Here is a 144,179-nt window from a genome sequence, read left to right on the forward strand (position 1 = left end):
GTATTACAGTCGTGTACCTAGTATTGGAAACAAAAGAAGATGAAGATGAGAATCAGCAGCAGTAATAACAATACAGCACAGCAACAATAGTCCAGCAACAGTAACAACCCAGGAACAGAGTTTGCAAACCGGTGGAGTAGTAATCCCAAAACAAAAGCTTCAAGCTTCGATGAAACAACAACAATTAATGCTGATTTCAAACAATGAAAGAAAGCAGAAGATTTTTTTTTAGTTTTTTTTTATTTGAAAGTTTTAATATTTTTCGAAATTTTTCTCTCTCTTAAATATTCAGCTTTTTTTTTCTCTCTCTTATTCTCTCTATTCTTCTCTGTTCGTTCTAAAATCTGATCAAGTTCTTTTATTTATATCCCATCCCAAACCCTTTAATCAATTAATAAAACCACACTTTCTCCTACCAAACCCATTATCTTCTCACTCATCCCCCATTACATTAAACAAATATATCAACCCCACCCCATTACATCTTGTCCCCCATGCTTAACATAAAAAATTACATTATTCCCCCACTAATTTATGTCTTGTCCCCCATTATATTAAACAATTGTTCAAATGTTTAATTCCAAAAATACCCCTCCGACCTTACTGAAATTACCAATTTACCCCTGAACGTACTGCAAATTACCAAACTACCCCCATCAGCTATAACCAATTCACCTAATCAATCTCAACCAAAATATAGCCAATATGACCAATTTCTAAACAAATTCAACAACAATTCAAACTAAATGATGAACAACAAAGAACAACTAAAATTATTTTGATTGAACAATATTTTTAACAACAAACAAACCTACTTTCAGATTCAACAACAACAACAACAACAAACAAGTATATTCAGATTTCTAAATTCAATAATCATTTGAACTTAAAATTAAATCTAACAACATTACAACCAACAATTTATATATTAAACTTAAACAAGATCATGAGACAAACTCAAGAAATAATCACAAATGATAAACAATAAACAAGAAAATCAAACTTATACTAATTTCGGATTCAAGAACAATCAAACAAAGTATGGACATAAATGAAAAGATTCAACAACAATAACAAGCAAGTTTTATTCAAATTCGAATTAAACTCGAATTAAGCTTAAACAAAACAAATAAACATATTCAAATCACTAAACTTCAAATAATCAATTGATCTTTTTTAAATTAAATCCAAAAAAATTATAACAAAGATACATTGAATCAAAAAAAATTAAAAACCAAAACATAATTTCACATTAAATCACTGAATTAAAAACGAACTTCAAACAAAATGAACACAAATTAAATCTACAACAAACAACGGATTCAAGCGATTTAAACTAACACCTTTCTATATTAAAACTAAATCCTCTTAAAATTAATAAAACAAACTGAAAAATAATTAAATTGAATCTTCAACTTAAATCTAACAACTAACAATTTTTATCTAAAAATAAATAAGAAAAATAAAGCAAACTTATACTAATTCCAAATTTGAAAATATCAAACAAATTACGGACGAAAATAAACTTAGAACAACTAACCGTAAATGACCAACGACGAACTCGAACGAACTTTAAACGAAACCAACGAAACTTTGACATAAATGAACTTGAAGACGACGAAGCGACAAGCTGCGATGGCAGCCATGGCGAAAGAAACGAAGATGAAGGAGCAGCAACACAAAACAGTAGCAGCAACATGGAGATGAAGACGGAGCAGAAGCAGCCACGCAGCAGCCATGGCGGAGTAGCAGCGACGGAGGAGAAGAAACAGCAGTAGCACGAGCTGAAGAAAGCAGACGACGCAGCAGCAGCATGGCGGAGAAGCGGGCAGCAGCAGCATGGCGGAGCAGCGGGCAGCAGCAGCAGTGGTGGAGCAACGGGCAGCAGCAGCAGTAGGCAGCAGCAAACGCAGCAGAAGCAGCAGCAAACGTAGCCATGGCGGACAACAACATCTCCAAGACTGTTGCTTCTTCTTCTTCACCTCATGCTGCTCGTTGGTTTTCTGTCCAGCGGCGACGAGGTGGTTTGGCTGGAGGTGAGCGATGAAGATGAAATAAGAACGCAGCAAGGGCAGCCATGGGGGGAAGGTTTAGAAGTTTGGAGAAGATGGAGAGAATGAGAGGGGGGCGGATCTCTTTAGTTTTTTTAGGGTTTCTTTTTTTTTGTTTTGTTTAGTTTTGTGAAATGCAAGATAGGGAGGTGTTGTATCTTTGGGTTATGGACCGGGTCGACCCAGTTTGAAATGGACCGGGTCGTGGGGAAGGTTGGACAATTTTTTGGGCTTGTGGCTTGAAATTGAAGAAAAGACCCAACTTTAAAAATAAATGTCATTCCTCTCTTCAGGCGGGCTCCTGACTTTAACAACAACTTTAAAAATAAAACGTCTTTCCTCTCTTCAGGCGGGCTCCTGACTTCAACAACAACTTTAAAATAAATGCCATTCCTTTCTTCAGGCGGGCTCCTGACTTCAACAACAACTTTAAAATAAACGCCTTTGCTCTCTTCAGGCGGGCTCCTGACTTCACCAACAACTTTAAAATAAACGTCATTCCTCTCTTCAGGCAGGCTCCTGACTTCAACAACAACTTTAAAATAAACGTCATTCCTCTCTTCAGGCGGGCTCCTGACCTCAACAACAACTTTAAAATAAACGCCATTCCTCTCTTCAGGCGGGCTCCTGACTTCAACAACAACTTTAAAATAAACGCCATTCCTCTCTTTAGGTTGGCGAGATTTCAACAACTTTTAAAAATAAAACGTCTTTCCTCTATTCAGGCGGGCTCCTGATTTCAACAACTTTTAAAAATAAAACGCCATTCCTCTCTTCAGGCGGGCTCCTGATTTCAACAACTTTGAAAATAATCGTCATCCATCTCTTCAGGCGGGCTTCTAACTTCAACAACAACTTTAAAAATAAAATGCCATTCCTTTATTTAGGTTGGCGAGATTTCAACAACTTTTAAAAATAAAACGCCTTTCCTCTCTTCAGGCGGGCTCCTGACTTCAAACAAACAACTTTTAAAATAAACGTCATTCCTCTCTTCAGGCGGGCTCCTGACTTCAAACAAACAACTTTTAAAATAAACGTCATTCCTCTCTTCAGGCGGGCTCCTGACTTCGAACAAACAACTTAGGAGGAAATGCCTCTCCTATGGGTAAAACTAAACTTAGGAGGAAATGCCTCTCCTATAGGTAAAACTAAACTTAGGAGGAAATGCCTCTCCTATGGGTAAAACTAAACTTAGGAGGAAATGCCTCTCCTATGGGTAAAACAAACTTAGAAGGAAATGTCTCTCCTATGGGTAAAACTAAACTTAGGAGGAAATGCTTCTCCTATGGGTAAAACTAAACTTAGGAGGAAATGCCTCTCCTATGGGTAAAAACAAACTTAGGAGGAAATGCATCTCCTATGGGTAGAAAAAAAACTTAGGAGGAAATGCCTCTCCTATGGGTAAAACTAAACTTATGAGGAAATGCCTCTCCTATGGGTAAAACTAATTTAGGAGGAAATACATCTCCTATGGGTGAAACTTTAAACTTAGGAAGTGCGTCTCCTATGCGTGAACCATTTCCTTCTTCCTGAATTATTTACTTACCAATGTTGTCTCCCCTCGAAACTGTTGGGGATTATTTTGCTGGGGATGAATTTTCCTTTTCTTCCTTACCCACTCTGGGTTATCCGACCCTCTTGAAACTTGGTCGAAACTTCGTCGAGGATGCTTTTACATCTCGATGGTCCGCTGGTGATAACACTGCGAACTGCTGAGTAACCCTGCTGGGGATAACACTACTGAGGATAACTCTGCTGAGTAAATATGTTATCTTACTCCTTCCAAAATTACTTCCTTTTAAGTAGGATGTTTCATTCCTTTGCAAACTACTTCCCCCTTTTTTCCTTTTTTCTTTTTCTCTTTTTTTCTTTTTTTTTTCTTTTTTTTTTTTTGCATAGCTTCTTCCTTCGAAGATTACCTCCCTTAAGACTCGTTTTGCCTTTCCCCGAAAGGAAGCGCTGAGGATACCGATTTTCACCAAACTTGTGTTGGACTCCTCGAAACTGCTGGGGATAACACTGTTGGGGAATTATTTACTTACCTGTTGGGGTTATAAAATGTTATCAGCTGGGGATAACGCTGTCGAGGATAACACTGCTGAGTAAATATGTTATCTTACTCCTTCCAAAACTACTTCCTTTTAAGTAGGATGTTTCATTCCTCTGCAAACTACTTCCCCCTTTTTTTTCTTTTTCTTTTTTTTTTCTTTTTTTTCATCTTTTTTTTTTTTGCATAGCTTCTTCCTTTGAAGACTACCTCCCTTAAGACTCGTTTTGCCTTTCCCCGAAAGGAACCGCTGAGGATACCGATTTTCACCAAACTTGTGTTGGACTCCTCGAAACTGCTGGGGATAACACTGTTGGGGAATTATTTACTTACCTGTTGGGGGATAGAATGTTATCAACTGGGGATAACGTTGTCGAGGATAACACTGCTAGGGGATTCTGACTCCTTCAGAACTAGTGCTTCACTCTTCGGAAGGCTGTTGGGAATGATACTGGCCTTTTGCTTTTCTGAGCACAAGTGTCATCCCTTTGTTCTGTCTGCTGGGGAAGAACTTCCTCCATTGAAACTTATTATGTTGGGGGCAACACTGGTTCAAAGACCACTTCCCTTGAGACTGGTGTTATCTTTATTCTTCCCCGAATGGGTAGCTGACTTTCAGAAAATTTTCTAAATGGAAGGAAAATTTTCTGCTCCAGTTTGATAATCTTTCTTGTGGCATGCATTTCTGTTATCAATGCCATTTTCTTTACCTGTTTCAAATCAAACAAAATTTGTTAGTTTAAAACGCGGTGGTTGGTTGTGATAATCCTACTGGGATGGTTTTCCCTTTTTTCTTCCCTGCTCTGCGTTCCACAACTTGTTGGGGATGATATTATTTGCTGGGGATAATCTCTTTCTGCTGGGGATATCCCTCTTCTTTTGTGGCATAGCTCGGAAACTGGCATTTCCCCGACCTTTTAGTCTAGTATGAATTCCCCACATCATGCTCACTGCTCTCCTTACTTTGTCCACGGGCCTCGGCCTTGAGGTTTCATAACCTTTGATTTCGGCTGGGATATCTCTCTTGACACTCGTCAATCCTTTTGTCAAATCCCTTTTACTAGGGATATCTTTCTTGACACTGGCCTCGCGCTTGTTCCTTGCTGATTACACCACTTGGATGTACTAGCCAGATCTCATCTTGCATAATTGTAAAGCTGATGGCATATTTTGAAGTCAATTCTCACTTGTTCTGACCAAACAGACTCTACTGGGGAATTTTTCTATGAAAAGAAAAGATAAAAGGGAATAGAATAAAAAAAAGACAAAGGAAAAAGATGACTCTTTGACAAAAGAAAAAACCTATCAAACGCAGATACCGACTCTAATGGTCATGATATGCACATGTGGCCTATCCTCCGCCGTCAATCGTCTTTCAAGACCTTCAATTGGCAATTCCCCATCTGATTCTCAATCTTATTCGACTTGTAGTGCCCGAAGGGTTTTCACTATCAAGCCTCTCTCATTTTGGTTTTCTCTCAGCTTTCATCGCCTTACGGTGTCCGTAAAGATTTTCACCGATAAGACTCTCTCATTTATATCACTTTCCAGCTGGGGATTTGGAGTGTTTCCGGTATTGACTCTCTCTGCTGGAGTATAGAGTCCTTTCTGCTGTGGAACAGAATGTTATATTCACCGGTAAGACTCTCATTTGTCTGACTTGGCATCCTTTGAAGACCGATCAGAAGGTCTTTCTTTGGACCGTAATGTGGGTTTTGGATAGGCTAGAAAGAAAGGGTATTAAAGGCTCAAAAACAAAATAAATTTGGGGTTTAAAATTACAACCTTCGGAATCATATTTGTTTACAACGAGCACAACTCTTGCCCCGGTTTCTTGCTTGGGGATTATTTATTTATTTTTTTATTATTTTTTTTTTTTGCTTTTTATTACACCATGCACACTATGCACCCTATGACCGAGTTATGAAGCGCCTACATATCCTCTTTGAGGAATCAGGTCAAACGTAGTTCCCAATTCCTCTGTTTTTTTCTGACTTTCTTTTGTTTTTTTTTTGTTTTTTTTTTTATCATTTTTCGTTTCTTCTTTTTTTTCATTTTTCTTTTGTCGTTTTGTTGATTTATTTTTTTCTTTTTTTTTTCTTTTTCTTTTTCTTTTCTTATCTTTTATGTTTGTGTTTCTACTCTTTGCTACTGATTCCGAAAGAGGGGTATGAAAGAAAAAAAATAAACAAGGCGCAAAAGGGGTAACGAAGGATAAAGTGTTCAGGTAGCAGAACGAAATGCCTTCGTCATTCCAGTCTTCAAAACACGCCAAGCACAAACAACACCATTAAATATTCGCCACATCTTCTGATTGTGCCGGACTTGATAACCATATGCATGCATTTGCCTTTTTCTTTTGTCCTTTTTAAAGCATCGTTGGGCAATACTCTCACTTGATTTTATGGTTTTTCTTTATGTTTTATTTGCCCCAGTTCCACATGACTCGAGCTCCGAATAATCTCAAACCATCTTTTTTCCTTTTAAATGTTCTGATCACCTCCCAATGGTTTTATGATTATCTTTTAAGATCAAGCCCAAACTGTGTGCGCATGTCATGTCACAAGAATCGGCGCTGAACAAAAATGATAAAAGGACCAAACAAAAGATGACGGGAAATAATAAAAGACCGGATTTTGCATTAGATTACCGGTGAAATGGTTTGAATAACAAAACAAACGAAACAAACCAGAATAAAAACCTAAAATAGCCTGGACAAAACTTAAACAGACAATATCCGGATTACAACCCTAAGAATAATCCGGACAACAGAAATGACAACAAAATAAGCCACCAAAAGCTTCTCTCTTGCTAACCAAGGAACGAAACGCCCTCCCAATTATCAAACCTGGCATCTTAGCCACTGAGCTTTGCGTCAATACTGCCAAGACCATTACCAGCTTCAACATTATCAACCTTGGTCAGCGAGCTCTCAAGAGGATTCGCGTGCTCCCTGTCACTGTCATTGATCACAATTGCCCCTTCCTGAATCATTCTTTCTATTTCCTTTTTCAAGGAACGACAGTCTTCAATGCTATGTCCTCTGACATTGGAGTGGTATGCGCATCGTGTTGCCGGATCAAAGTTTCTTGCATGTGGATCTGGAGTATATGCGGGGAGTGGCTCAATCAAGCCAGCATGCCTTAGCCTTTCAAACAGACTTGCATAAGATACTCCGATAGGGGTGAGAGCCTTTCCTCGTTTCAGCAACCTCTCGTTCCTAAATGCTTGATTGGGCCGGAAACCTGATCTAGGGGGCTTCTGGTAGGCTTGTGAGGGTGGATAGGCCTTCTGTGGAGCTGGGTATTTGGAAAGTGAAGCCCGTCTTTGGGAATCTCGCGGAGAGAAGTAGCGTTGGGGAGGGGAGTAGCGTGGACGAGTGATGGAGCTACTCGGGTAGCTGGGAAAGCTGTCATAAGTGGGTTGGGATGGAGAGTATGGGGAATGGGTAATGACAGAGTTCGAAAAGCTTGGCGGTGGTGGGGGTGGTGCTTTCCCAGTTATCCATGCCTGATACATGTCTGCCACATGCTGTCTCAGCATTTTCACTTCTTCTACCAACCTGTTGTTCCGTTCGACCAATTGTTGTCGGTCATCAGTACTGACCCACTTTGTTCTGAGGTTCTGTGTCATTTGCTTTGCAGGGAGGAGTTACCACAACCAACCACTTTTCTATATATGAACACAGTAAAGGGAAGCCGTCACGTCAGTGTTAGGGCATTTGACAGATAATCATATATCAGAGATGCAATGCACCTAAGCAGTTAAACTGTTCTATCAGAGATGCGATGCACTCGCGCTTTCCTTTATTTTTCTCTCTTTTTTTTCTTTTTCAGTGGTGGTCGAATCTTATGGAGATTGCCTACGTATCATGACCCCGCATGAATCAGACCTCGCGTAGTTCGGACCAATGAAAGGTAACAACAATGAAACAATTTTTTTTTTGGAATTATCAATTTTCATAATAAAACAAACTGGGTTTCAAAAGGTTGAAAGATGACCAACAAACTCAAAAATCAAACAACCCATATATTCTAGTGGACAAGATTTATAACCTCAAAACAAAAGGCCAGCTTCCTTTCCCCGCTTGACAAATGCAACCAAACGGCTATTTTCGCAAATGTGGCTCCTTCCAAATCTCACATGAATTTTGAGGCCGAGGAGGATTATTTTATGACACTTTACAAGCTTGTCCGTTCTTTTACGAAAATAGCCTTTCGACAACTGAAAGATATTCTAAGGCTATTTCGGCAAGAACGGTTTAAGACGCGGCCGAAGCTGGCTCGGCTTATTTTTGACTAAAAAATCGAAACGGTATTCACCTGACCGCTGACTCTTTGTTTTTTTTTTCCAAATTATAATAAAAACTTGGTGTTGCAAACACGGCCCTTTAGCGCCTCGGGGGCGAAGATTTTTAAGGCTGTGTGGGTCAACTGGACCAAAATCCTAAAAAATGACCCAAAGTGGTTGTTTATACAAAATTAGCCTTCCGGCGTCCCTTTCGGGAACATTTGGCTATTTTTGACAAAAACAGCATCACCCGACTTATTTATGACTCTTTTTATCGTATTTCAAAATAGAAAACTCAATATTGCAAACACGGCCTTTCAACGCCTCGGGAACAAAAAATTTTAAGGCTGTGGGGGTCAATTGGACCAAATCTTAAACATGACCCAAAAGGTGGTTGTTTATGCAAAGTCAGCCTTCCGGCGTCCCTTTCGGGAACATTCGGCTATATTTTGACAAAACAGCGTCACCTGACTTCTTTTTGACAAAATTAAAATTTTGACATGTTTTTATTTATTTGTTTTTGGTTATTTTTTAGCAAAATGGGAGGTTGGACCCGATGAGGGTTGCCTATGTATCTCACATCCGGTGAGAATCAAACCCGCGTAGTTCGGGACATCATAAATAAATAAACTGACCCTTTTTTTAAAAAAAAAAATTTTTTTATTTTTATTTATTTTTGAAGGAAAGACTTATAAAGAAGTTTTATTTTCTTTTTTTATTTTTGAATTTTGAAAGAGAAACTTTTAAAGAAGAAAGAAAATATTTTTGGAATTTTATTTTCAATGAAAGAAATGCTTCTAATTTTTTTTTTGAATTTTGACTTTTCTTTTCAATTTTGAAAGAAGAATGAAAATATTTTCGGATTTTTTGGAAGAAATTAAAAGAAAATATATATATTTTTTTAAAAACAATTAAAAAGACTTTCTAAAGACATCAATAATAGATAATATTTTTGGATTTTTCTCAAAATTGGGGGTCTAAAAAAACTTTTCTAGAAAGGAAATAAAGAAAAATACTTTTTGGATATATATATATTGCAAAAAATAATAAAACCACGTTCAACGCAAGACTCTTTTTATTTTCATTTTTGGCATTTTCATAAACAAATAAACAAATAAAAAAATTATTTTAAAAACAAGACTTTTTTTTTATTTTCATTTTTCATGGCGAGACAAACTATTTTTTTTTCTATTTTTTTTCTTTTTTGAAAAACAAGACAGAACAACGATTTTTTTTTCTATTTTTCCTTTGCTTTTAATAAAACAAACTAATAAGGCATTTATTTTTTTCTCATTTTCTCAAAATTTCGGCAGAGTTTTGACAGTATTTAGGCATTGGGTTTTTTCAAAAATAAACAATCAATTCCCTAACCTCTATTTCTTTTTTTTTCTTTTTTTTTCAGTTTCACAATATTCCTGATATTCAAAAATCGGTCAACACACAAGTCTGAATCAAATAACTGCACAAGTAGCAGCAGGTAAGATGCATCAGGATGGTCATTTTTTTTGGTACACCTGTCCTAGACAGACCCAACCCCTGTGTTGAGCCTCCAAAGTCAAATGCACGTGATGCAAACAAACGTTCCTACTAGGGATCCGGCATGAAGCTGAGTTATTCTAAGTTCATAACCTGGGTATTTGTTCTAGACTGTGTACCCGAGCGGACAACTCGAGTCGAGGAGGGGGCTACGTACCGGGGACCCGCGGGGTCGTCCGGCTTTGTAACTTATCCGGCCTCTTTCTTATTTCAGGTATTGACACTACAAGAATAGGGAGTCTCGACCAGCGAGCTTCTCCCCGGAGGTAAGAAGAGAAGGGTTTCGGCACAGTTCATATACAGTTCACATAATATCAAAGCGGTAAAAACATCATTTAGCACATTAGGCATGTATCATGTAACAAAATCAGATAAAACCAAATATAACAATTCATCTAAGCTCGAATTTCTAACCCTGAACCAGTGGTTCTGGGTTGAATCCCCAGCAGAGTCGCCAGAGCTGTCACACCTCCTTTTTTCGCCCCCGCGAGGGTACAAGGAGTTTTTTCCAATTAAAGGACAATCGAAACGGGATTTATTTATTTATTTCAGAGTCGCCACTTGGGAGATTTAGGTTGTCCTAAGTCACCAATTTTAATCCCGAATCGAGGAAATGCATGACTCTGTATTACAGTCCGCGAACCAGAAATTCGGATAAGGAATTTTGTTAACCCGGGAGAAGGTGTTAGGCATTCCCGAGTTCCGTGGTTCTAGCACGGTCGCTCAACTGTTATATTCGGCTTGATTATCTGATATAATACGTATTATAAACTTATGTGCAAATATTATCCTTTAGCTGCTTTTATTATTTTTTATTTATTGTTATTATTTTACGGAGAATTGCAACATTGTGAAAACGTATTTCAAACCACGTCGCAATCACTGCACTCGTGGTTATCGACACATTTCGACTCCGTTGAGATTTGGATTTGGGTTACATAAATGCACACCCATATTTAAGAAAATAATTTGTTAAAGACGCACCTAGAGCGACTAGCGTATTGTTGAATTGGGAAAGGCCGTAAAATTTCACTAGACGGCCAACTTGTTCTAAATAATTAATACATACATTTGTGAGGGCCCCGCAATCTATACATTTTACTAAGTGAGGCTCATCTCATTTATTTTAAATGGACAAATCTTAAAGCGACTACATTTTTCTATTAAAATTAGTCTCTAAAATAAAGAAAGAAAATCCTAATTAATTACGTTTTTTTTTATTATTATTTTAAGAAAACATGGATTCTATTGCTAGATTAATACAAATATTGATGAAAAGGAATTTTACTCAAAAAATTCGAAATTATAAATAAAATAAAAATTCGACAACTAATATTCAAAAGAATCAAATATAGCTAGATTAAAACTCAGCATTGTTATAAAAAAACTATTGAGATTAATTATTCACAACCATTTGAAACTAGATTTAACCATAATTACTAAAACTTATTAGTTCTTCTAATCTTGCTTGAACTCAAATCATGCCTTAATGCCTAATTTAGGAAATTTAATTTAAATTCATGCCTTAGCTAAATTTAGCTACTTGTTCATGATTAACCTACTGTTGATAATCTTGAAACTTCCATAACTAGTGAATTAACCCGTTTTGCCAAACCGATTCATTAAAGACTAACTTATGTTATTTTTTCTCATTCCAATTATTATTCAGTAATACATGAAATAGCTTAAATACAATCAATAAAAGGAACAAAAAAAACGAAATTAAAACTTCAAAATTTCATTCTTCATATGTATTCATGCTTCCACATTATTAGCTTGCAATAGCTAGTATTACAGTCGTGTACCTGGTATTGGAAACAAAAGAAGATGAAGATGAGAATCAGCAGCAGTAATAACAATACAGCACAGCAACAACAGTCCAGCAACAGTAACAACCCAGGAACAGAGTTTGCAAACCGGTGGAGTAGTAATCCCAAAACAAAAGCTTCAAGCTTCGATGAAACAACAACAATTAATGCTGATTTCAAACAACGAAAGAAAGCAGAATATTAATTTTTTATTTTTTTTTATTTGAAAGTTTTAATATTTTTCGTAATTTTTCTTTCTCTCTTAAATATTCAGCTCTTTTTTCTCTCTCTCTTATTCTCTCTATTCTTCTCTGTTCGTTCTAAAATCTGATCAAGTTCTTTTATTTATATCCCATCCCAAACCCTTTAATCAATTAATAAAACCACACTTTCTCCTACCAAACCCATTATCTTCCCACTCATCCCCCATTACATTAAACAAATATATCAACCCCACCCCATTACATCTTGTCCCACATGCCTAACATAAACAAATACAATATTCTCCTCCACTACATTATGTCTTGTCCCCCATTATATTAAACAATTGTTCAAATGTTTAATTCCAAAAATACCCCTCCGACCTTATTGAAATTACCAATTTACCCCTGAACGTACTGCAAATTACCAAACTACCCCTATCAGCTATAACTAATTCACCTAATCAATCTCAACCAAAATATAGCCAATATGACCAATTTCTAAACAAATTCAACAACAATTCAAACTAAATGATGAACAACAAAGAACAACTAAAATTATTTTGATTGAACAATATTTTTAACAACAAACAAACCTACTTTCAGATTCAACAACAACAACAACAACAACAAACAAGTATATTCAGATTTCTAAATTCAATAATCATTTGAACTTAAAATTAAATCTAACAACATTACAACCAACAATTTCTATATTAAACTTAAACAAGATCATGAGACAAACTCAAGAAATAATCACAAATGATAAACAATAAACAAAAAAATCAAACTTATACTAATTTCGGATTCAAGAACAATCAAACAAAGTATGGATATAAATGAAAAGATTCAACAACAATAACAAGCAAGTTTTATTCAAATTCGAATTAAACTCGAATTAAGCTTAAACAAAACAAATAAACATATTCAAATCACTAAACTTCAAATAATCAATTGATCTTTTTAAAATTAAATCCAACAAAATTATAACAAAGATACATTGAATCAAAAAAAATTAAAAACCAAAACATAATTTCACATTAAATTACTGAATTAAAAACGAACTTCAAACAAAATGAACACAAATTAAATCTACAACAAACAACGGATTCAAGAGATTTAAACTAACACCTTTCTATATTAAAACTAAATCCTCTTAAAATTAATAAAACAAACTGAAAAATAATTAAATTGAATCTTCAACTTAAATCTAACAACTAACAATTTTTATCTAAAAATAAATAAGAAAAATAAAGCAAACTTATACTAATTCCAAATCAGAAAATATCAAACAAATTACGGACGAAAATAAACTTAGAACAACTAACCGTAAATGACCAATGACGAACTCGAACGAACTTTAAACGAAACCAACGAAACTTTGACATAACGAACTTGAAGACGACGAAGCGACAAGCTGCGATGGCAGCCATGGCGAAAGAAACGAAGATGAAGGAGCAGCAACACAAAATAGTAGCAGCAGCACGGAGATGAAGACGGAGCAGAAGTAGCCACGCAGCAGCCATGGCGGAGTAGCAGCGACGGAGGAGAAGAAACAGCAGCAGCACGAGCTGAAGAAAGCAGACGACGCAGCAGCAGCATGGCGGAGCAGCGGGCAGCAGCAGCAGTGGTGGAGCAACGGGCAGCAGCAGCAGTAGGCAGCAGCAAACGCAGCAGAAGCAACAGCAAACGTAGCCATGGCGGACAGCAACATCTCCAAGACTGTTGCTTCTTCTTCTTCACCTCATGCTGCTCGTTGGTTTTCTGTCCAGCGGCGACGAGGTGGTTTGGCTGGAGGTGAGCGATGAATATGAAATAAGAACGCAGCAAGGGCAGCCATGGGAGGAAGGTTTGGAAGTTTGGAGAAGATGGAGAGAATGAGAGGGGGGCGGATCTCTTTAGTTTTTTTAGGGTTTCTTTTTTTTTGTTTTGTTTTGTTTTGTGAAATGCAAGATAGGGAGGTGTTTTGTCTTTGGGTTATAGACCGGGTCGACCCAGTTTGAAATGGACCGGGTCGTGGGGAAGGTTGGACAATTTTTTGGGCTTGTGGCTTGAAATTGAAGAAAAGGCCCAATTCCGATTTTCTTTATATTTTTGCTCTCTTTTCTTCTTTTATTTTTCTAAAAGTAAATTCTAAAACTCCTTAAATTATTATTAAGAACTAAATTAAGTTATAAAAGCGTAAATTAACTCCCAATAACAATTAACGCGCAATTAAGTAATAATTAAGCATAAAATTGTATATTTGGACATTAAATGCTAAAAATGCAAAAGATGCCTATTTTTGTAATTTTTAATTTTTGTAAAACAAACTTAATTACTAACAATTGTAGAATTAAATCCTACATGCGAAATGCGACATATTTTTGTATTTTTTATTAATTTAACAAATAAACATGCACAAACAAATACAAATAATTACCCAAAAATGTCACAAAAATTCTCAAAATTGCACACCAAGGAAAATCATTTTATTTTGAATTTTTGGGAGTAATTATTTCATAGGGCAAAAATCACGTGCTTACAACCATGACCTACACCTGTAGGCTTTCAACTTCACTAACTTGTAAACACACTATTACAAGCCACTTTGCAATGACTCTATTATAAAGATTTCAACTCAACTAACTTGTGATACACTTATCACAAGCCACTTTGTCACTCTCTAGTTACAAAGACTTTAACTTATGACTAACTCCAGCCACAACGCAAACTTAGAAGGTTTATGATTTTGAGTTTCCTAAATCAAAACTTTTAAGAAAGCATGATAAGAGTTACAATGAAGAACAAATAATAATATTACAACTCAACTACGGACACACATAGACTCATTGTGAAACTGATCCTTAGTGGAGTTGTCTTCTTGTTCTTGACACACTTGTGACTTCAATGCTAGATCAGATCTTTTATGCTTGAGAGAATATCACCAAATGCTCAAGTGAATATCTTATGCCTTGCACCATGTTGTTATACTACCAAAGGCATCCCAAGGATGATGTCAATTCTTGATTGGTACACGCCTCTTCCCAATGGGAAGTGACTGCTGCACTTTTTGTTGCATTATCGCGTGTACAGTTGCAGGCAGTTACTTTCTGCAGTTGTTTTCCAGCTGTATAGTTGACTTGTACTTCTATCAGAGAACACCTAGGGATCAGGTCCATGTCTTGTTCCTCTATTCTCTTCACTTGCAGCAGTTCACATTAGCTAGAGTTCCGGCTGGAATTCGTTCATTTGCAATGTGTACCAAGTGTGTCAGGTTCTCTATCTTGTTTCTTGACAGTAAGTTTGTTAGATCATCAAAACATAAGGCAAAGACATTGAAAACCCATCATTTACCTAAAGGAAAAAGGATCAATTCCCACTTATTACTTTCTTTATAAAATTTTAGATCCGTCTCTGGTTTCGTGCATAGTATAAATGTAGAAGGACTCCTTACTCGAATAGAACACTATCCAAGATAAGGAAGCAATTAGAGGTTGAAGTTAACTAGAACTCTTGCACCAAGGAAGAGTATAGCATTGGGACTCTAGTAATTTCCTATTCTACTAACTCTATAAATTACAGGATATTCTCACTTTACAGGTATGCACAAAAGCTAAAGTTAAACATGAATTGAGAGCAAAAGAGCAAGGCATTTTGCAAGTAATTCTTATGTGATTCAAGTATGCGAACCTGTAGCTACATGAACCAGATAGAAGAACCAGTTCCAAGTGTCTGTCTTTTATTTTATTTTCATTGTAGTAGGTAGTTTTCAAATTGTACCTTTTAGCTTTATCTAGAAGCAATTGTATTAGGTACTCTGAGTATTCACGTTAGAGTTAACTTGAAGTTGTCACAACAGTTAGAGGTTGGTTGCCACAACGGTATTAGAGGTAATCCTTAGGTTTACAAAGAGTTTTTGTAAATACTATTTAGCTCAGTGATTTAGTGAAGTGTTGGAAAAAATACTATTGTGTAGTAGGTTCTGGTTTTTTTTTTACCTTTTGAGCCGGTGTTTTTCACGTAAAAATACTTGTGTTCTTTACTTTCCGCATTTATTATTTCTGCAATAGTAGTATAAGGAAAACATAGAAGAACCAAGTCCTTCTATAACTCGTGCACGCAAAAATTGGATACCACACAAATCATCCATCTTGTGTGACATTAAAGTATAAAACATCATACCATCCTTAAAATTATCTCTTTTTAAGGAAAATTGGCACAAAATGGTCAAAAACAAACTTGATGAGGAACAAGGCAAGATTGGTGGTTCAAGGATATAGTCAAGAGGAGGGCACAGACTATGATGAGACCTTTACTCCAGTTGCAAGATTGAAAGCAATTAGACTTCTTGTATCCTTTACTACTTACATGGAATTCACTCTCTATTAGATGGATGTCAAGAGTGTCTTCCTCAATGGCTATCTAAAGAAAAAAGTGTTTGTTAAGCAACCTCCGGGCTTTGAAAGCAAGGAATGTCCTGATCATGTATGCAAGCTTGACAAGGCACTTTATGGGCTCAACTAGGCTCCAAAAGCATGGTATGAAAGATTATCAAAAGTTTTGGTTGAGCATGGCTACAAGCGAGGTAAAATTACAATACTTTATTGTTGAAAGAAAAAGGTATAGATCTCTTGGTAGTTCAGATATACATTGACGATATAATCTTTGGAGCAACTACTGATAAGATAAGTAAAAAATTTGCTAAACTAATGGGGAGTGAATTTAAAATGAGTATGATGGTGAGCTTAATTTTTAGGCTTACATATTAAACAAAATTCAAATGGGACTATGACCATCAGCAGAAGTATGTAAAAGAGTTGCTTAAAAGGTTCAAAATGGAAGATTCCAAAGAAATTGATACTCCTATTGCAACAACCACAAAATTGATATTCCAAAGACCATGAACTTCTATAGGTGAATGATTGGCTCTCTGTTATATCTCACTACTAGTAGACCTGACATTGTTTTTAACGTAGGCCTTTGTTCTCGATTTCAGGCAAATCCAAAGGAGTCTCACTTAACTACTGTCAAGAGAATCTTGAGATACCTAAAAGGCACGATTGACCTTTGTCTATGGTATCCAAAAGGTAGTAATTTCAATTTAGTAGGATATGTTGATGCTCATTATGCAGGTTTCTTATGGATAGAAAGAGCACCTCGGGTATGGCACACTTTCTTGGCTCATGTCTTGTGTTTTGGGATACCAAAAAGCAAAATTTTGTGGCTTTATCTACTGCTGAAGCTGAGTATGTTCTTGTTGCCTCATGTTGTGCTCAATTGTTGTGGATAAAAAAATAATCAATGTATTTTAGAATTGATGTTGGTTGTATCCCCATATTCTATGATAACACTAGTGCAATTAGTATGACCAAGAACCCGATTCCTCATAATAGAACTAAGCAGATAGATGTTAGGCATCATTTTTTGAGGGACAACTATGAGAAAGTTTGATAATTGTGGAATTTTGTGCTACTAACAAGCAAATAGCTGACATCTTTAGAGATTACTTTGAAAGGAACATGTTAGAATTAGGGATGATTAAGATCACCTAAAAGGAACCAGTTCTAACTCAAAAATTTGTTAGAAAATTGTGAATTTTTGTACATAATTAAATAAGATTTTTCTTAGTCTCATACTTTCATCAGTATACTCTTGTGTCATGTGCTAAAATGACTCATTAATCTCTAATGATATTATCTCTATTTTCTTGAAAAATTCAAACTTACACAAGAGATTTCTTAGTGAAGAACCTGGTTCATCAAGATTACTTGGTACATATTCTCCACTCTACATATTTTAGAATAATTATATTTGGATCGTGATTAAAAGAAGAGTCCCATTGAATCCCAAACTTGTTTGAACTTATCCGTTATAAAATGAACATGTTTCGTTCAAAAAGAGTCCAAAACCGCATTAAGTGCCTAGATTCTAAGGATACTCTTTAACGTCTTTTCAAATTGAATTTCAGTTTGATTAGACTTCTGAAAAGGCTGTCGTTACCCAATTAAACACTCCCTTCTTAAATTGATTAGTGCTTAGTGTATCTTCACTTCTAATTCTCAAACCGTCAAAATTCTCTCTATATTCTCTCATCTTCCAAACACACTCAAACTCATCTTCTCTCATACCCTAACACAGAAATGGCAAACCCCTCTAAGAATCCCTCATCACTACCCAAGGAAATCACACTCACACTATATATTATACCTTCAACCAAACCTATCTCTAAGAAATAAAGGGTTAAGATGATGGCTCGCAAGGTTGTCGCTCGTGGAGAGCAAATCAAGAAAATAAATAAACAATTGAAAGCGAGTCAGGAAGAAGAACCCCATAAATTTGATGAAGCTTTCAAGTCTGCTACTGAGAGGGAAGAAAAAGAAGAATGTGGTTGAGCTTGTTGAGGCAGTTGAAATTGATGAGATGGACCTGGTCCTTCGGGATGAATAGGAAACAGAAGAAATTGAGGTTGTGACTCCAAAGGCTAAGAAATTCAAGACTCCCACAAACAAGTCCGTTTCAAAAACAAAGTCCGCTAAGCCATCTACTTTGGCTAAAAGAACCAGGTCTGCATTAAAATCAAGAAAAGTAAAAATAGTCGAGGAAGAAGAATGGAGCGGAGAAGAAGAAGAAGAAGAAGAAGAAGAAGAAGAATCTGATGTTGAGAATGACAAGATAGTTAAGTTTGGGAAGAGAACCAACTTGAAAGGTAGACTCCTCAAGGATTTGGAGGAGGAAGGGATGTTAATGCTGATGGAGAAGTTACAATTGCAAGGTTGGAAGGACATGGTCCTTCACATGGATGGAAAGCTGGCCAGAATTGAGATTGTGGAGTTCAAGGCAAATTGTGAGATCAAAGATGGTAAGGTTATCAGTGTGGTCAAAGGGGTGATAGTGAGTTTTGATGATAAAGAACTGGGAGAGATCTTAGGTGTACCTGCTAAGTCTAGAGAATCTCCTACTGCCCTTGCCATTATTAGGAAGTTTGGTGACAATGAAGAGGATCTTGAGCCCAATGCTATTTACAAAAGTGAGATGAAGCCACACCACAAAGTGTTATTCAAATTTGTTAACAAAGTTGTGCTGCCTAGGCAGAAAAGGAGGCACATTGCCACATTCATGGACCTGGTCCTTATGGAATATTTGAACAATAGGAGGCAAATCAATTGGCCTGGATTTATCGTCCAGCTTCTTGATAGGATTCTAAATAGCACCAAAACTCATGGCATGCCTTATGATTTTATTCTCACATCTGTACTGGCACATTTTCAAGCTACCCATCACGAAATGGGAAGTTGGTACAAGCAAGGATCATTTTGGGACAAATACTCTAACTGCTTGTGACTATGAAGTCCAAACCACTCCCAAAAAACTTGATTCATCCAAAAATGTACTAGCGAACAGCAAAGTACGAGCTTTGGTGCAAGAAATTGGGGATAAGGATGTTGAAATTGATAGGTTGAAGAAGAGGTTGGTAGAAGTGGAGACTGAGAGAGATGCTCTCAGAGCCGAGCTGGCAAAAGAGAAGGAGAAGAATGATGGCATTCTTCAAGATATGTTGAAACTGATTTAAGCCAAAAACCAAGAACCTGGTCCTTCCCAACCTCAAGCCTCCTAACCTAGTTAGACCAATTAGTGACCCAGATGGGATTTTTTTGTTTCTTTTGCTCATTATCCAGTGTTTTTATTTCTTTTTATGCTTTGTGATCGGATCTTTCAATCAATGAAATTCGCTACTTTGCTCTAATTGTTTGTTGATATTTCTTAGATGGTTAATATCCTTAGATTGATAAAGAGAAAATTGATTGATTCCATGATTGCATTTGAAGTAGCCGCAGTGGCCATGAGTAATTTCCATTAAAATTAGGTTATCTAACATAATTATGTAACTTTTCGATGATGCCAAAAAGGGAAACTAGGTTGTGCTTTTACTTTGGATTGTGATGTTTATAACCTAATGAACTTAGTCTTTGATGATTAGTGACTTTAAAAAGGTAAAGTGTTCTAACTTTGTGTTGACAGACACGGATAGATTCAAGCATAAGGGATGTACGTGAGGGAGATAAGCTTAACTTATTATATATATATATATATATCGCCTGATCAAAAATATTGCCTAATTGATAAAGAGAAGGACTCCTTACTCGAAGAGAATACTATCCAAGATAAGGAAGCGGTTAGAGGTTGAAGTTAACTAGAACTCTTCCACCAATGAAGAGTATAGCATTGGGATTTTAGTTATTTCCTATTTTACTAACTCTATAAATTATAGGATGTTATCACTTTACAAGTACGTACAAAAGCTGAAGTTAAACATGAATTGAAAGCAAAATGGCAAGACATTTCGCAAGTTATTCTTATGTGATTTAAGTGTGCGAACCTGAAGGTACATGAACCAGATAGAAGAACCAGTTCCAAGTGTCTGTCTTTTATTTTAGTTTCACTGTAGTAGGTGGTTTTCAAATTGTACCTTTCACCTTTATCTAGAAGCAATTGATTAGGTACTCTGAGCATTCAAGTTAGAGTTAACTTGAAGTTGTCGCAACAGTTAGAGGTTGGTTGCCACAACGGGATTAGAGGTAATCCTTAGGTTTACAAAGAGTTTTTGTAAATGCTATTTTAGCTCAGTGATTTAGTGAAGTGTTGGAAAAAATCCTACTGAATAGTAGATTGTGATTTTTTTCATCTTTTGAGCCGGTGTTTTTCACATAAAAATACTTGTATTCTTTACTTTCCGCATTTATTATTTCTGCAATAGTAGTATAAGGAACACGTAGAAGAACCAAGTCCTTCTATAACCTGTGCATGCAAAAAATGGATATCACACAAATCATCCATCTTGTGTGACATTGAAGTATAAAACATCGTACCATCCTTAAGATTATCTGTTTTTTCGAGATCACTTTTCTTTAGATTTTGACTTTTTCATATGGAGTTTTATAAATTAAAGAATATTTTAGCTTGCATGTTAATATGACCAATTTGATCGTGTGATGACAAGGATGATGGACGCTAACTAACTTAAAACTATTCCATTTTTATTTTCCTGTAGAAGAAAAGGCCTGCACATTTTGTTTATACTAATTTCTCCGTACGTGCGTGCACGTGTATGCCGAGTCATATAGTATGATTTTGTAAGATAATATTAATATTATTAAAATAAATTTTTGAGTAATTAATTATACATAAAATTATAAAGTGCAAGTTTACTAAGAATGATCAGTGTGAATCGTCGCACATTATATTGTTTATTGAGATCAAGGTGATTGGATATTATAATGTATGAAGATGAACAATCAAAATTAATTAGATACATTTGATTTTTTGTCTTATTTTAATTTCAGGAGGCATAAACATGTAGTAAAGTATTTCTAACCTAATTCTTCCATATAGACGATAGTTCAAGTGTATGTTCTTTTATCCATTTTGGCTTATGTTATTATCAAAATTTTTGTTGTTGATATTGATATCCTTTTTTAAAGTACAATGTAAAATTGACGATGTGAAAAATATGTTATGGCAGATATAATACAATATTGGGGGATTATTTGACGTTTGTTTTATTTATGTTCGTACAAAACATAAACATATGCTTAGTAGTAGATAGACCTAATATTATTTCTGCACATACATATTGGAAAAATGATTGTAAAAGCTGCTACATGAGTATCTGCAAATAAGCCATTCGTAACATCGGCTTTCTACATTTCTTTGGATTTTTTTTATTACCTTACTTGATATTAGTGTGGTTCTTTATTTATGCTTTTATGGTATTACACGTATATTTATTTTATGCTAACATGTATCATCCAATTTTTTACGAAAAAGAAAGATAAATATGGACATGTATACCATATCAATTTACAATAAGAGAATGTGTAGTTGCTTACTTGCTTAAGCAAACAACAAGAAACCCGGGAGCAATTAAGTCATGAAGAAAGCCATTAGAAACTGTGCACTAACTTTAAATTTGAGCGCATCAAATTTTAAAAGTCATGTGAGCTTCGCAGATCATGACTTCTAATGAAATGGCATTATCATAACTGAAATTTTGCTTTATGAGAGAAAAAAAGTATACATTGCCAATTTTGAATATATGTTGCTTCTTTAATCGTTGGATTGATTAGTACACCACTGACATGGATAGTCGATAATCCAAAATTTTCTAGATAAAAAAGAAATAAAGAAATTTAGTATAATTTCAATCCACAAAACATGATATATATATATATATAAGGTTGCTGTCATAATACCTTTGTGAATTGAGACTCGAACGTCATAAAAGTCAAGATTTGGTTCTTCATCCTTCTCTGTTTCAAGAATTTGACTGTATAATAACAATTGTATGATGATACCTGTATCAATTTCATTAAAAACTTGTGTAATTTTAACTTGTCTTTCATTTGTAATTATGATCTCTCTCCACCTTCTCCATCCTTTTCTAATAAGTGGTTTCACTCTTACTAACATGCAAACTATATCTGAAAATATGAAATTAAATTGGTGATAAGTGTCATGTAATTATGTATGAAAACATTTCATAAATTCCTTTCATGGCCGTGATTTGATTATTGTAAATGCAGTGTTGTCATTCTACCGTAAAATTGCTTTCTTTTGGTTACTGAGTATGACTGGTTCATCAGTTCTTTCTAATTGTTGACATATAGTTGTCGTTCTTTGATCATTCCAGTACAGTATGACATCCTTTTGCTGCTCCGTGTAAGCGATATTTTCATTTAGGCAGCTGATATATACTTCGATATCAATGATAAAATATTTATTCTTACATGCATGTTACCAATTCTGCAACGAAATTCATTTGGCTAAACTTCCATCCGGATAAGATTCATGAATCACACATAATTTACAACTTCAAAAGTTGTCTCTATTTCTGTATTGGGAAAAAGTTGAGTTTATATTAAAGATGATGTGGCATGACACGTGGATTAGTTAAATGGTTAAAGCGCAGCAATTGACTAAGAGGCACGGATGGAGATAGTCACGGGAAGAAGAATTTAAATAGGCACGAGACGACGTATAGATACGAGTCTCGTACCAATTTAAATTATTTACAGCCAACGGATTAGAAGGCATTGAAGACAAAAATTTGATGACAGAAAGGAGTCCAAATTCATTATTAAATACTTGATACGTTACAAAATTGGTATTTAATAGGAATGATTGTATAACGGCTTATTTAATGTCATTTATTACTCATGATTATATCATTAAAGCTGAGGCTTCATTCCTTTACCTAGAATTATCTATAAAAGGAAGAAGTATCATCATTTGTAAGGACACAGAATACTATTAAGAATTTATTGAAATACACATCTATTTGTTTTTTTACCATCATTCTCAAAAGTATTTTATTTTTGTCTCCTGATTATCAGTAACCCGAATTTCTTTTTAGCTTTGACCAAAGACTCAGATTTTTGGTTAAACAAATTGGTTCCGTTACCGGGAATCTGATAATCTTTCCTTTTAAGTTATATCTTATCTATTGTCGTCACCATGTCAAACAACAACGCCGACAACAATAGTAATAACAAATTGGGAAACCATGAGAATCAAATACATCAAAATCAAGATGACGTGGTTCCCTCTCCTCTAAATTCATCACGTCAATCTCGTGAAGGCACTCCTGTTACTGAATCCCGTGCTGATCAACAAGAGCAATCTGAACATTTTGAAGGAGTTACAACTGAAGCTTTGCAAAAGCTAATTGATGCACAGGTCGGCAAAGCTCTTCAGGCACTTGTTAGTCGATTGCCTGTTGCGCCACCCACACCAACTCCTAATAATAATACATTGGAGAACCCCCGTTCTGGTCTTGATAATTCTGGAAATGAAGCAACCCCCAGTGAACCACAAGAAGGGGGACCAGGTAATTTAAATAATTCATATTTGCAAAATTTAGTACTAACCTTGCAGAAACAGCTTAAGGAACAAAATGAGCGTATTGAACAAATCCCTGGAGTTTCGCCTGTAATAAAAGGAGTAGACATGGAAAAATACTCACAACAACCATGGAAGCCTAGTGCTGCTCCCCTTCCAATTCCGAAAAAGTTCAAAATGCCTGACATCCCGAAATATGATGGTACTACAGACCCATGTGACCACGTGACTGCATTTACAACCGGCGTAAAAGGCAACGACTTGACCAAACAAGAAATTGAATCAGTATTGGTCAAGAAATTTGGAGAAACACTCACCAAGGGTGCATTAACCTGGTATTCTCTTTTATCTGAAAATTCTATTAATTCTTTTGCTGAGCTTGCAGATTCTTTTATTAAAGCACATTCGGGAGCACAAAAGGTTGAGAAAAGAATGGAAGATATTTTCAAAATCAAACAAGGGGATTCGGAGTTGCTTAGAAACTTTGTTGATAGATTCCAGCGTGAAAGAATGACTCTACCTCGTGTGCCTGACAATTGGGCTGCTATAGCTTTTGCAAGTAATTTAAATGACAAAAGTTCTGAAGCCACGAGACGACTCAAAGAAAGTCTTTGAGAATTTCCTGCAACCACATGGAATGATGTTTACAACAGGTATAGCACGAAGCTGCGAATCGAAAAAGATACCGTACCTAAGCTTCATCATAAAGAAAGGGGCGATACCCGAAGGTCAGAAACCGAGAAAAGATCAGGTAAAAACAGGTACGATCCATATATGGGACCTGCAGGAAAGGACCCATGGTCGAAACAAGATAGCCAACAATATGATCAAAAATCGAGGAACCGGGATTCTGGTTCTTCTTCAAAGTTTAGGAATGATCGGAACAGACAAGAATCACGAGATGATGACAGGAGTTTAAAGGCACGATTCGGTGGATATAATTTTAATGTCTCTACCTCCGAGCTCGTAGCTGTTTTAAGAAGCATGGGAGATAAGGTACGGTGGCCAAAAGAGATGCGGTCAAATCCAAGTAGATGTAATCCGGATCATTGGTGCGAATTTCACAACGATCACGGGCACAAAACTTCAGAATGTAGATTCCTGCAGAGTGAAGTGGATCATTTATTGAAGTAATGGTACCTCACTGAGTTATTTAGTGAGAAAGGAAAACAAGCTTATATGAAAAACAGACAAGAGCCACCACAACCTCCTTCACCCAAGAGGACAGTGAATGTCATAAGCGGGGGAGAAGATATTCACGGCATAACTTACACAGCCTCCAACAAGGTTTCTAAGGTAACGATTACACACGGGAAATGGGTGCGGCAGGTCCTTGAAAATGAAAGTATTTCGTTCGATGACGCAGATACCGAAGGAGTGACAACTCCACATAATGACGCACTGGTAATATCTTTACTTGTACATGATACTAATGTAAAACGAGTTTTGATTGATCCAGGGAGTTCTGTAAATATTATATTACTAAGGGTACTACGAGAGATGCAAGCTGAAGATAAAATGATACCCAAGGCGCACACCTTGTCAGGCTTCGACAATTCAAGTGTAGTAACAAAAGGTGAGGTATTTCTAACAACTTTTGCTATGGGTGTTGTGAAGGAAACTAAATTTCAGGTAGTGGATATGGAAATGGCCTACAATATGATCATGGGGAGACCATGGATACACGATATGGATGTTGTCCCATCAACTCTACATCAGGTTATTAAATTCCCATCACCATGGGGAATTTGCCAAATTCGTGGGGATCAGCAGATGGCTAAAAGTGTCAACACTGTAACAAGTACGAGCGCCGCAAATAAAGAAAAGTAGCAATTACAGGAAACAGTTGAAGGTAAAAAAGATCAAACGTCAACTGAATAGGAAAAGACGGATTTGGACTCAAGACCTGACACAATTCAAGAACCTGAAGAAAATGAAAGCATCAAAACGACAATTGAAGAGCTTGAGGCAGTGATGTTATTTGATCAATGGCCTGAACGGAAGGTTTATGTCGGGGCCAATTTAAGCACGAACATGCGAGGTATGATAATCGAATTTTTAAAAGCTAACTTAGACTACTTTGCTTGGTCTCACGCTGATATGACAGAGATACCACCAAATATGATGACTCACAAACTCAATGAGGACCCTTCTTTCACACCAATAAAGCAAAAGAAATGGAAGCAAGGTGCCTTCAAGAACCAGGTGATTCAGGATGAAGTCCAAAAATTATTAAAAATCGGATCAATCCGTGAGGTAAAATATCCTACTTGGTTAGCTAACACGGTGGTCGTACCCAAGAAAAATGGTAAGTGGCGTGTTTGTGTAGATGATACCGATTTAAATAAAGCCTGTCCAAAAGATTCCTTTCCCTTACCGCATATAGACCAACTAATTGATGCAACCGCAGGTCATGAACTTTTAAGTTTTTTAGATGCATACTCGGGATATAATCAAATTAAAATGGATCCTGGTGATGAAGAAAAAACTTCTTTCATCAAAGACAGGGGGACTTACTGTTATAAAGTAATGCCCTTTGGCCTCAAAAATGCTGGGGCAACCTATCAAAGGTTGGTCACCAAAATGTTCCAAGAACATTTAGGAAAAACAATGGAGGTATATATAGACAATATGCTCGTCAAAACCCAGCAATCTCATGATCATATTTCTCATCTATCTGTTACTTTTGAAATTTTGCGAAAATTTAATATGAAACTCAACCCAGAAAAATGTGCATTTGGAGCTACATCAGGTAAGTTTTTGGGTTTTCTTGTTTTTAATCGTGGTATTGAAGTGAATCCTTCTCAGATAAAAGCAATAGAAGAAATCCCGGATATCCTTACTAATAAAAAGGAAGTACAAAGATTAACGGGAAGAATTGCAGCTTTGGGGAGATTTATTTCCAAATCCTCAGAAAAGAGTTTTAAGTTTTTCTCTGCACTTAAAAAGCAAGATCATTTTGAATGGAATGAAGATTGTCAACAAGCCCTTAGAAATTTGAAAGCTTATTTGTCAAAACCACTATTGTTGGCAAAACCAAAGGTGGGGGAAAAACTTCTCATTTATCTGGTCGTATCTGAAGTCGCAGTAAGTGTTGTTTTAGTCCGCGAGGACCAAGGTAAACAATCTCCTATTTATTATGTAAGTAAGTCCTTATTGGAAGCTGAGACACGATACCCACAGCTAGAAAAATTAGCATTAGCTTTGATCATGGCATCTAGAAAGTTAAGACCTTATTTTCAATGTCATCCCATTGTTGTAGTTACTGCTTTTCCGCTTCGAAATATTTTGCATAAACACGAACTTTCAGGAAGATTAGCAAAATGGTCTATAGAACTAAGTGAGTATGAAGTTATTTATCAACCTAGGACCGCTATAAAGTCTCAAGTACTAGCTGATTTCGTGGCTGATTTTAGCCAGGGGATGCATTTAGAAGCAGAAAAAGAATTACTAGTTTTTAAAGGTGCGAACCCGGGGACTTGGGTTTTATACACTGACGGTTCATCTAATGTAAAAGGGGCAGGCCTAGGAATAGTCCTCGTACCACCTGCGGGTGAGACCATTAGACAGGCTATAAAATGTCATTCTATAACTAACAATGAAGCAGAGTATGAGGCTGTAATTGTAGGTTTAGAATTGGCACGAGAACTCGGCATAACACAGATTATAATCAAGAGTGATTCTCAACTCGTGGTTAATCAGATGCTGGGGACTTATACAGCCAGAGAGTCATGAATGCAAGAATACCTCGCAAAGGTATGGGAGTTAATAAAGCAATTCCAAACTTGGAAAGTGGTGCAGATCCCAAGAGATGAGAATGTAGAGGCAGATGCTTTAGCAAACCTTACATCCGCAGCAGACGTGGCAAACAATACAGATGCTTCAGTCATACATCTATTTCATTCCGTTCTTGAATCTGATAAAAACGAGGTAAATTTTAATCATCTAACATGGGATTGGAGAAATGAAATTGTTGCCTTTTTACAGCACGGAACCGTGCTTAATGACAAAGGAAAGGCTCACGCGCTTCGCAAAAAAGCTGCGCGATATTGTTTATATCAAGGAAATCTTTATCGAAAGATGTTCGGCGGACCACTAGCAAGGTGTCTCGAACCCTCTCAAACCGAATATGTTATGAGAGAAGTACATGAAGGACATTGTGGGAATCACGCAGGAGGACGGTCACTAGTAAGGACGTTAATTCGCACAGGATATTATTGGCCTAAGATGGAAGAAGAGGCAACCAGTTTCGTGTCCAAATGTGATAAATGTCAAAGGTACGGCAATAATATGCACAGACCAGCTGAGTTACTACATCCTGTTTTAGCCCCATGGCCCTTTATGAAATGGGGAATGGATATCGTAGGTCCACTTCCACAAGCAAAAGGCCAGGTAAAATGTCTACTTGTACTTACAGATTATTTCACTAAATGGGTAGAAGCAGGGGCATTTAAACAGGTACGAGAAAAAGAAGTTAAAGACTTCATATGGCGAAATATAATATACCGCTTTGGAGTACCAAAGGAGATCGTGTGTGACAATGGACCACAATTCATTGGAGCTCAAGTCACAGAATTTCTTCGAAGTTGGCAGATCAAAAGAATAACGTCTACGCCATATCATCCAGGACAAGCAGAATCAACTAACAAAGTTATTATCAATAACTTGAAAAAGATGGTTACAAGATTCAAAAGGTAATTGGCCTGAGGTGTTACCTGGAGTATTATGGGCTTACCATACAACGACCAAAACAGGCACTGGAGAAACACCATTTTCAATGGTTTATGGTACGGAAGCTTTAATTCCAGTTGAAATAGGTGAGCCAAGCACACGATACGATCAAGCAACGGAGAAATCTAATAATGAAGAGATGCGGGTTAGCCTAGATTTACTTGAAGGAAGAAGAGAAGCTACTTTGATAAGGATTGCAGCACAAAAGCAAGTAATAGAACGATATTACAATAGGAAAGCACACCTCAGATTTTTCAAAATTGGGGACTTCGTGCTTAAAAAGGTGTTCCAATCTGCAAAAGCTGCTAACTCAGGAAAGCTAAGTCCAACATGGGAAGGACCGTACAAAGTCCGTGGCATTGCAGGAAAAGGAGCATACCAGTTGGAAATAATGGATGGTAAAGTCTTACCCTCACATTGGAATGTTGTCCACTTAAAAAGATATTACTTTTGAGAAAGTACCTACGGTCAGGTATCATCATGTTAAAATTTCTCTCTTGGTTTATTAATATTTTACTAACGATTTTAGATGCTAGGCAAAATATCCTAACTCGTGCCAAATGATGAGTCACAACCTGCAAGGCAAAATGGAGTATTCTTAAATTCCTAGCCCAGGGTTACAATTAATCTGATGGAAATACACACGAGTTACGCGGTCTTCATCTATAATCGCACCTTCGGGTCCCGTATATCTTTCTGTTTCAGGAAAAAGGGCTAAAGTAAAAGAAATAAACAAGTGTTCGAGACTTCATACTTCACCGCTCAAACACTTGGGGGACTACAATATTGTACACAGATACGTGTAGAAATGCAGATAGGAATATCGAACGATAACAGTCAAGTGTTGTCTCAAACTTCAGCATTCATGAGAACAACAGAGTCATCTCTCAAACTCATAAACAAAGTCACCTCTCAAACCCTTCTTAATATGTAAAGATAGGGTCATGACTATGTACTGAAACAGGTTATGAAGAAAAACCTTGTTTATTTTATGTTATTTACAAATCTGTTACAAGAAAAATAGTTACGAGAAAGTTGTAGATGTATTGTAATACATGTAACAGTCAAACACTTGTTAAAAGTTTATGAAAAAAAACTTGCCAAAGTTGTTTCATACAAAACGTGTGTTTTCCTATTTCTTTCATCGTATTATAACACCATTATGAAGTTGAGACGTCTTCTTCATTAAGTGTCGATAAAATAAAAGGGCCCTCTTTTATAAGCCTCATGTTAATAAGTCATGAGAAGAATCATAAAGCATTTTCAAAGGATAAAAATGCTAAACTATTCTATAAGTCCTAAATAAGTAAGGAAAAGGCAAGAATAGAACACATTGAAGTACTAACGAAACTTCTTAATATAATTAAGAAGACTAAGTAGAAACTTAGTCAATAAGATTTATACAAGTGCCCCATTATGATAACTGGGGACTTTCACCAAAAAATCCTTTAAAAACTAAGGGACAAAACCATCATCCAATTGAAGGGGTTAGCACATTCGAAGTTGCAATATTAATTTCACTTTCAGCCACAGGCACGGTGGCAACTTCTGAAGAAGCAGCAACATGAACGGTTTCAGCTGAAGCAAGAATTGTAATCCCAATTGTTGTAGTAGTCACTTCTTCATTTAAAAGTTCTTCTGTTCCAGGAACTTCAAGTGCAGGAGAAGGAGTATAAGTAGACTGTTGGTTTTTCTCGATGGTATCTACGACTTTGGCCAGTTCAGACTGCAAGTCAAAACCTTCTTGAGAAGCTTCCGTCAAAGCATCACGACGAGATTTCAGGAAAGCCCAACTCACCTCTATGTTAAAATTTTCCTCCAGAAGTCCATATTCCTTTTCCCACATAGCAAGATCGTTTTTTAAGATTTGGTATTCAGCTAAATGGGAATCAAGGGAAGCTTCAAGAGAGGCATGAGAACTCTTCAAGGCATGAATCTCGTCAGAAGAAGTCTGTAAGTCAGCCTGAGCTTGAGTCAAGCTTTGCACTAACTCTCCTGCATATTCTTCCTTCTTAGCCAAAAGTGCCTTCAGCTCCCTAACTTCTTCACTAGCCCTGGATAATTGTTCTGACAAAGAGCATTCCAAAAGCTCTTTGTCTCTTTTCAATTGGCTTGAAGAAGTTTGGGCAGTTGCCAGTTCAGAAGTTAAACCACGGTTTTGTTGCTCCAGGAGATTTTTATTTTCTTGCAACTCCTCTATGGTCCCTTGAGCATTCTCGAACTGCCCCTTCCAATTGGTTGCTTTAAGCTGGGCTCCCCTAGCTATTTCTTCGGCCTCGTGGACAGTCTTTTCAGACTCACGGGCTTTTCTTTCCAGTAGGGAAATTCTTCCTATTAATTCTGTGCCAATAAGGTTAGCCTACAGAGATAACTCATAGAAATAAGAGATTGAAGATAATTAAAAAAAAAACTTGTTGGTAAAAATACCTTCAAAGTAGAATGAACTACGTCATTCATCAGAGTTAAGCAGCTATGGCTCTCCATCTTCTTCTTCTCGATATCTCCAATTAGAGGTTCGAGCCAAACATCGGCTCTACCGGTCTTCCTCAAGAGGCTATGATTGGCAGGAACCTCCAAAGTAACACTTCTCATAGTCATACTTCCACTGCTAGAACCTGTCTCTGTATGATGAACAGAGGGAAGAGGAGCAATGGAAGGAATGGAAGGAAAAGATGTAGAAACCAACGAAGGAGCGGAAGCAGGTGCGGTAGAAACAGCCAAGGGAACGGATATAGGAGCGGTAGAAACTGGCAAAAGAACGGAAGTCGTCAAAACTGGTAAAGAAATACTTACGGTTGGTAGAGGAATGGAGGAAATAGGAACAAATGAGGAAAGAGGAGCTTCATCAAAAACAGGGCCGAGCTCTCCACTCCCGAAACCACTGTCAAAAAGATGCTGAATTGACTCATTATTATCTCTTGGTTCGGTGTCCTCGTCGGAATGAATCAAAACAGGCTCGGTGGTGGAGGCTCGAGCAGGAGTGTTTTCAATTTCATCATCAATGATTATTCGTCTCCTGACCTTTGGCCTGGTAATTAGGAAGGTACCCTCCATTTCTTCTTCAAAACTTTCCTTTATAGCTTTCCTTTTTGGCAGCAAGGCTCGAGCCTTATCCAAGTCAAGAGAAGCATTCGCAGACATGCGAATGGCTATAGCTACTTCAGCCGTCATTCCTCTAATGCCAAATCCTGATTAAAGGATGGATATACATGATCAAAGTTGAGGAAAAAATGCTTAACATGTAAAAAAAAATATAAAAAGGGGGATACCATGTGTTTTGACCTTCCAGCAATGTAAGAAAGAAATTGATTTCCAAGTTCTCTGCTCCCTAGAAGCAATCTTCAAAAGTGAGTCTACCCAACCACGGAAGTTGGGAATAGGTTCCACATCTCCCATGGTTGCTACAAAAAATCAAGAAGGGACGAGGTTAAAAACAAACTTTCTTTTGAAATTCTCAAAAGTAGGTATGGTAAATAAAAGGAAACCTACGTTCAAAATTCCACTTCTCAGGGAAGGAAATATTTGTTTCGCCAATCAAGTCCACCGTACGAACAGCAACGTAACGGATATACCATCCACGATCTTTGTCATCCTCAGGATTTACCAAAACTTTTTTGCTCCTTGCAGTTAAGGTAAAAACCCCATGGCGTATTAAGTTAGGATGGTATAGGTGAATGAGGTGAGAAAAGATGAAATTGACATTGGCCTTGGAGGATAAATATCTTAAACAAGCCACTGTTCTCCACACTAATGGACCGATTTGGGCCAAACAAATTGTAAAGAAACGACAAAAATCGAGAATAACTGGGTCAATCGGAGGATTAAAACCTAAAGTGAAGGGGTAAGTATAAACAGAAGAATACCCACTTCTAAAAGAGGAAATTCTTTGATTTGGGGAAGGAATTGACATTCGGAGACTATCCTTCCAGTTACAATCTCTTCTTATGGTGGGGATTGTAAGCTCGGTTACTATTGTTGGGTAAGTATCGGCTTTTTCTAAATTTGTAATTTGTTTTTGAAGAGACAGTTTGTCACTTTCAAAAGACAAATCGTTGGGAACTATATCATCAACTGAGGGTTCTTGAGAAGAATCAAGAATTTCTCTACTTTTAGAAGAAGGGGCTTTTGGGATAGAACTCCTTGAAGAAGAACCAGAGGAGCCGCCTCGTGTAGATTCTAACCCTGTTCAAAGCCTACCTCCTCCGCCTCTTCTGTGTCTAACAGGGGCGTTGGGGAATTGATCTAGAATGGAACTTTTTTACGGTTAGGGTTTGAAGAAGACATTGTTAAGAAGGAAGTATGTGCTGAAGATTTGTGAAGAAGACAAAGGAAGAAAAAGTTATGTGTAAAATGGGAACCGTCAACTTTAGAAGTGTAATGATGGAAAGCCTATAATAAAGGCAGCTATCACTTCGTAAATAGTGAGAATGAAGAAGTCTCGAAAAAAGGGTATGAATAGCGGAATCAATTAGAAAATGACACATGGGCAGAACATTAAATGGAAAAGACTACTGAGGTGTTAATACTGTCATGAGCATTAATTGTGGCAAAAATTCCTTTTACATGAAGATCCACTTCCCAATTATTTAATTGATAAAAAAATGGAAAGTGGGGGACTATCTGTATTGAGAAAAAGCTGAGTTTATATTAAAGATGATGTGGCATGACACGTGGATTAGTTAAATGGTCAAAGCGCAGCAATTGACTAAGAGGCACGGATGGAGATAGCCACGGGAAGAAGAATTTAAATAGGCACGAGACGACGTATAGATACGAGTCTCGTACCAATTTAAATTATTTACAGCCAACGGATTAGAAGGCATTGAAGACAAAGATTTGATGACAGAAAGGAGTCCAAATTCATTATTAAATACTTGATACGTTACAAAATTGGTATTTAATAGGAATGATTGTATAACGGCTTATTTAATGTCATTTATTACTCATGATTATATCATTAAAGCTGAGGCTTCATTCCTTTACCTAGAATTATCTATAAAAGGAAGAAGTATCATCATTTGTAAGGACACAGAATACTATTGAGAATTTATTGAAATACACATCTATTTGCTTTTTTACCATCATTCTCAAAAGTATTTTATTTTTGTCTCCTGATTATCAGTAACCCGAATTTCTTTTTAGCTTTGACCAAAAACTCAGATTTTTGGTTAAACAATTTCCAAAGCATGACTCTTCAAAGAAATTAGTGATGATGTTATCCGATCCTTGTATGATGTATCCATTCCACAATGATACAAAAGAAATTAGTGCTGCTATTCGTTATGTCAAATGGCAGAATATTTGAAGACAAGAAAATAAGGAAGAAAGTAAGAGAATGGCTTTTACACTGTTACTATGGTTAATTATCATTTTTGAAAGTTTTATTTTTCTGTTAATGGCCCAAGAAGCACCACATCAATTTTTGAAAGTCCAGGGAAAAAAAAGAAAAAATAACGGAAGAAAGAATTTTAATGTTCATCTGTTTCTCATGGAAGTTGGATGGCATTGGTAGAGTTCTTCGTGGAGCATTATATTGAAAGATAGCGCTTAAACGTGCGGCGGATTTGATTACGACGAAACATTTTTTGTACGGGTAGAAATCTGGTGATAGCATAGAAGAGACCAAAAAAAAAAAAAACAGTCACGAACCTTCTAATATGTGTATCTTTAAGGGTGCAAAAGAATTCAAAGGGACCTGTCTCCTTGGACAATTATGGGACATTTTATAATTGGGGGTATCTTGCGTATTGCATAAATTTAATTAAATAAATCCGAAGAATTGCATCCTTTCAAATAATTTGTTTTATTTATTAATTTTATTTAAATTATTATAAGGGTATTTAAGTAATTTGATTTTTCTACTTAGAGGTTCCTACTTTTAATATAACTAGTTTCTCGCCACGTGCGTTGCACGTGTATCCTGAAAAGGGACAAATCTAGCGTTATGCATGGTATCGGATTCACGTAAGACGTTGAGCATAATTTATGTGCGAAAATTTACTAAAATTGTAACAAATAGTAATATGAATCCATAACTTTTAAAATATAATGGGTTCAATAAAGCAAGCAAACAAACAAACAACAACAATAATTCAGTGTAATCCCACAAGTGAATGAATTCAATACTAAAATCTTAAAGATTGATTCCATATAATTTAAATCTTGGATCCGCCTTTGATCTCAAGTTATTTAGTACAAAATATTTAAAACTCATGAGTCATTTAGTACAAAATTTTAAGAAAACCATGACCATTTGGTATAATTTTTTTAAAAAAACACCGTACAAGATTATTAAAACATGTTTTAGAGCAATAAAATAAAAACTAAAGAATAATATATAAATTCACATTATAAAAATCATATAATATGATCCTTGATTAGTGATTTAGTAGTTGAACTTAAAAATGATTGGATGTCATTAGTTCGTATGAATATGAAGAATTAAACGATTTAGATGAATATGTTATTGTGCAAATGATTTGATACGCGTGCTTCACATGTATATTATGAAAAAACCCTTATATGGAAAATAAAAAATTTGACTATTTAAAAAAAATTATTTAAGTTATGAAAATATTAACTTTCTTGGCTTCTTGCTTGCCTTGAAAGCCAATAATTTCAAACAAACGCTGTTTGTATATCAGCTATATATATAGAAAGAAATATTCAAAAGGATAATAAATGATCACACATGGAAAACACAAGCTTATGCACTTCATCATATCATCAGATTCTTTGTTAAGTATGCACCAGAAACTCAATGAAATTAATATACATGACGTAGTCCTCGGTTGTACGCTCGGTCAAATTATTCATGCTACTTTGGGACTTGGGAATATTAAAAACTTACTACATATTCAAGAACACTAATAGCCACAATACTCCTGTTCCAACAAGAAATCAAATATTTACATTCTAAATAAATCATAGGACTACTTAGGAATTTTCGTGTTCTAGTGTCTTAAAACGTGCATGTATGATATCAATATGTGAAGAGTGGGATAATGGAGTACCAATTTGAGAATATTAGCCTATTTAGATCTTGCTCAATATTTATATTACATTTACATATAGTTCAGTTAATTGAACAATAACAGAAGGGGTCAATATGTAGCCAATAAGTATGACTTTTTAAATATCAGGATCTTACTTTTCAAGAGATACTATCAAGAGCGTAGATCTTGTTATAGAGATGAATTTAACCAACAAAATAAATAAAAAATAATTTAAGTTATTTTTTCAACAAAAAATTTGATCTTTTATCGAGGTAAATAATCAGACAAATAAAATTCGTGTGCGTAAAAATACCATGAAGCCATCGTTTTATACAACACTTCAACTTCTTATTAGCAAGGTTTAGTACTCACTACACAAAAATATATATCACACACATAAAATAACGTTATTAAGGCAATAATATGAGAATCAACACTATAAAAAAGAGGAAAAATAACATATCAAGTGAAATAGATGGGTCAAGGATTAGGGATAAAGAGAAAAAATGAACCCAACTTTTGCCAGCTAACTCCTAACAAATCTCCATGACTTCTATTGCATTATCGACTTTAGGTCCTAAATAGCCGTAGGAATGACTGTTCAAATACTACACATTTTACTTTTGCATATGAACCTTGTCTATAATTGTAGATTAAATGTAACTTTTCAAATTACTTTTCTATCTTATGAGATTAACTAAGGAAATAAATTCATTGAATTTAAAAAATATAAATTATACCTGCATATAAACCTGGTTTATAACTTTTCAAATTGTTAACCTTTTGAGAGTAACTAAAAAAATTAATACATTAATTTTTTAAAATACTCATAACATATATATATATATATATATATATATATATATATATATATACACACATATATATATATATATATATATATATATATATGTATGTATCACACATTAACTCACACACATAAATATATATATATATATATATATATATATATATATATATATATATATATATATATATATATATATGTGTGTGTGTGTGTGTGTGTGTGTGTGTGTGTGTGTGTGTGTGTGTGTGTGTGTGTGTGTGTGTGTGTGTGTGTGTGTGTGTATAATTACCGAGTAGGAACCGATTGGAATGAAGCCCAACGTTCATAGTCGAAGCCAAATTGTAGATGATATGCTGGAAAAACTAATAAATAAGTAGGGGGAAGTGCATGGTTAGCCACTAATAACACATGTATTTACTTTTAAGCCACTGTTTAAAATGTCATTAGTCTTTAGCCACTGCTTTAATAAACTTTACCTGCCCAGATGAAAACACCCTTCTGCTCATAAAGTTCAGGACCAAGTGTCCGAAAATACCCTACTGCTCATGTCCTTAACTTCAGGACTACATGTCCTTAATTTTTGAACTTGGAACTCTAAGTTCAGGACTTCAAGACTACATGTCCTTAACTTTTGAACCTGTAACTCTAAGTTCAGGACTTCATGACCCTTAAGTTTTGTGCTTGTAACTCTAAGTTAAGGACTACTTGTCCTTAACTTTTGAACTTGTAAGACTAAGTTCAGGACCTATTGTCCTTAACTTTTGAGCTTGTTAGTCTAAGTTCAAGATCAAGTGTCTTTAACTTTTGAACTTGTAACTGTAAGTTCAGGACCAAGTGCCCTTAACTTTTGAGCTTGTTAGTTTAAGTTCAGGACCTATTGTCCTTAACTTTTGGGCTTCTTAGCCTAAGTTCAGGACATATTGTCCTTACCTTTTGAACTTGTAACTGTAAGTTCAGGACCTATTGTCCTTAACTTTTGAGCTTGTTAGTCTAAGTTCAGGCCCAAGTGTCCTTAACTTTTGAAATTGAAACTCGAAGTTAAGGACCAAGTGTCCTTTAACTTTTGAACTTAAATACAGATATTTTAAATATTTTATCCTTTTCTGATAAATTCACTTTTTTTCTTCCATTTTGACTAAAAGTTCACCCAATTTAAAAACTATAGCAGGTAAAAGTCAAAAGAGAAGGAGAATTAAAAAGGTGACTTAACACCTAATTCCCTCTCCATAGGATATCAAGGCACATTAGGTATAGTAGTAGCAGCAGTAGACTCAGTTGAAAAAAAATACAATGAATTTCTATTGCTTATATACAGTGTTCAGGAGTAGTCCTTGTATTTTCTTTTGACTCAATCTCTCATTCTCCATTAACTACATACTCTGGCATAGCTTTTCTGAGATCATAAAAAAGAGTCACTTTTCATCTAACAAAAGACAAAGCAAAATATACAGGAAGAAGACGATAAAGAAAAAGAAAGAAAATGGAGGTTGGGAATGGAAGAAGAATATGCACAGAGAATAGCCCAGAAAGAGAATCTGAAAATGGTGTATCTATCCAACCTATGATATATGTACTTCCATTTGGGAAGGAAAGGGTAACAACGTCCTTTCATATTAATTTTAATAAACTAGTAGCTATTTTTGCTCAACACTAAAAATGCTGGATAAAAAGTAAATACCACTTTAAATAGTGGTTACCCCATACAATTTTTACTAAATAAGTAAATAGATGAGTGAAAAAGCTGATATTCATAAATTTGTAATTATTGTTAGAAGATGAAAGAGTTAACTATTCAATGCACATTTTAAGGACTGATATTAATCACATAGATAATGGAAGATGAAAGTTATTCTAAATTCAATAGATTACAATAAATGACATTAACTTTTGAAATATATTCGTCAATTTTTCAAATCAAAACCGTCTGTTCACATTTTACATTTAATATATGTACTATACAATTTATTATATATTGAAATGTAAATTTACATTTTAGTAAATTCGATTGACATGTTCATATTTCAACTTTAATTAGACTTAGTAGTCCTAATTAATTAATTAGATATTAATTTAATGTAGGGTAAAATGGTAATTTAACTTTGGAGGTAGGAGCTTCCCACTTTTAGTATAATATGATATAATATAATATAATATAAATATAGATTGGTAATTGTATACATATACAACAATTGATTTAGATAGGGGTGTCCGTCGGTCGGTACGGTATGACATTTAGACATTTCGGTTCGGTATATTCGGTATTCGGTTTCTTAAAATCCTATACCAATACCGTACCTAATTAAATTCGGTATGGTTCGATTTTTCTCCTTTCGGTTTCGGTTTATTCGGTTCGGTAATTTCGGTTTATTCGATTTGAATACTAACTAGTGCATAGAGCCATAGACTCAAATATTCTTAATTAAAGTACTCAAAAATACAAAACTGGAAATGTTTGTTGACAAAAATTTTATCCTAAACTAGCAAATATTGACCCAAATAGAGAAAATTGTACTTAAAAGAATATTTGGTCATTAAAAATATCATGTTACTTGTTTAGAGTTAATTGATGAACTTAGAGAATAAAGGAAAATTAAAATTTTAGATTTTTTATATTTATGTTATAATTGATAATATGTGTTTTATGTAATATAATATATATTTCGGTACGGTATCGGTATTTCGGTATTTTATTTTAAAATATCAAATACCATACCTAATACCAATTTTTTTTAAAACTTAAACCAAATACCAAAATACGGTATATCAAATATCAAAATTTTCGATTTTGGCATGGTAATTCGGTATTTACCAAATTATGCACGGCCCTAGATTTAGAGCAAGCTGGGTTTTCTTTTGGGCGTTAAATTAATGAGGCATTTCTCTTTTAACGAAAAATAAAATAAAATTAAAAGGAGTTGTAGAAGGAACATTTCATTTTGAAATGGTTTAGCCAATTGAGATAACTATCATCTACGACTTAAGTCATTTAACAATTTCTCGTGGCAAATTTAAAACATGATAATCATTGAAAAAATGTCTCCTATTTGGTCACTTTTTTTTGCAAATGTAACCTTACATTAAAGCTTCTCCTACTCCTTTGGAACTTGTTCTTTATTGTCTTCCCACTTATTCAACCTCCCTTGAGCTGCTTCAACCTGCAATTGATGAAATATACTCACATACAATTATTTCAATGAAAAGAATACTTATGTTCCATACTTACCAATGGTATTTGCTTTCTTGCCATTACTGTTTAATGCAATGTTTGTCTTTCATGACCAAAAAAAAAAGACTATTTACTAAATACCCTTTAGTCAAGTTCCCTTTCATTCACCGCTAATGACTGCCCATATAGGGAGAAGTTTCCAAATTTGGTGTCAAACTCAAGGTATCCTCATAATTCAAATTATTCTCTATCTACATATACTTCTCTACATGAAAAACAAATGAAGTTGCATTTCACTGATAAAACGCATTTGGGAAATGTAATGAAGGATAAAAAATAAAAATAAAAATAAAAAGAAGGCAGCCCCGTGCACAAAGTATCCCGCGTAAGGTTCGAGGAAAGGCTAGCATGTAATGTAGACAACCTACTCTGTTGCAAGCATGAGTGACTGATTCCACGGCTCAAACCTGTGACCTATAAATCACTCCGAGACAACTTTACCGTTGCTTCAGGGCTCCCTTCAGTAATGCTGGATACAGGGGCGGATCCACCTCCCCACATACGGGTTCACGTGAACCCAGTAAATTTTGTCCAAACAGTGTAAATGTGCTGGAAAAATTTACTAAAAATTTATAAATGTTTGAACGTGAACTCAACTACTATTGAAAATTTACTCGAGGTCGTTGCACCAACCCATAAAACATTAAATCCTAAATTCGATTCTGACTGAATAAACAGCTCCACGAAAGTTGGTCTAGCATTTATACAAACATCATCTAAGAGTCTAGACGTACACAAAAATACAAGAAAGCAGAAAACTTTTGACTAAGTAGTGGCTATGGAATCTGCTTCTATCAAGATAATACGTTTACAAAACGCCACAAGGAAAAAGAAAAAGGAAAAATGTAAGAGAGGTTTACCTCTTTGTTCCAATCAGTTCGAAAGGTGACCCATACCAAAATAATTGTTTGCATAAGTGTACCGCCCATCATTCCTGACCAGATACCCTGTATACACAAATAAAAATATCATTATTAGAATGGACTAGCAAATTTATGACAAGAGGGGTTGCTCTGATGGTAAGCAACCCCCACTTCCAACCAAGAGGTTGTAAGTTCGAGTCTCCCCAAGAGCAAGGTGGGAAGTTCTTGGAGGGAAGGATGCCGGGGTTCTATTTGGAAACTGTTGTTGTTGTTGTTGTAGTGTTGAAAATTACCTTAGCACCCAATTTGAAGTAAAATCCAAGAAGAGAACCCAACGGGACTCCCACAATATAATAGCAGCCCACGTTAACATAAGCCACAAACGTTTGCCATCCACACCCAACAGCCACACCTATATAACATTCATAAATACATAAACTTTAATCTAATATGTAGCACCAGAACAAAATTAATGTCAATCATGTTGTAAACAAAAGTAATTTAAGAGACCGTTTGGACATAAGACTTTTTTCACTTTTTTTTTCGAAATTAATATTTGGCCATAAAATTTTCAATTTTTGTTTTGAAATTTTTCAAAAATTTCGAAAACCTCCAAAAGATGTTTTTCAAAATTTTCACTCAGATCACTCATAAAACTTCAAAACAATCTAAAATTATACTCATGTCCAAACACAACTCTAACTTTCAAACACAACTCTAACTTTCACCCAGTTTGAAATTTTACAATTCTTATGTCCAAACGCCCACTAATCTAATACAGGGGAGGATTTATAGGGAAGATTATGGGGCACGTGAACATGGGCGGATTTAAGGGGCAAAAAGGGGTTCACGCCGAAAAATTACACTGTATATAAGGCAAAATCTATCTTTTACCTCTATATATTATGTTTTGAATCTCTTTGACACAACCCAAAAGCATAGCTTAGTAGTCAAGGAAGTTCAAAATCTTCGTGAACCCATGGTTTCTCCGTAAAATTAGATATTTTATATACATATTTTTTTTAAAATGGTATTAACTGTTGGCACTCATGCTCCAAGAAGGCGGAATGATGCAAATAGATCAACTCCCACTTAATATATTTTTCTTTTTTTTAGTAGCGCATTAATATACTATATTCAAGAATTTACAGAGTAAGAAGCTTAATGAAACTCTTTTACCAGATAAGACAGGCTGAATTCCATTAAGTAGAAGGGTGAGAGCAAGCAGAGGACAGAGATCTGAGACAGCTTCAGCCACAACTTCTCCTCCAGTGAAGGCATAGCTAATGACGTGACGAAATTCAAGAATAGTGATTGCAGCAATCACAGAGATAATACAAGCGCATGCTGTGACTACTATAACAGAAAATGCTGCTGATTTGGGATGCCCTGCCCCTAATTCATTGCTCACTCTCACACTGTTCATCATCATTTAACATTTAAATATGTCAATAAACTATGGTTTTAGCATTTTTATAGACTTTAAATGATTGAAAACTAAAACTGACCTTGCTGCTGCATTGAGTCCAACTGATATCATGAAAACCCAACCAGAAATTGTCATGCTTTTGTTGTTTTCCACCAAAATAAAGGAAAAAAACAACAGGGTTAGCTAATTGAAAATTGTCACGAAAGTGAATTTTTCTAACAACAGCAACAAATATACGTACATGTGCCATTACTTCCAGACTCATGTTGCAAATGACTAAATAAGTTGGAAATAGGTAGACTTTTGAAATTTTTACCTCTTTTAACAAAACATTCATGTCCCAAAGCATAATCTATTACTATGATTTATGATACTCAAACTATCTCTAATATCTACGGTGGTTTCACATATTGGTTCATCTAACTTTTTAAGAATAGAATTAAAAAACTTATAAATTATAGATGTACCATATACAGTATTATATGTCTAAAATATTTCAAACTTTATTACTCCTATTTGTTAGTCTCTCCAAATATATATTTCCTTCTTACCAATTTGTATAAAGAAAATTTGTTCATTGAGCGTCAATTTAACCAGTTCAAAAGCTGAATAGAATATTAAGTTAGTTTATATTTTAAAAGTAAAGTTTGGATATTCAAAATCTTATACAAAAGCACTATAAATTGAGATCAAATCATTGATCTGAAGTTTCTGTCAAAGATAAGTTAAACCAAAGGTGATAAGAAAGAGAGAGAATAAAATATACTTGAAATTTTTCAACAGAATACACAGAGTCCAAAAAGGTGTGTGCTTTTTTAACAATACGCCAAAAATTGCAGTGACATGGGGCTGCCTGCTTTGTATTACATTATGCTGCAGCCTATAGTGTTCTGGGTAGTAAAGGTCTTTTAAAAAGGCATGTTTTTGGCTTTTGTGTGGGCTCAAAATGTGGAGTATATCAACTTTGTAGTTGTGGCAATTACTACTGTTTTAATGTAAAAGACTACGATTTACTTAAGTTTTAGCCACAATGATAATTTTGTTTTTCTGTTTACTCCAGTACTGAGGATTTACAGAGAAAAAAGATTGGAGTTTTTCCATTGCATGGAAAGCAGTTACTGTATCAACCATTGCTCTCTATTATATTATTATACTATACATTATAGACTCTCAATATATCAGCCATTCTTCACTACTATTAGAATATAGATAAACTGCAATGTAATAGCCCTTTTCTCCGTTAGAATATAGATAGACCGAGACAAATTTTCTCTATCACTAGAATATAGAAAATGTGAAATACCGTCAAAAGTGTCAGCCATCTTTCTTTATTACTACAACACAGAATTAATGTCAGCCATTTTGTCTATTACTACAACATAGACGCAGACCTCAAAAGTTTGTCCACTAGGATAAGTAAAACAAAACTATAATAAAATAAAGAAAGACGACTGACAGAGCACAGCTTTCCATACAAAAAGAGAGTTTTATTTTGTGTCTCGTACAATTTAAACTAGTTGTATGAAACTTTTTTTTGTCTCCTAAATTTGTAGATCTCAATTTTACACTTCTGGGTCTACAGAAATCTAGTCCATAAAAATGTGAGACAAAAAAGTTGTCTCATACAACTAGTGTCAGTTGTATGAAACACAAAATAAAATTTTCCAATATTTTAGGAGTAACTGTTTTTTGTGGTTACGGCTAGAAATTTTGGCTTACCGCGGTGTCTAATAACATATTTGTGAAAGCTTCTAAAATTAATTTATTTTGATAGGTACTTTTAAAAAAGTACTTTTAACAAGAAATAATTTATATTTGATTAATTAAGCAATTAGTGTTTGACCAAATTTTTAAAATTACTTTAAAATATATTTTTCTCGAAAATATTTTTTAAATAAGTGTTGTTGGGAAGAAGTTATTTTGTCTGCTTCTACACAAAGATATTTTTTTCCTTTTAAAAGTTTAGTAGAAAAAAAAAAAATACTTTTGAGTAAAGAAGTTTGGCCAATGAGAACCAAAACCCTCCAATTAAATTTAAATCAATGAAAAAAAAAACAAAGACCTTTGTCCACACTCAAACAGTCATTATAGCACAACAATTAATGCTCAACAACGAGATATATCGGGTGATGTGGGAATATTATTAATTACGTAGGAAATATTTGTCTTACCAAATAGAAAGTGAATCCAAAGCTAATTCTGGATTTTCAAGAAGACCAGCTAAAAGAACAAGAACCTGAAAATACCATGTCTCTAAGCATAGCATCACCGCTGAAGCTGCTGATAACTTGAAGAATCCGTACAACCCAGAAAATGCCTTCAAACTGAACCCATTCCAAGTTTGCTTACATTTCTCGCTCTTCAAAATATATACAAATTGAGCTATCACTATGATCCACCACGACAAACTCAATACTAACGACGCCCCTAATAACCCGAGCCCAATCTTGAAAACTGCAACCCAACTGATCACTAAATGCAACACCAAAGTCGCAGCAGAAATGTAGGCACTTGGTAACACAATGCTCTGCGCTTGAAGGAATTTCTGGATTGGGAAATTCACAGCGTAGGCGAAAATTTGTGGTATTAAACCATATACAAATAAGGCTGCTGCTGATGCAATTTCTGGTGATTCGCCTAGAAATATTAGAATTGGTTTGCAGAAAACGTAGACTAAAGTTAGTAACACCCCTGTTAGAGTGAGAAGAATTGTTGATCTTTGAAGATATACTCCTAACATATCGTATTTCCTTGCTCCATATGCCTGACCACATAGTGTTTCAACTGCGCTTCCCATCCCCAACTGTTCAAAAAATAACAAACAAAATTAAAATATTTAAATAGAGCACTAACTATACATAGCCCATAGGACTAATAAGGTTAAAAAAAAGGATATACTTCCACGAAATACACATAGCCTTCTAATACAGAGGTCAACTGAATTCATAACTTTTTGATGCGGTGCATGAATTCATATACAAAAATCTACTAAAAATTGCAATAAATATCATATATGAACCCGTGATTTTAAAAAATACAATAAGTCAAAGATAAAAACAAAAACTTTTTCTAGAAGTAGGGAAAGTAAGAGAAAGAGAATGAAGACCCCCACTGAATGGTAAGGAGATGGATGAGTTTGTAATCTTCATGTATGAAATTACAAACGCACCCATTTCACATCTGAGGCCTAGCTGGTGTAAAAGGCGGCTCCCTATTTAGTGTTATGCATGCTTCCTCGGTAACTTCTAGTTTGATTAGGAAAAGCACAGAAAATGAATCTGCTAATGAAGGTTACAGATTCGGTCAAATACTGAATCCATATCCTGAATCCGCCTCTAATAAGAAGAACTATAGAAAAGCAAACCATAGACAAGAAACGTTATGGGTCATACCAAGAGGCCATAGGCGAAGATTTGAATGCCAGTGTTACCAAGAGAAGCAGCTGCAAGTTCAAGATTACCAAGGTGACCAGAGAAGATTTGCGTAGACATGGACATAAGATAGTTAATCATGTAAACCATTACAGCAGGAGCAGCAAGGAAGAAGAGGAGTTTCGTTTCGATCCACGTGGCAAGTCGCAGGCGACTCCAGGGAGGTAATGAAGTGTCCAAGAGTACCGTCTCTAGCTCACTACTGGATTCATGGTTTTGCTCTGTAGACGGTGATAAAGCTGATGCCCCGTTGTTTTCTAGAAATGGTTGGTGAACTTCGTTCTTAGAGGAAGTCATAGTAGTGGGCTGGTGGCAGCAGCTGGAGCTATGGAGTGGAGAATGTAAAGTGAGAAAAAGAGCGAACTTGTGGAAGTTGATTAGAATGGGTGTGTGTGTGTTTAATTTATAGACGATTGGATTTGGAGATGTAGGAAATTTTACATACCAAAACAACCAGCTGTCACAGTTGCATCTTTTCAACTAATGGAATAATTTGTATAGGAAATATTTCTAAGACAATGTCAATAATAATTGTACAGTAAAAGTTACTTGGCAATTCAAAAAAGAAAAAAGGATAAATTTACTTACACTCATGTCAGTTTATTAAATTTGATCTTATTTAATACTTATGGGTGACTTACTCCAATCACACTCCTTGAATAGGTGTGCATGGGTTTCCAACACCTGAGCATTGCATAAAGAGTAGCTGGAATCCTCCCCTTGAATGGGGATAACAATACAAGTTGCTGACGCAAAGATCATGAATCTATAAAAAAGAAACACCGGAAAGTGTTTAAGAAGGAACTGGTAGCAGTCGCATATGCAGCAGTAATATATCATACTTGGAGAGCTAGGAATTGGAAGTTGTTTCGTGAAGTAAATGTACATAGTAGTGAGGCGATACAACTAATAAAAAGGGAGATTAAGGAAAGAGTAGAGATGCTAAGTTTATCAAAGAAAGCACAAAAATGTAGAAGGCTAATTCCAAATATACAGTTTAATTAGAGGATTACTATATTTTGTTGAGGCGTAAAGCGTACATTTAGAACTTAGGTGCTCTTTATTTTGTAATGGTTTTGGAAGTCAATGGTAATATTTACATTTATTACCCAAAAAAATACTTATGAGTGCAGAATTTTTATATTTTCCGAATGGGAAGTTAACTCAACATGAAGATAATCCATATTCAAATCATTTAACAAGGTGAAAACTGAATAGATATATGGCTACAAACTCCTGTGGAAGGATAATAAATCGGCCTTTACTCCCTATCAAATCTCTTTTTGCATAAACCGTAAAGTAACATATATTTCAGCTTCTTTTGTTAAGTGTTAACTGTGTAAAAGAGCAAATTCCACAAAGAGGAGAAAAAGATTATGTTGAAATATTAATTTTATAATTTAAATGTTTTCAAGCAAAAACTTTATTGATATGAGGAACTAAAATAACAACGTTTACAATAAATTAGGTAGGTATTGTTGTTTTCCAAAAGATTTTGTTTTTATAATTTAAATGTTTTTTTTACCAAAATCGTTATTAATATGAGGAACTAAAATAAATTATATAAGTATAGCTTTTTTCCAAAAGATATAAATTTACTAGAACTTAACCACGTCAAGGGTAATTTATTAATACACTATTGATCATAACTTACTGGTACTCTTTTTATAGAAAATTATTTTTCCCTAAATGGTTCAGAATGCCATCCAAAATTATTCCTAGTTGGTCATATTAATATGTACTAGTAATAAAAGCTCTCTTTTCCAATGTTATGAAACAGCAATTGATGATTGAGTACATAACTTAAATTGTTACTATAATTCAATATATACTAAATCTAAAAATTCAATTTATCAAGGAAATTTTGTCAATCTAATTGATGTAGTGTACCATTTCCTTTAATACGTCAAAACAACAAATTAATTGTATTTTAAGACATCGATTCATTATATACTTGTTTTTGCTTGATTCGTTATATGTGTTTTTAATAGATGAAAGACATTTTGCTCAATGTTGCCAAAAGGAGCAGGTGGGAGATTCTCTGCACGGCAGTGCAGGATTCCCGTGAAAGGGCAGTAGGTCTTCCAAATTTGATGTGCGTTTATTTTTGGTTTATAATAAATTAACGTTAATACTCTTTATAGCTAATGATGAATATTATTTGCAGTGATTCTTTTCAGAAAAATTAGGGTCACGGGTTCAGCTCTATTTGGATGTAGGTAACGTGGTACTAATCGTTTTCACTTTCTCTTAATGTGACTAACTTTGTACTTATCATTGATATATATGCATTGCTTGATCTATAATAGAATAACTTCGTAATTCTCTCTGACAAATGACTGTAATTAAAAAAAAAAGAAACTTGTAAAGTAACTTAAAAGAGTATATCTTAATGCAACATATCTTGAATCCGTATGTCAATTGTCAACTTGTATTGCTAGCTGCTAGAGAGTGCAGAGATACTCTGTTTTGGACAATATAAAATATTTACTTAAAAAAATTATATGCCTAAAGCTGGTAGAATCTAATAGGGATGTGATGAGATGCTGAAATAAGGGTGTGTTGTATTTTTTCTGATCGTAAGTAATAAGTACGTGAAATAATGTTGACATTTTATTCAGTTAACTTCCAAATTATGGCATTGGCTTTTGGCTACTGTTGTAATGATTTTTCCTTCAACTGATTAAAAAGTGGCCTGAATAACGAGCAGATGGCCAACGCGCTAGTAAATATTGCCAAATCATTCTCTAAATTTTGGTATATAAACCAGAATTTTGTTACTGTTAACGTAACAGTCAACCAAAAAAAGAGGTTTAGTTTTCTGATCAAGACAAGTAACAGATTTGAACTGTGAATACATACACCACGTATATACAATCATCGCCAACCCAAGATTTCTCTGTACAATATTTTTATTGCGACAAACAATATAAGAAAAAAGAGAATGATGAATCATAGATGAATAATGCCTGTAAGAGCTGCAAATCTCCTTGTGCTAAGATTTCTTTCGGAAGATACAAACGGCGTCGTATACATGTATGCTGTATAGTATCGTTCTTGGATGAAAATTCAAGTAATCCAGAAGATTTAGACGAGCAACTGGATGACCGTTGATGAAACAAAAATCAGGGTATACACCATATCTTTGATGCTGATTCCTGAAATGCAATAAAAGTTTGCAGATTTAGATATAACTATATGTTGCCAACAGATTATGGGCCATCAAGTTATCCCATTTTAAATATTGTCAAATATAAATTTGAAGGAAATAACTTTTTTCATTAGAAAATTTATGACACCAAAAGAACAAAACAGATTAATGACATTCAAGTTCTACCCTGCGTGAATCCGGATTAATCGAGCCATTGTGTTTCAGGATATTGGATGCCTTAAGCCAAAAACAAAAGTAGTAGTAGTAATAGTAGTAGTAACAGCTAATTTACTCAGAGATACAAGGCTGTAGATATTGTACATTCTACCTTTACTGAGCTGAGAGGATGTTGCCTTGGGAAGTTCTGGAAGTGAAACAGCTGCAAAATCATTTTGTTGTTATCAAAGTTAAATGACATTTGTTTTACAGAAGGAGAGGAAAAGGAAAGTTGTAACATCTTTTTGCAATTGTAAAGGAAGCTAATTTCTCTATCTTTTTTATTAAAGTTTTCTCATACTCTTGTTGCAGGTAGAAGCAGCAACAGAATATGCTGAGGACCAAGGAGCTGCCACATTGTCATTAAGATCACAAATGAAGCCAATTCCTGAACTCTGGTCATATGTTAAATCTGTAGGCAAGCTGGGCAACAGGCATCCCGATTCTACAGTAAATTTTAAAAAAAAATCAGTCAAACATGAGAATGAATGACACTAAACTAAAGACATAAATATCATTCGATTGTAAGAAGAAGAAAATACTAAAGAAATCAATTCATTCATGTTGCTTTTCCAAGCTAAGAGTGTCTTACTGTATATGCTAAACAATGTTGTATCCAATAGGGTAAACGGTGTTATTAAACTACATGCATGCCTCCAGAATATAGTGTATATAAGCAATGAATGATATGTCAAAAAACCAATTCCAGATTGCTGAATTATGTCCCATACATCTGGAGGATCAAGATTAAACAAGTAATCTAGATTCTATCAGATATTTCTAATCAATTTACTTGCATTTGTCTTCTCTTTTAAGTGGAGTGCCATTTCATGGGGTCAATATAGAGAAGCTGTTCGGAATATGTAAATAAACTATCTAGTTGATGCAAAGACATTCCTATAATTTAGAGTAATTCATTACCTTTTTCATCCACTGGTGCATCAGTACGTGGCAAATGGATTCCAGGGTTCAGCATCAGTAAGAACAAATTGAACATCCAAACAATGTTAGTAATATAATCAGTACCAAGAGAAAATCATTGAGGATGAAAAACTACAGCAAAGGAACTGACCTTGAAGAGAAAAATCCTTGAGGTTTACATGGCAAAGGTCAAAAACATTGCTAGTAATATTAACTTCTTGCAACTTCTTTCCAAGCAATGTAGCACAATTTAAAGCTTGGAGATTTGTAATGAAGCTCTGCTGTTGCAAGCGCGACAAGTAACTATCCATTGCATTGCAGCAGGATGTCCGATTACTCGTTACCTCTCCACATTCTTTAGTAATGTCCTTTATTTCAGGAAACACCAATGGACAGGCTACCATCACAAACAAACTAATAGTTCAGAAAACAAAAATATGCCTAATTTTATCATCTCAAAATATATGTATCCAAACTAAAGATAACTCTTTATGCATGGCCTTGGTAAAATAATTTCGAGGCCAGAGTTCAATTGTTCAAATTTCAAATTACGCAGATTTGATATTCAACATGTAGCTTCTAGTTCCTTATGATTTGATAAGGTGTTTTAAAGGGGCAAAATTCTAAAGTTTCCAAGTTCTCAACAGTTTCATCCAATTTAATATTTGACTTACATTTGTTTATGTCACAGCTTGAAAGCGCTCTGATAATTCTATTAGCTGAAGAAGGATCAAATTTGCTGGCCAGCCATCGCAATACAATGCTCTTACAGTCACTTATAAGAGTTGATTTCTCAGACAAGATAGGGGAGCCACTGAAGCTTGTCACAATTTTATGCCTGATAGCTAAAGTTTCAGCTGCAGCAGATATAGCATTTTGGCAAACTTGGTTGCAACACTCAATAGTTGGATCTATTTTTTCACAAGCAGCCACCAAACCTGATGTATTTAAACTGTTTTCGACTTCGTTAGCATCTATAACAGGACAAGAGGATTCTGTAAGGTTGGAGGGATCGACAGAACAAATCTCAAGAAGCTTCTCACTAGCACCTTGACTTTCAAGAATCTGTTCAACATCCGAAAGGCAGTGCCTAGCATGAGTCGCGTTCAGCGCGAGGCTTTGTGATTGAATACTAGCCTGCCCTACAAGAACCACTAGACTGGCATCAAATTGAGGACAACACATCACATTAGCAAGATATGGAGCAAGTGAAGTCCAGCAATCAGTTGCTGCTGTTCTCAAAATAGTGTCTGCAGCTGAAAAATTGAATGCACAATGTCCTGAAAAGTTAAAAACAGCACCATTCATCAGTGACCAGCTTATATCAACTCACTGGTATTTTGTAGTACACAATCCCTATGAGGTATTATCAGTCTATATGTTGCATACCTGATAACTTTGGCACACCAGTATATGTAAATGGCATCAATGGTGAAGGTGCTTGCATCGGCAACATAGATTCTGGAGAATTGCTAGGTGAGATGTTTGGAGAGGCATCATTATTCGTTGTCCTCAACAAATCAGAGGCCGGAATATCACTATCTTGCGTGCACAAATATCCATGAATTCCTGAAACTGAGACATAGTTCGTAGATATCACATAAATAACGGATCATCAATGAGAAGAAATATATCATAGCAAAAGGAAATCCAAAAGACTGTGAGTTCAATCAGTGATGCACATCAAGATGTTGTTTCCAATACGAAGGTGATCATCATTTTGGTGTCTTAAAAAACCAACTTGTTTATGCACTATGGGCAGTCCGATGTACGAAGCATCCCGTGTTCACGCAGGGTCCGGGGAAGGGCCGCATCCCAAGAGGGTATAATATAGGCAACCTACCCTAATGCAAGCATCAGTGACTGATTCCAGCGCTCGAACCCGTGATTTATAGGTTGCTTATGCGCAAATGCTTATTAATGCACCAAAAGTTGAAGAGACCTGCATTATTAGTTACTCATGTAGTCACGTTGCTTACACACTCTCTAGATCTACGTACCTTATGGAACCTGTGTATTAGTTCCAAAATAGTAAGGAATTGGTTCTGTCAACAAGAAATGGATTTTATTCAAGGATAGTGAGGTTCAGATTATAAATTTTGTTAAACAGTCACAATGTAGAACAAGAGCACAACATATGAGGGTTCAGACACGTACTACACTCGTAAATTTTTAAGAAGAAATAAGATAAGAAGTAGTAGAAGAAATTCTCTACACTTATTTTGTCACCTCCATCCTCCTCCCCCAAGAGCACAAGACTTGTTTGCTGAATTCATCTTGATTTAAAGAAAACCTCCTTTAGAACAGATAGGAATCCTAGTTCTCAACGTGGGAAATATGATCAACTTTGAATTGCAGAATCCAATAACAAACACTGCATCTAATTAAAACTAGAAAGGGAAAGAAGAAAACAAAAGCTACCACACCAAATGCTTATTTATCTCTTCCAAATATCAAGAAAGCACAACATGATGTTAATTCAAGAACACAATGCCATCCAATTATATATATGTATGGCTGATGACTCTAGAAAGGCTAAACTGACTCAAATTCTTATGAAGTACAATTCATTTTGCATCAAGATAATTTCATCCTTAATTAAACAATTCAACATCTAATCAAGCATTGAACAATGATGAACAAATGAAAAACTACTTACAGAAAAGCAACACTAGAGAGACTTGAATCAGGAGAATTTGAGACTCTGTGCTCATTTTACAAGTTTTGATCACTGACATTAATGCCAAAGGATACGTGTGTATATATATGTAAACACTGAACACATACGTATTACGTTATTGGTATTTCAAAGTATGAACATATATGGTACTATGTATTTTATACGCTTAATTAAGTAATAAGCTACTTGTGTTCTGGGTGTTTTCAAGATTAGTGAATACAGCTAAAAGAGTGGACTTTTCTTGCAGTGAAATACGTACTGCTGGTTTCACACAGAGGGAAAGCTAGCTAGCTGGCCGTGGCCGTGCTCTCGCTTTCAAATGAAGATTAGAGTCACGTGCCGGCAATTCTGCCATATTAAGGTAGCTTCAACTGATTGGATTGCTTGAGGAGAAGAAACGGTGTTTCCTCCATACATAGCATCTTTCGATTTTTGACCAGTCTGATTTCCGTCCCATGCGCGGGAAAGGGTATAAGGGACTGTCCTTTTTTCTTTAATCACAATTTTCTTTAAAATACTTATTAATCTTTGTGATTTATAGTACGTACCTTTTTATGTAGGTTTAAATAGGTAGCTTTTCAAAAATTTGAATAATTTATATCTTAAATTGACACTGAGAATTAAGTTGTTTGACCCTCATACTCTAAAGTCTAAACTTGTCTTTATATAATGGAGGGTATACGATGATTTCTCGGGAACATTTTTCTTTAATTAAGTTTCTTAGAATAATGATGAGTGTTTAAAAATTAAAACTAAGTCTTAAAACTGCACATTGTTTTGGATGAAAAATTAGCCCAATAAAATAAAAGTTGAATGATCATCCGTGTAATTAAAAGGAGATCTATAATTGTTGGCCCAAGAACAGGTGAAGCTTTGAAGAATGACAAAAAGAACTCAGTCATGGACCAGATCCATCTTGTGAAGCACAGTCATGATAAACCTATACATGTGAGATGCACGTGAAGGAGATAAGTCCTACTGATCAAGCAGCAATATCTCCTGATCTGATCGAAAAGGTTGCATATTGGATAAGGGGAGAAAGTCTCCTTATATGAAGAGAACACAATCTAGGATGAAGATAGTGTTAGAGTTTGAGATCATCATGAACTCTTCTACGATAGGAGAGCAGCAATTGAGTTCTAATCAAACTCTGATTGCTAACCTATTAAATGTCAGTGTTGTTCTCTTTTACAGGTAATGCACATACGCAGAAGTTAACTAAATTGAGAGCAAAAGAGCAAGGCAATTTTGCAAGCAATTTATGTGGGATTTGAGTGTGCACTCCTGAAGTTGCTTAAACGGGATAGAAGAACCAGTTCTATTGTGTCTATTTTTTATTCTAGTTCAATTGTAGTAGGTGGTTTAATTTTGTACCTTTCAGCTTTCATAGAAGCAATTGTATTAGGTACCTAAAGTGTTCAAGTTATAGCTAACTTGAAGTTGTCGCAACAGTTGAGGTTGTGTGCCACAACGGGATTAGAGTTAATCCTTAGGTCTACAAAGAGTTTTTGTAAATGCTGTTTTGGCTCAGTGATTTTAGTGAAAGTTTGGAAAAATCCTACTGAGTAGTAGGTCATGATTTTTTCACCTTTTGAGCCAGGTGTTTTTCACGTAAAAATCTTTGTGTTCTTTATTTTCTGTATTTATTATTCCACAAACAGTAGTAGTTGGAACACCTAGAAGAACCAGGTTCTTCTATAGAGTAGTTAAGCAAAAATTGGGTACCACACAAAATTTCCCCCCCCCCCCACTCTTGTGTGGTATTGACGCTTAAATATCAATTGTTATCAGAGCGGGTTATCCTTGAAGAGGCTAACACCTTAACAAAAGATCAAAATGAGTGCACCACCTGGGAACTGGGAAGGGCAATCCACTGCTAGGCCTCCACTCTTTAATGGTCAGTACTACTCTTGGTGGAAGAACAGAATGAGATATCACATCATAGGAGAAGACTATGAACTCTGGGACATAGTCACAGATGGTCCTCTAGCAACTACAAAGAAGAATGTTGAAGGAGAGGATGTGCCAAAGACAAGAGCTGACTGCACTGCTGAAGATTTGAAGAAATGGGAGAAGAATGCTAAGGCCAAGAAATGACTTGTGAGTGGACTGGGTCCAGACGAGTACAACAGGATTCAAAGTTGTACTACTGCAAAGGAAATATGGGACACTTTACAAGTGGCTCATGAAGGAACTCCTCAAGTAAAGTGATTAAGAGGAACACTGCTATATTCTCAATATGAGAATTTCAGTATGAAGGAAGGAGAATCTATCCAGGAGATGTACACAAGGTTCACAATACAAACAAATGAACTTAAATCTCTTGGGAGAGTTATCCTTGAAGAAGACAAGGTTGAGAAAATCTTGACAAGGGTTTTACCAGTGACTTGGGAAAGCAAAATCACCGCTATTCAGGAATCAAAGAATATTGCTACCCTCAAGCTGGATGAACTGATTGGAAACCTCACTGCCTATGAACTGAGAAGGCAAACCATGAAAATGGATGCACCCAAGAAGGAAAGAAGTCTGGCTCTCAGAATAGCTGAAGGTTCAGATCTGGAGGATGAAAAAATGGCCATGATCACAAGAGATTTCAAAAAGTACATGATGAGAGGAAAAGGTTCTTCAAGAGGTAAAACCTTCAACAAACCAAGGTTTCTTGAGAAACAGACCAACGAGAGTTGCTACAAATGTGGTAAGACTGACCACATGATCAAGAACTGTCCTCAATGGGAAATTGAGTGGAAGAAGGACAGGGCGGAACAGGAAGAAGGAACAAGTTCAACCAAAAAGGAACAAAGGATCAACAAAGGCTATGGTTGCTGCTTGGGGAGAAACATCAGATGAGGACTCAGAAGATGAAGCTGGAGATGAGCAAGCACTTATGGCCGTCGGAGAATCAGATGATGAACAAGAGGTAAGTATCCTTCATCTCAAAGACAAGATTAAATTCCTGTCTAAAGAAAGGTTGTCTGAGCTATTGTTAAACTTCATTGATGAGTCTGAGATAATTAACAGTGAGAAGGAAGATCTATCTAGGGAATGTGTGATCCTAAAAGCCAAGTGTAGAAATCTAGAGTCTAGGGCTAATGAGAGTGATGGTAAAAATGCTGAGTTGAAGAACCAAGTTCTTAAACGTGATACCAGTGTCCTAGAACTTAGGTCTGAGAACTTAAAACTGAAACTAGGAATAGGTAGGAAGAAAGTTGACCACACACATCTCACCCTAAAAGAAAACTTAGGAAAAATGAAGGATGAATTGTATAGGAATGATGAGCAGATAAAGGTCTTAAAAGAAGATCTAGGGAAGGTAAAACATGAACTAGACAGAACTTGCAAATGGAACATGGCTTTTGATACACTTTCCTAGCTACAAGAACATCATAGTAGTAACAAAAGAGGACTTGGTTATGGGACTCAAACACCTAAGTGGGATCCTAAAAGCAATTACCTCACTCTCCCTGAGAACAAAATCTGCACACCCTGTGGCAAGACTGGCCATTACAAAAATGAATGTAATGCAAAAGAAAAGGCCAGTCAAAAGAACAAAGTTTTTGTTCAAGAGAAAAATAGGCTGTCAGGGTGGGCTAAAAGGAATCTGATTTATCCCTTTGCCTATAGAAAGGGACCCAAACTAGTTTGGGTTCCTAACACTAACCCTTGATTTATTTTTGCAGGTCCAAGTGAAGGGAAGTATCCAAATATGGTACATGGATAGTGGCTGCTCAAAACATATGACTGGAAGTAAGAACCAGTTCCTTTCACTTGAGGACTTAAAGGGAGGTAATGTCTCCTTTGAAAATGGGAAGAAAGATGAGATTATTGGGGTTGGAAAGGTAGGTAAAACAGACTCTCACTCCATTGAGAATGTCTATTTGCTAGATAGCTTGAAATACAGCCTGATCAGTGTGTCACAACTGTATAACAGAGGTAACCTTGTAGCATTCACCTCTACTAAATGCTTTGTGATTAACCTTACCACTGATAAGATTGTTTTGCGGGGAAAAAGAGTTAATAATATTTACATTGTAGATTTATCTACTCTTTTAGAAAATGAACTCACCTGCCTAAGTGTGTTGGATAATGATCCCCTCCTGTGGCACAAAAGACTTGGTCATGCTAGTCTAATCAGCTAAACAAATTAGTCTCTAAGGACTTGGTGATAGAGTTACCTAACATCAAGTTCAAGGAAGACAAAATTTGTGAGGTCTATGCAAGGGGGAAGCAGGTACGATCATCCTTCAAAAGCAAGAAAATGGTAAGCACAACCAGGACGTTGGAACTGGTCCATATAGATCTCTGTGGTCCAATGAGAACCATGAGCAGAGGTGGAAAGAAATATGTAATGGTACTTGTTGATGATTATTCTAGATTTACCTGGGTACTATTTTTAACATCTAAAGATGAAGCATTTGACATGTTTGTTGCTTTTGTAAGAAAAACTCAGAAACAACTAGGTAATCAACTTGCATCCATTAGTTCTGATCATGGAACTGAATTTGAAAATGCTAAGTTTGCTAAATTCTGTGATGAGCATGGTATAGATCATAACTTCTCAGCCCCTAAGACTCCTCAACAAAATGGAGTAGTTGAAAGAAAGAACGGGACTCTTGAAGACATGGCTAGGAATATGCTTCTTTCTAGTAAACTGCCCCACAGCTTCTGGGCAGAGGCTGTAAACACTGCATGTTACATTATCAATAGATGCATGACTAGACCTCTTGTAGAGAAGACTTCCTATGAGTTACTTAAAGGGAGAAAACCAAATATATCCCATCTTAGGGCATTTGGATACAAGTGTTTTGTGCACAATAATGGAAAAGACTCCCTAGGTAAGTTTGATCCCAGAAGTGATGAGGGAGTATTCTTGGGATATTCTTCACATAACAAAGCATATAAAGTGTTCAATAAAAAAACTTTGTGTGTAGCAAAAAGTGTGTATGTAGTGTTTGATGAAACTAACGTTCTTTCTGAGAGAAAGGAACATGAAGATGAAGCCATTGGATTGGTAAAGGATTTGACTGAAGTCTCAGCACAAGTTAAAGTGGCACCAAGAGAAGGAACAGGTGATAGAACATGTCCTTCCATTCAGGGCAACCTGACAGGGGGAACTGATCAAAGAGGAATTGAAAAAAAAAACCCTAAAAAAACCTGTTCATGACCATGTTCCTCAGCAACAAAACATAGGAGAAACATCTAGCAGACATCAGTTGGTTGTGAAACCTCACAAGTATCAAAGTTCTCATCCTATTGAGAACATAATCACCGATCCAACATCAGGAGTCAAAACTAGATCACAATTAAAGAATTTGTGTGCTTTTGATGCTTTCTTATCTCTTATTGAACCTAAAAATGTTGTTGTGGCTTTGCAGACAGATTGGGTGAATGCAATGCAATATGAACTCAATCAGTTCGAGAGAAGTTAAGTTTGGCATCTAGTTCTAAGACCCAAGGACAGATCAGTTATCGGTACAAAATGGGTCTTCAGAAACAAACTTGATGAAGATGGAACAGTTACAAGAATTAAGGCAAGACTTGTGGTCCAAGGTTTACGCCAAGAGGAGGGTATAGATTATGATGAGACTTTTGCTCCAGTTGCAAGACTAGAGGAAATAAGATTTCTCATAGCCTTTACTGCACACATAGAATTCACTCTCCATCAGATGGATGTCAAAAGTGCCTTCCTAAATGGCTACCTGAAAGAAGAAGTGTTTGTGAAACAACCTCCAGGGTTTGAGAGCAAGGAATGTCCTGAGCATGTGTACAAATTAGACAATGCTCTCTATGGACTCAAGCAGGCTCCTCGAGCTTGGTATGAACGACTGTCCAAATTTTTGCTTGAACATGGCTACAAAAGAGGTAAAATTGATAGTACCCTATTCTTAAGGGAAAAAGGTAAGGATCTCCTTGTGGTACAAATATATGTTGATGACATAATCTTTGGGGCCACCACCGATAAACTAAGTAAGGATTTTGCCAAATTAATAGGGAGTGAGTTTGAAATGAGTATGATGGGTGAGCTTAACTTTTTCTTAGGCTTACAGATCAAACAAAGCCCAAATGGAACCATGATATAAGTTATAATATAAGTTCTCTATAATATATGAGAGCTTAACTTTCTCATGCTATGTTATAATATAAGTTCTCTATAACAACACTCCGCTATAACAATCAAATTTTTTTTAACAAACAAGACTATTATAGAGAGGTTTAAGTGTAGAAAGAAGATTATTTATAAAACAACTGATATGTTTACCTCGAAAAATATGAGTAACAATTAAATATGATTTGTGGTTTTAAAGATATGTGATTTATTCCAATACTAGTGAATATACAAGTAATAGTAGGTAAGTAAGAAGAATTGATGAACCAAACCAGTGTTGTTAGAGTAATAAGGACCTCGAGCTCGGTTATCTCGAGAGCCTCGAGGTGAATTAAGAGCAATAAAGTATGAACAATAAAGTAAAAATAATAAAGCTGAAGAACAGTTATGGAGCACAGTAAACGAGAAAAATATAGTAGAATATTCTATTGCAGTGAATGAGATGATCTTTACAAATGATTGGGGTCCCTTTATCTAGGAGGGGAAAACCCTAATATGGTACATTTCCAACTATGGTAAAGAATTATATTGGTACAGTTGTATAACAACCTAGTACGGACTTGTACTATTTCGTACAAATCTTATCCCATAATTTATGCCCTGATCCACGTGTCCTTGAGAAATTCTTGCTCTTTCTTGAGTGTCATCGAAATTGTACTGTCCTCGAGGGAAATCATGACGGGTCTCCGATTTTCTTCTCGAGGTGCGCACATCCAGGCCAGGCTCGATTCTTACTTCAAGTTTCCCGAACTTGAGCTCGGGATATGATCAAGTCTTCGAAATCGAGCTCTCCGATTTCGACCATATACAGATAGTCCCCGCGTTTCTTAGAGTAAGATGATAAGAAACGATTTGAACCCCGATTTTCTCGAACCTCTTATGATGACATCATTCCCATGACACAGCCATTTGAAGTGACCGAAACGTCCTGTCGGTCCACTTCCCCAAAAATATTGAATGCATGCCAGTATTGGTCGGCCACTAGTGCCACCGAACCGTCGTTGCCCTTCTATAAATATGAGGCGATTCCTCTAAGTAAATAACTTTACTCTTTCTTCACCCCTTTCCCATCTTCATCTCTTTCTCTAATCACCCATTTCCTCCGCCTCTTTAAGCACCGAAAAAAGCCAAGCTCTTGCCGGAAACACCGCATCCCTGCGCAACCCGTATTCTTTATCTTATAGCCATGACCAAAACTTCCAAAACAGTCCCTAAAAAGGACAAAGCATCGTCTTCTTCTGCCTCCCAGCCGGCCGAATCGGTGGTGCCGCCAATGCTTGAGGAAATCACCCCCGGTCCTTGCATTATTAAGAAGGGCTTTAGTATTGAGAATCCTCCTGACGTCCCAGGCCGATATGAGTATGCATCTTGTTATATTAGCCTGATAACGAAGAAGCTTATCAAGGATGTAAAGAAGGATTGTGGCTGGGGAGATGAGGTTGAGGTTTAGATCCCGAGCCCCAATGAAAGCATTACTACCCACGTGAAAGGGTTTTTAAGTGTTTACACTTACTCCTTCATACTGAGTCCTCTCGATCCGGTGGTGATCGACTTCTGCAAGACATACGAAGTCACCCTCGGTCAGATTCACCCCTCTTTTTGGCGTATCGTGATCATGCTACGGTGCTTTTTCGAAAGGCCAAGGGATTGGAATTCACCCTCAGCCACCTGATTCGACTGTATCGGCCCCAGTTATTTCGAGGGTTTATTAAGCTGCAGCGTCGAACAACCAAAGCCTTTTTGCCAGTACTGATGAAACTAAAGATCGGGGTTGGATGAGCCGATTTGTTAGAGTAAGAACTTCAAACGTCATCCCCGGGGATAAAATGTCATTCCCGGAGAGGTGGAACTTTAATCGTAAGTGTAGTTTGTATTCCCAGTATCTATTCATATTCTGCTTCCATATTTCATAACGCTTTTATCCTTCTTTTGGCAGCCAATGCTTGGGCGCCCCCAGCGGTGCCCACCTCGAGGATTGGGTCCGAAAGTTATCTACCATTTCTTCCTACGACGAGCGCAAGCGGTGTGAATTATCGAAGGTTTTGTGGGAGGCCAAGAACCATGGTAAGTGCCTTTCAACAGTTTCAAACACTTTTCATACATTGGCGGCGTTAACTTACTCATGCTTACCTGTGCAGGCCTTGGTGATGCATCCGATATGAGGCCGACTCCGTCCGGGGAAAAGACCAAGCCTTCAAATTCGAAGTCTGAGAAGGACAACAAAAGGAAAAAGGTCTCGAAGCCCAAAGACCCTCAAGACAAGAAAACCCTCGCTCGAAGGTTGATAGTGTTTGTTGGCCCAAGAACAGGTGAAGTTTTGAAGAATGACAAAAAGAACTCAATCATGGACCAGGTCCATCTTGTGAACACTACTACAAAAAAGGTCTTTGGCGGCAATTATTTAGCGACAATTAAGTAATTGCCACTAATGAATTATTTAAGCTAAAATATTAGCGGCACATGACCATTAGCCAGTAAAAGATATATTTTTAGCGACAATAAAAAACAATTGCCACTAAAAATCCCTAATTGAATTATATTTTTATTATTTTAACTTTCCCTCCATATAATCTTTCCCTCCAATTTTTTGGGACAATAAATTACATTCCCTCCAATTAGAAAACCCTACAATTAAAAAAAAAGGAAAAACCAAACCCTATAATTAGAATGATACAGAAGACGCCTGTAATTAGAACGATACAGAACGACGGAAAACCTGCGCGTTAACAGCATCGCTGCAAAAGCCTCCGCCCTGCCACGGTCTCTGGCCATCCCAGGTCGTTCTCGATCGAGTTATATATAATTTTGGGTTGATGCTGCTCGATTATTATCAGTCTTCTCTGTCAATCTTCTCCCTCTCATTCGTCTTCAACTTCTGTTTCGTGTAGGTTTCAAGAATTATTGCAGAAAGCCTTCGTCTCCTTCAATTTCTGCTCTTAATCGGCAAAAGTTTTTGCTTACCAGGTTCCAATTTTGATTTTTGATATCCAACTACGGCTCTTTGGGATTTGTGAAAGTATAGTTTTTTCTGTGTTTACGAAGTCGTTTGTGATATCTGATTGTTGTTAGATTGATAGTCGATTGATTGAATTGATTCCTCCTCTGTTACTCTCTTGTTTTTGAATTGGTTCCTCTGTTTTCAAGGCACTGTTATTTTTGTGATTTTTCAGAAATTTTCTAAGTGTCAGTTGATGCATATTGATGTTTTAATTGAATGCCGGTAGTCGAGATATGAATTCAACCATGTTCAAACTTTTTGCCCGAGTATTATATATATATATATATATATATATATATATATATATATATATATATATATATATTGTTTTTACTCTGCAGCAGGCTGCCAGATGAATTAGTTGAGTGCGTGCAAGCCGTCCGGGGACATAACCGTCATCAAAATATCTAATGCACTCTAGGAATATCATAGTGGTATTAAATACTTCCCGAATACCTGCCCAATCTTTATACCTTTTTTGTCCTATGTTGCTGGATCTGACCTTGTGAAACAAACTCATGTTAGTTGCAAGTTGTGCATAGGTTTCATTTGGATGTACTACACAAATGTTAACCATCTTGATCTTGCATGAACTTGTTTTCAATTTCTACCTTTCAGTGATTAAGGATCATTACTGCTCAAAAATAATAAATAGATAAGAGTAAGAGAGAAAGAGTATACCTATAACCTTAGAGCTTGACCAGTAGGATTCTTGTATTTAAGTTGTGAACTAGTAGCCATGTATAAGCACAATAACTTGACGGTCATCAGTATTTGACACTCTTTCGTTCCTTTCAGAAAAAAGATAAATGAAAAAAGAACATTCTTGCACGGAAGCTAGTACGTATTACAGACATTGTTTGAGCAAAGGTTGAGGGAAAAGAAATTTTGGCATTAGGCATTCTTGTGCAAACAATCTTTGGGTATTGGTGATCTCCTTGGGAACAGCATAGTGACGGGTAATTCAGAATCAGAATAGGTCCAGTCTAGGGGATAAATCAATAGGAAATGTTATTTGCTTCGTAAGAATAAGAATTCACTTCAATGAAATGAAAGAGTTTCATGGGAATTGTCATGTATCTGCATTGCCTGCACTTTAATATCTTTTTATCTGTGCCTCCGCTTTGATGAGAATTGATTTTTTGATTCTGCTATCGAAGCTTGGTTCTTATTTTTCATCCTTTTCGTAATAACAGTTGCACACTGCCAAATGCAAGCTTGAGACATTCTACTTTATGATCTTATTTTTGATACTAGAACTAAGATGTTTTGTGTTCATGTTGAAGGTTCAGGAGACGGAAACTTGCATGCATGGAACATCAACACACTAAATAAGGTAATCTCTCCCCCGTGTGTGTTAGGCCTGTACCAGCTGTTATTTGTGGATAAAATTGACAAATAGTTACTTTTTTGCCCGGTAAGTAAAAAATACCACTCTCATGGAGTATTAAATTCCACGGACGAAACTCCATAAATTCCATGACACTGGATAATTTTCAATTACAAGGCTGAAAAGTGGTTGGCCCGCACTGTTACTACTTATTTGATTCTGTATCATTGATACTTCTGTTTGAGTGGCCATTAGTCCATCAAATATACCTGTGGGTTGTAACAAACTGCTCTGTTGACTAGTTGAGATAACACAAACTTAACACAAGCTTAAAGCTAGCGAGATCTCAACAGAACATGATCCAAAACCTTTCCAAACTAAAAAATAAAATTCATCAAGAAGAGGAAGCAGCATCAGTAGTAGTAGGAGGTAGGAGATTTCTTGCTGGTGGGAAGAATGCAACAGCACCTCTATCTGGACTCGAAAACTTCCTGTATATTGCTTTCAGCTTACTTTCTGCAGCACCCAAGTGATAGCTAACCAATTGCTTTGCACATTCCCTGTTACACAAAAAGCTAAGTCAATGAGACTATTATGAAAACTAACTAAAACTAAAACGAGTTTTTGAGGAAAACTACATCAACTGATCTTCTGAGTAGCTAGTTCGGTGCTGCAGAGTTTGAGTCCATAATGGAGTTTTGTTGAGAGTGCTACGGGCAGCATAAACGGACGATGCTGCTAGCATTGATGGGCAGTATGATATTGTGGTCTTGTAGTTCATAAGACCAAGTTCAGCAAAAAAGAATGTCATGTTCTCCATCTAAAACAAGCAACAAAAATATTATTAGCCAAGTTGAGGTAAAACAAGAATTCGTGTCAAAACAGTATGTATATAATCTTGTATGTCATGTGTATATTTTTATGTATTATATATATACTTATACTTAATATACGAAACATATAGATTTGCGGCTATTATTATGGAGGGTGGGGCCCAATAAGGTAATTATCCCAAACAAGAATTCATGTCGAAAGATGGAACCAGAAAGATTAGTATAGTACCTCCTGATTATTAGATGGTGTTGCAGCTTTAATGTATCTAACCAGAAAAACATATGGTGTTGGAACAGTCAAATACCATTCCAATTTCCCAAGAATAGCTTTCTCCATCTGAAGTATTTGCTCTCTGGCATATGCATTTTCTGATATATGAATGAAATCATTCACCTGCAGAGATCAAGAACATATCTAAGTTTCCATCTACACACGACAAACTGAATAGTATACTGAAATGTGTATAATATACTACCTCTGGTGCCCAAATCTCTTCATACTTGCAAGCAATTAGCATTGAGCTAATGCCAACTAACTAAAGTTCCTTCCTTGGAATCGTCTTCAGCGAGAGGAATCGGTCCAGTATGTTAATTGGAGTCCCCAGTCCTTCCCTTGATTTCTTGCCCGAAAGGGTCAAAGTCCTAAGTTGTAGCAGCGGGTTGCTCCTTTGTCAGGGGTGGGACAGTTATTATGTTTGCAATCCTGCAACCCAAGACTGGAAAATGCTCCCTCCTCCTCAATATTACCATGGATCTGATCCAGCAGTTGTTCTTGCATTTGATATTCAGTGTAATATTGAATCATTTTATCAAGTTATCGTTGCTGTCCCTCTTCTTGGTAATCCAGTTGTCTGCTTTGAGATTTACTCTTCTGAATCAAAATCTTGGAGTTGCTCTTCTTCAGACTGTATTGAGTTGGAAAATAGCACAAGTCCTCTAATCTTTGATACCTGAACTATGTTTGCTTAGTCTTCTTATTTTTGGAAGTGTTCACCAGTTTTTGTTCCTTGACAGAGTGAGTAGTAACACGAGACAATTGTTTTTCCAGTTATTTAATAGCAAGTAATTTGCAGTTATTCATTCGAAGACGTCAACACTATCTGGAATAGCTACTCTTCTTTTGACACAATTATTTTATAATTTCAGGTCATACCGTCTGATGTTGGATAATTTAGCGGGTGAAAGATTTCAAAATGATAAAAAGTTGCGGAAATCATTTGAAGACCATCATTTGGATTAGTTATATAATGACATTAGCTATTTAGTCTAAATTATATATTTTTATGTTTTAAGTTAATGTGATATTAATGTTTTTGATTAGTACTTCCTTTTGTTTGTTAAGATTAATGAGATACATTATGTTTTTTTAATTAATATTAATATATTTTATTATTTGAGTCATATTATGTACGAATGTAGTAACTATCATTAATTGTGGCTAAACTATTTATAATTGATGTAAAACAAAATGTCGTTAAAGGTATTGACTTTTAGCGGCAATTTAGTTAAACATATTAGCCATTAGAATGGAAGCTAAAAGGGCAAACTAAGATGTTTTCAGAAGGGATACTATGACCATTTTAATTGCCACAAAATAATTGCCATTAAAGATGCGAACTTTTAGTGACAATTATTTTTAATTTGGCGCCTATAAAAAATAGATATTAAAGAAGTATAATTAGCCGTTTGAATTGGATTTAGTAGCCATTATAATTGTCACAAACAATTGCTTTAGCGGCAATTATTTTGAATGTAGCGGCTATAATAATGGACGCTAAAGAAGTATAATTAGCCATTTTGGATTGGATTTAGTAGTCATTATAATTGCCGCAAATAATTGCCGTTAAAGATAATAACTTTTAGCGGCAATAAAACATACTGTTTACTAGCTTTTGCGAGAATAGCCGCTAAAGGCTTTGCCGAGCCCAGTTTCAGCGGCAAAAGGCTAATGGCCAGTAAAAGATATAACGGCTATTATTATTGCCGCTAAAGCCATTTTGTATTGCCGCTAAAGGTCTTATTTGTTGTAGTGCAAACACAGTCATGATCAACCTATACATGTGAGATGCACGTAAAGAAGATAAGTCCTACTGATCAAGCAACAATATCTCCTTATCTAATAGAAAATGTTGCATATTGGATAAGGGGAGAAAGTCTCTTTATATGAAGAGAACACAATCTAGGATGAAGATAGTGTTAGAGTTTGAGATCATCATGAACTCTTCTACGATAGGAGAGCAGCAATTGAGTTCTAATCAAACTCTCATTACTAACCTATTAAATGTCAGTGTTGTTCTCTTTTACAGGTAATGCACATATGCATAAGTTAACTAAATTGAGAGCAAAAGAGCAAGGCGATTTTGCAAGCAATTTATATGGGATTTGAGTGTACACTCCTGAAGTTGCTTAAACGTGTCTATCTTTTATTCTAGTTCAATTGTAGAATGTGGTTTAATTTTGTACCTTTCAGCTTTCATAGAAGCAATTGTATTAGGTACCTAGAGTGTTCAAGTTATAGCTAACTTGAAGTTGTCGCAACAGTTGAGGTTGTGTACCACAACGGGATTAGAGTTAATCTTTATGTCTACAAAGAGTTTTTGTAAATGCTGTTTTGGCTCAGTGATTTTAGTGAAAGTTTGGAAAAATCCTACTGAGTAGTAGGTCGTGGTTTTTTCACCTTTTGAGCCAAGTGTTTTCCACGTAAAAATCTCCGTGTTCTTTATTTTCTGTATTTATTATTCCGCAAACAGTAGTAGTTGGAACACCTAGAAGAACTAGGTTCTTCTATAGAATAGTTAAGCAAAAATTGGGTACCACACAAATAACCATCCCCCTTGTGTGGTATTGACGCTTAAAATATCAATTGGTATCAGAGCGGGTTATCCTTGAAGAGGCTAACACCTTAACAAAAGATCAAAATGAGTTCACCACCTGGGAACTGGGAAGGGCAATCCACTGCTAGGCCTCCACTCTTTAATGGTCAGTACTACTCTTGGTAGAAGAACAGAATGAGAGATCACATCATAGGAGAAGACTATGAACTCTGGGACATAGTCACAGATGGTCCTCTAGCAACTACAAAGAAGAATGTTGAAGGAGAGGATGTGCCAAAGACAAGAGCTGACTGCACTGCTGAAGATTTGAAGAAATGGGAGAAGAGCGCTAAGGCCAAGAAATGGCTTGTGAGTGGACTGGGTCCAGACGAGTACAACAGGATTCAAAGCTGTACTATTACAAAGAAAATATGGAACACTTTACAAGTGACTCATGAAGGAACTCTTCAAGTAAAGAGATCAAGAGGAACACTGCTATATTCTCAATATGAGAATTTCAGTATGAAGGAAAGAGAATCTATCCATGAGATGTACACAAGGTTCACAACACTAACAAATGAACTTAAATCTCTTGGGAGAATTATCCTTGAAGAAGACAAGGTTGAGAAAATCTTGGCAAGGGTTTTACTAGTGAGTTGGGAAAGCAAAATCACTGCTATTTAGGAATCAAAGAATATTGCTACCCTCAAGCTGGATGAACTGATTGGAAACCTCCTTGCCTATGAACTGAGAAGGCAAACCATGAAAATGGACTCACCCAAGAAGGAAAGAAGTCTGGCTCTCAGAATAGCTGAAGGTTCAGATCTGGAGGATGAAGAAATGGCCATGATCACAAGAGATTTCAAAAAGTACCTGATGAGAGGAAAGGGTTCTTCAAGAGGTACAACCTTCAACAAACCAAGGGTTCCTGAGAAACAGACCAACGGGGGTTGCTACAAATGTGATAAGACCGACCACATGATCAAGAACTGTCATCAATGGGAAATTGAGTGGAAGAAGGAAAGGGCAGAACGAAGGACAGGAAGAAGGAACATGTTCAACCAAAAAGGAACAAAGGATCAACAAAGGCTATGGTTGCTGCTTGGAGAGAAACATCATATGAGGACTCAGAAGATGAAGCTGGAGATGAACAAGCACTTATGGCCATCGGAGAATCAGATGATGAACAAGAGGTATGTATCTTTCATCTCAAAGACAAGATTAAATTCATGTCTAAAGAAAGGTTGTCTGAGCTATTGTTAGACTTCATTGATGAGTTTGAGATAATTAACAGTGAGAAGGAAGATCTGTCTAGGGAATGTGTGATCCTAAAAGCCATGTGCAAAAATCTAGAGTCTAGGGCTAATGAGAGTGATAGTAAAAATGCTGAGTTGAAGAACCAGGTTCTTGAACTTGACACCAGTATCCTAGAACTTAGGTCTGAGAACTTAAAACTGAAACTAGGAACAGGTAGGAAGAAATCTGACCACACACATCTCACCCTAGAAGAGAACTTAGAAAAAATGAAGGATGAGTAGATAAAAGTCTTAAAAGAAGATCTAGAGAAGGTAAAACATGAACTAGACAGAAATTGCAAATGGAACATGGCTTTTGATGCACTTTCCTAGCTACAAAAATATCACAGTAGTAACAAAAAAGGACTTGGTTATGGGACTCAAACACCTAAGTGGGATCCTAAAAGCAAGTACCCCACTCTCCCTGAGAACAAAATCTGCACACCCTGTGGCAAGACTGGCCATTACAAAAATGAATGTAATGCAAAAGAAAAGGCCAGTCAAAAGAACAAAGCTTTTGTTCAAGAGAAAAATAGGCTGCCAGGGTGGGCTAAAAGGAATCTGATTTATCCCTTTGCCTATAGAAAGGGACCCAAACTAGTTTGGGTTCCTAACACTAACCCTTGATTTCTTTTTGCAGGTCCAAGTGAAGGGAAGTAGCCAAATATGGTACATGAATAGTGGCTACTCAAAACATATGACTGGAAGTAAGAACCAGTTCCTTTCACTTGAGGACTTAAAGGGAGGTAATGTCTCCTTTGAAAATGGGAAGAAAGGTGAGATTATTGGGGTTGTAAAGGTAGGTAAGACAGGATCTCACTCCATTGAGAATGTCTACTTGATAAGTGGCTTGAAATACAGCCTGATCAGTGTGTCACAACTGCATGACAGAGGTAACCTTGTAGCATTCACCTCTACTAAATGCTTTGTGATTAACCTTACCACTGATAAGATTGTTTTGCGGGGAAAAAGAGTTAATAATATTTACATTGTAGATTTATCTACACTTTCAGAAAATGAACTCACCTGCCTAAGTGTGTTGGATAATGATCCCCTCCTGACTCCTGTGGCACAAAAGACTTGGTCATGCTAGTATGAATTAGCTAAACAAATTAGTCTCTAATGACTTGGTGATAGGGTTACCTAACATCAAGTTCAAGGAAGACAAAGTTTGTGAGGCTTGTGCAAGGGGGAAGCAGGTAAGATCATCCTTCAAAAGCAAGAAAATGGTAAGCACAACCAAGACGTTGGAACTGGTCCATATGGATTTTTGTGGTCCAATGAGAACCATGAGCAGAGGTGGAAAGAAATATGTAATGGTACTTGTTGATGATTATTCTAGATTTGTCTGGGTACTATTTTTAACATCTAAAGATGAAGCATTTGACATGTTTGCTGCTTTTGTTAGGAAAACTCAGAAACAACTAGGTAATCAACTTGACAGGGGGAACTGATCAAAGAGGAATTGAAACAAATCCCCTAAAAGAACCTGTTCATGACCTTGTTCCTCAGCATCAGAACATGGGAGAAACATCTAGCAGACATCAGTTAGTTGTGAAATCTCACAAGTATCAAAGTTCTCATCCTATTGAGAACATAATCACTGATCCAACATCTGGAGTCAAAACTAGATCACAATTAAAGAATTTGTGTGCTTTTGATGCTTTCTTATCTCTTATTAAACCTAAAAATGTTGTTGAGGATTTGCAGGATGCAGATTAGGTGAATGCAATGCAAGATGAACTCAATCAGTTTGAGAGAAGTCAAGTTTGGCATCTAGTTTCAAGACCCAAGGACAGATCAGTTATCGGTCAAAATGGGTCTTCAGTAACAAACTTGATGAAGATGGAACAGTTGCAAGAAACAAGTCAAGACTTGTGGTCCAAGATTACAACCAAGAGGAGGGTATAGATTATGATGAAACTTTTGCTCCAATTGTAAGACTAGAGGCAATAAGACTCCTCATAGACTTTGCTGCACACATGAAATTCACTCTCCATCAGATGGATGTCAAAAGTACCTTCCTGAATGGCTACCTAAAAGAAGAAGTGTTTGTGAAACAACTTCTAGGGTTTGAGAGCAAGGAATGTCCTGAGCATGTGTACAAATTAGACAAGGCTCTCTATGGACTCAAGCAGGCTCCTCGAGCATGGTATGAACGACTATCCAAATTTCTGCTTGAACATGGCTACAAAAGAGGTAAAATTGACAGTACCATATTCTTAGGGGAAAAAGGTAAGGATCTCCTTGTGGTACAAATATATGTTGATGACATAATCTTTGGGGCCATCACTGATAAACTAAGTAAGGATTTTGCCAAATTAATGGGGAGTGAGTTTGAAATGAGTATGATGGGTGAGCTTAACTTTTTATTAGGCTTACAGATCAAACAAAGCCCAAATGGAACCATGATCCATCGGCAGAAGTATGCAAAAGAGCTGATCAAAAAGTTTAAAATGGATGAATCAAAGGAAATAAACACCCCCATTGTAACTGCCACTAAATTAGACTTAGATGAACCTGGTTCATCAGTTGATCAGAAGTTGTATAAGGGTATGATTGGTTCACTCTTGTATCTTACTGCCAGCAGACCTGACATAGTTTTTTCAGTGTAGGGCTTTGTGCTCGCTTTCAGGCTGATCCAAAAGAGTCTCACTTGACTGCTGTCAAGAGGATACTAAGATATTTGAAAGGCACCACTGATTTGTGTCTTTAGTATCCTAAAGGTAGTAATTTCAATCTAGTAGGATACGCTGATGCTGATTATGCAGGTTTCCTTATGGATAGGAAAATCACCTCAGGTATGACTCACTTTCTTGGCTCATGTCTTGTATCCTGGGCCACTAAAAAGCAAAATTCATTGGCCTTATCCACTGCTGAGGCTGAATATGTTGTTGTTGCTTCTTGTTGTGCTCAATTGTTATGGATCAAACAACAGATGGTAGATTTTGGCATTGAAGTTGGTTGCATTCCTATATTCTGTGATAACACTAGTGCTATAAATATGACAAAGAACCATGTTCATCATAAGAGGACTAAGCACATAGATGTTAGACACCTATTCTTAAGGGATAACTATAAGCAAGGATTGATCTCCATAGAATTTTGTGCTACTGATAAACAAATTGCTGACATCTTCATTAAAGCACTGAGTAGAGAAAACTTTGAGAGGAACAGGTTGGAATTAGGGATGATTAAGATCACCTAATAGGTCCAGCTCAGAATGTAATGAAAAAAAGTGAAAACAAAATGAAAAATGAAAAAAAAAAATTGGCTAGGAATTCTGAACTTGTGTAATTATCTAGATTAATTCTTACTCAGCTTCATACTTTAATTAGTATACTCCTGTGACATGTGCTTATATGATTCACTGATCTCTTACAAAATTTTCTCTATTATGGCATTTGAGGCATGTTTAAGAGACTTCTAAATGAAGAACCTGGTTCATCAGTATGGGTTCATATAAAAGCTAAGGTATGTTTTCTATACTCTGCACAATTAGAAAGATTAATAATTCAATCATGAGCAAAAGTCCTATACTTGTTAAATTCCTAGAAAATTCAGGTTGATTAGACCTCTATTTGACCGCTGCAAAAGGCTGTCATTACCAATTAAATGTGTATCTCTCTTTAAATACACATCATTTTTCCTGCCATCTTTAAAATTCCAAATCGTCAAAAAAAATTCTTCACTTTCACTTGCCCTCTTCTCCAAAACTCTAAATTATCAAATTCTCTCATGAAACCAACGATCATGACTAACCCACAAGACAATCCTGGAACTCATCCACCACCATCTCCCTCACATTCAACCACACCTCCTCCACCTAGTACATCGCCAAAACCTAGACTGCGTAGAGTGAAAAAGCTTGCTCGAAAGGCTGTAGCGTCTGGGGCTCTGAGGAAGAAATTAAATGAAAAGTTGAAGGGAATCTAGGCCCAAAACTCCAGCTCCAGATCTGATTCTGAATCATATCAATCTGCTACTAAGGGGGAAGGACCTGAGTCTTCTGACTCTGAAAAGACTCAAGAATCTCCATCTAAGGTAATCTCTTTTGAGAATCTAGAATCTAGGTTTATTCTGGTTGGTCTGTTAAGGATGTAGAAGTACCAGGGTCACAAAGGAGTAGAGGTAAAAAGAATTCTGAAAAAGAAAAAGAGAGAGAGGGTGCATGTGGTGATGAGAGGGGAAATGGGAAGGGAGCAGTTCTTGCTATCTGTGGGGTTGCACCAGAAAGGGTAGAAGATAGTGGCACGAAGTCAGGGGGAAGTGGTCTGGGGAAGCTGCTGAGGGGTTGGTTCATCTGAGCATACAGAGAGATAAACTTGTTTCATCTATACAAGGCAAAGGTGGCCCTGCCTGGACTCCCTCCCTACTGCTCTTGAAATCACCAGGAGGTTTTGTGATTCAGAAGAGGTGAATGAAGTCAGGGCTGTGCAGAAAAGTGACATGAGGCCTGAGCATAAGGTCTTGTTTGAATGTGTCAACAAGTGCTTAAATCCCAGACAGGAGAGAAGGCACATTGCTAATTACACGGATCTAGTTCTTATGGAGTTCCTAGAGAGAGGAAAGCAAATCAACTGGCATGCCTTCATTATGAAGCTGCTAGACAGGGTCATAAACGACTCCAAGGCCCTTGCTACTCCATATGGCTTTATTCTAACCACAGTTCTGGAACAGGATAAATGTGCCTCTGAAGAAATGGGAAAAGGCCTCGAGCAAGGATCACTTTGGCATCAATACTCTTCTCATTTGTGACTATGCAGTCACTGCCATCCCAAATGAACCTGGCTCATCTCTGAAGGTACCCATCAACAGCAAAGTTAGGACTCTGGTTCAGGAATGTGCAGCCAAGGATGCTGAAATAGCTAGGCTCAGGGCTCATCTGATTGAAGTGAAAACTGAGAGGGATGGTCTCAGAACTGAGCTTGCCAAATAAAAGGAGAAGAATGATGGAATTCTTCATAACATGCTGAGTCTTCTCCAAACACAAACTCAACCCTCTAGTTCCTCCAAGCCTTAGGACTCCTGAATTTGTTTAGTGCCTCCGTGACCCAGATTAGGGATGTTTCTATCTTTTTTTTGCTCATGGTTTGAATGTTTTTCTTTCTTTTTGTGGATTGTTGGTGGAAATATATCTCTGTCAATGATAACTACTGTTTTCTCTTGTTCAATGTTTAATCTGTCCTTGATAGTTTAAATATGCTTGTTGATTACTGATGATTGCACCATGATTGCACTTGCATTTGCCCCAGTGGCCATGAGTACTTATTAAAATCTGGGTATCACATTTTGTATGCAACTTTTCGATGATGCCCAAAGGGGGAAGAGACATTGTGTTTTACACATTCTGAAAATAAATGATATTTATAACCTAATTAACCTGGTCCTTGATAATAAGTAAATTTTCTAAGTTTAGTATTGATGGTTAAGCTGAGTTCTTACAGATTACAAATCAGTAAAAAGCATAGAGTTTGTCATCATCAAAAAGGGGGAATTTGTTGGCCCAAGAACAGGTGAAGTTTTGAAGAATAACAAAAAGAACTCAGTCATGGACCAGGTCCATCTTGTGAAGCACAGTCATGATCAACCTATATATGTGAGATACACGTGAAGGAGATAAGTCCTACTGATCAAGCAGCAATATCTCCTGATCTGATCGAAAAGGTTGCATATTGGATAAGGGGAGAAAGTCTCCTTATATGAAGAGAACACAATCTAGGATGAAGATAGTGTTAAAGTTTGAGATCATCATGAACTCTTCTACAATAGGAGAGCAGCAATTGAGTTCTAATCAAACTTTGATTACTAACCTATTAAATGTCAGTGTTGTTCTCTTTTACAAGTAATGCACATACGCAGAAGTTAACTGAATTGAGAGCAAAAGATCATGGCGATCTTGCAAGCAATTTATGTGGGATTTGAGTGTGCACTCCTGAAGCTACTTGAATGAGATAGAAGAACCAGTTCCATTATGTCTATCTTTTATTCTAGTTCAATTGTAGTAGGTGGTTTAAAGTTTTACCTTTCAGCTTTCATAGAAGCAATTGTATTAGGTACCTAGAGTGTTCAAGTTATAGCTAACTTAAAGTTGTCGCAACAGTTGAGGCTGTGTGCTACAACGGGATTAGAGTTAATCCTTAGGTCTACAAAGAGTTTTTGTAAATGTTGTTTTGGCTGAGTGATTTTAGTGGAAGTTTGGGAAAATCCTACTGAGTAGTAGGTCGTATTTTTTTCACCTTTTGAGCCAGGTGTTTTATACGAAAAAATCTCTATGTTCTTTATTTTCTATATTTATTATTCCGCAAATAGTAGTAGTTGGAACACCTAGAAGAAACAGGTTCTTCTATAGAGTAGTTAAGCGGAAATTGAGTACCACACAAATCACCCCTCTTGTGTGGTATTGACGCTTAAAACATCAGTGTTTCCCCATACTTTTTCAATAACACTGACTTGATTTCATCTTCATTCAAGTCATTTCCTTTGATTCCACAAGTGTATGAAGTAATATGTTCGTTAGGGTCAGTTGTCCCGTTATATTTGGGTATATCGGGCATACAAAACTTCTTTGGAATGGGCATCAGAGCCGCACTTGCAGGGAATGGTTTTTGTATGAACTTCTTGGCATCTAAACCTTTCAAGACCGGGGGTGCACCAGGTATTTGATCAACACGGGAGTTGTAAGTCTCCACCTTTTTGTCATTTTCTTCAATCTTATTTTCTCCGGTCTCGATCCTCTTGGCGAGCTCTTCGAGCATCCTCATGATGGCGGGGTCAGTCCCCGAGTTATTTCTGTTTGATCTCTCCGGTTCTGGTTCAACAGGTCGAGTATTCTCATGTTCAGCTACGCTCAAGGTCTTATTTTGACTCTGAAGTTGAGCGATGGCGATTTGTTGAGCCTGCAGCATCTCAAATATCACTTAGAGGCTGATTCCCCCATCTCCCATTCATCATGCTCCTTGGTCATCAGATCGAGCTTCCCTGCGTTCATTCCCTATGGGATCTGTGCCTGAGTTCGCGTTTAGAACATTATGTGAACTGATATCAACTGGCTCCATATTTGGCACTTCCTCAGGGTTGACTAGTGGTACACCAACCCCGATACTGTTGTTTTCTCCAAGACTTTCATTGTCATGAACATGTGCGTTTTGTGTGCTAGACATGTTTCAGCCTGAGAATCAAAAAATCTTGACAAGAAAAAGTGTAAAACAACGTGTGTAATGAGAATAAGTAAAAAAATAATCACTATTATCCTTATCCCCACGGTGGGCGTCAAACTGTTTACCTCAAAAAATAGGAGTAATAATTAAATATGATTTGTGATTTTAAAGATATGTAATCTATTCCAATACTAGTGAATATACAAGTAATATTAGGTTTAAGTAAGACGAATTGATGAACCAAACCAGTGTAGTTAGAGTAATAAGGACCTCGAGCTCGGTTATCTCAGGGGCCTCGAGGTGAATTAAGAGCAATAAAGTATTAACAATAAAGTAAAAACAATAAAGTTGAAGAACAGTTGTGGAGCACAGTAAACAAGAAAAGCAGAGTACAATGTTCTATTGCAGTGAATGAGATGATCTTTACAAATGATTGGGGTCCCCTTTATATAGGAAGGGAAAACCCTAATATGGTACATTTCCAATTATGGTAAAAAAATTATATTGGTACAGCTGTATAACAACCTAGTATGGACTTGTACTATTTCGTACAAATCTTATCCCATAATTTATGCCCTGATCCACGTGTCCTTGAGAAATTTCCGCTCTTTCTTAGTGTCGTCGAAATTGTACTACCCTCGAGGCAGATCATGACGAGTCTCCGATTTGCTTCTCAAGGTGCGCACATCCGAGCCAGGCTCGATTCTTACTTCGAGCTTCCCGAACTCGAGCTCAGAATATGATCAAGTCTTCGAAATCAAGCTCTCCGGTTTCGACTGTATACATGATACAAAAAGGAATAACGGTCGAAAATTTCACGTCATTTCCTTGGTGAAAAAACAATTACTTCACATGCAAGAAAGAAGCTTCCAAGATCTCGCAAGAAAGTAGTATTATAATGAGGACTTAAAGTGATAATTAGAAAAGAGAAAGAGTGAGATGCAGTAGCTGTGTATGTACCTAATCCCCATGTGAAGTTGCCTTTAAATATTTCAACTGCCCTTCAGTCACGGGAATTCTTTCAGTTTTACGTTGCATTATTGCATTTATACATTTGTTTTTGCTTCACTTGCCCCTAATGTCATATCTTTGAATATAATGTCAAGTCCGAATTAAAGCGAGCAAGCAACCCTAAATCATGTAAAATCAAACCTTTTTATAACAATTTTGTTTGCTCCGATATTTTTTATTTATTATAGTAAAGTATTGTTATAAAAAAAATATATATTATAACATAACATAAAAATCGATTCCAAGAAAAATTTAACTTTTATAGTAAATGACAGTTATATAAGGATGTTATTATTGATACGTCTGACTGTATTTTTGTTTTATGCTAAAATTAGTTGGTTCATAATTGATTCTTGATCTTTGGTTATTAATTTAGATTGTATATCTTATCTCCGAAGATTTTGAAGTACTATGATTTGTAGGTTAAATCTTTAGATTTTAAATGTCATAAGCACAAATTGATATTTTATGGTAATTGGAAGAATCTTAGGTGCTCTTAATTAATGAAGAGGTGGTTGGATGCCCTTTTGTCCTTTTCCTGCGTGGTACGTGGCAAAAGGAAGGCAAACTATTGTCTACAAGAAGGATCTGCATAAAGGACAAGGAACAAAAGAGGGGGAAAGGATGGGGGAGGCCATTGGTATATGCTTAAATTGATTAAATTGAATTTGGGACCAATAGATTAAAATACTTAATTATTAGAGATTTGAAGGAGTACCATAATAGTAATAATCAAGCAATCAATTATATTTATGATTAACTTAGAAGGAAAATTTTAAATATGAAAATTGTAAGATCTTTATAGTTGTCACTTCCATCTTTGCTATTTTGATGAGCCTTCATTAACATTCCATGATCCACAAGGAGACATTCTTATGGATGCTTTTTAGGGATCAATTAATAAATTTGAACTAAAAATTTTTAAATTTAGAATAATTTAGGATAATTTTTATGCTGAAAAAATGAAATTCAGAATAAATTGGCTAATTGCTAAACAACAATCCTTTAGAGTGGTTACCTGATGTAATTTCTACATGAAAATATGCCATATATCTAAAAATCCTCGTATTTCTGCCTTGATCTAGATATATGGGTATAATTACCAACTTATATAGAGGGTACATCGATGTAAAACAATATGGAGCAGCTCTTTGATAATTTTTTACATTTCATTGGAGATAAATAATTCAAAGCATTAGAAAAAAATATTATCATGTTGTCACTCAAAACTTGTACTTCAATGGAAAATGTGGCCAACTCAATTAGAAAGTTTTGGAGAACAACTCCTTTAGTAACCAATACTTGCAAATTTCTACCGAAACCTAGCTAATGTCCGTACATAAAAAACTTTTTTTTTGGACCCCGGGAAAATCCGTAGTCGTTACAGTCTTTGTCACAGCTTCTACCCTTCGGGTGAGCAATCTGTGATGAGCTCTAGCCTGCAAACCACACACGAGATGTAAATCGCACTAGGCAAACCCTCTGTAACAGGCTCGACTCAAAAGGCTAGGGGGAATCGATCCCAGGTCATTTGTATGGATGACCACTCTTCAAACCAACTGTCCATCCCGAAGAGATAATAAAATTAAAGTTCGTCAAATTAAAGCTGCCTAATTAATTCGGTTGTAATTACCACACTAACCCCCGGAAGATGAAATACATTGTACATTGTGTCTTACTACAACAACAACAACAACCTAGTAAAATTTCACAAGTGGTGTCTCGGGATGGTAGTATGTACGCAGACCTTACCCCTACCCCGAAGGAGTAGAGAGGTTGTTTCCGGAAGACCCTCGGCTCAAGATAATAAGAAAAACAAAAATGAGAGAATATTAGTTTCACCACAGAGATCATAGGAAAAATAGGAACATAAAATGCAGAAGGAAAAATGTAAAACAAAAATGATGGCACCGAAAAAATAGTAAGGCACGACAATGCCCCTAGCTATTTCAGATAAAAACCCTATCAGACTAGGCTCACAACAGTACAAGGTAACGCAAGACTCAACTACCTCCTAGCCTACAACCGTAATACTCGACCTCCACAACTTCCTATCGAGTGTCATGTCCTCGGAAATCTGAAGCCTCGCCATATCCTGCCTGATCACTTCTCCCCAATACTTCTTAGGCCACCTTCTACCTCTTCTCGTGCCCTCCACAACCAGACGCTCACACCTCCTTACTGAAGCATCTGGGCTTCTCCTCTGTACATGTCCGAACTATCTGAGTCTCGCTTCCCGCATCTTATCATCAATGGGAGCCACGTGCACCTTCTCCCGAATATCATCATTTCTAATCTTGTCTATCCTAGTGTGCCCGCACATCCACCTCAACATCCTTATTTCTGCTACTTTCATCTTTTGGATATGTGAGTTCTTAATAGGCCAACACTCAGCCCCATATATCATGGTCGGTCTAACCACCGCTTTATAGAACTTACCTTTTAGTATCATTGGCACTCCCTTGTCACACAAAACTCCGAATGCTAACCTCCACTTCATCCATCCTACCCCAATATGGTGTGCGACATCTTCATCGATCTCCCCTCCCCTGTTGATAACCGACCCAAGGTACTTGAAGCTGTCTCTACTTGGGATAACCTGTGATTCAAGCATCATATCCACACCCATTCCCCCCGGTTCAGTGTTGAACTTACAATCCAGGTATTCCGTCTTTGTTCTGCTCAACTTGAAACCTTTAGACTCAAGAGTCTGTCTCCAAACTTCTAGTCTCTCGTTAACACCGGCTCGTGACTCATCAATCAGAACTATGTCATCGGCAAATAGCATGCACCATGGCACCTCCCCTTGAATATGGTTTGTTAATGCATCCATCACCAGTGCGAATAAGAACGGACTGAGCGCAGAGCCTTGGTGTAACCCCATTTCAATCGAAAAATGCTCAGAGTCGCCTCCTACTGTCCTAACCCGAGTCTTAGCCCCATCATACATGTCCCTAATCTCCATAATATAGGGAACTGACACACCTTTTGTCTCCAAGTACTATTAGAAATCCAGAAAAAAAGGACCAAAATTTGGCGACCAAAATTGGTCTGTCAAGAAAAGCGACCAACGTTGGTCGCTAAATTGGAGAAAATAATTAAATAATTATTCTAAATACATTAGTGACCAAGGTTGGTCGCTAATTTGGTCAAAATATTGACCGAACTGATCAGACTTGCTTGGTCAAAGAAATACTGAAATTAGCGACCAACTTTGGTCGCTAAAGTGGGACCCACTTATAAAATTTTAATAATTATATTATTATTTAAAAAATTATAAAATATAAATAAATATAATTTAAAATTAGCGACCAAAGTTGGTCGCTCACGAAAGGGGAAGCAGATAGAGACCAACTTTGGTCGCTAATCTAGGACCCAGTTATAAAATTTTAATAATTATATTATTATTTAAAATAAATTATAAAATATAAATAAATATAATTCAAAGTTAGCGACCAAAGTTGGTCGCTTACCGAAAGGGGAAGCAGATAGAGACCAACTTTGGTCGCTAATCTGGGACTCAGTTCTAACGTTTAACAATTATATTATTAATTTAAATATTATATAAAATATAAATAAATCTGATTTAAATTTAGCGACCAACTTTGGTCGCTAATTTAATTTTCTAGATATTTAGCGACCAACTTTGGTCGCTAATTTGAATTTCTGGATAATTAGCGACCAAAGTTGGTCTCTTTTCAGGTCAACATTGGTCAAAATTAAAAATCACTTTTGTATTTACTATCTAAATAATATAAATGTAATCCGTTAACACTTTTGTAATACAAGGGATGAATACACTAAAATATACTCTAACATGCTATATATGTAGTTAAAGAAGTAGTACAACGAAGAGTGTTATATATATATATATATATATATATATATATATATGTGTGTGTGTGCCTTGGACAGGTCTTTCCATTTGCACTTATCATAAGTCGAGCAAGCTGCCAGCTTACGACACCATTCAGCAAGTCAGGAACCTCGTTCTGCAGCTGTTATAACTGATTCATCGACTTATAACCTAGTGATAAATGAATGTAATTCATTAACTCTATTATTATACAAATAATGAATACAGTGTACACAATCACAATTGTATTTTAAAGATTAATATTGTTTTGCTCAAATTAACTTATAGATTGACATTACACTACAGGTTCTTTTAGGTATTGATACACTTGTAAATTGATTCATCAACTTATAACCTACTCAGATTCATCGTTGAATATTAAAAACAAAACGTCTCGACTTATATCGGTTAATCTGTTATAATTGATTCATCGACTTATAACCTATTATAATCTATTAAAAGTAATTACCTAGTTAATATAATTTTTTTTAAAGATTATGCTTATAGTTTTTAATTATTTATAATAATTGTAGTTAAATAAAATAAATATTTATAGCTAATAAGATTTTTTTATAGCTTATAATATTTAAAAACCAAAATAGAAAAAAAAGTTATTTAATTTTTTTTAGAAATAGCGACCAACTTTGGTCGCTATTTTGGTCAAACAGTCAAAAATAGCGACCAACGTTGGTCGCTATTTTGGTCAAACAGTCAAAACTTAATTAGCTACCAAAATAGCGACCAACGTTGTTTGCTTTTTTGTAAATCCAGACTCAAAAACGGGTTTTCCCCTCCAATTCTCTTATTTTCTTCCCAAAATTTCCCCAAATACTCTCTCAACACATTCCCTCCCCTTCTCTATTTCCCTCACACAAATCAATCCCCCCACCCCGCGCCACTACTGTGACTGCCTGAGCCTCCGCCGGAGCCGCCGCTTCCCCTTTCTCTCCTTCTCCACCTAAAAAAACCTAGGTTTGAATTATAACCTTGAATCTTTGTTATTTCTAGTTTTTGTTTCAATTATTTCAATATTGTAGTTTAAGGATATGAATTAATGTTTAAATTCTTTGAACATTAATTTTTATTAAGGATTAGGGTTTAGGTCTTGTTTTAGTTAGCTTTGTTAATTAATTTTATTAACTAGTTAGTTTAATTAGTGTTGAATTTAGTTTAGTTAGATTTAAATTATACTCTGTATTGTCTTGATAGTTTAGTTAGAATCTAGGGTTTAGTTTATGTAGTGGAATTTTAGTTTATAAATTGAAGTTTTAGGATATGAATTGAACTTTTGTGGATATGAGTTGAACCTTTAGGATATGAATTGAAATTTTTGTGTATGAATTGAACTTTTAGGATATGAATTGAGCCTTTAGGATATGAATTGGACTTTTAGTTTATGTATTGGAATTTTAGTTTATGAATTGAAATTTTAGGATATGAATTGAACTTTTGTGGATATGAGTTGCACCTTTAGGATATGAATTGAACCTTTAGGATATGAATTGGATTTTTAGTTTATGTATTGGAATTTTAGTTTATAAATTGAAATTTTAGGATATGAATTGAACTTTTGTGGATATGAGTTGAACCTTTAGGATATGAATTGAACCTTTAGGATATGAATTGAAATTTTTGTGTATGAATTGAACTTTTAGGATATGAATTGAGCCTTTAGGATATGAATTGGACTTTTAGTTTATGTATTGGAATTTTAGTTTATAAATTGAAATTTTAGGATATGAATTGAACTTTTGTGGATATGAGTTGCACCTTTAGGATATGAATTGAACCTTTAGGATATGAATTGAACTTTTAGTTATGTATTAGAATTTTAGTTTATAAATTAAAATTTTAGGATATGAATTGAACTTTTGTGGATATGAGTTGAACCTTCAGGATATGAATTGAACCTTTAGGATATGAATTGGACTTTTAGTTTATGTATTGGAATTTTAGTTTATAAATTGAAATTTTAGGATATGAATTGAACTTTTGTGGATATGAGTTGAACCTATAGGATATGAATCGAACCTTTAGGATATGAATTGAAATTTTTGTGTATGAATTAAACTTTTAGGATATGAATTGAACCTTTAGGATATGATTTGAAATTTTTGTGTGTAAATTGAACTTTTAGGATATGAATTGAGCCTTTAGGATATGAATTGAACTTTTGTGGATATGAATTAAAATTTAGGATTGCGGAAGGAGTTTGTAGAAGGGGTTGATGAATTTATTAGACATGCAATGGAACTTTCACCAAGACTAACTTAGATACAATACCTGGCAGAGTGGGTCTTTAATTGTTGTTCTCATTAGCGACAATGATGATGAGAATGCAATGGCATGTGTTTCAAACAGTGACGGTGTAAGTAGGAATTTAACATTTCCTAAGCAGATAGAAGAAGAGGTTATAGAGGAATTCTCTACTTCATTTTCCAAGAGGAAAATAAGTTTAATTGAGAGTGACAAGGTTGATGGTAATGGAAAGTTGTCCGTTGCTCATGACAGTTCCCGTAAAACGAGGATCATAAGACTTTGTGATGACAAAGAAAAAAGGAAATTTTATTCTCAACTTTTTTCCAAGTCTGATCCGTAAAAGCTTAATGGGATTGGTGATATTTCTTCGGATTCAGACAATGATTTGAGTGACAAAAGTATGGAAATGTTAATCAAAAGAATTAAAGGTAAAATGCTTCTCTAAGGAAGAGAAGTTTGGAGAAATATGTTGCCTATAAAGTGCACATATCACGTTCATGCAGAGTTCAGCATCCTTCTCTTCCAAGAAAAATGGTTTACCTTTAATTCTTTTGATTAGCATTTCCATACTTTTATCACTCAAATCATTGTCTGAATCCGAAGAAATATCACCAATCCCATTAAGCTTGTACGGATCAGACTTGGAAGAAAGTTGAGAATAAAACTTCCTTTCGTCTTTGTCTTCGCAGAGTCTTATGATCCCCGTTTTATGTGAATTGCCATGAACAACGGACAACTTTCCATTACCATCAACCTTGTCACTCTCAATTAAACTTACTTTCCTCTTGGAAAATGAAGTAGAGAATTCCTCTATAACCTCTTCTTTTATCTGCTTAGGAGATGTTAAATTCCTACCTACACCATCACTGTTTGAAACACATGTCATTGCCTTCTCATCATCATTGTCGCTAATGAGAACAACAATTGATCAAAGACACACCCTGTCAGGTACTGTATCCAAGTTATTCTTTGTATCCAAGTTCATTCTGAGTAATAGTACCACGAGGATAATCACCAAAGCCACCAGACAGCTTTATGATGCCAATGAAGCAAGATGAGCTATTCAATGAGACTTGTATTGTAAAGAAGAAGAAAGAGACTAATCCAGAAAGGTGGGTCAAGGGTCGAGCCTCGACTATAAATGTAAATTTTTTACTTTTCATTAATTATTTTGATTTACTTTTATATAAATTTTGAAATACTAATTCAATATAATTTTTCTTATAGGTTCGCTTCACAGCTGACGTGGAGGAATTCATACGCAGTCAGCCACCTAATGAGTCGGGCGAGGCAATCTAACTTTCAGACGAGTATGCTGAAAGAACACTCCTTGAGTACTTTATATACTTTGAACTAGACAATAGAACCAGTTTTCGAATGGGCTTGTAATAAGCGTTAACTTAGTTTTGTTAGCTTAATGTGTTAGTTTTATTGAACTTTATAGTTTGTTGGTTTTAATGTTATTGTTGTTGTTGTGTTGTTGTTGTTGTTGGTATTGTTGTTGTTGTTGCTTGTAATAGGGAATTTGGTATGCTGGCAGGTGGTGTAGCTGCCAAAACAGGCAGTTTCTGCCAAAATTATACCCAGAAAAACGACCAATTTTGGTCGCTTATGTTTAAAAAAAATTAAAAAAAAGCGACCAACTTTTGTCGCTATTTTCCAGATTTTAAAATATAATATTTGGTTTACAGACCAAAGTTGGTCGCTATATTTTGATTAATAATAAATAAATAAATGTAATTTAAATATAGAGACCAACTTTGGTTGGTAAATTTATATTATTAAAATATTAAAGCGATCAAAGTTGGTCGGTATATTATAACCCGGAATATTTGGTCCTTTTACCTTAGCGACCAACTTTGGTCTCTAAGGTAAAGGGACCAGCAAAATAGTGACCAAGCCAGTTTGGACGATTTTTTGTCGCATTTTGACCTGTAAGCAGCCAACTTTGGTTGTTTTTTTCCGGATTTCTAGTAGTTTAAGCATTTCCAGAGAACTTCTCTAGGAACCTTGTCATACGTTTTCTCTAGGTCAATAAACACCATGTACAGATCCTTCTCTCTCTCTATACAATTCCACCAACCTCCTAACAAGGTGTATAGCTTCTGTGGTAGAACAACCCGACATGAATTCGAACTGATTGTCGGATACAGACACTGTCATCGTCACCCTCGCTTCACCGACCCTCTCCCATACATTGTGTCTTACTACAATAGCCTAAATTATATAAAGTTTTTTGGGCTGACGCAAACAATTCTAATTTGTTGAATTAAGTATCCTACATTTATAATAAAGAGATCTCTACACAGGTGGTGATTTTGATCAACTGCAACCGCCACAGGCCGATACCTATATTTTATTTATTGTTGTTCTTCGACCAACCTTTTAACATGTGTTTGTTATATGATGCTAACAAAACCGCATTTCTTACTTGAATTTAAGTGAATATTCGCTCACTGTTATAAACTAAACAAATCTCTCTTTCTAATCAAGGAGTATTATTTGGTAGTTGTAAGGAGTGGAGCTAGTGCGTAGGTTACGAGTTTGATCGAATTCATTAACTTTAGTTTAAATATTATATTTGTTTTAAAAAATTAATTAAATATATATATGAATTATTATCAATTTAGAACGTAGTAACTAAAATGATTAAAATTCTGAATCTATAAACTTCAAATTTTGACTCCGTAGTTTCAATTAATGTATAAAGCATAGTTTTTGTTCTTCCAAAAATAAGGCGAAACAGCCGGCAACTCCATGTGCTCCTTCCCTCCTCCATCTCTTTATATTTCAAGATTCTAACCTCCACCACCTCTTCTTCTCTTCACAAAAACTCTAATAGTCATCTTCTTTTTTCTTTCTAAATATCTCCAAAAACCCAAATGGGAAATTGCATGAAATATAGTAAAGCTGATTTTCTAGTTCATAATGAAGAGAAAGTTGAGACACCAATTGAGGAAGCACAAAAGGCAAAGGAACAAAGCATTAATAAGAGAAGAAAAAGTGTTAGATTTAGAGTAGATGATGACAGAGAAGAGGGCCAAGAAATGATGAGAAAAGGTGTGGTAAGGATTAGGCTAGTCGTGACACAAGAAGAATTGATGCAAATATTGAATGGGCAGTTTAATTATTCCTCAGCAGATGAATTTTTAAGAAAAATAAAGTCAGAAAGTAGAGGTAGAAGAATAAGAAGCAGCAGAAGAAGATTACTTCACGATGGATTTTCTGAAAAAATAAGTAGTAGCACAAATTGGAGGCCAACTCTTGAGTGTATTCCAGAGGACCACTAATAATGTTCTGAATATTTCCTCCTATTTTTTTCTTCTAAATCTTGTTGTGGTAACAGATTGAGGTTGTTAATATTTGGTTATATATATCCCTCTGAATGAGCACAGTCTAAAGGTTAGTTTTTTCTTTATATCTTTTTTTTTTTTTTTTCTTTGGTGCGGGAGGGGTTTAGGGAGGGATTCCTTGATATATTCAGAATTTTGTTGATGTTAATTTCAGATTTTATGCGAAACTGATGCGTATACATGGACATATACATCAAGATCGTATTACTCAAAGTTGGTTCAGTGGATTCATTAAAACTCGTTACTTTCAGCTCGATCGTTACTTTCAGCTCGATCAATTCATAAATACATATGGGAAAAACTCTATGCTTGTGTGTATACATAAATAAATTAGACTCATTCTGAACCGATTAATTATCAATTCTCAATTCGTTTCTGGATAATATATATGTTCAATTATAAAATGAACTTTTTGTTAATAATTTTGAAGCCAAAATTTTGTGAAGTCGAGTATCTGGATTCTAGATTCTTCTCTCTCTGTCGATGAGATTGTATCATTGTAAAAGTGTTGAAAAATCCTGTAAAGTATAGCAAGACTAAACTACTTCTTTGTTAATGCTAGTGTGTTTTTACTTGGCCTCTGTGTGTACACATGTTTGCAATCCTAAAAGCAGAACAGGTATTCTCAAATCCTCCCAAATCAACGAAGGATTAACTAATCCACCCTTCAACTTAAGACTCAATTTTCTAGCGAACTTATTTTTGCAGAGCTGTTCCTTAGGCGACATTCAGTGGAAAAGATAAATTTGCAAAATTTAATATATTGCAGGTTTGTGCAAAGGGGAACTTTTAGCCTGTTTGGCCAAGCCTTTTTTTTGGGCCAAAAGTGTTCTTTTCTTTCAAAAATTGAGGTGTTTGGCCAAACTTTTAGAAAGAAAAAAAGTGCTTTTGAGGAGAAGCGAAAGCAATTTTTGAGAAGAAAAAAAAAATAGTTTCTATCCAAAAGCACTTTTCAAAGAAGTATTTTTGAGAAAAATACACTTACAGTTTTTAAAGTTTGGCCAAACATTAATTACGCCTCAAAAGTGTTTTTCAAATTTAATTAGTCAAACACAAATTGCTTATCACCAAAAATACTTTTTAGAAAAACATTTTTCAAAATAAGCTGATTTTAGAAGTTTAGTCAAACAGGCTATTATTTCTCTGTTAACACCGGTTGGTATTAAACTGATCTCAAAATTTTAAATATTGCGAGACCGAGAGCACCGTTGTATCCTAGATTCTGCAAAACCGTTCGAGACAATTCAACTTTTAGGAAGGTCTGGTTTCTGTTGCTGGTTTTTGCTTTATCTTGTCACAGATCACTATTTACTTTGTATTATTTTCAAGAAATGCATATAAAGTTTTTTAATGAATATTATATATTAGTACGCATAAAATAAGATAAAATTGTGAAGTGGTACCAAATAACATCCCACGGATTACTTGCAGGCGGAGTGGCATGATCGTTTCCCTTGTCAGTAAGGGTCTATGTACCTATATTTATAGGAGATTGAACATTTTAACGAATTTCTTTGCCCCCGTTTCAATTTCTGAACTATTAGAATTTCCCAGCAAATATTAACAGCATAGTTTAAACCTCAGTCTGACAGCTCAGAGGTAAACATAAGGTCCAGGGTTCACAAACCAGATGAAACAGTGAAACTTTTCATGACAAAAGAAACACTTACTCTAATGTACAACTTGGGAGAAACGATCTTATTCACAGATACATTCACCTATGAGCATTAAAGCAACAGCTACCACTAAAGGAAATGCAAAAAGCCCACAATTTCAAAAAAAAACTAAAGAACAGAATCCGAAAAATAAAATAACAAAAAATTAAACTACCGAATAGTACCTGTGATTCTCACCAAGAAGCTTCAAATAATCCTTGCTAAAACACAATCATAATATAAATTTTATTACCAAAAAATGGTATGTTGCTATCTGTTGGCAAAAGATTGCCATTTTCAGTGCTTCCCGAAGTAAATAAACAACACTTTGCCCGACAACAGGGACATAAAAAGTTTTAAAATCCTTTATTCCCTTCTCAAGATTCTCTAATGAGAAGCTCTCTTTCTGCTGTCATCTTCCCGCAATTAAGCAGCTCGTAAAGGTGGCCAAATAATCAAAGCGGTCCCTTATTGCTTAGTCAACTGACGAATGACATATGGCAGAATACCTCCATGGTTGAAATAAGCCAACTCCACCTGCACAAGATAGAAGAAGCTCTTAAATGTCAATATCTTACCAAAAAATAATGAATGATGAAGAATTTATACAGGAGATCTCATACTGTTGTGACAGTTTATTCTACATCCAACAATGCATGCAGAATTTATGGAGATCATATCATATCGCTTTATGTGATCTAAAAGTGATATGATAGTAACAGAATCGAGCATTCAAGCTAATATACGAAGAGATAAAAACGTTTTTCCTCCTCTTTTGAGGGTGATGAAAGACATCCTAATTTTGTCCTTCACCTACATGTCATCGTTCAATAATTTTATACATATACACCTATATGTCCTTCACCTATATACGTCGTTCAATAATTTTATATGTATACATTGATTACTACAAAAGATGCACCATGATTTACTGTTCATACAACAATAATCAATATTCACTACTACTACACCCCCAATTCCAAACTAGTGGATTAGCTATATGAATCCTCAATATCCATGTAGCTCCATGTGACAAGTCGCAATCCAGTAGACCATGATTTACTGTCCACGATTCTTAATTTTCAACACACTCCTTTTAGTTAGATATTCTGGATCATGACATCCTATCTTACGACGGCGCTTCAATCCCAAACTAGTTAGGGTTGGCTATTTGAACCTTCTTTATCCTATTTGGGCCTGTTGCTTTCCACATCTGAACAAGTTGTTTTAACCCAAAAAAGAAAAGATATTGACATCCTTCATCCAAGTTCAGTAAAAAGACCCAAATTTAAGTGTCCCAATTTCGCAAAGATAGCTTTAAGAGTAAATTTAATTCCTTAGTATGCTTGCTCAGATTTCTAAATTTTGATAAGGTGTTTGCTCAGATTCTTTTATTTTCCTTTTGTTCTTCGCCTTTCCTTCAGCACTCTAGGCAAAGACTTGTATAAAGGTACAAGAAACTCAAACACCGTCAAAAAGGAAGCATCTTTATCATGCAACCCAATAGCCACAGCAACATCTTTAACACAAAGAAACGCCAGGATATAAGAACTGAAAACAAAAGAGACCGATAATGTGAGACGCACCTCGGTGTCGAACCGCACTATGCAAGTGAAGGATTTTCCAGTATCTGTTCGTACAGCAACGTCTTGACCTGGGCGGATCTCACTAATATTTTCTGGAAGATCAATGGTATATCGCTCGTGACCTGTCAATCCAAGTGTATCTGCATCCTCCCCAGCCTTAAAACATAGAGGCACGATACCCATTCCTACCAAGTTGCTGCGGTGAATCCTCTCGAAGCTCTTAGCAATTACAGCTTTAACTCCCTGTTAAATTATTCGTTAATTAGGAAATTCTATGGTAAAAAAGAAAAAGACGGAATCAACCAAGTCAAGAAGCAATGCTCAAGAAACCCACCAACAACATTGGGCCCTTGGCAGCCCAATCTCGGGAGCTTCCACTTCCATATTCAGCTCCAGCCAAGATAACAGTGTCTTGCCCAGCAGATTTGTATTTCTAAGACATCATGTGTTTAAGAAGTGTTAATATAAATCAGCAAAGATCTCAAGTAATTGTCTGCTGTAGCTAATAGGCATGCACAATGCAAACTGTATCTTTGACAAAAATAGGATTTTGAACATTAAAAAACAGAAAAAGGATAGTACCATTGCAGCATCAAACACAGAGAGTTTTTCTCCTGTGGGAATGTGGACTGTCTTTGGACCAACTTCCCCATTCAACAGCTTGTTCACAAGGCGGATATTGGCGAAAGTACCCCTAGCCATAATTTCATCGTTACCACGACGGCTACCATATGAGTTGAAGTCCCTGCGATCGACACCGCGCTCCATAAGGTACCTAGCGGCTGGGCTATCTTTATGAATGCTTCCAGCAGGTGAAATGTGATCCGTGGTAATACTATCACCAAAGTTCAACAAGCAGTAGGCATCCTTCACTCCATGGGGCCCAGGAGGATCCATGGTCATACCCTTGAAATATGGTGGCTCATGAATGTATGTAGAATTAGGATCCCATGAGTACAGCTTTGCTGTTGGTACAGATAATTCATTCCACATGGTATTGCCCTTTGTAATAGCTTCATAAGTACTCTTGAACATGTCTGGCAATACACTTGATTGAACAACCTAACATGGAAAGTTCCATGGTAAATTTACTCTGTTTGTAATTGATCATGGGTACATAAGCACATCACTGAATACATACCTCAGCAATTTCTTCAGTTGATGGCCATATATCCCTGAAGTACACATCCTTACCATCCTTTCCCACCCCAATTGGATCTTTCTCAAAGTCGATATCAACCTGCAAAGCAAATCCATCACCGACATAAGTACACAGGATAATCAACAATCAATTTTGACCTATTAAACCATGAATATTTTTTACAATATCGGAGACCAAGACCAAGGTCAGAATGTGCAAGAAATTCAATTGAGTGTCTAGTTACGGAATCCTGTTTTCTGTTGTATTTGTTCTCCTGGGAGCAATGCAGCTTGCACCAGGCTGAGTCATGTCTAAACACATTCTAGTTAAGCCACCAATAGCCCTGCCTGATGCAAGATGCACAAGACAGGAATGCTAACCGTGACCTACCACTGAAAGCACTCACTCAAAAAGGGGGCTTTAATGTCAGAAATCAAACACTTGTCACTTTTAAAGCTTCATTTTTTTTATGTCTTTTAGGCTTTAAAGTTCCTATCCTCATTTTAGAGATTTGATGATTCAGCAAAAGCAATTGTCTCTAACTCTAATTTACATGAACCTGACTAATGTTGCTCGGACTCTCCGAAAATATCGATTGGTGCGTGGAGGATCCTCCAAAAATAGTGCATTGTTGGAGGATCTGACACGGGTACGGCAGCTATTTTGGAGAGTCCGTGCAACATAGGGCATATGACTACGTTGCTGACACGGTGCTTACGAGTATCCCAAACAGCTTTATAATTTTTCTAAGTTTAAGTTTATTTTGAAGAATCCACACCAAAGTACCCAATCCAATGTCACACTTGTAGGACAAGATAAATGAAAGATCCAATTGACATAGCTATAAAAAGATAATTTATTTAAAGCTGCTTTGATATTCCATAAAACTTGCTCAACATTGCCACCAACCAGTTCAGCACTCCACTGCCAAATCATCTATGACCGCAAGAAATCTAGTATGTTTCTACAGCATTTCACTTACTATAAAGCATAATCCCTTTTTATAAACTTTAAGTATGTTCTTTCATCCTTTCACTTACTATAAAGAATAACATTGTGTTAAAGGTAATTCTCCGGATAAATTAATTATATAACTCTAAGTGCATTTACATACCGTGCCAGCAAGAGCATAGGCAACCACCAAAGGAGGTGAAGCAAGATAGTTTGCTCTTGTCAGGGCATGAACACGCCCCTCAAAGTTGCGGTTTCCGGAGAGTACAGCAGCAGCAACAATGTCTGCATTATAACATTTTGAATTAGTCAAACAATATAGCGAACTGATCATGTCCTAGACAGACTCCAGCCAATGCAATCACAAAATAAAATCAATTGTATGGACTTGCCATTCTCTGATATGGCAGAAGCAACAGATTCGTCCAAGTCCCCAGAATTACCGATACAAGTGGTGCAGCCATAGCCAACAATGTTGAAACCCTGCTGATTTAGATACTTCTGTAGCCCACTGTTTCATGCAGAAAATGACATATTAGAATGTTTTCAAATAACAATGGGCAGGGTTAGTAGAAACTTTTTCTTTTAGAAAACTTCAATCAATACCTCTTGAGTAAATATTTTGTAACAACACCAGAGCCTGGAGCAAGGCTTGTTTTAACCCATGGTTTAACCTGGAAAATACATCAGGAACAAGGATTAAGAAGGCATGCCTAAAACTTTGAAGAAAGAAAAATGCAAATATATAGAGTAGTACTGACATGTAGACCCAGCTCAGAAGCCTTTTTGGCAACAAGAGCTGCTCCTAGCATAACACTGGGATTGGATGTATTTGTGCAACTTGTGATAGCAGCAATCACAACACTGCCATGTTTGAGCTCTGCAGGTTGCCCGTGAAAGTCAAACTTAGCTACTTTATCTTGCACTTCTTTTGGCACAGCAAATCCCTGCATCAAAGTAGAACCAGTTGCATCAGCATTTCCAGAAGTGAGAAGCTGACCTTGGATACTTTATAGTCATAAATTTACGTTACAACCTAATCAACCAAGAGGAAACTAAATGGTACTCCCCCTGTCCCAATTTAAGTGGCATACTTTCCTTGTTAGTATGTTCAAAAAAGTGACACATTTCTATATTTAGAAACAATAACTTTAAAATTCTCATTTTATCTGTAATGAGATGATTTTAGCCACACAAATGTATATGGCTTGGTTTAGATCACAAGTGTCAAAAATCTTTCATTCTTTCTTTCTTTCTTCAACTCTGTGCCCATCAAATAATGCCACATAAAATGGGACAGATGGAGAAATCAAAATGAATAGCTCGCTCACCTTGAATCCAACCTTGTTATCAAGGCAAGCATGCCAGTCAGACTTCATCTCTTTCAAAGGCACACGGTCATGAGGTCTACAAAGGAAAACAAACATGTTATATAGACCTTATAGTATATTTTGTATCTTAATATAGAATTTATGCAAGCTGGAACACATACCTCTTTGGCCCTGACACACATGGTTCAACGTTCACAAGGTCTAGGTCCAAATAAGAAGAATACACTTTTTCTTGTTGAGGCTGAAATAAAGAGGGCAATAGTTTTTTAGAAATTGTAAGGAAACATAACAACTATGCCAATAGATTAGATCATAACCTTCATTCATTTGCCAAATAAGATTCTCATACCGAAACTAGAGTAACCGCAATTGAGGCAGCAAACAAAACTAACCTCATTATAGTCGACAAACATCTTATTTGCACGGAGATACGCCTCTATCATTGCAATCTAAATTTTTAGGTAGAGGGGTTAGCCACGTATAAAGATGAAATTTCACACTCAAATCTTCAATTAAAACAGGCAAAAGTCTAAACACTCACTGTTTCATCACTTCTCCCAGTCAACTTGAGATATTGCAGGGTAACATGATCTACAGGGAAGAAACCCATTGTTGCACCATATTCAGGAGACATGTTTGCAATGGTGGCCCTGTCAGCCAAAGATAGCCCTTCCATTCCATCACCTACATGAAAACAAAACAGTCAAGCCCTTGTCTGGTGGAACTATTAAACACTGGTTGAACTATTTGCATAGGAAACTTAGTCAATGTTTATTATTTACCATAGAATTCAACAAACTTTCCGACAACACCATGCTTCCTGAGCATTTGAGTGACAGTCAGGACAAGGTCAGTGGCAGTTACACCATTTCGCAATTTCCCTGATAACTTGAACCCGACAACTCCAGGCAACACCATGCTCATTGGCTGTCAGTATACAGAAGAAGTTTTACAAAATTGCCATCCAAAGTGCAAATATCAGAATCAATATCAAAGTATTTGTCACAACTCACAATTTAAAGTGAAAATTACCTAGAAAGCTATTCTTTTTCTACACATATATAAAACAAACAGAAGAACAGGCAAGCAGCACACACAGAGGAAAGACAATGTCATTTTCCGCTCAGATTAAGTGAACACAGTGCATACTATTCTAAGAGGAGGTAAAGTAACATCCTATTCTGGCTTGATCCGATTTTTGGGAAGATAGCAGCTATATGTACTAAATGCTGAATGGAAAAAATATAACCAAAACTTTTTTTCTGGCAAAGTGAGAATCGCATCTCACCTTCCAACTTTTTCAAGAATAAATGATATGTAGTCTTTCATTATTGTCAAATAGGGTATGAAGCCACAAAACTAGTTGATTGCACTAACTACATGAAGATTCATGAATAACCTTTTTATTTGGATGGATTCACGAATCACCAAAACATGCTTTCAGGAATCAGGAATACACAGAATTTCGGGAAGAGCCCAAATATGGTCAGTGGATGCAATGAAAACCCATATGTAAGGAAAGAAGGACTACAAGGTCAGATAAATGAGGCAAGGGAAAGTCCTAAGTAATCAACTATCATGCTCCTCTCTAATCTAGCGTATAAGTGTAAAAACAAAACTCTACTCCCTTGATTTGCATCACGTTTATGTAGGGGAGAGTTTAAAATATGTAACGTTTAGCGTCTAATAAGGAGAAAAGATGTCCTGACATATTACTTTTATTTTATAATTGATAGGATAGTCAAGAACAGCATTGCCAATTAGTAATTGTAAGTCCCGTGTTTTCATCGGTATAGACTATTTGAATAAACTAAAAACACAATGTTGACCTTTTTGTTTTGAGAATGAAAAGCGCAATGTTGACATGTACTTTGAAACAAAGCAAGAATAACATAGACACATCAAATCATAAAGCTCTTGCAACTTTATATGCTGATTGATGTCCCTCCGTTAACTTCCACATGTGCCAGTCACCAAGTTAATGCATATTCTCCACTAAAAAATATTTGGCAAAATGCAGACATTAACACGGTCACAAGAGCAATGTGTGACACCTTAGCATAAAGCCATAGCTGTCTAATCTTTGCAACAACACACGGATAAACCAGGATTCAGCAAGAGATAGAAGGATTACTACACCACTCATAGTTGCATACCTGGCCAAGCATAGCAGCTTCAGCTTCAATACCTCCGACACCCCAGCCAGCAACTCCTAGCCCATCAATCATGGTTGTGTGGGAATCTGTTCCGACCACGCTGTCTGGGTAGAGAAACCCATCCCTATTAAAGACAACCCTTCCAAGATATTCAAGATTGACCTAAAATTATGGAGCCAAAAACTATTATCAGCTTTGCAAGTGTGTTGTTTCAGAGGATATATAAGGAGAGCAAAGCCAGGAATCTCACTGCATTTAAGCTAAAGACTGAAGATAAGTAAGAAATACAACGTTAAAAATTCAGGATTCAAGAAATAGCTAGAACCCAGCACAACTATGACACATTCAACAAATCCAGCAGCACAACCAGCTTTGACATTCAATTTTCATGACCAATACCTGATGCACAATACCAGACCCAGGTGGAACAACAAGCATGTTGTGGAAAGCATTAGATCCCCACTTAAGAAAGGCAAATCTCTCCTTGTTCCTTTGGAATTCAAGCTCCATATTAGCCTGGACTGCATTTTCTGACCTTGCCACATCAACTTGAACAGAGTGATCAATAACTAGGTCAACAGGAACCTGAAATAATATTCGAGAAAAAGAATTATCATTAAGTGGAAAAAGATTCATTCATGAGAGGAATATGAAAAGAACTATAACCAAGGAATTGAAGCATAAAATTGTCTGATGAATAAGCTGATATTGTGACACAATACTAATAGCATAATGCAATTCAATGTTCATGAACGAGATTAATATAAGCAACTCAGTAGATGAAAGTCATTTGACTTATCAAAAGTATTACAAACGCAACTGACAGTTTTCCTCTACCTTTAGTCAAACTGCAGTATTGACAACGACTGCCAGAGTGCCAGACAGAAAATTTGTGTGCTTTATTCATCAAGTGACTATACCGCATTCTATTCACAATTTCAATTAGTTAAAGAAACTTTGCCATAATGCACTAACTAGAAACAGCGCATACCAATGGATTGATCTTGTCAGAATCGCTGCCGAGGTTGTTCATGGCATCACGCATGCAAGCAAGGTCCACCACAGCGGGTACACCAGTAAAATCCTGTCAAACAAGAGAATTGTTCAGGTGAAAACCGCCTGTCATCTCACACTGCATTCTTTTTTTTAATGTTCAAGACATGCAAAAGACTAGTACCTGCAGCAGCACACGGGCAGGCTTGAAGGGTATCTCCACAAGCTTAGGTGCAGAATTTTCCCAGTCGATAATCTTTTCAACATCTTCCTTTTTCACTTGAAAGTTGTCACAATTACGAATTGCTGATTCGAGAAGAATCCTAATAGAGTATGGTAGCTTCTCTGTTATATACAAATCAACAGACCAAGAAAAAGTCAATAATCAAACTGATGAGAAAGATACAGATCAACATTCAATCTAAGAAAATAATCAGGTCTGCTAAAAAATAAAAATAGAAAGTATCAGAGGGTCTTAAAGTTTACCAATCCTGGGATCGTTGAGAGCAGGTAGGCTATAGAACTTTCCGAATTCACCACCTCCAGGCTTTGGAAGAGCAGTGAGGATTTCCTTAAATGGGTTCTTTTCAGCTGAATCCATCATCAACACAAAAAAGAATCAGATTCTTCTTGCTTTTCTACTGAGAATTGATTCGCATTCACTTACAGCAGCTCTTAGTAGCACTATTACGCATAAATAAATAGTAGTTTTTTTATGTTTTTTTAATGAAAATACCTAACCACAAACACAAATGATAAATATCTTAAGTCAACTTCAAAAGTCTTCCCATTCATCGACCCTACCACCCACGTTCCACTAACCTTTGTCACAATGTGTATTACTCCTATTATTTATTACTACTAAAAATAGGATTAAAGTTTTGTGCACTAACAATGTAAAATATATTTATTCTATTTAATAACTTGTTATAATAGGCTAAATTATAATTTTACATGTCAATATAAGAAAGCATATTCTTTCGATTTACTTTTTCAGATTGACAAAATTACCCAGAAAACAAATCTAGGATTAAAAGACAAAAGTACCCATGGTAGAGAGCTTTCGGTGGAAGCTGTTGAGAGCAGGGGCGGCGGTCCTGATCTGAGCAGTAAGACTGATCGGAGACTTCCAATCAATACCGTGGCTCCACCGCGGCACCGAGCACCTCACAGACCGGAACGTGGAGGAGAAACGCTGCTGCTGATTACAGAGTGAAGAAGACGAAGGCGCGTGAGCAGCAGCAGAAGAGGAAGCTACTGGTCTAGAAACGGAAGAAGAAGAGGCTCTTCTCAAGAGTGAAGAAGCGGCAGAAGAAGAGTATTTGCGAGCGGTATTACTATACATGACTCTCTTTATGTCTTTATATATAACACCAAAATTTCAGATCACAACCATTCAAACAATTATGATGTGTATTTCCTAGGGTTGTGTGCCGAATTTCTAGAAGAAAAAAACAAAACAGAGATGAAGATGAAGATGATAGTGACGAAGAAGATAACAGAGAAACAGAAGGAAGATATGGGGATGGATTTATGAATTGAGAATTGGGGAATGATTGAGAGAGAGAGAGAGAAGAGGAGATTATTCAAATGCTAAGCAGTGCCTAAGCTGCGGCACAACACATGGAGCTGAAAAAGCTGGGCTGGTTCGCGTTATTTTATTTTTTTCGTTTTTATAAGGAGAAGAGAATGGCAATAAAATGAATATTGATTAGGTCAAAATTATCTATTTATTCGCTACTTTGTTTTTATGTTAAAATTTTATTGGAAGATTCCTTTGCCCTTTGAAAATGTCAATTTGTCTACGCCTCTTCTTTTTTTTTTATATTTCTCTTTATGCTATTATTCTTTACTCTTTTTAGCTGGATTACTTTCTATTAGGGATAACAATGTTATATATAAAAAGTATATTAATTTTATATACTTTTATGATTATCAAATATAAATAATTCACGTCGCGTGCTAAAAGTGATTTTTATCCTTTTTTAACTATATTTCTCTTTGTGCTCTTATTCTTTACTCTTTTTAACCTTTAACAGAAATATAAACCCTTAAAGGGATTACTTTCTAGTTTCTATTGGGGAAAACAAAAGGAAAATAGTATTTTGCCTTCAACTTAACAATGTGAGAGTATTCACTATCCAAATCACAATTTTCTTTACGTCCAGAAAATAAAAAAGGGCTTGTTTTATTTTTGTCATATTTTAAATGTAGATAAAACAGGAAATAAAATCCAAGTGATAGTTTAATGTGGCTTGTGGCACGCTTCCACAGGCCACGAGTCGTCGGTGTAAAATTGCATTAAGGCCTTCTATTTCCTCTCACTTTTTCTCTTTCTCCCCATTTCTATTATTTTATTTCACAATTATTCACACATTTGACCCCACAGCAATTAGTTAGTACATCATGTGCATTATTTTAATGTGAAAATAATTACATTCAACTAAAAGCTACGATTAAACGAATGAAGTCATGTGTTCACTAGCCTGGCCAAAAAAGGAGTTCGAATCTTTATCTTCTATGAAAAGTTTATGGGATTATTTTTTATTCTTTGAAGAAGATGAGGTCCTAAGGATAAAAAGAACATCTTCCCAGTTCTAAAATCATAGGCCTTCTGGTTTCATTTTCTTTTTTTAATTTCAAAGTGCGCGACACACAAAATACATTTCGGGGTAGCAAAATAGTTCAAAGAAAAAATAGTTAACCACCCATGTTATCCAACTAAAAAATGAGTTGGATAGTGAACTTTTTAAAAAAGGGTCAAATATGAATAAAAACCATATTATCCATTTAGAAAATGGATAACCAATGGGTCTAATTTTTACATTTGTAAAGCCTCAAATTGGGGGTTCCTCAAGTTAGAGAGACTAAGAATTCTCTCAAAAGTGATCATATACAAGAAGTCATGGATAATATAGGTAACCCATATTATCCGCCGGTTAATCCTTTTTTTATCCGTATTAAATATGGGTCGGATCGGATAATTGATCCGTTTTTTCATTACCCATTTTCAACCCGAACTATATCCGACCCGACCCGATCGTTTGTCACTCCTACTTACATTTATGTTTGATTTGATACCAATAAACATATGACATATGTTTTTTTAACACGAAGCTTAATCACTAATCATAGTATTAAGTAAAAGATCATCTCAATCTAGGCAAATCATATGATTGAGTATAAATATTTGGTATAGGTATTCACGGAAGGAAAATGAACATGTTTTATTAGAACCAAACATGGCACATAATTAAATTAATACATGTCAGAATTGTTTGACCAAAAAGATGGTAGAAACCTTTTCGACTAAATCAATAGATACAATAAAGGGGTAAATCTTAGTTAAACATAATAAACTGCAGATCTATAAACTAATCGAAAAATAATGCATAAGATTGAGATAGAGGTAATCGATCTTATTGATACTTTTCATTTTGTCTCCCATTAATCAATGGGGGAAGCTATTTTACATATTCTCTTGGAGATTGCTTTGTTCTTCCTTCTACTATGAAGGTTACATAGGAGAGAAAAGAGAGGGAGAGAGAGAGAGAGAGTCGCGCCCCCCTTTCCCCCCCCATATATATAGTTAGGGAATCTTTGTTATGTCCTTGGTTTGATAAACTTTCATACTACGTCTGCCTCCGTCGTCCCCTAAGCGTTGTTTTTGACTTGGCGGGTATGGTGAGTACTGGATTTGAAATAAACCATGTCGGCTTTCAATGCTTCGCCACTTGGACGAGATGTCGACTGGATTGACCGTAGCGGTCAGATTTTGACCAATACAGTTAGTCCCTCCGTCTGCCGGGGTCGTCCCCTGTCGGGCCTAGCAGACGGACTATGATTGTTACATATCTGAGAGAAATCTAACTACCTACCCCTTGTCACACCTCCTTTTTACGCACCCGGGGGGTACAAAGGAGTTTTTTCCAATTAAAGGACAATCGAAACGGGATTGGTTTATTTATTTCAGAGTCGCCACTTGGGAGATTTAGGGTGTCCCAAGTCACCAATTTTAATCCCGAATCGAGGAAAAGAATGACTCCATATTACAGTCTGCGTACCAGAAATCCGGATAAGGAATTCTGTTAACCCGGGAGAAGGTGTTAGGATTCCCGAGTTCCGTGGTTCTAGCACGGTCGCTCAACTGTTATATTTGGCTTGATTATCTGATTTTATACGAATATGAACTTATGTGCAAATTTTAACTTTTAACCGCTTTATTATTATTGTTTTTACAAGAATGTGAACATCGCTTAAAACACGTCTTTGGACTGCGTCACATGAAATGCACCCACAATCCGGAACGCATTTTATTTGATGTTTTGAGATTTGGATTTGGGTCGCATGAAATGCACACCCGAGCTTAAGAAAGTAAATTATTAAACACGCGCTTAAAGAGACTATCGCGTTATTATTTTGCGGAGGCCGTGAAATTCGCTAAACGACCCTCCTGAATTCTAAGTAATTTTAAACAAGTATTTACTGAGGGCCCCGCAATTTGTGTTTTTATTCGGCGAGGCTCATCTCAATCTTATTTTTTTTAAAAGGAATTTGCAACGTCATGGACATGCATCTCGAACCACGTTACAATCAGTGTACCCGCGATTTAGAGACACATTTCAACTCCGCTGAGATTTGGATTTGGGTCACATAAATGTGCACCCGAGTTAGGGAGGATAAATTATTAAAGGCGCGCCTAAAGCAACTAGCGCATTATTATTTTGGGTAGGGCCGTGAATTTTGCTAAACGGCCCGTCCCGGAATCTAAGTATTTAATACATATATTTTTGTGAGGGCTCCGTAATCTGTACATTTTTTATTTTTGGCGAAGCTTGTCTCGCTTTTTTTATTATTATTATTTATTTTTATTTTTATATATATTTTTTAAAAGGATGCCATTTTTACGCCTTTAACAATACTAAACCTTACGACTTCTTTACAACTAAAATCTCATAACTTATCAAAATTCAATAAAATAAGTCTAGTGAATGGGTGTTTCGGAAGTGGTAACAACAAGTACTAATGCTAATTTTGCCCGAACGAACTAAGAAAAAGACCACGAACAAATTAACATCAAACTTGTGTCATAGAACAACTAGCCCAACTTAATTAAATGACATCAAATAAACAAGAATAACACAATGCAAAATGAACAAAATGCATACGATGAAAACACGAGCAGAAAATTATCATACCAATTTCTATATTGCATCTTCGAACATTTAACGTAACATTTCCTTATCTAATACTTGAGGTTTACTAACCTTTGAACCTCAACAACCTCAGAACGACAAACACGATCCCGACGGAACTCAAGCCGGACCTCTCTGAACGAAGAACAACGACGGAACCTCGGACAGCTCCTCGACGTACCGGACCTCGACGAACCAAAGTCGACCTCGACGGAAAACAGAAAACTCGGCCAAGCAAGATCGCAGCAACCCACCGCTGCTCGGAAACGCAGCTACGACTGCTTGGCATGCAGCAATAGCTGCTCGTTGGACTGAAAATGGCGGACTGGTTCTTGGCTACGGAGAAGGAGAAAAATGGTCGTGGGGCTGCTTGGTTCATCAGGTGGTGATGGAGGTGGGAGTTGGTTGCGACGGGCTGTCGACAATGGAGCTAGGAGGAGGAGGAATGGTCGTAGGCAGTTTGGGTGGTTTGACGATGCTGAGGAAGCTGGTGGCGACGTGAGGAGATGGTGGTTGAAGGGTCGTTTGGTGGTTTACTGGAGGGGTCGCGACGGAGAGGGGGTCAGCTGGAGCGACTGGTTTGGAGGTGGAACGAGGGTGGTGGTGTTTGGTGGGGGTGACGACGGGGTGCGAGGATGGTTTTACGTGAGGGAGTGGTGGTTTTGGGTGTAGGGTTGCTGGTGGTTTTTGGGACAGTAGGGTTTTTTGTTTTTCTTCTTCTTCTTTCAAAGGAGGAAGAAGATGAATAGTCTCCTCCTCTCAAATTTTAAAAATCAGTCCCCCCCTTCAAAATGTTTTGTCCGTGTGTTTTGTAATGGGTTTGCCCAGAAAAATGAGCCCCACGCGTGGTGGGGTTCGAGACTTATGTCCCCCACGCGTGGTGGGGTTCCCCATGTGTCAGGGACTCGGTTTATTATGGGCTAGGTCCGAAAATTAGGCCTAAAACCGGGTAGTTTGAACCCGAATATTATTCTTTTTCTCGGACCCGATTAAGGACACGACGTTGCTTAACTAGTCCTATGCAAGCAACATAATTACCAAAAATAAGACTAATATTTAAACAAAACTATATCTTTTTTTAAATATTTTTCAAGATTTAAAATAGCTACAAAAATATTAATAAAACTATTTTTTTTGTAATTTTCGTTTTTTAATAAAGACAAAATATAAAGTCATATTTTTTGTATTTTTCCAAAATTAAAATGACTACAAAACATTAATAGAATTATATTTTTTGTAATTTTCGAATTTATATAAAGTACCAAAATAAAGTACAATTTTCGTATTTTTTCAAGTTTATGAGAAATACATAAACTAAAATTTATATATATATTTTTTGTAATTTTTCTTTTTGTAACGAAATGAAGCAAAAATAGTCAAAATAGGTATATTAGGCCTAAATTACATATTTATGCTAAAAAACGTGAAAATTCTCGGGGAGGGTCAAAAATCCGGTGTCTACACCCCTTGGGTATGGTCCTTAGGCTCAAGTGAGGTAACGACACCCTTTTGATATCCTTGGACCGTTGCGGCTGATTTGGAACTGAAATATCATTTGGATTAAAACGTTATTCATGGTTGCCGCCATTATGACACACGTTCCCAGGGAATTGAAACGTTTCATGCTTTATCAGATTCGATTGGCGACTCTTGGGTTTCGTGCTTGGGGGATTTATGTCTCTTATAAATAGAAGGAACACATCATTCGATTGACACACTTCTTTGCCCTTTACTTGAAAAGAACTTTGTGAATATTCTTTCTTCGTGATACTCTGAATTTTTAATTGTCCTCAGTTAACCGAAAACTTTCATCCTCCCTTTTCTTTATCTCTTTACTTTACCAAATTGACACAATGGTTGTTGATTCTTCTCGCGCTGACCTCCCTGTCACAATTCCGGCGCCGGAAAGTGATGTTCTAGCCATTGGAGGAGCAGAAGTGGTAGAGGATGAGGAGGTCCCGTTGGTAGCCAAGATCTTGCCTCGCCCCGGGAAAGCATGGACCGACTTCTACAGTCCCTCCTCCGAGGATCCGGAACCTGTTCACTCTGTTATAAATGAGGAGGGGATAGCAGAACTGGAGGCTAGGTGGGGATATCCTCGTTATGTCGAAATATTGCCGGCGGTAGGGGACGATATAGTCCATTTGACCGCCCAGGGTACTGCGTGTTCTACGCCTACCCTTTTCTTGTTGGATATACACTTCCTCTCCCTCTCCTGGTGGTAGATTTTTGACGTTTTTACGAGGTATGCCTCGCTCAACTTTCACTGTACCTGTATAAACTGTTCCTTATGTTGCTCAAGTTTGTGGAGCTCGCTGGTCGTGAGATCACTTTGGGGCACATGCTCAATATCTTTGCCCCTCAGCTCATTCGCGGCATGATGATTCACATGCGCTATCGAGGGTCGAAGAGTCTGGTGGTGAAGATGGACGACAGGGCTAACCGTCGCTTCTACTAGAATTACTTCTAAGTGTGAATCGAGCACCTTGTGGCGGATCATACGGGGTTCCCTGAGAAATGGAACTTTGCACATAAGTCTCTATAGTTTTAGTCGGAGATATGTCCGACCGCTTTCCGTTGTAGTACTAAACCCTGTTATGTTTTTACAACTGTGAAACTACCCCATCCACCTGTTGAAGATATCCGCGAGTAGGTGAGTGCCATCCTTCCTCATATGACGGGGATCCGCACATGGTCGACCTTTTATGAAAAATATGGACGCAAGCCCCTTACAGGTGAGATTTCGTTTCTGTTCGTTATTTTTCCCTTTTCTCTTTTTACTTGGTTTCCTATGTGCTATTCGTCGATGTCATGGAGAGTGCGGAGAGCGAGGGCTCCTCTATTAGCTTTTTGCTAGCCTACATCATCTACTCGCTCTGCTGCAGTATCTACTGCTCGACCTTTGTCGAGGGCTGCTTCAGTTAAGTTTACGGCTGTGGTCATACCTATGGAGGGCACCCCTCAAATTGAGGCTCCGACTCGTGTCGCATATCCGATGGGTGAATCTTCCTGTGCTGAGGAAGGAGAGGGGTCGTCCAAGAGGCGGCGAGTGGAGTTCAAGACAACACCTCCGACTGTAATACATCTAGAAGAAGACTTTCCCTTGACGGGATTTGGGGCGGGGGTTGATACCGTTCTGCTTGTAGAGACGGAGCCAGCCGTTGTATCTGCCCCGTCGACGGAGATTCCTGCCACGGTCATTGATCAGCAACTTGCCGCAGTGAGGGGTCAGATTTCTGAGGCCGATGTTTTTGTTTCGGACGGGCCTTCATCCTCGATACCTGGTCATGATTCCTCCTCGGCTGCTGAAAGGGGAAAGGGCGTCGTGGTCGATGACTACAAATCCAACTCGGATCTCGATCCCGATGATGTTAGGATGTTTGAAGAGGGTCTTATCCACTCGGTGGTTCATGCGGGAGGCTCGTCCCGTATTTGTGAGATCCCATCGAATATTAATCTTTTGGGGGACACGAAGAATCTGGTGTTGCAGTTCGACTTTTGTGTTCTGCTGTCAAGAACGAGGCTCTTTGGAAAGTTCCTGATATCGACTTGATGCATGAAGTGGCCGTTATGGGCCTGAGGGTACGTTTCGCCTTTATTTCATGTTTTCTTTTATTTTTCTAGACGATATGGTCTTGACCCATCTTTTCGTTTTTCAGACGTACATGTTGGAGATTGAGAGCACTCGTAGGGCTGACACTCGGACTAAGATTTTCCTGAAGGCATTGGAGAAATATCGACGCTATCACAATAAGTGCCATGAGATGCACAAGCGGCTGAAGGAGAATCCTAGTGCTCGATCCCTTGGCGAGGAATTGGATAAGAGGGACCAGCAATTGATGGAGGCCATTTGCAGAAGTAACGTGCTCGAGGAGCAACTTCGTGCGAAGGACAAAGAGCTTGAGTTAGGCAAAGGGGTTGCCGCAGAGTGTGACTATCTTCGGGGAAAGCTGAGGTCAATGTAGTCTGAGATGGATCAGAACCTTATCCGGGTCGAGGCGATGAGCGCGGAGTGGATGGGAAAATTAGTTGAGTTGGAGAGAAATGTTGCCTGGTTGGAGAGCATCGAAAGTGCCTGGTCTTCGGCTTCGGCAAGGGCGGCGGCCCTGGAGAACACTACCCGCATCCTCCAATCGAGCAAAATCGGAGAGGGCGACGACCACGCTAATGGAGGCGAGGCTTGAGGAACGCATTGGTAAGATCGACCGGAAAGTATTGACCTTGGGAGATCGGATCGCCGCTCTGGAGGCCGAAAAGGAGAAATTGTTGGCTCAAATCGAGTCTTCCTCCGCCGTTGTTCCCCGCCACTTGCACGAGCTTTGGGTTCATGCTGAAGCCCAGTGGGATATATATAAGAGCTTATGGGAGGGGGCAATATTACCAATGTCGCATATGAAGGAGCACGGGCGAAAGCGTGAGAGGCTCGTGTTAATTGTGGATATGACTACGCGATGCCAGAAGCTGATGAAGGCGCGGATGACGAGGGAAGACTTGCTGGAGATGGTGGTGAAGAGGGTGGCGATGATGACGTCGAGTAAAACAATTGTTGTCTTTATCTGTTTTCTATCTCTTTTTTGTTGTTGTTGTTGTTTTCTCCTTTTTTTGACTGTTGGTTCAAGCCGCATGTAATCTACGACTGTTTGCGCAGTGACTTTGTATAAAGAGGAATTTTTCATTGTTATATGCCTTGTACTTTTTCTCTGTTTTGCTTTTCATGACTTCGATGCGAAGTGGATTCCCGCATTACGAGTTCCCTACTCTTTGATAATTTAGTGCCATTCGGATTGAATGGGATCTTGATGACAACTTTTGTTGGCGGGACTGTATTTTCGAATAAGTGCCGAGATACTATCCCACCATAGTTCGAATGGTATCGAACTCTTTTTTTTATAATGACCTTAGCCGTAGGGATGTTACTTTCGGGCTTATATCGAAGTATTATCCCGTCGTGTGTCCCAGTCTTTCTTTCCCTTTCTATTTTCTGATGGCCCTTGGCCTTAGGAATATTTCGAACTTTCTCTTTGGCGATGGCTTTTGGCCTCAAGGGTGTGATTTCGAACATTTCTCAAAGCATTACCTTCTCGTTGTTCGATCGAGATCGAACTTTGTTTTTTGGCGAAGGTTCTTGGACTTTAGGGTGTTATTTCGAACTTTTGTCGAAATATTAACCCGTCATTGTTCGATCGAGGTCGAACTTATCACGACCCAAAATTCACTAAGTGTCGTGATGGAGCCAGACACCGCTGTCAGGCAAGCCAATCATAAATACTTAATTCAGGCCTTGTTTTAATAATGTTGAAAACTATGATTTTTCCTTCAATTGTACTAGTAAAAGATAACATTTTCAAATTAAATAAAAATGTTTGTAATTAATACAAATACCCCATAATCAACCCAGAACCCGGTGTCACAAGTGCATGAGCATTTACTAGGGAATGAAATAAAATACATTAACTGTCCGGAATACAATTCGACAGGAATAAAATAATGCAGTACAATACTCTGAGGGAGACTCTGCTGGCTGTAGATCGTCTCGCAACATACATCTTACCTAAGTCTCCGTATCAACCATGTCGCTATGCCACTAAGCCACTAGCCACACATGAACTTGTGCAACAAAAATGCACATCAAGTGTAGTATGAGTACGAAAACAACATATACCCAGTAAGTATCCCGTCTAATCTCGAATAAGTAGAGACGAGAGGTCGACTTCGACACTTACTAGTGGTCCAATAATAATATATCAATAATATAGTAAATCGTGGATTTTCATAAAGATGGATGTAACTCAATAGCATGAAGCAAGTAAGCAATTTTTTCATTAATAGGAATTTCCAAATTCATTTTCATCATTTATACATTTATCTCAAGCCAGGGAGAGCAAATATCAACATCTATAAATCTCAAGCAAGCATTACAGGCATGCGCAAAATATGCCCGAGGACGTACGACCGATGCAATAATATTTAAACTATGCACTACCAGAGGATCGAATGGCACGAACCATAGATGCATCTATTACCTCGCTCGCGAATCATACATGCGACGCGGTCAAATATAAATAAGTACAACAATCAGTCAATCAAGAATTCATCAGGGAACAATTGTCCAAAGAAAAGTCAATTCTCTTTTAACAATTCAAGAAAATGAAGTTTAATCTATTTAGAAATTCATTTACTAATTCGAGGTGATTTAAGCAATTCAAACTATCAATAACATTACAAATATTCCAAGTATAGCATACTTTTGGGTCTTAGACTACCCGGACTTAAACATAATAGTAGCTGAGCACGGACTCTCGTCACCTAGTGCGTACGTAGCCTCCACAAATAGAAGCACATAACCAATTATTTTACTTATGGGGACAATTCTCTCTTACAAGGTTAGAAAGGAGACTCACCTTGCTCCGAAGTCCAATGACCGGCTTCCAAGCCCTTCCAACGACTCAACCGATGCCCCGACGCTCCAAAACTAGCCAAATAACGGGTAAACCAATGAAAATACACCCTAATATTCATAACAATTCAATTTATATAAAATCCCAACTCCGTTCGAAAAGTTAACAAAATCGCCCTCGGGCCCACGTGCCCGGATTCCGAAAATATGTAATTTACTCTTAATTTCATGCCCAACATCGTGGTCAAAATCCAAAAATACCTATCCTAGGTCTTTCCACCAAAACCCCAAGTTTTAACCAATTTCCATACTTTAATCCATAATAATACCATGTATAACTCACAAGGGGTGGAAGTAACTTATCTCATGCTTGATGATGGAATCCCCCTCTTCAAAGGCTCCAAAATCGCCCAACCAAGAAAAAAATGAAGGGTAATGGGTCAAATACCAATTTTTAAAGAACTCACTGCCTCCAGCATTTCCGCACCTGCGGTCACTTGACCGCTTCTTCGATCCCACAGGTGCGACCCCCACTACCACTTCTGCGGTCTCCTTCCTCTTCTGCGGTTAGCTCCCCCGCTTCTGCGCTTGCGCAGATGAGGCTAATACCCTGCATCTGCGGTCCTTCCTTGGCTGCCCAATTCTGCTCCTGCGACTCCCAGGCTGCTTCTGCGGCTCTGCACCTATGACCACAACCTCGTAGGTGCAGTTACACCAGATATCAGCTGCCTCGTTTTTTTTTCAAATTCAAAGTTCGATCCATTAACCACCCGGAATCCACCCGGGCCCCCCGGGACCCCGTCCAATCATACCAACCAGTCTCATAACACCTTACGAACTTGCTCGAGGCCTCAAATCACACCAAATAATGCTGAAATCACAAATCACACCCCATTTCAAACTTGATGAACTTTAGAACTTCGAACTTCTTTATTCGATGCCGAAACCTATCAAATCACATCCGATTGACCTCAAATTTTGTACACAAGTCATATTAGACATTACAAAACTACTCCAACTTCCGGAATCGAAATCCGACCCTGATATCAAAAAGTCCACTTTCGGTCAAACTTCTCAAAAACCTTCAAGTTTCCAACTTTAGCCAAATGACTCCAAATTGACCCACAGACCTCTAAATTCACTTTCGATCGCGCTCCCAACACCAAAATCACCATATAGAGCTATTCCCAGACTCAAAATCCCAAACAGACATCGATAACAATAAAATACACTACAACCCAAACTTATGAAATTCTTTCAAAAATGCTAACTTCCACAATAGGTGTCGAAATGTTCCCGGGTCTTCCAAAACCCGATCTGAAATACGCCCAAGTCCAAAATCATCATACGAACCTGCTAGAACCTTCGAATCCCGACTCCGGGGCCGTTTACTTAAAAATTCAATCTTAGTCAATTCTTTCAACTTAAAGCTTCTGAAATGGGAATTCTCTTTCCAAATCAACTCCGAACTTCCTGAAATTCAATTCCGGCCATGCGCACAAGTCATAATGCCTGATGTGAAGCTGCTCATGGCCTCAAACTGATGAACGACGTGCTAGGGCCCAAAATGACCGATCGGGTCATTACATTCTCTCACACTTAAACATACATTCGTCCTTGAACGTGCTGAGTACCGTAATGGAGCTGTCCGAAATCACTATTTAACACCTTGAGCACCTACCCATGCTACCACAGTTCAGTTGAACACATTAGCTTGATCAATATGGAGATATCCTTTTTCACTAAAGCAAAATAAGCCTTAGAGCCCAATTCCAATATCTGAAATTCTTTGTCAGGCTTGTTTTCAACATACAAACATCGTATCAATCACCACACGATGTACCAGAACACGACTGCATATCGTTGCTAAATTCACACCTCGCACCGCTTTATTCACAATACCACCATAATATTCTCTGAGCATAATAGTCGAATTTCCATGGATCTGATGCTTTCATTGCACCTCATGGCATGCATAGGCCTTGCTCTGACTCTTACAATATCTCCACGACGGAAGAGACGTGTAGAAATTTATAACCAACTGCCAAGTCAACAAATCATTGAGTCTATACTCCTGACAAGAAAAATTACCTCATTCTAAATCAATTAATGATCTTTGCTCTTTAATATACTTCATATAATCCGACTACACTGATCCTAGATCCAATAATCTCGTCTCACCCAGTACGAACTGCTCAGGCAATAAGCCACCCCGGACACAACCAAAAAGTCTCACATGATGCCACAATATGCCAATAGGCTACAAATTTAAACGTGATACATAAGGAAAACGAATTCTGGAAGGGTCTACTCAACTCAAGCAACTAATATGAGCTTTTCTCATAAATGGGAAACAAAACACATAAAACAGATATAGGGAACTGTACTCATCATCACACTGTTGCGACGTGCAACCCGATCTAACCAACATACCCATGGCGGCGTGCCACCCGATCCACACATAAAATTCACATAAGGAGACACACATCGAGCTAAATTGCTCATTACAATAAAATACCGAGTATCGGTCACAAGCACGCTAAGTGCATGATACCATCCCTGGGAAGACATATAGCGCCACAAGCTAACAAACTCAAGCATAACTGAGGTGCGATATATGTTCTAAAACTAAAGAGCCATCTTGCTCACATAACACCATCGCTACGCGGAACCTCAACACATAAGAAAATTATCGAGCCATTCACAACTCACACGACACAATATAACATTACATGAGATAGCCGGCGACGAAATAACATCCAACGTCTGAATACTCCTCCATAAGGAGCGTTATGCTGAAATGAACACATCCGGCCTAAGATAGAGCCCATATTCATACCTAAATCCATTCACAGACCTCAAGGCGATTCTGATCGTACCGAACTAGGTCCATAATCTTTCATGGGTCCATAATAACCCCCTTTTTCCCATAACACACAAGAACGACCATCATAACTGGAGCAGTCCTCCACAGTTTACAACTCAATAAATCGAGTGCCCTCCAGGCATAAATTCTCAAATTAATGATATTACCACTATCTTCATATTTGGTTTAAATTCTTCAATCAATCAAGTGACTACATGCCACACTTATACAATCTTCCTATGGGACACGCTCCCACAACCTTCCGCACAAGATAACAAGTCTGCACATCCTCACCACCAGCCATACCATGCTATAAAGCAAATCAAGAATTCGCAAATCATTACGCGAAGCCTCTTGTACAAGGCACTGATCACAAGTGACGTTGAAGACAATACTAACTTACTTTAAACTTCCAAACTCCTTTCTTGCTCATCTGAGCTCGCGACATCCTTGTCAACGCTGAACCGCAACCTTGATCCTCACTTTCAAATTCCATACCACTTACTGCACCCAATATGCTAATATGCGATAGCACAAGATCTTCATCATAACTTCCTGAACCACAAATATGGTAAACACTTCCTCACCTGGAAACTTTTTACTTAACTCATTCCAAGAGGACCATAGCAACACGCGAGTAACTTCTCATAACCGTAGAACATTCAAGTCCTCAAGTAGTGGTCTAAACCACCATAACCGTTCCGGGATCCGCCTACACATATAGGCCATAATACTTGAATACTTCCAAATATAATCAATTACGGCGGTCGTCGAGCATCACGCGCACCGCCACTACTATGCCAATTCAACAATGGCTAACCAATCTAACTAATTCTAATTCATCCTTAACTTGCCTTAGAGACAACATTAGCTCCATTCCTTAAATCATCAACCTAAATCCGCACTCATCTTGAGTGACCCCATTCCATGAGACCACATTGTCTCCAAACCCATGAACCGCTTCATACCCTTCTTGCACGCACCTTCGTCTTCAACTGATGCACCCCTTATGATAATCCCTCTATGAATCCGAAGTCTTTTTCCCTTTTTCCTCCCGATGATACACTGCAAGTCAAAAACATCATAGATCATTCTAAGCCTCTTATCATAATTTACTACAAAAGCTCGATTCTTAACCATACTGCGGGCTTGAATCCTTAGACTCAACATTTTTAAATCCTTTGAATTCACTAGGACCGTTGTTGAGAGTCTCCCTCTCTGACTTGGTCCCAAATATAATCAACTCCATGAATCTTCTAGCACATGAACACCCTCTCGGCGAAGCACACAACCGAATCACTTTCCTTGAAACCCGCATTTCACAAGACATAGACATGTACCCTTCCCCAAGTCTGAACATGAGTTAATAAGGCCAACTGTAGCACACCTTTAATAATTCCTTTGCTCAAATCACTTCTTATGTTCCTCTCCCTTAGCTGAAATGACCCATCCATATGCTAATAACTTGAAATCTTACAAATAGATGACCATGCAATCAACCGTAGGTGGTGGGACTCTCCCACTTAGCTTGAAGCCACTATTACACAACTCTGGAACCCACCGAGATTCTTTATCTCTTATTGACATGACTTTGCGCAATCAAACCTCCAAATTCCTTGAAATCCTTCCGTTAGCACTTCATGAACACTCTGAATCTCCATCAATATTCACACATTCGACCTCTTACCGGATGGCCAGTAAAATCCTTCGCAAAATCTTCGCCAACCACTCGACTGCTAACTTGCTCATAGGGGATAACCCACCTGTGGAAATTACCTACCGACATCTTCCAACATCGTTGCAAGGGGTACAATCACTACGACATCAATAACCCATCCTGAGCCCGAGCTCACTTTCTAGCTGCACAAGTCCATTCACTCCTCGTGGCCATCAATTAAATGTGCAAAAATATCCTTCCATCCCAAGTCATGTTGCTTCCTTCTTCATATCAAGCAACTCTCTTCTATCATATCCAACCTCCCGCCATATAATAGCCAATACTTCAAATTAAATCCGTAAACCTAACCTTTGTCCACTAACATTCCCAATTCATTCCAAACTTTCCTCAAGGGTGCGTAGTCATCCTACCACAAAGCCCATATTCAACTTCGCCACTCTTCCATTTTGGCGAAACTCTCTCTTTTAATTGGCTAGTCGACCCTCACTTCTTATACCTGGCCTTCTAGAAATTTAACCACCACATGACACTCCACACATGTCCTTCCTCGTCCTTTGCTACTTAGTTGTTGCTCTAATTCAATCTCTATTTCTGAAACATTTGAACCAACAGATTGTCATTAACTTTAACTTTTCGAAGATCTTCTTTCTTGAGCCGTCAGCATTAGAAATACCGATTTCAATCCTGCACCACCGCACCATGCGATCTCTGATAGTCACTTCTCCAATACCGTTTCACAATATACTACCCCAAAGGCGAATTGAAGAGAACCATACACCGACGAACTTATCATATTCAATCACGGATGACGATACCATGACGCAGATGAAAATACCATCACACTTGACATCACTAAGTCTTGTTACTCCATCACTCCAAATCTGGACATTCCTAGGCCAACCGTTTTTCCCTCGGTCGAAAATGAGATATCGGATCTCTGAATCGTGCACTAAGTAGACCTCCATTCAGGTCATTCACTACCCAACACATAGGCAGGTATCCTACCATTACGTCTATACTATGCGATAACTAATCGTGAGCAATCATAGAAATCTGCGCATACCCTCAAAGCTCTCAGGAGTGCAGCCACCGAGCTGAAATGACAGAATATCCTTCCGCAAGGCGACGACAATAGCCCAACCAATTGTGCCGACAAAGATATACCGCACCATATTTGTAGTACCATTATGATTCTTCAATTCTCGATTTATAATAAGCGCTTTGCGTCGCGTAGGATCGAGTAGGAAGGAAACAAGGGCATAAGCCTCGAAGGAATCAAATCGCATGATGAGGAATCAAGAAAGGAAGTACCCCTAACAACCCTGTAGCCTCTCGAAGATAAGTACAGATGTCTCCGTACTGATCCGTAAGACTCTACTAGACTCGCTCATAACTCGTGAGATCTAAGGGACCCTAGTGCTCTGATACCATGTTGTCATGACCCAAAATCTACTAAGGGTCGTGATGGCGCCGGGCACCGCTACCAAGCAAGCCAATCATAAATACTTAATTCAGACATTGTTTTAATAATGTTGAAAACTATAATTTTTCCTTCAATTGTACTAGTAAAAGATAACCGTTTCAAATTAAATAAAAATATTTGGAACTAATACAAATACCCCCATAATCATCACAGAACGCGGTATCACAAGTGCATGTGCATTTATTAGGGAATGAAATAAAATACATTAACTGTCCGAAATACAATTGGACAGGAATGAAATAATACTGTACAGTACTCTGAGGGAGACTCTAATGGTTGTGGATCATCTCGCAAAATGCAGCTCAGCTAAGTCCCCATATCAACCATGCCGCTATTCCACTAAGCCACTAGCCACACATGAACCTGTGTAACAAAAATGCACAGCAAGTGTAGCATGAGTATGAAAACAATATGTACCCAGTAAGTATCCCGTCTAATCTCGAAGAAGTAGAGATGAGAGGTCAACTTCGACACTTACTAGTGGTCCAATAATGATATACCAATAATATAGTAAATCTCATAAAGATGGTTGTAACTCAATAGCATGAAGCAAGTAAGCAATTCTTTCATTAATAGGAATTTCCAAATTTATTTTTCATCATTTATTCATTTATCTCAAGCCAGAGAGAGCAAATATCAACATCTATAAATCTCAAGAAAGCATTACAAGCATGCGCAAAACATGTCGAGGACGTACGGCCTGATCTAACAATATTTAAACTGTGCACTGCCATAGGGTCGAATGGTGTGAACCATAGACGCATCTATTACCCCCTCATGAATCATACATGCGACGCGGTCAAATATAAATAAACACAACAATCAGTCAATCAAAAATTCATTAGGGAGCAATTATCCAAAGAAAAGCCAATTCTCTTTTAACAATTCAAGAAAATGAAATTTAATCTTTTTAGAAATTCATTTACTAATTCGAGGTGATTTAAGCAATTCAAACTGTCAATAAGATTACAAATATTCCAAGTATAGCATGCTTTTGGGTCCTAGACTACCCGGACTTAAACATAATAGTAGCTACGCACGGACTCTCGTCACTTAGTGCGTACATAGTCCCCACAAATAAAAGGACATAACCAATTATTTTACCTATGGGGACAATTCCCTCTTACAAGGTTAGAAAGGAGACTCACCTCGCTCCGAAGTCCAATAACCGGCTTCTAAGCCCTTCTAACGACTCAACCGATGCCCTAACGCTCCAAAACTAGCCAAATAACGGGCAAACCAATGAAAATACACCATAATATTCCTAACAATTCAATTTTTATAAAATCTCAACTCTGTTCGAAAAGTTGACAAAATCGCCATCAGGCCCACGTGCCCGGATTCCGAAATTTGCCGAAGATAAAGTTTACTCATAACTTCACTAACTTAAATATGTAATTTACTCTTAATTTCATGCCTAACATCATGGTCAAAATCCAAAAATACCTATCCTAGGTTTTTCCACCAAAACCCCAAGTTTCTACCAATTTTTATACTTTAATCCGTAATAATAGCATGTATTTAACTCACAAGGGGTGGAAGTAACTTACCTCATGCTTGATTATGGAATCCCCTTCTTCAAAGGCTCCAAAATCGCCCAACCAAGAAGAAAAATGAAGGGTAAAGGGCCAAATCCCGATTTTTAAAGAACTCACTGCCTCCAGCATTTCTGCACCTGCGGTCACTTGACCGCTTTTGCAATCCCGTAGGTGCGGCCCCCACTACCGCTTCTGCGGTCTCCTTCCGCTTCTATGGTCAGTTCCCCCACTTCTGCGCTTGCACAGATGCAGCCAATACCCCGCATCAGCTCCGTTGGCTGCCCAATTCCGCTTTTGCGACTCCCAAGCCGCTTCTGCAGCTCCTCACCTGCGGCCACAACCTCGCAGGTGCGGTTACACCAGATATCAGCTACCTCAATCTCCGCACCTATGGCCATAACCTCGCAGGTACGGTTACACCAGATATTAGCTACCTCAATTTTTCTTCAAATTCAAAGTTCGATCCGTTAACCACCCGGAATCCACCCGGGGCCCCCGGGACCCCGTCCAATCACACCAACCAGTCTTATAACAACTTACGAACTTGCTCGAGGCCTCAAATCACACCAAATAATGGTGGAATCACAAATCACACCCCATTTCAAACTTGATGAACTTTAGAACTTCGAGCTTCTTCATTCGATGCCGAAACCTATCAAATCACATCCGATTGACCTCAAATTTTGTACACAAGTCATATTCGATATTACAGAACTACTCCAACTTCCGAAATCAGAATCCTACCCGATATCAAAAAGTCCACTTCCAGTCAAACTTCTCAAAAACCTTCAAGTTTCCAACTTTAGCCAAATAACTCCAAAATGACCCACGAACCTCTGAATTCACTTCCAATTGCACTTCCAACAACAGAATTACCATATGGAGCTATTCCCAAACTCGAAATCCAAAACGGACATCGATAACAGTGAAATACACTACAACCCAAACTAATGAAATTCTTCCAAAAATGCTAACTTCCATAATAGGTGCCGAAATGTTCCCGAGTCTTCCAACATCCGATCCGGACATACGTCCAAGTCCGAAATCATCATACGAACTTGCAAGAACCTTCGAATCCAGATTCCAAGGTCATTTACTCAAAATTTCATTCTTTCAAGTTAAAGCTTATCAAATGGGAATTCTCTTTCCAAAACAACTCCGAACTTCAATTCCAACCATGCGCACAAGTAATAATACCTGATGTGAAGCTGCTCACGACCTTAAATTGCCGAACGACGTGCTAGCGCCCAAAACAACCGATCAGGTCATTACAGAACTCTTCTTTTTGGCGAAGGATCTTGGCCTTAAGGGTGTTATTTCGAACTTTCGTCAAAATATTATCCCGTCGTTGTTCGATCGAGGTTGAACACACCTCTTTTGGCGAAGGCCCTTGGCCTTAAGGGTGTTATTTCTAGCTTTGGTCGAAATATTAACCACTCGTTATTTGATCGAGGTCTAACTCTTGTTTTTAGCGAAGGCCCTTGGCCTTAAGGGTGTTATTTCAAACTTTCGTCGAAATATTAACCCGTCGTTTTTCAATCGAGGTCTAACTCTTCTTTTTGGCAAAGTCCCTTGGACTTAAGTGTGTTATTTTGAATTTTCGTTGAAATATTAACCCGTCGTTGTTCGATCGAGGTCGAACTCTTCATTTTTGGCGAAGGCCCTTGGCCTTTAGGGTATTATTTCGAACTTTCATCGAAATATTAACCTGTCGTTGTTCGATCGAGGTCGAACTCTTCTTTTGGCGAAGGCCCTTGGCCTTAAGGGTGTTATTTCGAACTTTCGTCGAAATATTAACCCGTCGTTGTTCGATCGAGGTCGAACTCTTCTTTTGGCGAAGGCCCTTGGCCTTAAGGGTGTTATTTCAAACTTTTGTCGAAATATTAACTCGTCGTTGTTCGATCGAGGCCGAACACTTCTTTTTGGCGAAGGCCCTTGGCCTTTAGGGTGTTATTTCAAACTTTCATCAAAATACTAACCCGTCGTTATTCGATCGAGGTCGAACCCTTCTTTTTGGCGAAGGCCCTTGGCCTTTAGGGTGTTATTTCGTAATTTCATCAAATTACTATCCCGTCGTTGTTCGATCAAGGTCAAAAACACCTCTTTTAGTGAAGGCCCTTGGCCTTAAGGGTGTTATCTTGAATTTTCATCAAAATATTAACCCGTCGTTGTTCGATCGAGGTTGAACTCTTCTTTTTAGCGAAGGCCCTTGGCTTTTAGGGTGTTATTTCAAACTTTCATCGAAATATTAACCCGTCGTTGTTCGATCAAGGTCGAACTCTTTTTTTTGGCGAAGGCCCTTGGCCTTTAGGGTGTTATTTCACACTTTCGTCGAAATATTAACCCGTCGTTGTTCGATCGAGGTCGAACTCTTCTTTTTGGCGAAGGCCCTTCGCCTTAAGAGTGTTATTTTGAACTTTCATCAAAATATTAACACGTCGTTGTTTGATCGAGGTTTAACTCTTCTTTTTAGCAAAGGACCGTGGCCTTTAGGGTGTTATTTCGAACTTTCGTTGAAATATTAACCCGTTGTTGTTCGATCGAGGTTGAACTCTTCTTTTTGGCGAAGGCCCTTAGCCTTAAGGGTATTATTTTGAACTTTCGTCAAAATAGTAACCCATCGTTGTTCGATCGAGGTCGAACACACCTCTTTTGGCGAAGGCCCTTGGCCTTAAGGGTGTTATTTCGAACATTCGTCGAAATATTAACACGTCGTTGTTCAATCGAGGTCGAACTCTTCTTTTTAGCGAAGGCCCTTGGCTTTTAGGGTGTTATTTCAAACTTTCATCGAAATATTAACCTGTCGTTGTTCGATCAAGGTTGAACTCTTCTTTTTGGTGAAGGCCTTGGCCTTTAGGGTGTTATTTCAAACTTTCATTGAAATATTAACTCATCGTTGTTCGATCTAGGTCAAACTCTTCTTTTTGGCGAAGGCCCTTGGCCTTAAGGGTGTTATGTTGAACTTTCATCGAAATATTAACCCGTCATTGTTCGATCGAGGTCGAACTCTTCTTTTTGGCGAAGGCCCTTGGCCTTAAGGGTGTTATTTTGAACTTTTGTCGAAATATTAACACTTCGTTGTTCAATCGAGGTCGAACTATTCTTTTTGGCGAAGCCCCTTGGCCTTTAGGGAGTTATTTCGAACTTTCCTCGAAATATTAACCCGTCATTGTTCGATCGAGGTCGAATTCTTCTTTTTGGCAAAGGCCCTTAGCCTTTAGGGTGTTATTTCGAACTTTCATCGAAATATTAACCTGTCGTTGTTCGATCGAGGTCAAACTCTTCTTTTTGTCGAAGGCCCTTGGCCTTAAGGGTGTTATGTTGAACTTTCATCGAAATATCAACCCGTCATTGTTCGATCGAGGTCGAACTCTTCTTTTTGGCGAAGGCCCTTGGCCTTAAGGGTGTTATTTTGAACTTTTGTCGAAATATTAACACTTCGTTGTTCGATCGAGGTCGAACTCTTCTTTTTGGCGAAGCCCCTTGGCCTTTAGGGTGTTATTTCGAACTTTGTCGAAATATTAACCCGTCGTTGTTCGATTGAGGTCGAATTCTTCTTTTTGGCAAAGGCCCTTAGCCTTTAGGGTGTTATTTCGAACTTTCATCGATATATTAACCTGTCATTGTTCGATCGAGGTCGAACTCTTCTTTTTGGTGAAGGCCCTTGGCCTTAAGGGTGTTGTTTCAAACTTTCATCGAAATATTAACCCGTCATTGTTCGATCGAGGTCGAACACATCTCTTTTGGCGAAGGCCATTGGCCGTAAAGGTGTTATTTCGATCTTTCGTCGAAATATTAGCCCGTCATTAGTCCCAGTTTTTTGGAGAACCTGGTATCCTCTGGGGGAGTCCCAGTTCTGCTCGACCTCTGCGCTTCCTGGGTGAGTCTCAGTTCACTTGATTTTGTTTGCATCGGAGAGTGTAATGTCGGAGAGTATGAAACGTTACTGTTTTTCTCACGTTCGTTTCGTGCATACATTGGAGTTTCCTTGTATAATCTTTTTGCTTTCCGGTCTGGAGTGTCATTGCTGGGCGGGATGATGAATTACACTTTGAACTTGGGGTTGTCTCCCTCGTCGACGCGGTCCCTAAGTTCCCAGGAAAACCCTATTGGGGCAACTCCTAGGTGAGGGAAAGAGAGTACAGCTTAAGGGGTGGCATTTTTTAGAAGTTGGATTGTTAGGTGGGCGATATTTCGGTTGTTTTGTAGTAGTTTCCCATTCTTCGGTTGAGATGTCTCTTTGCTCGTTGCCCGCGCAGCGCTTGTGTTCCTGTTTGAGCAAAGAGCAGAAGGTGAGTCAAAATGATATTTTCCTTACCCCATCCAATGAGTCAGTGAATGAGGGTGGATTTATAACGTTGGTCGTTCTGCCTGGCATTTCAATGGTTGATGGGGCGATGGTTTCTAAATTCGGTGACCGTATTCAGCTCTCTTTCCCCTTCTATGTTGTACTTTTGCCTTGCGTGGGTTGGGCTTTGCCTTAGCGCCTTTTCGGTGGGTAATCATGTTTCCGAATTTTGATATGGAAAAGACTAGAAAATTTCACTAAGAAATCCCCACAGACAACGCCAAAATTTTTGACCAAAAAGATATTGAAACCTTTACGTCTAAATCAATAGAAGCAATGAATGGGTAAATCTTAGTTAAACGTAATAAACTCCAGATCTATAAACTAATCGGAAAATAATGCATAAGATGAGATAGAGGTAATCGATCTTATTGATACTTTTTATTTTGTCTCTCATTAATCAATGGAGGAAGCCATTTTACATATTCTCTTGGAGATTACTTTATTCTTCCTTCTACTATGAGCCCGTTGGACTGACTTAAAAAATGGCTTTTAGTTAAGTGTTTAAAAGTCCTTTATAAGTGTTGAAACTTATTTTATAAATAAGCAGTTACGTGTTTGGATAAAAGAGCTGAAACTAAAAAAAAAGCTGATGAAGTGTTTGGTAAACAAGTGTTGGTAAGCACTTTTTCTTGTTAAAATGACTGAAATATCCTTAAAGTTAGCAAGGGTCAAGCAGTAATAGAGGCGAGCAAGAGAAAGGGCAACAAAAATTTATTTTGATGAAAGAAAGGAAAGGAACACGAAAAAGATAGCAGAAGAAAGCATAGGCTGCTAACGGAGAAAAGAAAGAAAAAGATCTTGTATATTGTAGGGTTTTTATGGAGGGGTAATTTCGGGATTAAGAAAAATTATAAGAGATAAAAATATAATATTTTTGGTCAAAGCAATATGGTTTTTAAGTCAATTTGAAAAAAGTTGGGTTTTCCAACTTATTGATTTTGGCCTTTTTAAGCAGATTTTAACTTTTTTAAGCCCTTTTTTTTGGTTGCCAAACACTTTTACTAGTTAAAAAGTGCTTTAAAACTGGTTTGACGGGCCTTTAAGCCCATCCAAATAGGCTCTATGAAGGTTACAGAGGAGAGGAAAGAGAGAGACGATGCCTCCCTTCCGGAAGATTTTCCCCTATATATATATGGTTAGGGAATCTTTGTTATGTGCTTGGTTTGATACACTTTCATACTACGTCCGCCTTCATCGTCCTCTGAGCGTTGTTTTTGTACTTGGCGGGTATGGTGAGTACTGGATTTGAAATAAACCATGTCGGCTTTCACTACTTTGCCGCTTGGACGGGATGTCGGTTGGATCGACCTTAGCGGTCAGATTTTAACCAATACAAGAATTATAGATGAAATTATTTTTAAAATATTTAATTATTTGTACGAAATAAAAATAAGTACAATTAATCTTTTTATAATAAAATGTTAAAAAAACTATAAATAAGTGAAAAGAGACAAAAATCTGAGTTAATTAATAGTTAAAACACAAGTGGAGAATTAGGTGTGGGAAAGGAAGGGCGACGGTTCCCTGACTAAAGAAATATACGAATGGGCACCTCAAGTCAAGAAGGCTTTTACAATACCCTTGGGCCACTTTGCTCAATATAATTTATTTTTTTCTTTTTGATAAATAAATGCATATAGAAATATTTTAAATCTAATTTATTCATCTTGAAAGGGAAATTTGTAGTTGGACGAATAAAGTTTTCCTCCAATCTAGACTGACCTCTCTCTTGTTCTCACTGTCCAAATTAGACACCAAAAGACTTTTCTTTTCTAAGAAAAGTCTCGGGATTGAATGATGTCTTGACACCTCCAATCAAAATTTTCGCTCAGATCACTGACAAAATTTCAAAAACAATTCAAGATTATGTCAATATCTAAATACACCTTTTATTTTCAAATATCATTTTCACTTGAAATTTTTTTTTTTTTTTAAATTTTACAATTTTTGTGTCCAAACGCCCAATCCATTTGATGGTCTCTTGGAACAAACGTTTTTCATATTTTATTTCAAAAAAAAAATGATGGTATTATTTATGTGAGGTCAGGTTCAAGATTTAAATTTGATGCAGTTTATTTTTAAGAATTTTAGCACTAAATTTATTATATTTTTAAAATTGTGATATATATATATATATATATATATATATATATATATATATATATATATATATATATATATATTACGGACGAGCCCAATACCAAAAGGCTGCATCCTCCCCTGATTTATCTACTTTATATATGATTGTTTTATTACGTGGTATAAATTAAAGAAGTAAGGGATGCCTAATCGAACCTAAAGAACATAAGTAATCAGTAAGCTATTAAATTCAAACTCGTAATACTATGATTCAAGGTATAACATTTTGATCATTGAATAGTCATCTTAGGAACTACTCTATATGTTTGGTTTTCATTACTTTCTGTGAACCAATTGCACTGGATAATTGAAACTCTTACGAACAAAAGATTTAACTGGAAATCTTTTGGGTTTCATTAATTTTGTTTTGATTTTGTTTACCCTTAAAATTAGATAACAATTAAACTTATAATGTGGTTTTAAGGACACGTGGTTTCATCTAATACCAATTGATAAATGTAAAGAATAGAATTGATAGTATGATAAAGTAAACCAGTGTTATAACGTAATTCAGCCCTCGAGCTCGGATACCCTCGAACTGGTTGGTGCAAGAATAACAAAAATATGACAAGATAATGAACAAGAGAGTGTAAACTAAAGAGAGAATATCGTATTGCTTTGATATGCGTGAATGTAAGGTCCCTACAAAATGATTAGAACCCTCTTTATATAGTAGTAGAATTATCTATGGTACAATGTTAATTACGGAAGTAAATCGCATGATTAACCTAAATAATCGCACTTGATTTGATTTGTTCTAGGATTCCCGCCATGATCTTCAATCGGTCACGGATATCTCATTTTTCCGTTATTGCGCTTTGCTCGAGTCTGTCATATTTGGTCTCGATCGCTGTTGGCCTCGATCTCGACATGCACCTCGATTCTCGAACTCGATACCTTATCTTCGTGCTCTGGTCTGATCCACTACGAGACTGACATTCGATGCAATTCCCTGGTCTCGATCAAATAGTAAAATTGGATAGACCCGATTTTAACTGTATACAAATAGTCCCCTAGTTTCTTGGAGTGTAATGGGAAGAAACGAATTGAGCCTTCAATTTTGTACCTCGACCTTTCATGACGCCATCATCATCACGTAAGCGACGGAAGCGACCGAAATGTCCCATCGGTACAGTTCCCAAAGTCATTAATAAGCGTCAGTTGGTGGTCGGCCACCAGTACCTTTGAACCGTCACCTTGAATCCCTTAAATAAGCCCCTTCTCTCATTGATTCAATCTTTACTTTCACTTCCTTCTAATCCTTTAGGCTTTTCTGTCCTGCATAATCTCTATGTTTTATTTTTAACCTTCCCTCAAAACACCAAGACTTATTCTCTTCTTCTTTCTTTAAACTTATACAAAAATGCAAAAAATGTCCAAAACTATTCCTCAAAAGGAAAAAAACTGTTCCTTTCTTTTTTCTGCATAGGCCTTGGCACTTCATTGGGAAGTGTTTTCTCAATCCCTAATACAGCTGAGCCGATGCGAGGCCGATCTTCAAAGGCTCACGGAGGAGAGAAATTCCCTCAAACTTCTCAGCGGGCAAAAAGAAGAAGATATCAAGGACCTCCGAGCCGAATTGGCCACGACTCTCAAAGAACAGACCGACTTGATTGAGCAGGTAATGAAAATCTTAGAAGTTCATGTTATCAGTTTGAGGTCGATGGCTAACATTTAAATCTCATAGGTTCAGCAGAAGGCCGAAAAGATCGAACAACTCCGTGAGGATGTTAACATGATGAGGGCGGAGATCTTGGGGTGGAGACAAAACATGGACCGCCTTGCCTCTGAGAAATATGCTGCTCGAGCCCAACTGTCATAGGCCGAAAATTAGCTTCGAGGCCTGAAGGAGGAAAGCTTAGCTCAAGACAAGAAAAATAGAGGAGCTCGAGGCTTGATTGGCCGCCGAACTTGCAAAGGTTAGATCTAAGGCAGAAAAAGCAAAGGCTGACGCGGAGGTGATCGTGGCCGTTTACCGATCTGATGCCGAAGCTGCTCAAGCTCGAGCAAAAGAAGTTGTCGATGCTGCTCAGGCTCGAGAATATTGGGTTGCCGAGCATGCCAAGTGCCAGTCTCGAAGAGAGACTCTTGAGGAGATTCATGTTCGTGGCTTCAACTTTGCTGCCGAGATCGAGAATTTGAAAGAGCTTGAAGCTGAAACCAATGCGTTGCTTTCTTCCTCTGATGATGATTCTGGGAGTATGAGTGTATCCGAGAGCGGAGGAGATCCTGATAGCGAGGATGTCGCTCCCGAGGCAATTTAGGCACTTAAGCCTTTTCTTTTTGAATTTTTGTATAGGATCCTGATCGGTCCTTGCAAATATTTTCGTATATATAAAAGGTCTCTTTTCTCACTGACTTGTCTTTATTTTAATTTCTGCCTTGCGCAAATTCTATTTCGTCCATGCCTTGTTAAAATTTTGTTCATGAGTACAAGGCTTAGGCAATTTGATCGAAGTCAAACTAATGTAGTCTTTATAATCGAGTGAGTATTTGCTCAGACTCTAAGTAGGGTGACCCTTAGGTTGTAGTTGAGTGAGGATGACTTCTCGAACTCAAAAAATGGAATGGCCCTTGGGCTCTTAAATTAGGCCGATTTGGCCTCAAAAGAATGGGTTTTCTCCCTTTTCGGCTTACAAAATTAATCATATAAAAATTTGTTATGTCTTAGCACGAGATAAATCTGTACCCATTAGGATTTTCGAGGGTTAGTGTTATCAAAACCCTTTATCATAAGCTTTTTCGAGAGTTCGAACAATTTGGTACCCCTTAAGGTTTTCGAGGGTTGATATTATTGAATCTCTTTATAGTTTTGTCGAGGGTAGCCTTTTTACCGGTTTTGTAAAAATATTAGAAGGCCTATTTTATTACGGAATTCAGACGTCTTCGAACGTGTTAATTTGGCCATAGCCTTTAACTTGAGATTTGCCTCTTGGGCTTGTTTCTCAATTATACTTTGAACTTGTTCGAAGTGTCAGTCCCCAAGTGGGGTGGTCGTGACCTATAAAAATGAGGGTTGCCTTTTTAAGGTCTTATGATCTCGAGATTTTAGTAGTTCGATTGTATCGATTTTTCGAATGGCAGTCCCCGAGTACGGGGTAAGCTATTTGAACTTCAATTGTGATTGGCTCTTAAGCCTGTTTTCACGATAGACCAAGAGTATGAATTTGTAAAGTAAAAATTTCTCTAAGGCATGAAATATTTGGCAAGGAAAAATACTTCACTCAATAGATTATACATGCGTACATGTTTGCCTTTAGGGCTCGAGTAGTCTACATGGGCACAGTTCATTTGACCGTTGGCCCTTACAAATTTTACCTATCGAGACTCAGTTTGACACAAAGTATCTTCCTTATAACAAAGTTGACATCCGAGGGTGATGCCCCCAACATTCAAGGTTGATTGTAAAGAAGCCTCGGATACTGTTGAATTACTTTAAGTTAGCACGAACAATGGTTGCCTCATTAAAAACCTCGCCGAAAAAACTCATTTGGGACAAAACCCGGTCTACGGGAAAAAGAGTGCAACGTGTGCTTTAAAACCTAAAGACTTCGTGATGAACAATCCTTCGATATCTCTGATTGAATACCTGCAGCTGTGAGCACGCGATTATTTGCCTCATACGAATTACTCCAAAAGAATTCCCAAAATTAGGTCTTTTCTTTAATTATGTGTTATTTTTAGGAATTATTGTGTGATTTCCCTGATTGTTCGCATATATTTGTGTGTATGTTTAATTTTGTTAATACATTAAAAATACAAAAATATAGCATTTTCACTTGAGATTGGATTTTTACATTTTTTGGAATTAATTAATAATTAGATGTTTTACAAAAATGAAAATTCAAAAAAAATATATAACATATTTTTGTAATTTTAGTCAAATTGTGTGATTTTCTTTTAATTTGGAATTTAATTATTTGTGATAATTATTAGTTAGAATTAATTAGTATTTTTAAGTTAATTTGGTGTTTTATAATTAATTAGGATTTTAGTTTTAATTGTTGAAAAGAAAAAGGAAAAGAAAATTGAAAAGGAAAAGAGAATAAGAAGAGGAAAATCTGGTTGGACCAATTTAGCCATGCCCAAAACCAAAACTCAGCCAAACCCATTGAGAATAAGAAGAGAAAAATCTGGTTGGGCCAATTTACTAATTGAGAAGCTTCTAATAGTGGTAGGATAGTATTTGCATTATCAAATTAACTAAAAGCACTAATTGAGTGGACAATTAAGTGGATGATTAAAGAAATGAAAAGTTAAATTGGTAGTGGAAAATACACTAATTGAAGCCCATTTTAGGGAGCTGAAAATCAGATTAGAGAGGGAAAAGAAGAGGGGGAGGGGGCGGAGAAAGCGGTATACACTCAATATAGACTCTGGATACACTGGATATACAGGGGCAGAGAGCTAAGAAAACTTGGAAAAGATTCTGAGAGAGGGAGAACATTAAAAGAGGGTAGAATGCTAGGAAATTCGGAGATGAGAAGAAAAAAAGGGGCGGAGAGAGCGGTATACACTCGATATACACTCTGGATACACTGGATATACAGGGGCAGAGAGCTAAGAAAACATTCTGAAAATACTGGAAAAAAACTGGAATTTACTATTTCATTGATTTCTATTTTTGGTTTTCAATTTCGAATTGGCTGAAACCATCTTCAATATACTGTTTCATTGAACTATCTGGGGTTAATAGCTAGATTAAAACTGGGACTGTTTTGTTGCTGCTGGTAATTGCTGTTGTTTTTACTTCTGATCTCACCCCTTTTGACTTTCATTTCCAAGTATTCCTTCATACCCTTTGCTAACAAATGAAGTGCCGCAAGTTGGAACCAGATTGAATTTGTATACAGATTTGGATATTCGAATTGGAATTTGAATAAGAGTCTTGTTTGAATGTTAAGTTCTATTATCTTCTGCTGTTTATACTTTTGTTTTCTTGTTATAATTCATGTGTTAAGTTGTCCAATTGTACTCAAGGTATAGATTGTATACAACAATAGCTCATGCTGAAATTTTGGCTATGTATGTATAGATTGCCTGGTCTTAACTGTAACCAATTGATGTTTCTATATAGTTTATGCCTTAGTTTAAAAGGGGATTATTGTTGATTGATATATATAAAGTTCTTATTCATGCCCTGACTCGTTTTTCTCCCCTCCTCAACGGTTAAAAAGATTATGAGAGATCATTGGTAGGTATGGCTTCAAGGATTCGATCCTGAAGTCCTTGCTTGCAGCTGGCGTTGCCAAAATATTCAGGCCCTTCCGCTAATAAAATGGTTTAATAAAGCCTTGTTGTTTGGAAGGGACTTCTCAAGTACTTTAGTGTTAAATAATTAGGGTCTTAAAAAATGGAAATTTGAGGCAAGCCATAGTTAGACACTTAGTAACAAATGGCTCTTGTGTTAATTTCATAATGCAGAGGTAAAATAATAAATATTCCTAGAGAAACCTTTAGGGCCGTTTAAAATATTATCGTGATTGTGGACATGTTTAGTTCTTGAACAATACTAATTAATTATGGATTTTTCTTTTATTATTAGAGACAAACTAAGTAGAAAATTGTAGTTTGCTTTAGGTTGGCCTTTAAATAATAAATGAGGCGAGCCCTGGTAAACAAAAATGCATAAATTGCGGGGTCCTCTTAAATGTCTATAATAAAATACTTAGAATTCGAGATGGATTATTTAGCGAATTTCACAGCCCTCCCCAAAGATAATAACGCATTAGTCACTTTAGGTGCGCTTTTTAATTTACCTTCTTAAACTCGGGTGTGCATTTCATGTGACTCAAATCAGATCCCCAAAACGTTGAATAAAATGCGTTCAGGATTGCGGGTGCATTTCATGTGACGCAATCCAAAGACACGTTTTAAACGACATTCAATTTTCTCTAAAAATAATTGAATAAAAGCGGTTGAAAGCTAAAATTGGCACATAGGTTCAACATGTATTAAAATCAGATAAATAAGCTGAATATGATAGTTGAGCGACCGTGCTAGAACCACGGAATCCGGAAATGCCTAACACCTTCTCCCGGGTTAACAGAATTCCTTACTCGGATTTCTGATTCGCGGACTGTTAAATAGAGTCATATTTTCCTCGATTCGGGATTCAATCGGTGACTTGGGACACCATAAATCTCCCAAGTGGCGACTCTGAATTTCTTAAAATAAATCCCGTTTCGATTGTCCTTTAATTAGAAAAACTCCCTTTACATATACCTTTTTCCGGTGTGTAGGTGAAAAAGGAGGTGTGACATCAATTGGTTAGTATAAAATATAAATGAAAAAGGGGGAGGTCATACCTTAACAGTAATATCGTTTGAGGAGTGATACGTTCCAATTGTTTGGTAATTGCTCGTCGTTTATCGTGCCAAGTTTGTAGGATCCTTTTCCGATGATATCGAGGACCTGGTATGGTCCCTCCCAGTTCGGGCCAAGTTTTCCTTCGTTTGGGTCTCAAGTATTGAAGGTGACCTTTTTTAGAACTATTTACCCTTAAAATTGGATAACAATTAAACTTATAATGTGGTTTTAAGGACACATAATTGCACCTAATACCAATTGATCAATGTAAAGATTAGTAATGGGAATTGACAATAAGATAAAGCAAACCAGTATTATAACATAATTCAGCCCTCGAGCTTGGATGCCCTCGAAGATTGGTGCAAGAATAGTAAAAATATGACAAGCTGATGAATAAGAGAGTGTAAACTAAAGAGAGAATATCGTATTGCTTTGATATGCGTGAATGTAAGTTCACTATAAAATGATTAGAACCCTCTTTATATAGTAGATGAATCCTATCTATGGTACAATTTTCATTACGAAAATAAATCCCATGATTAGCCTAAACAATCGCACTTGATTTGATTTGTTCCGGGATGGCCGTGATCTTCGACCGGTCACGAATATCTCGCTTTTCAGTTATTGCGCTTTGCTCGAAGTCTGCCATATTTAGTCTCGATCGCTGCTGGCCTCGATCTTGACAGGCACCTCGATTCTCGAACTCGATAGCTTGTCTTCGTGCTCTGGATTGATCCATTACGAGGTTGACCTTCGATGCAATTCCCTGGTCTCGATCAAATAGTAAAATCGGATAGGCCCGATTTTAACCGTATACAGATCTATAAACACCGGGTAGCAGTTGGACTTTTATCACCCGCATTATTTAATAAAGGATAAATATATTTAGTTATATATCACATAGACTAAAATAGAAATAACCGAATGACTCGAGGACCAAAAATGTTTTGCCCCTAAATAAATTGTATTATGACATTTCAATTTCGCTCTAAAGATTGATTGAAGTTACCATAAGAAAAAACGTAAATTCACAACATCTATATAAAAAAAAAGGAATATTTTTTACCCGATAAAAGAATTACTACAAGGAAAGAGGTTCATATGAAAAAAAAAAGCAACTGCATGAAAAAAAGTTCTTTAAAGATATTGACACAAAACTAAAGAATTCAATAACATCGGGATTTCGATCTAAGTGATGATCCTAATCACGATCAGATATATGATAATCTTTTGCATTATTTAAATTCCAATTATTTTTTTTCGTTAGTTCTAAAATTCGAGCTCAGGAATGAAAAAATATTGATAAAGAACGCCCAATGGGAAGCACGAAAAAATTGTTAGTAGACGGTCCATGTTTTCTATAGATAGAACCAGGCTATTTTTTGTGAGTATTTTGGATTGACTTAAAAAAAGTGGTTTTTAGTTAAGTATTTAAAAACACTTTATAAGTGCTGAAACTTGTTTTATAAATAAGTATTTACGTGTTTGGATCAAAGTGCTGAAACTGAAAAAAAACTGATGAAATATTTAGTAAACAAATATTGATAAACACTTTTTCTTGTTAAAATGACCGAAATATTTTTAAAGTTGGCAAGAATAAAGCAGCAATAAAGGTGAGCAAGAGAAAGGAAAGGCATTTTTTTTTTGATGAAATAAAGGAAAGGAAAATTTTTTTGACGAAAGAAAGGAAAGGAACACGAAAAAGACAAGAAGAAGAAGAAAGCATAAGGCTGCTAATAGAGAAAAGAAAGAGAAAGATCTTGTATATTGTAGGGTTTCTGTGGAGGGGTAATTTCGAGATTAAGAAAAATTATAAGGGATAAAAATATAATATTTTTGGTCAAAGCAATATGGCTTTTAAGCCAATTTGAAAAAAATTGAACTTTTCAATTTATTGGTTTTGATTTTTTTAAGCAGATTTTAACTTTTTTTAAACCTTTTTTTGGTTGCCAAACATTTTCACTAGTTAAAAAGTGTTTAAAAATTAATTTGACCCGCTATTAAGCCCATCCAAACATGCGCTTAACGTAAGCCATGAGATAAAGTCACCTTCCCGATTTCGAAAGGTTGTCATTTTCTCCGTTTGACGGTCTCCTTATCCCTTATGCCACTCTAAATAAAAAATAAAATTGACAAACAAACAGATTTAACTCATTCTAGTATTAGAGCATGCGAATTAGACGTCAATTCTCTGTGTTTTATTTTATAACAAGATTATAATAGCATCATTACCAGTTGACATTGACAAAAGATTAGAAATATGATGTAAGTAGGACTCTTCACACTAGACAACGAATATGGTAATATGGCGAAACAATCGAGCCAACTTCAGTCGAGCTCAATGAATTAAAAAAAGAAAAAAATATGAGCCATAACTGATAAGTTCTCAATGCTAGGCCAAAGTGTTTACCCTAAAATCGGATAACAATTGAATTTATATGCGGCTTTAAGGACACGTGATATAACTTGGAACAAATTAAGAAGAATAAATTAGTATTGAAATTGACGATAAAAGAATAAATGCAAACCACACAAATCGAATAGCCTTGGCCTCGAGTTCAGTCACACTTGAACCAAAATATGTTTCAACTAGCTTATGAACAGAATGACAAGATAATGAAAGCCAGAAAATGACAATATATTGCTTTGTATTGCGTGAATATGATGTCGTTTACAAATGATCAGACCCCCTTTATATAGTAAGGGAATCCTACTCTTGACACAATTCTATATGAGGTAAGAAATCTCATGATTTGTTAATTAATCACCCTCTTCTTGATACGTGCCGGAATTTCCGCCGTGATCCTCGCCCGATTGCGAATATTTCGATTTTTGGTTATTTGACTCAGTAAGCTTTCCTCGATCTCGCTCGATCTCTATCTTGCTCAGTCTCGATCTTGGTCGATCTTAATCTTGATTGGTCTCTGGGTCACAAGCTCGACAATTAAACTTTGCACCATTGTTCGATATAACACGAGGTTGGACTTGGCCTGTCATGTTCCGGTCTCGATTAGTCATATAAAAGGGTAAGTCCGGTTTGACCATATACAGATATTCCCCTCGCTTCTCGGAGAGAAGATGACGAGAAACGACATGAATTTTCGAGCTCCGCCTCGATTGGGCATGACGTAAATGACGAAGGTCACTGATACACCCGATCATGACGTAAGCAACAACTCGAAACGCCCCATCGGTCCCGTTACCAAGGTTTTAAATGCATGTCAGTTGCTGGTCGGCCACCATGAGTTTTGAATCGTCGTCGGCAAGCTATAAGTACTGTAACCTTCCTCTATTAAGACTTTACGTTCAAAGCTTCTCCCATTCTTGCTTCTCTTTAAAAATCTCTTTGCTTTACAATTCTTGTACCCAAATTTCTTGAACTTTTAGCAAATCGCATACCATCCTAATTCCCTTTTCTTCTGCTCTATAATGGCAAAGACTTCTAAAATTGTACCACAAAAGGAGGGCACCTCTTCTTCATGACCCGCCGACGACGGAGCTACAACGGAATATCCCCTTGAGGATTTCGTTCTAGGAGGGTGCCCTACTGTCACCGATTTTAAGATTGAAAAGACCTCCTCAATACCTGGTCGATATGAACCGGTATCGAGGTACATATGCACGATAACTGATGATCTCCTTCTCTAAAGTTAAAGAGGATTACCACTGGGTCGATAAACATGTTGTGGTACCTTCGCCCGAGGAGTCGATCACTACCCATGTGGAGGGTTTCCTAACTGTTTACACTTACCCTTTCACGTTAGGTCCCTTAGACACTATCATCGCCGCCTTCTGAAAGAGGTACGACGTGACCCTTTGATGGGTTCCAAACCTGCACTACTATAGAGTACCAAGAATGGTCGATGCAATTTTACCCAACAAAGGTCGAGATCGAATCCACAGGAAGTTAATTAGTTTGGACTTAGGTTTATATCCGAGTAGAGATGTGGGTTTTGCTCTTAATTATACTTCCACAAATGGGTTGTTTTGTTTTCTACTTCTACTTCTATTCTATAACATGCAATAGTTAAAAATAAGTACAATGTTTTTGTTGGTTGTTTTCAAAGATTTAAAGGGACTACGGTAGTGACTTCCACCTAGGTGGATATCTAACGGGTATCGAGAATTCAGGGCAAACTTGTTATGGCTGGGGTCGTGATATAACCATCACACATAAGTGCTCACTCTATACATCTCGGTAGTTTGAGTGAATTTGCCTAATTTGGTTTTCTCAAGTCCAAATGGGTGTTCATGCATAACAAATGATATTGGCTCAAGTCGGGTATTACTATCTCTAGGTTTAACCCTTTAATTGAGGCTATATTCACCCCAATTCGTTGTTAGCCTAATTTTCCTAGAGTTAGTCCCTCTTTCTCAAGAAGAGTCTAAGTCATAAAGGCACGAATCAGTGTTTGTAACCACCCATTCTACAATTAAAGCATGAATTAGGCTACATATCACTAGCACATAAACATTCAAGCCCTTAAATTCAAGACCCATTAAATACCCACATTAGGGTTGGGTCACAACCCCAGCTATGAGGTCTAGCTACTCATAATAAAAGTATAAATCAAAGATGAAATGAAATATAAGCCATAAGATTCAAATACAAGATGAAAATCTAAAGATTAAAGATAAATCTACTCTCAAATTACTCAAAAAGGTAAAAACTAGTTGTTCACGTGTTCTCTATATTAAAACTTAACCTAATAATGTCATAAAGGTCTATTTATGCTAAGCTGAAATTTCCGGACAAAAATGCTCCTGCGGAGAATTCATGGACTCGTAATTCTGACCGCGTCCGCACATGATCTTTCGCAATCGCTGAATAATGAGCGCAGTCCGCATTTCTTCATAACTGGGCTTGGGTAGAGCTTGAATTCGTGGACCGCACATTTTCAACTGCATCCGTGTTAGAAACAAATGCAACCGGTAATTTGGGCACAGATCGTGTTCTTCACTTAAGCCAAAAGTGTAGAGTCTTTGAACCTTGATATAAGATCTCAGCGAAAATCCATCCGCGATCGCGCCATAGATTCCGCGGCCGCGCTTTTCCATCGCGGTCAGCGTTGGTTCTTGAGTTCAAAAACAACCTCTCTAAATCTCACTTTCGCGGACCACGTAATAGTGGTCGCCTTAGCGATATTCCTTACGTGGCCGTTCTTTTCTTCCGGTGTCAGTGCTCCAGTCCCTACCTTGGATTTGTGCAAGTTTGACTCCTTCATGAGTTGATTATGGCTTCTTTGCCTTATTTGTCCAAATCCTACAAGCAAGCACAATAAGTCAGTTTTCGGGAATACTTCTACGCATTTTCGACCCAAAACCTAAGCAAAAGAGAGCGAATAATAGGCTAAAATTCCTAGTTATCAACTCCCTCAAACTTAAGATTTTGCTTGTCCTCAAGCAAACAAAGTAATTCCCACCTCCACTAAAGCAAAACAGAAGAAAATTTCAGCTGCCCTAATGTGATCAAACATGCATCAATTGGGACTAACAATTACCCTTAACACAAATGAATCATCAGCAACACACAACCTTTTTAGTACCATAGTTCTAATGCGACACTAGAGCATCAAGAGTTGACTGAATTCACCAAGGAAACTTGCTCTATTACATTGGTCGTTGTGGAACCCAAACTCTTTCTTCTCTACTCTCCATAAGCAAATCTCACTTATGAATAGAAGCATCAAAACAAGGATTGTGAAGAAGTACACTCATCTCTCACATGGGAATGTCACAAGGCTAGCTTTAAGTACCATAAGCTTGCCCCTTATGTGATCACCACTAATGTAAACTCACTCAACTTGAAATCCTATAGGGCTTTTGCGGGAATGTAATGAAGGCTTTTGGATCAAGGTAGGATATATCGGTCTATAAATGTTTCATCTTTCTTTAAGCACTTCATTTTCTCATTTCAGCTCACACTTTCTTGACTCTTTGAGTCATTTTCTTCTTCCTTAGGGGAACTGGAGAGATACACTGTCACTCTTTCTTGTTCATTACAATTATTTTTCTCCTTTTCTAATCATTCCAAGCCTTTTATTATTGCTTTCATCGAATCCCTTCATTTTTCTATATTATTCACTTTCTTTTAGACTTTTTGGCTTTTCTTTCTTTTCTTTTGCCTTCCCTTTTATTCATTTTGTAAATTTTTTCAATTTCACACTCCTTGTCTCTCCCCCAAACTTATGCTTTTGCCAATTGTGAATGCTAATGAAAGATCGAGTACCAAGAGAGGGTCATTATAGAACAGATAAAGGCTTGTATCATGGTTATTGAAAGAAAAAAGGCTTCGGCTCAACAGGGTTGACTAGGGATATCATATTTGGTGGGCTATGGATGCTTTCAAGTTTCAAGTTGGATCAAGGAGAGCCTATAATCATTTCTCAAGTCGAGCTACATTTAGAATTTCGCCTAGACAAACATTCAGCGCAAGTTTCTAAACTTATTGGCACAAGACTTGGACTTGCAAATCAATACCTCACATCACAAGCTATTTAATTGCTAAAGAGAATAGAGTTGAGGTCCCACAACAACCCTAGCTAAGATTGAACAACACAAATGGTTGCAAGAAGACACTCGATGATTGTTTAGTTAACACAAGAGTTTAAAGGTCACAACTAGAACTATTCTTTGCCAATCAACTTGTTTCCAACCATAAGGTCAAAGATAAATGTGTTAGGACCAAGTGAAGCCTGCTTGAGACCTTTTATTCATTACTACTACATATCAAAACAACAACAAAAATAGACTCAATCCCTTAAAAAGGTTATCACGCCATCCATTGTTGGGAAGAGCCACCCCATTCACACAACATCTACCTTTGGAAAGAACTGTGGCATTAAGAAAACCAAAGTCCTATTGATCACGAATCTAAGAACTCAAAAAGAAACTACTAAAGGAAATAAAAAGCTAAGCTATTAAGGAAAAAGAAGACAAGAAGTTATAAAGTAAACTACGGAAAGTATAATGAATATGTAAAATAATAGAAATAAACGAATATATACAAAATGGGAATGAATATATACATGGAATGGTAAAGTTATATACATACCAAAAGTGAAAAATAACGATAAGTAAAAATAAAGAAAATTAGTATCACAATTATTACATGCCAATCATCAAATCAAAATAGGACCACCCCCCAAAATAAAAGCTAGCATTATCCTCAATGCTAAAAGAAAAAATAAGATCAGGGAATAGAAAGTAAAGAAAACTCCTTATGTGGTCTCTATCTGCATGGGATCCTCAGCTCCCTCTAGATCCTCCAACTCTATCTCTAAGTCCTCGGATTGGGGCACCACAAATCCTCTCACAGGCTCTCTGTCAGCCTCCTGCTTTGGTGCCTGTGCTGCTGGAACAGTCTCCTCCATGAGTAAGTCAAGTGGAAGATCTCCGGTAGAAGTGAGCTTGGCAACATCATTCATCAAGCTCTCCATTGCCTCCTTTGTGGCCTGAGTCTTTTTCAGCTTCTTGACATGCTTACCCAACTCCTTGATCACCTTCCCATGAGTATCCAAAGTCTACAGGATTTTCTGTTGGTTATCCAGGAGCTTCTTCTGATTGTCCAGAAGCTCCTTAAATGAAACCTCCTCTGATGGATGTGACTGTTGCTGTGCTGGAGTGGCATGTGCTGCGACTGCACTGGATAAGGCAGATAGATTTTATGTAGCTACCTGATCCAATTATTGATGCTGGATAAAGACTGATTAACCCGCAATGCAGTCTGGGGGTAAGCTGAGGAGGAAGACACAGGTAATGGGGCAGAGATAAAAGGCCCAAATGATGGAGGTGGCTTAACACCAGAAGAACCTTCAGCTGCAAAAGGCTCGGACCCAGTGGCCACTACCCTTGGCTTTTCAGACTGGTCAGTGGAGGTAGTGACTTTGCCTATGGACTTGGGGTTGTCTGCTTCCTGAAGGATGTACCAAGAGAAGGGCTTTTTTGGCTTCACCTTTTTTTTGTCAAAATCCCTCCCTTCTACCTCTTAGTCCTCTAAATACTTGGTGAGAAAATTAGGGTAGGGGTATGATCTTTTGTCCTTCCCGATAGCCTTGGTAATGATTTGTGACAGGAGATTTCCCACATTTATTGGGTACCCCGCCATAATAGAAGCCATAACAATTGCCCGGGAGACTAGGATATCACTGTCATGCTGGGATAGGTCTAGCCGGCTGCAGACAAATGTACACCACCCTTTCGCTTCAAAGTTCAGAGTGTTTCTAGCTATTTGTACCCCAGGTGTAAGCCAAGCCGGTGTTGTCCCGGGGATGGCTATCACCTCCACAAGCCATGGATGGGCTGCCTCATCTAAAGCAACCTTCTCCAAGTATGGGGATTCATCCACATCATCGAACCCGACATATGTGTTCAGTGTCTTTCCATCAAATCTGATCTTCCGATTCCGTACCTTGGTCACATAGGTGCCCTTTTTGATGTGGGCAACATTGGCATAGAATTCTTTGACTAAGTACTCATTGGCCTCCGACAACTTGCTAGTGAAGAATTTCCACCCCCCTCTTTCATCAAATTATTTCTTCACATTGGGATTGTGGGGAAGAAGATCTTTTTCTATGAATTGCCCCTCGAGGTGGAGTGACCTTTGTGGCCACCATTCTCGGAATTTGTGGTAGGCTTTTCCACAGACAAATCTATCTTCCCAAACTACGGGCTTTCTTGATCTCACCAAACCTCCCACCCAGGTATCACCTCCTCGCTCGTCATACGAAATCTCATCGTCATCATCCACCGAAATAGGTGCAGCTGGTGCAACCGAAGTTGTAGAAGGCGGGGAAGTTGGTGTCGAACCCTCACTACCTTCCCCTGAGCCATCAGACGACTCAGAAGAGGAGGTAGTTTCATCTCTTAACTGGTACTTCCCCGGGGGATATGCGTGGGCATAGAGTCTCCTTCCGAAGCTTTTTGGGAAGGGATGTACTCACTCGTATCTGAGTGGTCCGCTACTCTATCCGCAGCTTTGATGGCTGCTCTCATCTTCCCAATTGATTTTTGGACTACTAGGGGCAGTTTGGTCTTTCCTTTACCCCTGCCTCAAGAGGGTTCTGCCCTCCCTTTAGCTGTATCACTTCTACCTCTGGATCGGACAATTATCTGCACATATAATTAGTGAAAGATCATTAGAATAGGATGCAATGTATCATTAAAGAAATGCAGTTGAAATGCAATAGTGGTTCCCAAAACAGTGCATTGCAGACCGCAAAAAAGGGGCACGACCGCAGAAAGGCTATCGCGGTCCACATAAAAAGTTGCACGACCACGAAAGAGTTGGGATTAGACTACCAACTCTCTGAATATGGACTTATGCGGACAGTAAAATAATGGGTGTGGCCACGAAACATCAAATGCGGACCGCGTAAAAGAGAACGCGACCGCGGAAGCTATGCAAACTTTTTGAAGTTCATTAACGCGGACTGCAAAATTATGGACGCGGCCGCGTAAAGTCAACCGCGGACCGCGAAAAATCACTGCGTCCGGGAACTTATAAGCAATTTAGCCTCACAAAAGCATGAACATGGACAACGTAATTTGGACCGCTGTTCGCAAAATTTAAACTAGACAGGCACTGATGACTTATCTTACACCTAGGATTTCACTTAGTGCAAAAATTTAAGCAATTAATAAGCATAGTGAACAACCCTATACCCCATTAGGCATGCAAAACAATTACCCACATGAATTTTAATAATCAATTTGAAAAAAATGGCAAGCAATTAACCCTAATTAAAGAGAAAAATTAAAAAAGATGAAAGAAATAAAATTAATGCAGGAATTTGAGCATACTTGTTGTGAGATTTGTATATAAACTAACTCTTGATTAGTAACAATTGAGATTGAAAGCCAAAGAAATGATGATGAACAATGCTCTAGAGTGTTGGAATGCAAGGGGTCGAAAAGTGTAAAGGTCTGAAGGACCTCCTATTTATAATAACCAATGTGGCCCCCACCGACTTACCTATGGGATCCGCGAAATTCTACCTCATTCCGCGCTTATACCTTTTCAAATGGCTATTGCTAAAAGTGGTTCGCTGAGAGCAGAAAAAAGGGCGCGGCCGCGTGAGATCATCGCGGATCGCGAAATTCCAAAGGCAGATGCGAATACAACTTTAGAGAGTTAATATTCTGAACTTTTCAAGTCCGCGTCCGCTATCATATTGTGCCCCCGCAAAATGCTTTTGCGGACCGCGAAATTGTGAGCACGGTCCGTGTAATTCTCCATACTTAGGCAAATTTTTCCAGCCAACGTCCCGCACTGCACAAATAATTCCTGCACAAACTTCAAAACCAGTTAGTCCAAAACAAGTCTAAACTAAGAAGAAAATCAAAAAGAAAGAAAAACACATGGGTTGCCTCCCAAGAAATGCCTGATTTAATGTTGTGGAACGATACATGTTACCATCATTCACTTGAAATGGATCAATGCCACCTCATGGCTATCATCAAACTTACCAAGATAGTGCTTCACTCGGTGCCGATTAACTCTGAAGATTTCACCATTTTGTTTTTCAAATCAAGAGCACCAAACGGAGTTACATGCACCACTTCAAAAGGTCCACTCCACTTTGACTTGAGCTTTCCTAGAGATAGTCGTAACCGATAGTTGAATAGAAGAACCAAGTCACCCTCCTTGAATTCCTTGTTCCGAGCATATTTGTCATGTAAGTACTTCATCTTGTCCTTATAAAAGGATGAGCTAGAATAAGCATGAAACCGGAACTCATCAAGTTCATTTAGTTGCTCTACCTAGAGATTTGCAGCTACATCCCATTCAAGGTTTAACTTCTTCAGCGCCCAGATGGCTTGATGCTCTAATTCGACCGGGAGGTGACATGCTTTCCCAAATACCAATCGATATAGGGACATACCGATTGGAGTCTTGTAAGCTGTTCTATAGGCCTATAAAGCATCGTCAAGTTTCCTTAACCAATCAGTCCGGTTTGCATTGGCAGTCTTGGAAAGTATACTCTTGATCTCCCTGTTGGATACCTCAACCTGTCCACTTGCTTGGGGGTGATAGGGAGTTGACACCTTGTGAGTGACACCATAGTTGGAGAGTTAAGTGTCAAAGACTTTGTTACAAAAATGAGAACCCCCATTACTGATGATCGCCCTTGGAGTGCCAAACCTTGTGAATATGTTTTTCTTTAAGAAAGCCACCACACTCCGTGCTTCATTGTTGGGCAAAGCCACAACTTCAACCCATTTAGAGACGTAATCCACAACAACAAGAATATAGGTGTTCCCACATGAACTCACAAATGGACCCATAAAGTCAATGCCCCATACATGAAAAATATCAATCTCAAGAATAATGTTGAGAGGCATTTCATCCTTCTTGGAAATTCCACCAGCTCTCTAACACTCATCACACCTCTTAACAAGCTCACTAGCATCTTTATATAGGGTAGGCCAATAAAATCCATAGCTGAGAACCTTTGAAGCAGTTCTCGCTTCACCATGATGACCACCGTAGGGCGAGGAATAGCAAGCATCAAGAATACTCATTTGATCCTCTTCCAGAACACATCACCGGATCACACCATCATTATAAATCTTGAAAAGATAAGGCTCGGCCCAGTAATAATCCAAGCTGTCTCGTTTAAGCTTCTTCCTTTGGTTAGAAGAGAGCTCACTCGGGACAATGTCGATCACAAGAAAGTCAGCCATATCGGCGAACCAAGGCATACTATTCACAGACACGGAGAGGAGTTGTTCATTTGGAAACGAATCATTAATTTCGAGGTCATCATGGGGCCTCCCCTCCTCTTCCAAGCGGGACAAGTGGTCCGCAACTTGATTTTCACACCCTTTTTGATCAATAATTTCAAGGTCAAACTCTTGAAGTAGTAAAATCCATCTCATCAACCTAGCCTTAGAGTCCCTTTTTATCATCAAGTAACAGAGTGTCACGTGATCAGTGTGCACAATCACTTTGGTACCCATGAGATATGGCCTGAACTTTTCCATGGAGAAGACAATGGCTGGTAACTCCTTCTCGGTCACTATATAATTGACTTGAGCGTCATTCATCGTTTCCTTGCATAATAGAGATGAAATATCTTGTTGATCCTTTGCCCCAAAACCTCTCCTACCGCAATGTCACTAGCACTGCACATGAGCTCAAATGGTAAGCTCTAATTGGGTGTGGTAATGATGGGAGTGGTAGTCAATCTATACTTGAGAAGCTCAAAAACTTACATGCAATCATCATTGAACACAAACGTTGCATCTTTTTCCAACAACTTGCACAAGGGGTTCACCACCTTTGAGAAATCCTTGATGAACCGATGGTAGAACCCCGCATGCCAAGAAAGCTCCTAACTCCCTTGACGGAAGTAGGAGGAGAGAGTTTTGAAATAAATTCAATCTTCGCTTTGTCCACTTCAATACCGTTCTTTGAGATCTTATGGCCGAGGACAATACCCTCTTCAACCATAAAATGACATTTTTCCCAATTAAGTATTAAGTTGGTCTCTTCACATCGGGCTAACACTTTGTCAAGATTATCCAAGCATTCTTCAAAGGAGTCACCCACAACACTAAAATCATCCATGAACACTTCAAGGAAGTCCTCCACCATATCCGTAAATATTGCCATCATATACCGCTGAAAGGTAGCCGGTGCATTACACAAACCAAATGGCATCCGTGAGAATGCAAAGGTGCCATACAGACATGTGATGGTTTTCTCTTGGTCTTCTAGTGCAATCAAAATCTGGTTATAATCTGAGTACCCATCCATAAGGCAATAGTAGGCACACCCGGCAAGTCTGTCCAACATTTGGTCAAGAAAGGGCAATGGAAGATGATCTTTGCGGGTCACTTTGTTCAGCTTTCGGTAATCCATGCATACCCTCCATCTGGTGACAATCCTAGTGGGGATCAACTCATTTTGTTCATTTATGATCACAGTCATACCCCCTTCTTCGGCACACATTGTACTGACGAAGTCCATGAGCTATCCGAAATGGGGTACATAACCCCTACATCTAGCCACTTGATAATTTCCTTCTTGATGACCTCTTGCATTGACTCATTCAACCTCCTTTGATGTTCCATGGAGGGTTTGACATCACCCTCTAGTATAATTTTATGCATGCAAAAGGCGGGATTTATACCCCGAATGTCAGCCAAAGTCCATCCAATTGCCTTCTTCCTTCTTTGGAGCACTGCAAGGGTGGCATCTACCTGATCATTAGTTAAACACGAAGAAAGAATAATAGGTAAAGTTGAACAAGGGCCCAGATGTATGAAGGCAAAGTCTTCAACTCCAATATGGGATGCTCCTCGATTGAGGTCTTTGTTGGTGGAGTCTTCGGTTCTCAAGATCCAAGGAAAGTTTCCGGGGCTCATATGTGTATGAACCCATTCCTTTTAAAGCATTGACATATTCCACCAAGCCTTCATCCTCAATCACATCATGGTTCAACAACACAGCTTCCAAAGGGTCCTCCACATTAATCACAACACTGGTGTCTTCAACAATCACCTCGGTTAGGAGTGTACAAATCAAACAGAAAAACTGCACCAAACCGAAAATTCAAACCAAACCGGTTAAAAAACCCGAATTGGTTCGGTTTGATTTGGTTTGGTATTGAGTAAAAAACCTGAACCAACCATTCATATAAATATATAATTTTTTAAATATATTTTTAAGATTTTATGCAACCTTTTCTTTAAAAATTGTCTAGAAATATTTGTGATTCTCTAGCGAGATATAAATTTTAATAGAATATGAAGTGCTCCATATTTATTGACCTTAAATAATTGGTTGTATGATCACTTTCTTATCAAGTGTTCCTGAAATGCGTCTATCTCTTTATTCTTCCATATTCATATCATATGTTAAGATCTATTAAATTCTTATATCTTTTTCGAATGTGAAGTGTTTTTTAATATTTAGGTATAATATTAATTTTTATATTTAATTACTAAATTTGGTTAACCTGAAAGTGTATATCAACAAAAAATTATTGTCAAACGACTAAAAAAATAATTATTATGTGTTACTAATAGAATTCTCCCATAAGAATATTTTAATCGATAATATGTTTGTTAATTTTTTATATTTTTACTAAATAGATATATACTTATAAAATATTTAATAAAGTAAGATTGAAATAATATGTAAGTAACAAAAAACCCGAAAATCCAATAAAACCGACAAAACCAAATCAATCCAAACCGATATAGTTGGTTTGGTTTGGTTTTGATAAAAACCGAACCAACCCGATCCATGTACACCCCTAACCTCGGTCACAAGATCCATAAATGAACATACTTCACTGCTATTGGGCTGCCTCATTGATTTGCAGACATGGAACACAACTTTTTTATCACCCACCCGGAAGCTGAGTTCCCCTGCTTCCACATCAACTAAAGCCTTCCCTATAGCTATGAAAGGTCTCCCTAATATGATCGGCACCTCATAGTCAACCTTGCAGTCAAGTATCACAAAATCTACGGGAAGTATGAATTTGTCGACCCGCACTAACACATCATCAATTATCTCCAATGGCCTCTTCATTGTCCCGCCATTTGCAACCTTATGGATGTGAGCCTTGGCTGCCCAATCCCCAATGTCTTAAACACAGAATATGGCATCAAGTTAATGCTTGCCCCCAAGTTGCACAAAACTTTGTTGAAATCGACACTACCAATAGTGCACGGGATTGTAAAAGCACCGGGGGTCCTCTAGCTTTGGAGCCATGGAATGTGCAATGGTGCTCACTTGGTGCGTCATCTTAATCATTTCATAATTCATGGATCTCTTCTTTGTTACCAAGTCTTTCAAAAACTTGGCATATCCTGGCATTTGTTCTAGAGCTTCCACCAAAGGCACATTTATGGATAAACTTTTCATCTTATCAATAAATTTCTTCAACTGGTTCTCATTGTTTTATTTTGCAAGCCTTTGAAGGTATGGTGGATGAGTCCTTGGCAAAGGAGCCTTGGCTTTGGGCACTACCATTTCTGGTATGTCTATCACGTGTTCCCTAGACAGGTTCACATCATTTTGTGTCTCTTCCACGTTGTCATCATTGTCAATTCTTACTTCTTCAGTCACATTCTCTTCACTCACTTGCACATCATTGCTTTGCTCATCATCATCGTGCACCGACACATCATCAGTCACAACCTTTCTTGCATTAGAGATATAGCAACTCCACATCTACCTCTCTGTGTAGTCACTGCCATAGCATGACCCGTATTGTTCCCTCCCTTCGGGGTCTACTACCGTGTCACTAGGTAGTTCCCCTTTAGGGCGGGTATTCAAAGCTTGAGAAATTTGGCCAAGTTGGACCTCCAAGTTGCGGATAGAAGTATTGTGGGACGCCAATTGAGCATCAGAGTCGGCGTTTTTCTTCATCATTTGCTCAAACATAGATTCAATCCATCCCATCTCATTGTTGGACGAGCTAGGACCTTGAGACAAAAATGGAGGCGGGTTGTTTGGTTGTTGATACATTGGAGGACTTTGAAAGCCCGGCCTCTGATTCCCTTGATTATTATTATTCAAATCCCCTTGGTTGTTATTTCATCCCTAATTGCTATTGTTATTGCCACCCCAGTTGTCTTGGTTACCTTGATTGCCTCAATTTTGATTGTTGTTCCCCCAGTTGCTTTGGTTGTTGTTGTTTCCACTGTTCCAATTTCCTTGTTGATTTTGATTTCCCCAATTTCCTTGGGATCTCCACTGTTGTTGTTGATTCGGAGCATTGCCTCGTTGTCCTTAGTAGTTGTCCACATACTGAACCTCTTTACTTTGATCATCATACACATCGTCTTGATTGTAACCACTACCACCTTGCTCAAATTGATCTAGATTTCCTTGACTTTGTTGACCTCTTAGAATCCTCTTATTGACCATTATATTTACCCCTTCCATGTCATTCACTTGTTTTGGCCCTTGAACTTGTTGCAATTGAGCTTTGGCCAACTGGTTCATGGTCGTAGTTAACTCGGCTATTGCTTGGTCATGGTCATGAAGCTCTTTGTGTAGGTGAATGACATTGGGATCACCTTGTGGCACATTAGCTCGACTTTGCCACGCCGAGGAAGTATCCTCCATCTCATCAAGTATATCACATGCCTCAGTATAAGGTGTGTTCATGAAGTTTCCCCCAGCGAGTTGGTTAACTACACACTGGTTGGTAGTGTTGATACCACGGTAGAATGTTTGTTGGATCATGGCTTCGGTCATGTCATTGTTCGGACTTTCTTTAACCATCGTCTGATACCTTTCCCAAATCTCATGAAGCAGTTCATTTGGCTCTTGTTCAAAGGAAAGGATCTCATCTCTCAGCATCGCTATATGTCTTGGTGAGAAGAACTTTGCTATGAATTTCTCGGCCAACTCATCCCAAGTGGTGATGGAATGGTTGGGCAACCTCTCAAGCCAATCCAAAGCCTTCCCCCCTTAGAGAAAATGGGAAAATTCTTAATCTCATCGCGTCCTTAGAAACGTTAGTTAGCTTTCTACCCCAACATGTATCAATAAAACCCTTGAGATGCTTGTAGGCATTTTGGTGTGGAGCTCCGGTGAAGAAACTCCTTTGTTCCAAAAGTGTAATCATGTTGGTTATTTGAAAGTTGCCCGCCCTAATCCGGGGTGGGACTATTGCACTTGCGTATTTTTCGTTGGGCAACATTCGGTGTACTGCCTTTGCTGGAGGTGGGGGAGGGTTTGAAATATTATCATGAGGCGGTCAGCCTCTCCTTTGTGCTTGTGGTTCGGGTTGAATCTCATCCACATTATCATCATCTACCTCTTCTCCCAATGGAAAATTTTCGGGAGCATCATTGTTAAGAACCATTTTGTACCTATAGGTAATTCACAAAAAAGTTAGAAAAACGGAAGGAAAGAAAAACAAAACACATAATACTCGGAGATATAGCTAAAACCATTTAACTCCCCAATAACTACAGAGTAGCAAGGATGGTCGATGCAGTTTTATCCAACAAAGGTTGGGATTGAATCCACATGGAGTTAATTAGTTTGAAGTTAGGTTTATATCTGAATAAAGATGCGGGTTTTGCTCTTAATTGTACTTCCACAAATGGTTGGTTTTGTTTTCTACTTCTACTTCTATTCTATAACATGTAATAGTTAAAACTAAG

At 37.3% G+C, this 144,179-nt stretch overlaps 3 protein-coding genes, 1 long non-coding RNA gene and 1 pseudogene across 6 annotated transcripts; 1 reads left to right on the top strand and 4 right to left on the bottom strand.

The window, feature by feature from the left end:
• Nucleotides 1-39,277: 39,277 nt before the first annotated feature.
• Nucleotides 39,278-45,870, bottom strand: LOC107809364 (protein DETOXIFICATION 40-like). 3 transcript variants are annotated; one of them, XM_075223389.1, is made up of 7 exons: nucleotides 45,254-45,870; nucleotides 44,108-44,664; nucleotides 41,941-41,997; nucleotides 41,612-41,850; nucleotides 40,726-40,844; nucleotides 40,430-40,516; nucleotides 39,278-39,498 (listed from the first exon to the last, which is right to left on the bottom strand). In XM_075223389.1, exons 1-7 carry the CDS (start codon nucleotides 45,587-45,589, stop codon nucleotides 39,433-39,435), a joined length of 1,461 nt encoding a protein of 486 aa, XP_075079490.1. In that variant the 5' UTR covers nucleotides 45,590-45,870; the 3' UTR covers nucleotides 39,278-39,432. The 3 variants fall into 3 exon arrangements, with proteins under 3 accessions (XP_075079490.1, XP_016489460.1, XP_075079489.1); XM_016633974.2 differs by having other exon boundaries at nucleotides 40,731-40,844; nucleotides 44,033-44,664; XM_075223388.1 differs by having other exon boundaries at nucleotides 44,033-44,664.
• Nucleotides 45,871-48,087: 2,217 nt separating this feature from the next.
• Nucleotides 48,088-52,365, bottom strand: LOC107809363 (putative GPI-anchored protein At1g61900). The gene is made up of 8 exons (XM_016633971.2): nucleotides 52,240-52,365; nucleotides 50,970-51,155; nucleotides 50,255-50,860; nucleotides 49,732-49,977; nucleotides 49,581-49,592; nucleotides 48,961-49,104; nucleotides 48,772-48,822; nucleotides 48,088-48,450 (listed from the first exon to the last, which is right to left on the bottom strand). The coding sequence occupies exons 1-8, from the start codon at nucleotides 52,316-52,318 to the stop codon at nucleotides 48,380-48,382; spliced, it is 1,395 nt and encodes a 464-aa protein (XP_016489457.1). The 5' UTR covers nucleotides 52,319-52,365; the 3' UTR covers nucleotides 48,088-48,379.
• Nucleotides 52,366-60,985: 8,620 nt separating this feature from the next.
• On the top strand, nucleotides 60,986-64,922 carry LOC107809366 (uncharacterized). The gene is made up of 4 exons (XR_001653395.2): nucleotides 60,986-61,140; nucleotides 61,252-61,327; nucleotides 62,648-62,697; nucleotides 64,671-64,922. It is a non-coding gene; the product is annotated as an uncharacterized LOC107809366 (long non-coding RNA).
• Nucleotides 62,704-64,195, bottom strand: LOC107809365 (G2/mitotic-specific cyclin S13-7-like; annotated as a pseudogene).
• Nucleotides 64,923-87,144: 22,222 nt separating the features above from the next.
• On the bottom strand, nucleotides 87,145-96,802 carry LOC107825601 (aconitate hydratase, cytoplasmic). Its single transcript, XM_016652479.2, has 20 exons — nucleotides 96,132-96,802; nucleotides 95,571-95,675; nucleotides 95,269-95,429; nucleotides 95,083-95,175; nucleotides 94,491-94,676; nucleotides 94,092-94,253; nucleotides 92,718-92,862; nucleotides 92,477-92,619; nucleotides 92,328-92,384; nucleotides 92,097-92,176; nucleotides 91,936-92,011; nucleotides 91,366-91,551; nucleotides 91,211-91,278; nucleotides 90,997-91,115; nucleotides 90,768-90,889; nucleotides 89,654-89,752; nucleotides 89,095-89,574; nucleotides 88,847-88,945; nucleotides 88,513-88,755; nucleotides 87,145-87,463 (listed from the first exon to the last, which is right to left on the bottom strand). Exons 1-20 carry the CDS (start codon nucleotides 96,427-96,429, stop codon nucleotides 87,395-87,397), a joined length of 2,991 nt encoding a protein of 996 aa, XP_016507965.1. The 5' UTR covers nucleotides 96,430-96,802; the 3' UTR covers nucleotides 87,145-87,394.
• Between the last annotated feature and the right edge of the window lie 47,377 nt (nucleotides 96,803-144,179).

Source organism: Nicotiana tabacum, chromosome 10, assembly GCF_000715075.1.
Source record: "Nicotiana tabacum cultivar K326 chromosome 10, ASM71507v2, whole genome shotgun sequence".
NCBI classification, from domain to species: Eukaryota; Viridiplantae; Streptophyta; class Magnoliopsida; order Solanales; family Solanaceae; genus Nicotiana; species Nicotiana tabacum.

Bases quoted from the DNA above. Each gene is read 5' to 3' on its own strand.
- LOC107809363 (XM_016633971.2), bottom strand. From the start codon at position 52,318: ATGTCAGTGATCAAAACTTGTAAAATGAGCACAGAGTCTCAAATTCTC. The intron at 50,861-50,969 runs GTATGCAACATA...TTAACTTTTCAG, and splicing joins TGGTGTGCCAAAGTTATCAG to GACATTGTGCATTCAATTTT. The intron at 48,451-48,771 runs GTAGAATGTACA...ATTGCATTTCAG, and splicing joins ATCCTCTCAGCTCAGTAAAG to GAATCAGCATCAAAGATATG.
- LOC107809364 (XM_075223388.1), bottom strand. From the start codon at position 45,589: ATGACTTCCTCTAAGAACGAAGTTCACCAACCATTTCTAGAAAACAAC. The intron at 41,851-41,940 runs GTCAGTTTTAGT...GATGATGAACAG, and splicing joins GGACTCAATGCAGCAGCAAG to TGTGAGAGTGAGCAATGAAT. The intron at 39,499-40,429 runs GTAAACCTCTCT...CATCAATTGCAG, and splicing joins GAACTGATTGGAACAAAGAG to GTTGAAGCAGCTCAAGGGAG.
- LOC107825601 (XM_016652479.2), bottom strand. From the start codon at position 96,429: ATGTATAGTAATACCGCTCGCAAATACTCTTCTTCTGCCGCTTCTTCA. The intron at 92,620-92,717 runs GTAAATAATAAA...GTTTTCATGTAG, and splicing joins AAAGTTTGTTGAATTCTATG to GTGATGGAATGGAAGGGCTA. The intron at 88,756-88,846 runs GTGGGTTTCTTG...ATAATTTAACAG, and splicing joins CCAAGGGCCCAATGTTGTTG to GGAGTTAAAGCTGTAATTGC.